This window comes from Oryctolagus cuniculus, chromosome 3, assembly GCF_051225735.1.
Source record: "Oryctolagus cuniculus isolate XC-2025 breed Fujian yellow rabbit chromosome 3, ASM5122573v1, whole genome shotgun sequence".
Taxonomy (NCBI): Eukaryota; Metazoa; Chordata; class Mammalia; order Lagomorpha; family Leporidae; genus Oryctolagus; species Oryctolagus cuniculus.
In genome coordinates this window covers 181,112,840-181,253,080 of record NC_142869.1, presented here as the reverse complement: position 1 = coordinate 181,253,080, position 140,241 = coordinate 181,112,840, and the positions used below count along the sequence as shown (strand labels likewise).

Here is a 140,241-nt window from a genome sequence, read left to right as displayed (position 1 = left end):
TTGTAGGATGTTTTCATCTTCCTTGGCCTCTAGATGCAAATGGCTCTACCCTTTCCTCTAATTGTTATGATCAAAAGTGTCCCCAGATATTACCAAGTGTCATTTGGGTGACAAACTCATCCCTAGTCAAGAACTGCAGCTAGACGGAGTGAGAGGGCAGAGAGGTTTTACTTCCAAGGCTAGAGCCATGAGAAAGTGCCTTGAGCTTTGGGACAACATAGGCACTCCAATGACTCCAAGAGAACACCACCCCTCTGTCAAAGGCAGGATTATGCCATTCATTGATTCCTAGAAATTAGGAAATCATAGGGAGTAAGGGTAAAGCAGTGCCCAGTATGAGGAAGGAAGATTCTATCAATGTGTTCAATTGTTTTCCATTGCTAACACCTCCTTCTACAAGGTGTTGAAAGATGTCTGGGTCTACATAACCTAGAACTTCCACAGAGCCTTATCAGAGATCTTGGCCTGTTTGAAAATGCAACACCTTAGAACAGAACTTTTTACAGTATTGGTCCAAGCGCTGGTATGTCATAGGATGCTCCCTCTGGTGCTCTTATCTGGGCTTTGTTACTTGCACTCTCTCTTCCAGGAGTGAGTGAGCAAGGGCTGTTAGATGAAGAGGGACGGGGGTAGGGACGCCTATCTAGTATCAATGGCAATCCTACCATCCTCCAAATACACTCAGAAGAACACTGTCCTGTCTGACTAGGGTTACGGTTTTTAGTCATGCAAAGCAAGTTGGGCTAGTTGGGACAAATGCCAAGTGATACTCCTACACTTTTTTCCCATACTACTCTCACATTTTAAAAAGTGATTATTTATGTGTTTGAAAATTAGAGTGACAGAGAGAGAAAGTTCTTCCACTTTCTGGTTCATTCCACAAATGGCTACAAGATCCCTGGGGCCTGGCCAGGCAAAACTAGGGGATAAGAATTCCATCCATGTTCTATGGATCTGGCAGTGAACTCTAGTGCTTGGCCATCACCTGCTGCCTTCCAGACACATTAGCTCAGAGCTGGGTTGAAGCAAAGGTGGGACTTGATACCCAGTCCTCTTTTATGAGATGTAGGCATCACCCATGGTGGCTTAGTGCCCACCCAGCTCTTCCATGGTTTTGTACATAAGCCATTTGGCCCTGTGTCTGTAATGTCATTTGATTTTAAGCAGATATCTGTATTTCTCATATTCTCTTTTTTGTAGTTCATGACTTTATTTAGCACAGGCATCTTGCAATCTGACTTTCAACTTACATGAAAATGCACATATGAAAAATCATATATTTTTAATTCATTTTTTATTAATAGAATGAGGACAGATTTCATGCATTCTCAAATACAGTTCCAAGAAGACAACCACACTTCCCTCCCTCACCCCAATCCCCTCCCGCCTTCTCTCTCATCTTTTCCTTCCATCAGTTTTTGCAAAGATATAATTTTAATCCACTCTGTATCACAGGCTTGATTCAGCACTAGCCATAATACTCAATAAGTAGAAAGTAGGAAGACCACACTTCCACAGGAGTATAAACAGGGACTCAAAACAACAATCATATCACAAAATGTCCCTCATTGACATGTCCTGTGTAGGGAACTTTTTCGAATGCATGTTAAACTGAGCATGCTTTTAAAATGCAAACCAGTCCTCTCCATACTATCTAAAATCACGTTGAAGACCACTAGTGATGCCCACACCAGGATTTGGGAGACCTGTTGCTAGGGAGAGAGCTGGAAACATACAGGGCCAGTGATAGTGGTGACTGTGGTGGCTGTCCTGAGTGGAAGCCGAGTGCAGCAGAGTATTTTAGGCTGTTGAGTGAATGTGATTAGATGTGTGCCCTCCTGAAGAAGTTGGGTAAAACTGAGATCTGTGTGAGGAGTCTGAGGGGAATCTGTGTATCCACATGCATGTTTGGCATTTATGTTAACTGGGTGAATTAATCTCAGAGAAATATCTTTTCAATATTGTGCAGGAGCTTGGACGTGTAAGGATCCTGTACTTACAATATACTGCACACCACTCTCGAAAGCTTGACACTGGAGACTTGGGTTGGAACTTGGGTTGGATTGAAGTGTTCTGTCTGCACTTTGCATGTGCAGAATTCTGTTCTCATGATACACGTGAATTCTCTTTTTAATGATCCCAGAACATGCTACCCCAAGTGAGGGTCTCTCCAGGCTCCTCCAGTAACAAGAGCCATTAGCTTTGGGGAATGTCCATACTGGTTTTGCCCAACAGAGTGTGTTGGAACTTACACTTCTTTCCCCAGTGAATCTGTGTTTGTCACCTGCCTTTCCCAGGCACATGGCGTAGTGGCCTTGTAGAGCTATTTGAATCTGTGCTGATACCGGGGGCTGACAGGACTCCAGCAAATATACTGGCATTTACATTGGCAGGAATCGGAAGCACCAGCTTCTGGAGGTGATTCCGTACTCTGGTCCCCTGTGGACTCTGTTTTTCTTTCCATTTAGCTTCTCCATCCACTTTCCAGGCGATACATTCCATGTCAGTGTGGCCATGCAAGTCTCCACATGCTCCAGTCTGTAAGAAAAGTTTCAAACAAAATTCCTTTCCTGGAAAAGAAAATCACTAAGAAACAGGTAAAAAAAAAAAAAAAAAGAACTAAATTATCTGCCGGCGCCACAGCTCACTAGGCTAATCCTCTGCCTTGCGTCGCTGGCACACTGGGTTCTAGTCCCAGTCGGTGTGCTGGATTCTGTCCTGGTTGCCCCTCTTCCAGGCCAGCTCTCTGCTGTGGCCCGGGAGTGCAGTGGAGGATGACCCCAGTCCTTGGGCCCTGCACCCACATGGGAGAACAGGAGAACCACCTGGCTCCTTGCTTTGGATTTGCGCAGTGCGCCGGCCGCAATGCGCTGGCCGCAGTGGACATTGGAGGGTGAACCAACGGTAAAGGAAGACCTTTCTCTCTGTCTCCCACTCTCTCACTGTCCACTCTGCCTGTCAAAAATAAAAAAGTAAAAAAAAAAAAAAAAGGATGCATGTAATCAGGGCAACAGAAATGCAAAACAAAACAAAGTACAAGGCATATGCTTCTGAAATAACCTTGATGCTAACATGAGAATTTATGTTAAACTGAATTTCTAATCACTGTCACATACAGAAAATCAGCGCTAGTAAATAGAACACTCTTTTGTAGGAGAGGCAACCCCAGAAGTTGTCTCTAAGTTTCCTTGAGAACCTTACTCAGGGAAGGCATCATTGTGGGGGCATTTCTACTGCAGCTGCCTAAGAGTCTGTGTAAGATTGTTCACAAAGATCAGCAAGAATTCTCCATGAAGAGCTGGATGGTTAAATATGTTAGGCTCTGCAGGCGCCATTACCTTTCTAAGAACTACTCTGTTGTCATGCCAAGACAACATTAAGCCTGTGTAGTGTAATGAAAATTTAAAAGATATTGTATAAAAAAACTAAAAGGAGAAAGAAACATGTAGGGAGAGAGAGTTAAAGGGATTGAGCCAGAGGGAGGGAGATAGGAAGGAATAACATTATAGTCTTAATATCATATCTATGAACTATATTGGATCTGTTAAAAAGTAATTATATATTTGTAGGAGATGAATATTTACAAACAAAAAACCAGAAATTTTTCAAAATTTGTGTTTATTTTTAAAGCAAGTGAGATATATATATATACATATATATATATATATATAGAGAGAGAGAGAGAGAGAGAGAGAGGGAGAGAGAGACATCTCCCACCCACTGGTTCATTCCTCAAATGTCTGAAACAAATGAGGCTGCGCCAGGCAGAAGCCCGAAGCCAGGAACTTAATCTGGATCTCCCATGTGGACAACAGGAACCCAAATACTTGAAACTTCCCTGCTGCCTCCCAGGGTCTGCATGAACAGGAAGCTGGAATCAGTTGTAAGTTGAACCTAGGCAGTCCGATATAGGATGCATGTGACAAAAGTGGTATCTTACCCATGACACCAGATGCCTGCCCCGCCACCATTATATTCATAACTTCTATGACATCACCCTGTCTTTAGACTCCACATATTAGTGAAGTCATGTGATCCAATCTTGTGCTTGGCTTGTTTCACTTCATGTAATAGTACCTACAGCCACAAGGGATTGAGACAGATTAGTTTTCTCAGCTTGTGCCAGAGTGCATTTTCTTTTTTTATTTTTTCATTTTTTTTTTTTTGACAAGCGGAGTGGACAGTGAGAGAGAGAGACAGAGAGAAAGGCCTTCCTTTTCAATTGGTTCAACCCCCAATGGCCAAGCAGGTGGTGCGCTGCGGCCAGAGTACAGCGCTACAGCGCTGATCCGAAAGTAAGAGCCAGGTGCTTCTCCTGGTCTCCCATGGGGTGCAGGGCCCAAAGAATTGGGCCATCCTCCACTGCACTCCTGGGCCACAGCAGAGAGCTGGCCTGGAAGAGGGGCAATCGGGACAGAATCCGACGTCCCTACCAGGACTAGAATCTGGGGTGCCAGCGCAATAGAGGGAGGATTAGCCTAGTGAGCCCCGGCGCCAGCCAACATTTTCTCTCTTTTTTTTATTTTTATTTATTTTTTTGTTTATTTTTTTGACAGACAGAGTAGACAGTGAGAGAGAGAGAAAGAGAGAAAGGTCTTCCTTTGCCGTTGGTTCACCCTGCAATGGCCGCCACGGCCAGCGCGCTGCGGCCGGCGCACCGCGCTGATCTGATGGCAGGAGCCAGGAGCCAGGTGCTTCTCCTGGTCTCCCATGGGGTGCAGGGCCCAAGCACCTGGGCCATCCTCCACTGCACTCCCTGGCCACAGCAGAGAGCTGGCCTGGAAGAGGGGCAAACGGGACAGAATCCGGTGCCCCTACCAGGACTAGAACCCGGTGTGCCGGCGCAGCTAGGCGGAGGATTAGCCTAGTGAGCCCCGGCGCCGGCCCATTTTCTCTTTTTTAACCTGCTACATCCACTCTAAAGCATCTGTGCTGAGACTCCACCATGTTTTTCCCTTGTCCAGTACTAGGCATGCCTGGCATCAAGTGTAGGGATGTCTATTGCAACCCTGGCAGTGCGTGATCTACTAAATGGTGGAGATGTGGGGAAGAGCTGTTGGAGAACTAAAGCACAGTGGCACGCCCTCCACACAGAGGTCAGGAGGACAAATGATGCCTCTGCAGCCAAGACCTCTATGGCCTCAGGGTTAGCAGCTCTGCATCTCTGTGTTCTGCAAACTAGTCTACATTTGTACTTGTTTTTGATTGTGGTTTAAATTGGTACATAGTCTGGACTGGGGCTTGAGGGGAACGGTGTTGGAGAGGTACTAAAGCTGTACCCAGAGGCCATGCCTGCTATGGAAATGATATTGTGGTCAGAAAATAAGAAAGAGCTTGGAAACTGGAGCACACAGGTAGCAAAATGCAAGAAACCTGTAATTTTAAGCCCTTTCTGCTTCTAGAGATTTGTTTTTACCAGCCTTAGAGTTTCAGATAGATTAAAGAAAAGTAGAGTGAGTAGTCTGTCACAGAAGTAGCAATGCCTTGGAATAAAGTCAGCTTGTACATCCTCTAGCTATGCTATGAGCTGTTGCAATGACTAGGCAATTGATGCTAACTTTCTGCATGTAATTATCATCTGCAACATTGTGAACATGATCTACCATTAAAATACATAATAGAATATGTATCATAGCCAAATATTACAACAGCACTTATCTGACACATTAAGAATATCCAACAATCAGTCTGCAACAAAACCATGATGTAACAATGACTGCCCACCTGATACATCTTAATATTCTCAGTGTGTCAGAGTTGGGAAGGTAGTAAATGGTCAGTAAGTCTCCATTGATTAGGTTAAATGACTGGCTAAATGATGTTTTCAATTATCTCAATACAATATTTCATATCTTGATGCTCTTTCTAAAGCTTATTTTTATTTATTTGTAAGTAATAGTGAAAGAGAGAGAAGGAGACAGAGAGATCTTGTCCCCATCCACTCGTCCAACCCCTAAATAGTCGGAAAGTTTGGGATTGAGCCAGCCTAAAGCCAGGAGCCTAGAATTCCATCCAGATCATCCAAGTGGAAGGCAGGGGATCAATCACGTGAGCTACCCTCCATTGCCCTTCCAGGCACAGTAGTAGGGCGCTGGGTTGGACGTGAAGGAGCTAGAACTCGAACCAGTGCTAGATGTCACAAGAAGTGGCTTACCCCACTATGTCACAACTTCCACCCCTCTGCCTCCCTTCTTACTCAGAATCTCGTTCAAAAGAAAGTTCACCAACACTAAGCAAAGACCATTCTTGGACATACGTGATACGGAACAAAGGGTTTTATTTAGTTTCTGTTTCCAGGCACAAAAGGAAATTGACTAATGGGGGGGTTGTGGAGAGAAAAGGGGTTTAGTTGGCAGCAATGGTCTGCTGAATCCAGCTCACATAGTTGCAGACCTTGGTGTAGACTCCAGGCTTGTTCTTCTGGGCACAGCCGTAGCCCCAGGACACAATGCCCTGGAGTGCTCCGTTGCAGACCACGGGGCCACCAGAGTCACCCTGTGCAAGAGAAGAGACAATCAGGGCTGTTGTTCATCAACAAGACATGAGAGGCAGGTGCTCTTTCCCATGCCGGGGCCATGTTCTCAGCTGCTTATTCTCCATGGAACGCCTTCTTTGTCCTGCAAATCAAGCCTGCAGTCTCCTTACCACATCCATAGCCCTCCTACCCTGCTTCTAGTCCCTTGTCTTTCCTTAGGAACCTAGGAGACCAAGAAGAGCGAATCCAAGAGAATGCAGATGCTTCCTAACTAGCTCTTTGTAAAAGGGTTCTCTTCCACAATCTCCCTCCCTAGAGGGTGTCTGGCTATACGATCTGCACAGCGTTTTTGTGTCTCTCTGTGCAACTGACCCCAGCTATCAATATCACAAAAAGAAAATTCAAGATTGGTCCCAAAGCTGTCCCCTGCCTCTCAGCCTTTTACCATCAGTCCAGTGATAGTTTTATTATCTTCTGTGTTTCAGAAAAGGGAGAACACAGTGGAGAAGAGCAAGACGGAGTGGATGGAGGCATAGACAGAAACTCACCTGGCAAGAGTCCTTTCCGCCCTCCAGGAAGCCCAAGCAGAACATGTTGCTAGTGATCTGGTTTGGGTAGGAGCTGCGGCAAGTCGAATCAGAGAGGATGGGAGCCTTCAGGCACTGCAGGAGATCGGGGTTGTTGGCTGTGGATGGCAAGAGTGAAAACAGAAAACAATTAGCCACAAGGCTCTTGGAATCCTCCAGGACTTTCTAAATCCCTAAACTGGCCCCTGGGGCTCTCACCTTCAGTGAGACTTTGACCCTTAGCATGCTTTCTCTCCTAGTATTCCGACTCAGCATTTCTGTCCCAGGAGATACTTACTGCCACTGCTCAGGGTGTTGCCCCAGCCAGACACAAGGCACTGAGTACCAGCAGACGCACAGGAACTTGGCAGAGACACTGCGGCCACTTTGGAGTTGAGGGAGGCAGCGGACTTCAGTTTAATCAGCATGATGTCATTATTAAGTGTGGATGAACTGTAGCTGGGATGGCGGATAACCTTGGAAGAGCTAATGAATTGCTCACTGCCTTCAGTGACCTTAATGTTGTGTTCTCCCAGACGCACCTGGATTTGGCTGAATTAAAGGAGTAAATATTTGTTTTTAAAAAAAAAATTTTTTTGACAGGCAGAGTGGACAGTGAGAGAGAGAGACAGAGAGAAAGGTCTTCCTTTGCTGTTGGTTCACCCTCCAATGGCCGCCGCGGACGGCGCACTATGGCCAGCACATTGCGCTGATCCGATGGCAGGAGCCAGGTAGTGATCCTGGTCTCTCATGGGGTGCAGGACCCAAGCACTTGGGCCATCCTCCACTGCCTTCCTGGCCCACAGCAGAGAGCTGGACTGGAAGAGGGGCAACCAGGACAGAATCTGGCGCCCCATCCAGAACTAGAACATGGTGTGCCCGCGACGCAGGTGGAGGATTAGCCTGTTGAGCAATGGAGCCAGCCAGGATTAAATGATTCTTCAGTGTTCAATTTGAGCTGCTTCTCCTTCCACTAACCTTCCAGTCATGGACATAAACACCACCCTCTTCAGACATTGACTTACAGTCTTGAGGTGCAGGTGGAGTTCTCCTTAGGGGAGTGTCACTACAAGTGCAGACTCACGGCCCACCAATTTATTGGAGTGGTCAGAAACAGGAATGGGAACTAAGCTCCCGGAAAACAACTGGGGATAAGAGGGGAGTTGGTGGAACTTTCCCAACACCTGCCATTTCTCCTCTTGATAGGGTCACTGATTATCATAGGGAGAAGAGAGGAGAGTAAGCTATATGGAGAAAACCAAGGGAGAAGAATGAATCATACTGCTTTTAATCTACTGGACACTTGATACATTTTTGTTAATTCTACAGCCATTTTCTCTGGTTGAGCTTTGATGATTAGGGTTGTGTCTTGATTAGACCCTTTCTAAGGAGACTTTCTCGCCCATTGCTTCCCTCCATGTCTTAGTACCATCGTTTGGGAAGATATCACAGAATTCTAAGGGTACCCTCTGTGCTCATGTCCCTCAGTGCCTCACACAATGACTGAAGGCCTCTCTCCCATGGGCAACAGTCTAGCTGGCCCTACAGAGAGCTCTGGGAAAGATAGAGAAGCAGCTTAGGAATGTGAATATTGATTACTTACGACTTGTAGCAATGAGCTGCAGACACCACCCACTGGCTGTTGATGAGGGAGCCCCCACAGAAGTGGTAGCCAGAGTTCAGAGACACCTGGTAGGGGACGGAATTCGCCTGACAGGTGTAGCCACCTACGATCTTATCGTCATCGTCATCACTACTGGTGGGGAAAGCAACTGACAAGGAAGAGTTGAGAGAATTCTCTGTTAAATAAATCCATCTTGCAATTTCTACTTCACTACTTCTTTCAAATCAGCATGAAAAGTACAATTTCTCTTTTCTTGCATAAGCAAGGAATGGTAGTTTTGAGGTAATTTTTGGAAACTCCATTTTTCCACACCTTTTAGATACCTATATTATTGAGTGTATTTAATTTTTGATTTATGCTTTAAATTTGACAATTATGTTGTTTGTGCATGTATCAGTTCAGAAACACACACGCAAACATGCGTGTTCACAAACTCACAAAGATTGGAGCACTACGAACTGAGGATGCAATGAAGAGCAGCCATACAACTGGGTGTAAAGCATTGCAGTACTCATAGTTGTATTTGTGGTAGTTGGTAGGGTGTTGGTATGTTCTAGATAGTCCCAAGAAGTGACAGAATGGAAGCTTTTAGATGCCACCCGAGAATGGGCTGTCCAGGAGAGAAATGAGAACTTAGCTCCTTTATTCCCTCAATTTCTCTCTTTGACTCTAGTCTACAATTTTCTCTAAATCATCTGACAGAGAATTTTAAGATTTCCTTCTCCAAACTTTACACTTAGCTCAATTATCTTTCTGATGTTTATCAATTTGTTCAGGATGACAATGTGTAGGCCACTGATTTATCAGGATTTGCCACCACTCACAAGTTTTATATGAGCCCCATTATTCAAGCATTTAAAAATGATTTTAAGAAGGAAATTTCTAAACACATGGATAACTATATTGATCTGTATCTTGCCAATTTGGGAAATCCTATTATTAAGGATTTTAATAATATAAAATTCAGTAGTCTCAAATAGAAGTGGCATTTTTCTATTTTTTCCTCATTGAAAGACATGTTGCTCTGTATACGAAGGACTTCATGGCCGAGATGTCATGAAGCGTACCCAGGGGCAGGTATTTCCTGCAGTCTTTAAAATGTTGCTTGGGACATCTTCATCCCGTATCAGAATGCCTGGGTTTGAGTCCTTCTCTGCCCCTGATCCTAGAATCCACTAATGCATGCAGGTGATGGCTGACGCAGTAGGGTCCCTTCCACCTGTATGGGAGACCTGGATTGAATTCTGAGCTCCTGGCGTCAGCCTGGCCCAGCCCTGGCTGTTTGCAGACATTTGGGGAGTGAACCAGCAGATGTAAATTCTTTCTTTCTCTCTCTCTCTTTCTCTCCTTCTCCTTCTCCTTTTCAAATAAATAAAAATAAATAAAGGATTAAAAACTCATCCTTGAGATTTTCCTTGTGACATATAAAATATCCTTGCTTGTTTAAACTTCTGGGTTCTGAATAATCTTCCCTTTATTATACTGGAGTCTGGCTTTGATGCTCATAACAGCCTCACAAGGAGAACAAGATTAGTCCAATTATTAATTTTAAATTCTTGGAAAAGTTAAGACAAGCACCCCCTTAATATGGACCATCCTTTCCTTTTCTCTCTTTCTTCATAGACTTCAGCGGAGCAAGTTCTGCCTCTTTATATCTTCTATCTGAGCATATCTGCTCACCAAGAATTTCTTCCAACAATTGAGATTCTAAGTATCTTTAAACATATAGACTAACCACCACTCTTTCATTATTTAAACATCTTGAGGACAAAGACTGTCTTCAGCATTCATTGTTAGCTCTCAGGGCACACACTTACATATATGATAGACATTTTACTGATTCCTGTGTCAGAGATGCAGCAAAAATCCATCAAAAATCAATTGTAAGAGACTCACCAGCAGCCCCCAGGAAAGCGAGGAAGAGGAAGGTCTTCATGGTTGCTTACTGGACCTGGACTGGAGGATAGATTCCAGCTTTCTTCTGCAGGTATTTATACTCCCAGCCTATCAGGGCGCCAAAGCCTAAACACGTTGAGAGTGACTTCACTGGAAACACCTAATTCCAAATTTAGAATTCGATTCTTTATCATATGGAGAATAATCCAGTCTCAAATTTAAACAACAACATGTGTCTACTTTTCCAGAAGGTTATGGGAATGGAAGGAACAAACCACCTGGTGGGAACTGTTTGCCATAACAAGAAGGTAAGTAGGAATAAGGAAAGCTACAGGTGTCCTGATTCCCAGAGAGAGATCTCCAGTGCTTGGTTGTCTCAACTGTGACCTTCTATTCTGACTCTCCTGTTGAACCCTGACCCTGGAGGTTTCACATTTGTTCTTTTCCAATTATAATCTTTGTCCTGTGATTCTGATCTAGTACAAGCGTGTTAACTATCCACTCTAAGTACAAATGCTGTGTTGTCCCAGAAAATAACATTCTTATATTTAAAATTATAATAGTCAAAAAGAGAAAAGTAAAGTAATTGCAACAACAATTATCTAGAACTCACTAAATGTCAAAGACTCAAAGTTTCCCTTTCTTTGTGATTTATTTTGCTTTTCATAATTTCACCCATGAGCAATCACAGTTTGAAAACATTAATTGAAAGACCCTTAGAATAACTAATTTGCAAGTTTCAAATAACATTTATTACAGCACAGGTTTGGTAAACTAAACTTTATCATAGGTATGTATTCATAGGAAAAAGTCTTAGATACAGTGTTTTGTATTACACATGGTTTCACGCATTCCCGTGGGATCTTGGAACAAACCCCCTCTAACAAGGTGCGGTGGAGACACTGTATTCCAAGTCCCTTACCTATATTAATTTAGCAATCACCATAGCACCCACATAAGATACCAATCATGATTTCCTCTTTACAGATGAGAACACTGAAGCATCGCTAGTGCATCACAAGTACATGGTGGGATCAGGATCCCAACCCAACCTCAGAGTCCATGCTCCTCATCGCTAAGCATCACTTCCTTAGGTCGCCACATGCTAGACTCAGAGATACTACAGAATTCTTGGACAGCGACCACACCACTGAATTTACAGAGTGCTTAGCATGTGGCACACACCGTGGAAGGGGTTACTTGCATCAACTCGTTCAGTTCTCAAAAACAGCGCTATAACTTCTGTGCCAGTTTTCATCATTTAGAATGTGAAGAGGGAAAGGTTAGAGAAGTCAACTGTTCATTCTCCAGTGTTGGTGGCTACAGCGTGCTCAATTCAAGGTCTGTGCCCTCAGCTGTGATGCCATGAATAGGGAAAGGGACAGCAGTCTGAGTTCTTCCAAGCTAAGAGTCCACTTCGTGGAATTTATGGGATCCTGGAAAACACAAGAACTGGGATCCTGGGCAGAAATCGCCAGATTTCTAGGGGTACAAGAGAAATACTCTGAGTAAATGATCCTCTTTGATTAGTAACCTCTAGCCCGCAGCAGCAGAGCAGCCAGGACTTACATCGACACGATAAATACGCATTGATCTGGAAGAATGTAATTACTGCTTAAGCAAGTGACCATCAGGAAGAAGTTTCTATCGCTTTTACATTTGAGATTGGACTGCTATCAAGGCAGAGTTTCTGCACCTTGGCGCTATTGACATTTTGGGACCTGGGGAACTGTCCCACCTGTTGTAGGATGTTTATCGTCATCCTTGGCCTCTAGATGCAAACGGCTCTACCCTTTCCTCCAATTGTGATGGTCAAAAGTGTCCTCAGATATTACCAAGTGTCATTTGGTTGACAAACTCATCCCTAGTCAAGAACTGCAGCTAGACGGAGTGAGAGGGCAGAGGGGTTTTGCTTCCAAGGCTAGAGCCATGAGAAAGTGCCTTGAGCTTTGGGACAACATAGGCACTCCAATGACTCCAAGAGAACACCACCCCTCTGTCAAAGGCAGGATTATGCCATTCATTGATTCCTAGAAATTAGGAAATCATAGGGAGTAAGGGTAAAGCAGTGCCCAGAATGAGGAAGGAAGATTCTATCAATGTGTTCAATTATATTCCATTGCTAACACCTCCTTCTACAAGATGTTGAAAGCTGTCTGGGTCTACATAACCTAGAACTTCCACAGAGCCTTATCAGAGATCTTGGCCTGTTTGAAAATACAACACCTTAGAACAGAACTTTTTACAGTATTGGCCCAAGCGCTGGTATGTCATAGGATGCTCCCTCTGGTGCTCTTATCTGGGCTTTGTTACTTGCACTCTCTCTTCCAGGAGTGAGTGAGCAAGAGTTGTTAGATGAAGAGGGACAGGGGTAGGGACGCCTATCTAGTATCAATGGCAATCCTACCATCCTCCAAATACACTCAGAAGAACACTGTCCTGTCTGACTAGGGTTACGGTTTTTAGTCATGCAAAGCAAGTTGGGCTAGTTGGGACAAATGCCAAGTGATACTCCTACACTTTTTTCCCATACTACTCTCACATTTTTAAAAAGTGATTATTTATGTGTTTGAAAATCAGAGTGACAGACAGAGAAAGTTCTTCCACTTTCTGGTTCATTCCACAAATGCCTACAAGAGCCCTGGGGCCTGGCCAGGCAAAACTAGGGGATAAGAATTCCATCCATGTCTCTATGGGTCTGGCAGTGAACTCTAGTCCTTGGCCATCACCTGCTGCCTTCCAGACACATTAGCTCAGAGCTGGGTTGAAGCAAAGGTGGGACTTGATACCCAGTCCTCTTTTATGAGATGTAGGCATCACCCATGGTAGCTTAGCACCCACCCAGCTCTTCCATGGTTTTGTACATAAGCCATTTGGCCCTGTGTCTGTAATGTCATTTGATTTTAAGCAGATATCTGTATTTCTCATATTCTCTTTTTTGTAGTTCATGACTTTATTTAGCACAGGCATCTTGCAATCTGACTTTCAACTTACATGAAAATGCACATATGAAAAATCGTATATTTTTAATTTATTTTTTATTAATAGAAAGAGGACAGATTTCATGCATGCTCAAATACAGTTCCAAGAAGACAACCACACTTCCCTCCCTCACCCCAATCCCCTCCCGCCTTCTCTCTCATCTTTTCCTTCCATCAGTTTTTGCAAAGATATAATTTTAATCCACTCTGTATCACAGGCTTGATTCAGCACTAGCCATAATACTCAATAAGTAGAAAGTAGGAAGACCACACTTCCACGGGAGTATGAACAGGGACTCAAAACAACAATCATATCACAAAATGTCCCTCATTGACATGTCCTGTGTAGGGAACATTTTCGAATGCATGTTAAACTGAGCATGCTTTTAAAATGCAAACCAGTCCTCTCCATACTATCTAAAATCACGTTGAAGACCACTAGTGATGCCCACACCAGGATTTGGGAGACCTGTTGCTAGGGAGAGAGCTGGAAACATACAGGGCCAGTGATAGTGGTGACTGTGGTGGCTGTCCTGAGTGGAAGCCGTGTGCAGCAGAGTATTTTAGGCTGTTGAGTGAATGTGATTAGATGTGTGCCCTCCTGAAGAAGTTGGGTAAAACTGAGATCTGTGTGAGGAGTCTGAGGGGAATCTGTCTATCTGCATGCATGTTTAGCATTTATGTTAACTGGGTGAATTAATCTCAGAGAAATATCTTTTCAATATTGTGCAGGAGCTTGGACGTGTAAGGATCCTGTACTTACAAGATACTGCGCGCCACTCTCGAAAGCTTGACACTGGAGACTTGGGTAGGAACTTGGGTTGGACTGAAGTGTTCTGTCTGCACTTTGCATGTGCAGAATTCTGTTCTCAATGATACAACTGAATTCTCTTTTTAATGATCCCAGAACACGCTACAGCAAGTGGGGGTCTCTCCAGGCTCCTCCAGTAACAACAGCCATTAGCTTTGGGGAATGTCCATACTGGTTTTGCCCAACAGAGTGTGTTGGAACTTACACTTCTTTCCCCAGTGAATCTGTGTTTGTCACCTGTCTTTCCCAGGCACATGGCATAGTGGCCTTGTAGAGCTATTTGAATCTGTGCTGATACCGGGGGCTGACAGGACTCCAGCAAATATACTGGCATTTACATTGGCAGGAATCGGAAGCACCAGCTTCTGGAGGTGATTCCGTACTCTGGTCCCCTGTGGACTCTGTTTTTCTTTCCATTTAGCTTCTCCATCCACTTTCCAGGCGATACATTCCATGTCAGTGTGGCCATGCAAGTCTCCACATGCTCCAGTCTGTAAGAAAAGTTTCAAACAAAATTCCTTTCCTGGAAAAGAAAATCACTAAGAAACAGTTTTTTAAAAAAAGATGCATGTAATCAGGGCAACAGAAGTGCAAATCAAAACAAAGTAGAAGGCATATGCTTCTGAAATAGCCTTGATGCTAACATAAGAATTTATGTTAGCATTTATACCATAAGAATTTATGTTTCTAATCTCGTCACATACAGAAAATCAGCGCTAGTAAAGAGAGCACTCTTTTGTAGGAGAGGCAACCCCAGAAGTTGTCTCTAAGTTTCCTTGAGAACTTTACTCGGGGAAGGCATCATTGTGGGGGCTTTTCTACTGCAGCTGCCTAAGAGTCTGTGTAAGATTGTTCACAAAGATCAGCAAGAATTCTCCATGAAGAGCTGGATGGTTAAATATGTTAGGCTCTGCAGGCGCCTTTGTAAGAACTGCTCTGTTGTCATGCCCAGAAAGAGCTTAAATAGCATGCAACTGAATGCCTGTTGCTTCCCACTGCTCACGTGTGAGTCCTGTGGAGAAGTCTACTCCAGCTTCTGCAAGTTAAATAGACTGGTCAAAGTGAACATTGTCTATAGCTGAAAATGCTGATTGGTGAGAGACAGAGATAGCTAAAGAGACCACGGCATGGAGAAGAGTTGTCAAAGGGATGTAGCTATTCTCAAGTAACTAAAACGCTACTCTGCTAGAAAACACAGAATCATGCCACAAGGGCCAGATGACGTTACCAAGGAGAACGTCATTGTTCAATGTAGCCAAGAACTTTGTAGCCACAGTTGTACCCCATTTGTGTGGCAGCAGGAAGTCTCTCTACATGGTACGGGAAGAGATGTGTAAAGGCTGCTACCATTTCAATGGAAGATTTTCATGTTCTTTGGTAGACTTTGCTGATTTCAGTCTATCACTTAAAAAAGTTTACTTTTCATATTAACAATTATAAGTTGATTTTGAGGTGCTACAGAGCAATTTATCACTGTAGTTCCCAGTTGTACAGGTTAAAAAGAAATGAGGGTGGCAGCTCTTGCTACTCTGATCAGGGCATTGCTGATGCACTGGTGGTAGCAGCTGAGCAGAGGCCAAGTTCTCAGAGGAAAGAAAAATCTCGGGGCCGGCGCTGTGGCATAGTAGGTAAAGCCTCTGCTTGCAGTACCGGCACCTCATATAGGCGCCGGTTCAAGCCCCAGCTGCTCCACTTCTAATCCAGCTCTCTGCTATGGCCTGGGAAAGCAGTAAAAGATGGCCCAAGTCCTTGGGCCCCTGCACTCATGTGGGAAACCTGGAGGAAGCTCCTGGCTCCTGGCTTCAGTTTGGCATAGCTCCGGCTGTAGCGGCAAATTGAAGAGTGAACCAGCGGGTGGAAGACCACTCTCTCTCTCTGCTTCTCCTCTCTTTGTGTAACTCTTTCAAATGAATAAAGAAATTTTTGTTTGTTTGTTTTAGAAAAAAAAGATAGAAAGATCTTCTCTGGCCCAGTGGTCTCTAACCTGGGATCCATAGCATTGTGTAGAAGTGGCAGTTAGAAACGCAGAAAAATTTTGAATATTGGTGGAGCGCAGTCGTGTGAAGCTTTAAAATGCCTCGAACCTGGGCTAATTTATTTATTTATTTTTTATTTTATTTTTTTGACAGGCAGAGTGGACAGTGAGAGAGAGAGACAGAGAAAGGTCTTCCTTTGCCGTTGGTTCACCCTCCAATGGTCGCCATGGCCGGCCCACCGCGCTGATCCGAAGGCAGGAGCCAGGTGCTTCTCCTGGTCTCCCATGGGGTGCAGGGCCCAAGCACTTGGGCCATCCTCCACTGCACTCCCGGGCCACAGCAGAGAGCTGGCCTGGAAGAGGGGCAACCGGGACAGAATCCGGCGCCCCGACCGGGACTAGAACCCGGTGTGCCGGCGCCGCAAGGCGGAGGATTAGCCGAGTGAGCCGCGGCACCAGCCTGAGCCTGGACTAATTTTGAGCGATGTCCATGTGAGCTTCCATGAAGGCATTTTGTTGACACTTCTATGAGAGACCCGAGGCCCCCCAGAGGTGAGACAGAGGTACAGGTGGTTCCATGTACTGGCACTGCATCCAGGAAGGGTAGAGCTCCCTCAGCTGGACACCACGGTGTGGGGAGCAACTCGGACTAGACTGTTACTGTAATTAAGACTTATTCTATGCATCTGCTCTCCCACAATATGGCGCTGGGGAGGAGTAAACAGCTTCTACACAGCTGCCTCCAGTTCAACCAATAAGCAGCAGGACCTGCTCCTGATTGGAGGAGAGCAGCGTACTCGGCGTGTGGGTAGCAGAGTTGGGATTGGCGGAAGAGGACTATAAAGGAGGAGAGAGACAATATGCACCAGGAACATCTGAGGGAACACCTGTGCAGCCCCCGAGAGAGCCGGCCGGCGGTGTGCCGCTCCCCCGCAGAAGTGGGGAAAGTGGCAGGGGGAACCGCCCTTCCACGGAGGTGGAAGGGACGGTAGCCAACCCGGGAAGAACCAGCAGCAAACCCGGGGAGGGCCGAGCAGACAAAAGAACAGTGCAGGGTCCTGTATCGTTCCTCCGCGAAGAGGGGGAGCGACACCACGGTGTCTTGGATCCACGTGATGTAGGTGCAGACTTCAGTGTAGACACCATACCTGCCTTTGTGGGCACAGCCTGAACCCCAGGAAACAATGCCCTGGAGTATCACATGGCAACGCACAGAGCCATCCAAGTCATCCTGCGGGGAGAAGAGACCCTCAGAAGTACATCTGTCAAGCCCAGGACCATGAGGAGTCACAGTCCCCTGACAGGCACCCTTCCCGCTCTCGAGAAGGCCCGGGAAGACTGTGCGGCTGCTGATCAGGCCTGGTGAAGCTTTGTGACGGTGCACAGGTGCTTTAAGACACTGCACAGGACTGGGGAGCTTGGGTGCAGCCCCTTTTCACTCTCTGTGCTGCCTGTATGGGACTGTCTCTTCCTGAACAAAAGGCATGGTGATCTACAGACACCGGGTGAGAGCCAGCCATGCAGAGAAAGGGAGTTCTCCAAGACCTCCCAGTGCCCCTTTCTGCCAATTCCTCAGAGGACCAGGTACCTCAAAGGGCAGTAATAAGTCTGTATAGGCTGAATATCCCTTATCCAAAATATCTGGGATTGGGGGCTGGTGCTGTGGCGCAGTAGGTTAAAGCCCTGGCCTGAAGCATCAGCATCCCATGTGGGCGCCAGTTCGAGTCTCGGCTGCTCCTCTTCTGATCCAACTATCTGCTGTGGCCTGGGAAAGCAGTAGAAGATGGCCCAAGTCCTTGGGCCCCTGCACCCACATGGGAGACCTGGAGGAAGCTCCTGGCTCCTGGCTTCAGATTGGCACGGCTCTGGCCATTGCAGCCATCTGGGGAGTGAACCTGCAGATGGAAGACCTCTCTCTCTGTCTCTACCTCTCTCTGTAACTCTGTCTTTCAAATAAATAAAATAAATCTTTGAAAAAAAATTGGGGACTGAGAGTGTTCTAGATGTTTTCTTTTTTTTTTCAGATTTTGGAATATTTGAATTTACATGATGAGATATCTTGGGGGTGGGGCTCAAATCTAAACACAAAGTCATGTATATTTCATACATAGCTCATCACATAGCTTGGAGGCATTTGTATGCACTGTTTTTTTACTGTGCCTGCAGTTTGATTGTGACCCAGCCCGTGAGGTCGGGTGTGGAATTGTTCAATGTGGCACTGAGTCTGCACTCAAAGCGTTTCACATCTTGAAACATTCCAAGATTTCAGATTTTCAGATTAAGGATGTTCAACCTGTAATAACAACAACAGTAATGAACATGAGCACTTACTATTCTAAGCTCATTCCATATATCATGTCATTCACTCCTTAATCTCAACAGTGAGCTAGGAATTACTACTATTATCCCTATTTTTCAGAGGAAGAAGCCAAAGTGAGTTCCAATACATCCCCCCAAGACAACTGAGCCGCAGACTGGACCTCAGCTCTCCCGTGGGCTAACAGTACTCTGACTCCTGTAGCAGCAGATGCTCACTGACATAAATCTGTGAGCTCTCCAAGCCCGAGATCAGACAGCGAGCCCTGTGCTGGGGGCATGAGCTGAGCAAGGAGATGGCGTTCATGTCTTTGTTGAGATTGATGGATGTCAACAGCAGGATGTCAAGACCTGTAGCTGTGCTTTCGTATTTGGGATGCTTGATATCCTTCACCACATTGATCAATTGCTTATCACGCCTCTCAGGTCAACACGTCTGGAGCCGAGTTCATTATTTTCCTTTTCCTCTCCTGATATAAGCACACTTCCTGTATCAGTGCAATGTAACTTCATCCATGTGGCTAGTCAGACTTGAAGTATGGCAGTAAGCCTTCAGGTCACCTTCTCCATCCACTGCACTCATCAGTTATATTGAAATATGTTGCAGATTAGTCATGAGAACCCCCGACTTATCATCAAAGATCCTTCATTTATTATTCAAGTCAACCATTTGTGCCTTACTTCAAAATCACATTGAGGGGCCGGCACTGCGGCCTGGCAGGTAAAGCCACTGCCTGCATCCCATATGGGTGCCAGTTTGAGTCCTGACTGATCCACTTCTGCTCAACTTCCTGAAAACGCACCTGGAAAAGCAGTGAATATGGCCCGAGTCCTTGGGTGGGCCCCTGTACCCATGTGGGAGACCTGGAGGAAGCTCCCGGCTCCTGGCTTCAGATTGGCACAGCTCTGGCCATTGCTGCCAACTGGGGAGTGAACCAGGGGATGGTTCTCTCTCTGCCACTTTGTGACTCTGTCTTTCAAATAAATAAATAAATCTTTTAAGAAACCACATTAAATACTCTGAGTTATTGCACTCATCCTATAAGCACTTTGTTGTTCATGATTTTGCTGTACTTCATCCACCCTCCTTACCAGTGTCTTCTAAAATGCCCATTGATCACGTCATTTTCTTGTTGAAAATCCTTTAGTGATACCACACTTCAGCTTCGAAAAGTTGATGAAAATAGAACATAATGTGCATTTTCCATGATTGTTTTTGAAGGCCTCGCATACATACTCACTTGGGATATTCTCTATAAAAACCATTTAGTAAACATTTGTTGTTCAAGGACAGAGAAAGGTGAGGAAAGCTGACCTTAGTGGAGCTCAGAGGCTGCTTCCTTGTGTTCACCAAGCATCAGCGATAATCCCATCCTGAAACACCTCTGGACTTAGACAGAAGCCCCCTTAGGGTGCTGGTGGTCACTGGGGATATTCTGCCATTTGACGTGTATTTCATTTGGCGTACAGCAGATACGCCAAATGCTTTCTTGCCCTGAGAATCCCTCGGCTTTAAACTTTGCCCCTTAACCCGTTTCTGTATGTCTGTGCTCCCAATGTTGTACCTGGAGAACTAGGGCCAGATGACCAAGATAGATGCACCGCCGCGACCTCTAGGAGGAGCTGCGACTTTGTCGAAACTGCTGAGCCGGATGGGGGAAGCCAAGAGAGGCAGGTTTGAGAGAGCAAAGAAATAAAATGTTCTGGGGTCAGCGTTTGTTTCTTGTTCCGGTTGGGAGATGTGGGGACAACTCGAAGATGGTGAGTGCATTCCCTATCAAAGTTCCCCAGCCTGAGTGCCATTGTCTCAGCAGTCCAGGCTCTGTGAGAGGCAGGGGGAATCTATGGTGAGTACAGAACTATAGACTAGAAGGAGGAAAGGAGAACCAGCTGTTCATTGCAGAGTAGAAGCAAGCTGTGTGAGAAATGCCTGCAGCAGCTCGGGGGTGCATCGGTTCCTGGGAGCACGTCCAAGCATGCTCGGCTAGACAGGCCAGTCCAAACCCACCTCGTGAGGCGCAGGATGCAAAGCAGGAAGCGGGAAGAGGACGTGTGAGCTGTGGAAACCAAGAAGAGCAGAGACACCCCAAGCAAACCTTCCGTGGGGGCCGAGGAAACACATCCAGACAGCCAGGACGCTGAGAGGGACACCCGGTCTCCTCCTGTGGGTGTTGCTGTGGGCCCCAGGTTCTCCGCTGGGTGGGCCTTTGTCTCCTGGGTAGGTGAGCCCTGGGCAAGCTGAGGCATTTCTGTCCTTGGTCTCCGAGTTTTTTTTTTTTTTTTTTTCATGAAACTGCTTTCTGGACTGACCTTAAATTTGGCTTCTTACTGCCGCTGGCCCTATGGGCACTGGAATTTCCCAAATACCAAGACAACTAGTCACAGTGACGAGCAGTAAAAGAATCCCGAAGTGTGAACACCACCTGTGACATTATGTCATGGATTAGTATGGACAGAACGCTAAGAACTCACCAGCACTCACGTTCTTCTACAATTGCTGGGACTCCTTGAAAATCAGATGTCTCTAAATCACTCCACACCTGACTATCCAGACTGCTCTTACATCTCCCCTCATATAGACGCCCTGGAACCAGCAGACTCGGCCATGTATCAGCACCAGCCCCCAAAGCACAGCCTGTAGAGTCATTTTCTCCCTGTGCACAAACCTCTGGGGTCTGGCCAGGAAGCTGTGTGGTCAACATGTCCTCCTGAACTCCAACGTTATCTAGGACCTCAACAGATACCTCAGGACATGTTGGTTCATTAGATAATGCAATGCTAAATTCCATACCCAGGCACTGGACACCTGGGTATGACCTGGCTTTTTCCTGAACAAGACCATGCCTGAATTTGAATACAGGACAGATAGGCTCTAGGTGAAATTGTTCCATGGGGCTGGCGCTTTTTGTCCTGAAGCACCGGCATCCCATATGGGCACCGGTTCTAGTCTCAGCTGCTCCACTTCTGATCCAGTTCTCTGCTATGGCCGAAGTCCCTGGACCCCTGCACCCGCGTGGGAGACCAGGAAGATCCTGGCTCCTGGCTTCGGATCAGTGCAGTTCTAGCCATTGCGGCCATCTGGGGAGTGATCCAGTGGATGGAAGACCTCTCTCTCTCTCTCTCTCTCTCTCTGCATCTCCTCTCTTTGTGTAATTCTGACTTTCAAATAAATAAATAAATCTTAAAAAAAAGAAAGAAATTGTTCCAAATGTCTTCCAGTTGGCTTCTGCCCCTGGGAATTCTTTCATGAATTATTCAACACTGGCTACATCTATCCTTCTTCCAATGGGGATGTTCACTAATTTATTTTTCCGCTCAAATTAGACCTTGGACCCCAACGCTCATCCCATCTCTAATGTGCTCAGACCTTTGTCAAAATGTCCATCCCCTCAGCATGTGGCTCCGTCAGCTGCTGTCACTAAGACCGTTTGTTACATGTGGGCGGGATCACTGTGTTCTAGGTCACCCTTCCTGTCCCAGGCTCAGGGGCTCAGCTCTTCTCTAGCTTCCGATTGGACTTTAATACTTTCATGCTTGGTTCATGTTACTTCTGTCTCTTTAACCCTAATGCTAATTCTTCACATTTTGCATTAAGATCACAACAAGTAAGATGACAGGAAGGACTGCTGACATTTCTGAGCAGGAATTCATTCGTGGTGCTGCATATTCTGAACCCCGTATTCTCCTTCCTTGCACCTAACGATGGCACTTTGCTCTGCACACATCATCCAACCCCACTGACTGAAATGATATCTACAACTACACAAAGGATCCCTCTTCTCTCCTATAGATGGCGCCCCAGGGAAGATGGGTGGTGCCAGAGACACCAATAAGAAACCTGACCAATGGGAGCAGGGGGCCAAAAACGCCTCACCTCTGTTTGTGATGAACAGAGGACTAATTCCAGCTGTGACCTTGCCATGAATACCTGGCTCCTATGGGGGGCTACTTTTACTATCCTGAAAGCAGGTAGGCCCTTAGGATTGGAGGAAATTCTTATCTCAGGCTTACCTAAGACAATTCTATGCCATTCCTGAGGTATGTTTCTCTTCCCACAGGACACACAGATCCTGGAGTTATCCAGACCCCCAGCCACCAGGTCACAAAGATAGGACAAGGAGTGACCTTGAGATGTGATCCTGTTTCTAATCATTTATACTTCTACTGGTACCGACAGATCTTGGGGCAAAAAATGGACTTTCTGGTTTCCTTTTACAACGATAAGCTCTCAGAGAAGTCTGAAATATTCAGCGATCGATTCTCGATTGAGAGGCCTGATGGATCATATTTAATTCTGAAGATCCAGCCCACACAGCTGGGGGACTCCGCCGTGTACCTCTGTGCCAGCAGCTTAGCCACAGCCTGGCAAAAACACTGCCAGCCTGTGCACAAACTCTCAGGTGTCTGCCTCTCGCCCAGCTACCAGCACCCTTCCCTGCCCAGAGAAGGGTGTATTCTTACAGCTGTCTCCAAATAGACAGACATCTGAAATTAAATTTCCAAGGTAGGACATCTTGGGCAGAATGGCCAGAATTCGTGAGATTTGCAGATTTCTATACAGACACCACAGGATTTGACTGTTGGCTCCAAAGATGGAAGAATAGTTGCCCAGGGAGCAAGTGACCTAGATCTTCATTTTACCTCCATTTTTTTCTATTTTTGTTGAAGTTTTTGTTTGTTTTGTTTGCTTAGGGAAAAAAATAACATAGAATGTAGAGATGATTATTCAATGGAGACTCGGGTGTTTCCTTGAGAGCATGGGGGATCTGCAATGGAAACGTTCAGAAGGACACGGAGCTCAGTCCAAGGGCTTAAATGTCCATGACTTGTACGCAGGATGTGATTAAAATTAGAAGTACCTGGTGACCCTGTCAACCTGGTGTGGAGATTTGGGTTGATGACGTTAGCCCACATGAGAAAGAGCCAGGAGAATAGTAACCACAGAGGTCAATGTTTGGACACAACTTCAAGCCAGTAGAAGTCTACACAGCAGGGGGTTGGCCAGAATAAAGCTGTGCCATGCAGGAACAGAATTCAACAACAAACGTCAAGTGGCACCAGAGAAAGAGGAAGGAATGGAATCGTCACTTTCAACTTGGCATAGGACAAAATTGACTTTCTGTGTTTCAGTTAAGACTCCAGTGTTCGTGTATAGTTAGAGCACAGGGGTGGGAGAATATTTCAAAAGGAAAAGAGTGGGTTTCCTCTCAATCAGGATGAGCTCAAACAATGTATAGCAGGAAAAAACAATGTGAAGAGATCATGCCAGTAATAAACACTGCATTCATATTTCATTATTTCATGACAGTGCCACCACCATTTGAATGCTTAAAGAACAACTGATTTACTCACATGAGTTCCCACATGACTTTGCCTTGGACAAAATAATCCCATTTTATAGTGAAGGTCATGAAATAATGGGTTCATGGGACCATGGAACCCAGTTTTTTTTTTTCTTTTTGCACGTGCCTCATCATTCAGCATCCAATTTCACCGGATGAATAACTCACCCATTAACGTTTCAGCAAAGGTGCCAGTCCACAAATAACCGACATGTGCAGAGCTGGGGTGATATTCTCAAGTATGGGATATACATTGGCGCACGGGCTGCAGTATGGGGCCGTGTATACGAGGCATACCGGCAATAGCCAAGGACTAGAGGTAGGGTCACCGCACCTCTGATCGTCACTCCCAACTCTCCAAGAGTTCGTTGTGTTTCCTGACCCTGTGCTTTCAGGCTCTTCCAGATAAGAGGTCCTGACTCCTGAGGGAGGGTGATGCCTCCACCACAGGTCAAATGAGGATTTCACTGAACCTGAACTGTGACTGCGCTTGCTCAGTTTGAGCTCCTGTCACTGGGAAACCGGCAGGTAAGGATGGACGTATTTGATCTTTATGATGAGCTTATAGATTTGCTGCCTCACGATTGGAGCAATGAAAGATTTTTCTGGAATGAAGGGAACTCACTAAAATATCTCTTGGTGCTTCAGTCCCTGGTGATAGTGATAGGTTTGCAATTGCAGCAACCATGGTAGGACCAAATAAATGCATCTCAGGGCTCAAAAACACGAATGACGAAGGTCTGGGTCAGTCATCAAACAAGTAACTTAGACCACCAAAGTGAAGAGTGAGGTTGAAGAAATTATAGAATTGGTGGTGGAGAGGGGATATGATGAATATCAGTTACGACCTTGCAACCAGTGATAGCAGCAAGACTTCATACATTTCCTTAGCTTTCTGTATTTGTACAAATTGTAGCAGATTGCCACCTTGAAGATCTGATTCTTTGAATTAATGAAAGTAATGCAAGAATGGACTCATATCCTATCTTGTTGGTCCCATCGGAGATTCCCCCACAGTTATCGTGGACAATTCCATACAGACACTTACCCACTCCAAAGTCACTTCATCCTGTCCTGAATGTGGGTCTTGTGTCCCCAGAGCACTCTGCTTCTGTGGCATGAGACACATTGTTGTCCTGCATGGCACTAACACACAACAATTCAGAGATGGGAGAGTTAATGCCCTCCAAGGAAAATTTTCAACCATTAGGGAATGAGAACTGCTGGATGAAACTTCTGCATTAGTCTTAGGCTGCCAGCCTATTTATAGTGATGTACCGGTAGATATGTGGTTTTTTTTGTGTGTATTTTTATTCCTTTTGGCTTTTTTCTCTGATTTTCCATTGACATTTCTATCTGGCCTCTTTCACTGTGTCTGTTCTTTTCAACTTTGTCTATTCTTTCAAGTACATACATTGAATTCTTAACTTGGGATATTTTGTGTATTTAAGATCTAGAATTTCTAGTTAAATCTTGATTATATTTTCTTATTGTCTATTAAATCTTTCCATTTTGTCATCTATTTTGTAGAAAATGTTGCAGCAGTTTTTGAAAACTAGTGTCTGACAATTCTAGTATCTGAATCTTCTTGAATCTATGCTTGCCTGTTTGCTATTCTTCATTTTTGCTCATGCAATCTTGCTTCCTCACATGCCCAATAATTCATTCTAAAGCAGAGAATGGTACCTCGAAAACTGTAGGGAATTTTCTGCTCTAGCATTTAATTATCATCCAGAAAGGACTTGTTTCTCCCTCTACTAGGAAATTGGAGCAAGGGCGAGTCCCTTTAATTGAGCTGATGATTAAGCTGCTTTGAGGGTGGCCACTGTGATGGCTGCTCATCCTTGCAGTTAGTGTGTCCATGGAAGCTCCAAATTACATTTATTGTCTATAACACCTTTGTTACGCTTTCTTATATAGCATAATATTTACCTATTTAAAGTGTGCAGTGCAAAGCATTTCAGTACATTAGGGAGCTGTGCAGCCATCATCGCGATCAGTTCTAACACATCTCCATCCCTTGGAGATGTTGTGCTCAGTTCCAATCCGTTTCTGTTTCTAACCCCAGCTCCAACGTCTGCGGTTTTACCAGGATCTTCTCCTAGTCTGTAGTCACTGCACACTGCACACTGACCAGAAAGGGATGATGAAAGCTCCTTTAAACCTCTCCCCGCTCCACTTCCTCTTTCTTCTCAGCTACTTAACTGACGTTAAGTTGGCAAGTGGCTTGAAGGGAAATGTGGTCTGTCACACGTATCCTTTCTTTTTGAAATATTGTTCTCTTGTGTTCTTATGGCATCAGTAGCTCCAAATGCTGTCAAATATGTATCTTATATTTTGAAAACCTTTTGCAGCCATTTTTGATGAGAGTGTTTTTCTGTAACATTCCATCATATTAACTCTGAGATCCAGCTAAGTATATTTTTCCAAGGGTGGGGTACACTTGAGAATGCTTGTGTTTTGAGTGGTGGCAGCCTAAAGAGAGGGAGGAGTTAAGATCCCATCACCTATTCTAGCAGCCTTGTGTTCAATCCCATTGCTTAAGTTGTTTTCTCACGAGTGCTGGCTTTACTGATCCATGATCTTTCCATGAGGAAGAAAGCCCTCCCGATTCTTCCCAAAAAGCAGGGCTAGTGAATCTCTAGCATTTTAAATCTTTACTCTCAGTGCTTATCAACCAGGGCTCAGTTGGCACTTGGGATGGCATATTTCTAATTTGTATAGAGGTTTCCTATGCATTACATGAAGTTTAGAACCTCCAATAATAGTGGCAACCAAGATACTCCTGTGTATTTACAAATATCCCCGACAGATATGGGATATACAATATCTGGCAAAGAACACCCAGAACACTTGACTCGTGGCAGTATCTGTGAGTCTGACATTTTCCCCTAAAATTATGGCATATAGAGACTATTCAAAGGTCATGCCTTAGTCTCTGTCCCTGACCTTATTATTCCTACATTTTTAACCCTCTTGCAAGTTCCCCTGGGACCCACAGCTTACTTCCCAGTCTGGGCCTTGGACCCCGCTTTGTAGGACCTCCCAGGGTGCGTGGGAGGGGAGTCCTGGCACTGAGGTTCACTCATTTTCCTGTGAAAGTCGCTCCTAAGGGTGGAGATTCTGCAAGGACAATAACTTCACCCTTCCAGCAGCCCTTTGAGTGGCCTCATACTTCCTGGTGATCTGAAGCCCGAGTCTGGGGGACCCCATTCTTGCGTTGCCCAGACAACGGACAACAGCTTCCCCATTCATTTGCCTATGGAGGAATTGATCTGAGATGACAGGATCAGGGCTAATTACATGTATGACCCTATTTCTAAGACCTCTACTACCCTGCTGCCCTTGGTTGCTACAGGAGGACCAAGTTCTGACGCTTTCAGCCTTCTGGCCACAACAAGGCCCTGTGACACTACTAAGGGAACTCTGAGGAAGGCTGGAGGGAGCCTCTGGGTCGGAGAAGGTTAAGAGAAAGGTGTTTTTTTGGGGGGTGGGGGTGGGGGTTGTTGTTTGCTTGTTTTTTTAACAATCCTGAAAAAATGTGGTCTGCAGAGGCTGGGAGTCAAGGTTGAAGTGGGAGGGGTTAAATACATAGTCTGCATTTTCTACTGATGCACAGCTGTTGTGGTCCCAGAAAAGAACTAGCACTCCCAGATTTGTGTGTGAACCTGCATGGGCTTAGCAAGGAGGAGGGTTTGACCTGGGAAGGTGGGAGCCCACAGCAGGTGCAGGTGCAAGGAATAAAAGAGGCTCTGGGAGCTGGGCCTCTGCTTTAGCTCAGCCTGCCCCATCAAAACCTTACCAAGATGGAAGCTGCAACAGTGAGCCTGGTGGGCCAGTGGCTCCTTAGGCTCTTGCAGAGAGGGTGGTAACTGAGGGAAATCTACTTATCAGGCCAGGGAAAGCCTAGAGCCCACTCCAGAGTATCAGAGACTTGGGCAAGAAGGGCTTTTACTCTTTTTTTAAAAACTTTATTTGTTTATTTGAAAGGCAAAGTGTGACAAAGAGAGAGGGAGAGACAGAGAAAGAGATCTTCCCACCTGTGGTTTATCCCGTAAATGGTCACAACCACTGGGGTTGCACTAAACCGAACCAGGAGTCTGGAATTCCATCTGGGTCTCCCACGTGGGTGGCCAGGGTCCAAGAACTTGGGCCATTTTCCACTGCTTTCTCAGGCACGTTAGCAGGTAGCTGGAGTGAAAGAGGAGCATCCTGGACTCAGACTAGCACTCTGATATTAGATGCCAGCAGCACAAGTGGTAGCCTAACCCGTGCCACAACTCCAGCCCCGAAAGGTTTTTATTCTTGTTCACCTGCCAGGTGGTCCTCTGTATCCTGGGAGCAGGAGTTCGTGAGTGACGACAGGAAACCCCTGTTACAGCACTGAGTCAATGGTTCTATCAAAGACTCCCTTCTGGATTCCGACCTCAACTCTGTCTCCAGCTGCAAGAGCTCTGGAAGCTACATTGTCTTGGCAATCTAAAAACGCACCAAAATCATGTTTTATGCAGGTTTAGTTCTTATGAAACAGGTAGAAGTTTCAGAATATTTATGTGTGCTGCCATAAATAGTTTACCACGCTGCCTGGAGTGAATCTAGCCAAACAGTTTACAGGAAAACCATCGTCCCTTCTCTGAAGGTCAAAGTTGCAGTTAGAACAGAACAAAAGAATCTACTGAAGATAGCCAATTCAATTGTCTACACTGGAATCAAAATTTCTTACCTTTCTGTATTAAAAGTCACTTTTCAAGTTAAACAACAATTTTTAACCAAAACTTTAATCCCAAGGATTCTCACAAAAACATATTACAAATGACAGCATGAAAAAAATAATCTTGCACAGTAACTCAAAGTTCAGCTCTACAATGTACCCTTAAACTGGCAGGACATTGGTATTTTCTGAAATCTCAAATTTCCCAATAAAGACTGTTATATAAACAGCTATGTGTTCTATATTGCAATTACATAAGGAACTTATCACCTAGGCAAAGGTAAACTTTGAATATGACCTTGTCTAAACAAGATAAGAGTCGGTGAACTCAAAAGGCTTCCATAGCCTTGGAAACTCATGACTGGTGCATAGGGAGATTACTGATGCCATAAACAAGAGTGTCAATTTGTAAAGTCAACAACAGGAGTCACTGTGCACTTACTCCTCATGTAGGATCTTTGTCCTTAATGTGCTGTACATTGAGACTTAATACTATAATGAGTACTCAAACAGTATATTTTGCTTTGTGCTTCTATGGGGGTGCAAACTGTTGAAATCTTTACTTAATGTATACTAAACTGATCTTCTGTAAAAAAAAAAAAAAAAAAAAAGAAGAAATTATCAATTCCCAACTTGACTCTCACTGGGATTAAACATGACAATAGGTCTGATCTGATTTCATCATCATTTTAAAAATCATCTATTATTTTTCACTTTATGTTTGTGTGGGAGCAAACTGTTGAAATCTTTACTTAATGTATGTTAAACTGATCTTCTGTATATAAAGAGAATCAAAAATGAATCCTCATGTGAATGGAAGGGGAGAGGGAGTGGGAAAAGGGAGGGTTGAGGGTGGGAGGGACGGTATGGGGGAGAAGCCATTGTAATCCATAAGCTGTACTTTGGAAATTTATATTCGTTAAATAAAAGTTAAAAAAAAGTCACTTTTCAAATATGCTGAAAATTAAAAAGAAACTAAAAAAGCAGGAATACCCACTTATACACTCAATATTAAATATTTGGAATGACCAACATTAATTAAATGCTTAGGAATTCAAGGTCCTCTTGGAATTCCCCTGGAAAACATCTACATATTTTCCTAATAACAAAGTTAAAAAGACATAAAACAACTTTTTAATAAATAATGCTTATGCGTTACAGTATTACATTTGATTGTGTTAAATGCTGATTTCAAATAATCCAGATTAAATATTTATAGTTCATATAACAATGGAAATAATAAATGTAAATATTTAAGTAGATAAGTCAGAATTCAACAGATTTCACATTATTTGACTATTTCAAGTAGTCAAATAATCCAGACTGATGACTTACAAAGTTGATACTCAAATGGCCTGCAACAGGACATCCCCTTCGGTTTCTATCTGAATTTCCACTTGGAAAACTGGCAGCTGTTGGTCCACCTGCGGACATTTGATTGCGTGAGTGGGTGTGTATGTTGACCTTCATATTTTTTTCAGAAAGGAAAATGATTGTTTTCAGGGCCAGAACCACCAATAGTAACTAGGAGGCTGCTGAGCAAACAGAACGAATGCGATGGCCCTTGTTCTCTTGAAAACCTGGAAAACTTCCGTTGAACACTAATGAAGAGAGAGAATCTGATGTGTTGAGATTTTCACGACACTCTATACGTGTCCAGGTAACACGAATGAGGAGAGAGAATCTGATGTGTCTATACGTGTCCAGGTAACACGAATGAGGAGAGAGAATCTGATGTGTCTATACGTGTCCAGGTAACACGAATGAGGAGAGAGAATCTGATGTGTTGAGATTTTCACGACACTCTATACGTGTCCAGGTAACACTAATGAAGAGAATCTGATCGGCACTCTATACATGTCCAGGTAACTAAATCTGTTGGAGGTTCTCTCCATCCTCTCTGCCAGGGCACACAGCAAACTTTCCCCAGAGCTCCTAGGGAGCTGGCAGAGGGAGACAGCTCTGCCAGGTGCAGTCATGTTCTCGTGGCAATCGTAGGAAGCACAGACAGCAAGGGAGGCTTTGTTTTGAGAATGGGAGAAAGATTTTGCTCATAGAACACAACATGCATGCCTTTCCCATTAAGACACAAAATCCTTGGGGAACAGCCCAAATACAAAGGGGTTACATATTGGATAGCCAGAGTGGGCATTTGGCACAGCAGTTAAGACACTGCATGGGGCATCTACATCCCATAGTTGAGTATCTGAGTTCAAGCCCCACTCTGCTTCTGATTGCAACTTCCTGCTAATGCATGCTTTGGGAGGCAGCAGATGATGGCTCAAGTACTTCAGTCTCATTCATTTGGGAGACCTGGTTTGAGTTCCAAGCTCTGGAACTTGTGATAACTTGGGGAGTGAACCAGCGGGTGGAATATTTTATGTGTCATCTGTCTCTCTGCCACTCAAATAAATTTTAAAAAATAGTAACTATTGGATAGCCAAGACCATGACCAGTGTCCCAAGCACATATCAGATATCACCCAGCCCACCTTTCCGTGCATTTCTTCTCTCCATGCCAGTTACTGTATTTTCTACCTCATTCACTTTCTTGCCTGAAGCCTGTCTCTTGTCTGGAACTCCAGAGTTAGCCCCCAGTCCTGTATGAGAAGATACTCCCTTCTCTGAATTAGCCAACTCTATCACCATACAAGGTGCAAAGAATCAATTTATTCGTTCCCTTCTATGTTTTTGAGCAATTCCTGATAGACAATAAAAAATTCTTGATTTCTAATTCTTTGTAAAAAACATACACCCACAATCAGAAGTAGCATTATCTCATGTGAGGCAAGTGCCTTCGTATCAGTTTCATTTCAGCATCTCTCCCAGAGCTCCTGCACATGACTTGACCGAGAACACTTGCATCATATAGTAGGATAAATAACTATTTGCAATCTGCTCTTTAAGAGTGGTCATCTCTTGATGTGGTTATCGTCACCATCACATACAGCCTCTTGTCATTTCACTTTATTCCCTCCTTCCCTTCCTTCTTCCCTTTGAAAAGCTCTTTTGTGCAATGAGGTGGGTACAAGGGATGCTGGATGAATAAGGCCCACACCCAGGGCTGTGCCTGGTGATGCTCTTAGAATCTTAGAGGTGGACAGAGTGTTGTCAATTGCTTACTGAAGCTCATTGTTTTACAGATGGCGGACTGGGTTTCTGTGTAATAATACTGATTGTATTCCTGGCCTCGATGTGACATGCATTTTCTATCCCTATTCCAGGCAACCGTTCATTTCTTTTTACACTCATGTAAGCACCATGAAAGTGAGAGAATCCATGTGTTGTCTCATTCACGCTTGGCACTGAGTGGTCATTCAATGGCTCTACCCAATAAAGTGCACTTGAAGCTCCTGGATGGACAGGGGTCGTTTTTCTGCCGTTCACTGTTGTATTCATAGTGCTAGTTCTGTGTTAGATAAAACACAAAATCTCATTTTGAAATCAGACGCTTTTCTGGTGATCTTAGTCCCTGGTCTTACACCAGCTGGTTACTTAGCTGGGTGCTCTGGGATCTGGGCTGAGTGCTGTGCCTCACTGGCCACCAGGAGGAGCTGTGACCCTACCAATCTCTGTGGCTGGGTGGAGAAGACAGGCTGATAGAGGAGCAGGACCCTTGGAGGGAGTGAGGGTGCTTTCTTTAATGGAAGATTTGGAAACATTTGAAGACATTTTGGTCACAACTGGGGTAGGGGGCTATAATAGGCATCGTGTAGGTAGAGGCTGGTGATGCGACTGAACGTCCTACGGTACCCAGGAAGGCCCCTGACAGCAAAGCATTACTTGGTGCGGTCACTGTCGCTCATTCTGCTTGTTTCAGACGGAGGGTGATCCAGAGACAACTCAAGGAAGCAAACCGTTGCACGTGATGTTCCCTGCTTTCCATGCTGCTCTGTTCTCTCACGGCCGGTGGGCTCCCAATACAAAGAAGAGTGACTTCTTCTCTAGCAGCCTCCTTGCAGCAGAGCCCACCTCACTCCGCCCCTCAGACAGTGCCACAGGGAGCAAGACTTCAGCACAGTCCCCTCCGCTCACGAGCAGTTTGCTCCTTACTGTCACCCAGGCATGCCTTCGACAGGGCTGCAGCTCAAGTCCATCTCCTGCCGGTAACTGCAATGGCCGGGGTCGTGAGCGTTAGTCAGACGCTAAGGGGTGGATGTTTGCGTGGGAATGCCCTGCACTGTTGTTGGGAAGCCTGACTCTGAGGGTGGAGTTCAAAAGGGAGAGGAAGGGAGGAGGTGGCAGGTACTGGTCTCTAGAAATTCCAAACACACTTTTGAAAGGAGCAAAGGCCAGACATGGAAAAGGAAGAGAGCCTGTTACAGGACACGGTAAGATGGGGGGACAGGCTGTGACATCACAGACAAAGCAAAGCACCCATTGACAGTGGAGGCGTAGCTGAGCCTGCAGCCTGGTCTCCTCTCTTTGGCGGAGCAGAATCCTCAGCACGGGTGTTCTGGTCTGCCCTGACCCTACCATGGGCCCCAGGCTGCTCTGCTGGGTGGCCCTCTGCCTCCTCGGAGCAAGTGAGTTCTGGGCCCGGGTGGCATGACTCTCCTTGAATCTCTGAGCCCTTTAACCGTGTCTACATCAATGGGCTACCTTCTAGGAGTTTTCTGAATTCTGGTCTCTTCTTCGCAGGCCCTTTGGACACAGCTGTTTTTCAGACTCCAAAATATCTCATCTCACAAGTCGGAAATAAAAAGACAATTAAATGTGAACAAAAGCTGGGCTACAATGCTATGTACTGGTATAAGCAGGAGTCTAAGAAATCATTGAAGATTTTGTTTTGCTACAATAATAAGGAACTCATTTTAAACGAAACAGTCCCAAGTCGCTTCTCACCTGAATCTCCAGACAAAACCCATTTAAATCTTCATGTCAGGTCCCTGGAGCGAGATGACTCTGCCGTGTATCTCTGTGCCAGCAGTCTAGACACAGCCTTGCAGAGTCACTGCCTCCCTGTGCACAAACCTCTTGTCCCAGCCAGGAAGCTGTGGGGACAACGTGCTACCTGCTCCACAAGTCTGTGCTGTGTTCCCCCACTCCCTGTGTGGGCTGGGTAGAGTTCTATCCATCAGGATAGCCAAGAGGGAGTCCCACACTTTCTGCACACCCCACTTATCATCACAGTCACATACTTTAAATGATGGCATTGGTCCAGAAAGGGACTGTGGTCATCCTGTTGTCCTCCTTCCGCAAAACTGGGCCAGCAGGCTCGGGCACAGAAGGAAACAGGTTTTGAGTTGTGCTTTTCAGTGTGACTGAGCAGGGGAGGAAGATCCCATCATGGTGAAATGGTCTTTCTCTGATAGGGGGTCCTGGATGGGAGCGAGCCTGAAGGCGGATTTATAGAACGAGCAGGCAGCCAGGAGCTAAAGAGCAACCGTCAGAGGAGTAAAAATCTGGCTCTGCTTACTCTGCCTTTTCCGGGTCATCTCAGCCCAAGCAGCTCAAATCCAGCTTCTATCAGAATCTACAGAAGGTGTAGAGGAGGAAGAAAATCCCCTGGGGCTGGGGAAAGAGTTAGAAATGGTGACATCACCAGCACAACCACCAACCAGAGCCGAGGAGACAGAGCCCAGCCCCTTGTCCAGGGTGTCCCAGTTAGACAACGCGCAACATAGACCTGACCCTGCCATGGGCTGCAGCCTGCTCTGCTATGTGGTCCTTGGGCTCCTGGGCACAGGTAAGTCCTGGGTCCACGTCGGCTGTCCATGCTTTTTCCTTTGGCTGCAGTAACTGATATTCCTTTTGAGCTCTGTTTTGTCTCTTTCCCCCATAGTCTCCATGGACACTAAGATTACACAGACACCAAGACATCTGGTCATGGGAACAGCAAACAAGAAGTCCTTAAAATGTGAACAGCATCTGGGACATAATGCTATGTATTGGTACAAACAGAACGCTCCGAAGCCCCCAGAGCTCATGTTTCTCTTCAACTACAAAGAGCTCGTAGAAAACAATTCTGTGCCGAGCCACTTCTCACCTGAGTGCCCTGAGAACTCTCGCTTACTTCTTCACCTGGCCAACCTGCAGCCGGGAGACTCAGCCGTGTATCTCTGTGCCAGCAGCCAAGACACAGCCCTGCAAAGTCACCGCCTGCCTGTGCACAAACCTCAAGAATCCAGGAAGCTTTGAGGGCAATGGAGGGCTCGGCTGAATAGTTCCTGTAGGACTCTAAGCAGAAGTTGCAAACCAATGTGGCAACTCTACAGTCTGCGCCCCTACTTGGACAGTCAGTTTTGCTTGACTGGAACGTAACTGCTCTGTCGACTGCTAAAAAGAAAAACACTTTGGTTTCAAGATACTGTAGATGCCTTTTCCTGGCATAAAAGAAAATGAGCTTACTGTGAATTGGTCTAAGAGTTCACAGGAATCCTCTAAACAGATGCCTGTGCCAGGGCATCACACTGTGCAATGTCACAGATGGCAGGGCACAGCCCAGGACACTTCAACTCCTGCTGTGTCTGAGTCTCTTCCCAGGAACCGAGGTGCTGTTGCCACCCAGGGTCAGGCAGCCCTGAGCTCTGGACCCCGGAACAGATTTCCAAGAAAGGGCCCCAGGAGGGCAGGAGCCAGCTGCCAAAGATAGCAGGAGACCCAGCCTTTGAGAAATGGGTTTGAAAATGTGTGTTGCTCCATCTTCACCAGTTCCAATATTCTACATTCTGTTTTGCTCCTTCTCTACTTTCCCTTTTTCCCTCTCCAATCTAGACCCTGAGTCCTAGCCCTGATCACAGCTCCACATCTGCACAGACACAGACTTGCCTGTCTGCTCTCATCAGTCCAGGATGCGGAATGGAAGATTCCTCTCTCACTCCCGCTCCGTCCCTTATCCTGACTTGTCCTGGTGAGTCTTAGCGCTCAGCCCCTCCCAAGGTTGTCTCTCTACGCTGATATTTACAGAGTTATTTCCCCCTTTTTGGTCTCTTTATCTCCAACAGTTTGAATCACTGGTTCAGAGACTGATAGCTCTGGAGTGTGGCTCTCTACTAGCTGTGGGTGCAGAGTGGATCCTGGCTAACCTCTTGTGGTCTTACCCTTGGCCTTGCTGTCTGGCAGTCCAGGCTTCCCAATGGCAACTCTTGGCCATGTTGTTGAATGCAGGGACACCAAGGCCATGCTGGGGTTTTCGGTGTTTCTGTCCATGATGACACTCTAGCCGTCCATCCTGTGGGGGCGCTGCTGATTGTGTGGGTGCAGCCGAGACTGTGGTGTAACAGGGTTTCCTCCCTCACTGCTAAGCTCCAGAGTCCCAGCAGAGGAAGGGCTCAGCCCTGCCCCACTCTGCCATGGTCGGCCGCCTCTTCTGCTGGATGATCCTGGGTCTCCTGGGAGCAGGTGAATCCTGGGTGTGCTTGGGACATTCCCATCTTGTGTTTATCTGAGGACAATTCTCAACTTTCTGCTCATTCCCCCTCTGGCCTCTGCCTCCCCCACAGGACACTCGGAACCTGGAGTCAGCCAGACACCAAGCCACGATGTCACAGAGGTGGGACAGAGCACAGTTCTGAAATGTGACCCTATTTCTGGCCATCTTTCCCTCTATTGGTACCGACAGACCCCAGAAAAAGGAATGGAGTTTCTGATTTCTTTCTACAACAAGGCTCCTTCTGAGAAGGCAGACTTCTTCCAGGAACGGTTCTCAGCTGCCATACACGAGGACACACGTGCCACACTGACGATCCAGCCTGTGCAGCTGGGGGACTCTGCCACGTATCTGTGTGCCAGCAGCTTGGCCACAGCCCTACAGAGTCCCTTCCTGCCCGTGCACAAATTCCACAGCTCCTCCTGGGTCTGCAGGCTCTCAGAGCCCCTCCCACCCCTGGGGTGGGAGAGGATTGTGGTTGCGGCTGCAGATGCTTCCCCTGAAAGGCAACCATTAACTCCAACGGGCAAAATGGTCAATAGAAACAGAGACAGCTGGGGCCATGGTCTTCAGGAAGTGTCCACAGACACAGCTGAATGTGGCTGTTGACCCGAGGACGGGACAATTGTCGTCAAGAACCTCTGCCTCCTCTTTTGCTGTCTGGTTTTGTTTCTTTAGCAAAACATGCCTTCCGTCTTTCAGTGGTGGGTGACAAGCCTCCTCCATAGGAAATGTGGGGTTTTCATAAGGTGCAGGATCTGAACACCAGAACCGAAACAGTGTTCCAGGGGACAGCAGGGCAGAAGCCCCTCAGGACCCTGCAGCCAGGACAGGGAGCTGTTTGGGGGACAATGGCTTCTCATGCAAATGAGCTCATTCGTAGGTCAGCTGCTGTCGGGGAATGGGACAGCCTGGCCAGCTGTGCCCCTCCCGACATGTACAAGCACAAAGAAGTTTAGTGCTGGGCTTTTTCCACCCTGCCCGTTGCTAATTGCAAGATCCTGTTTTGACTTTAAGCATCCTGTTATTGCATGTTTCCCACACTTAGTTGGTAACATGTTTTCCGTGAATCATATATAAATAGGTGGACGGTGGGCGGGAGTGAATGAATGAACGCTGGTAAAAGACGGAGGAATGAATGAACGCTGGTAAAAGACAGAGTAATGAATGAACGCCGGTAACAGGCGGAGTTGTGAATGAACGCCGGTAACAGGCGGGAGTTATGAATGAACGCCGGTAACAGGCGGGAGCTGTGAATGAACGCCAGTAGTAAGCGGGAGTGGTGAATGAAGGAGTTGTGAATGAATGCCGGTAACAGGGCGGGCGTTCGCGACATGTAACGCGAGTCTGCTGAAAAATAAAGTGGAAGCTGAAAAGCCGATAAACGCGTCTGGTGTCTCCGAGGTCTCGCCGGCGTTAACCTATCCGGAAGGTGTACGCCTGCAAGCTGCGATCCAGGTCAGCAAGAGGACGTGAGCTGGGCAAGAGCAGACGCCACCCAGGTCCCAGGGCAGCCAGAGGCGCACAGGTGTGAATTCTCACTCTCAGCAGGACGTGCGGGAACAGAACTGACTTCTCAGAAACTGCCACCCAAGGGTTTGAGCAGTTGGCAGGGAGCACGCTACAGGAAGTGCTTCATGAAGGGATTCATTGATCGCCAATTAATACAGCAGATAGGTCTTAATTAGTCAATTGGGGAAATAAGTGGAGCACAATGTTGTGGCCTAGTTGAGTATAGACTATGGATTATATTGGATTATATGCCTATTTATCTATTCTCTAACTTATTCACTTGTTTGTTCTGTAGACTAAGAGTCCTCCATATCAGCATATGGAAAGTATGGGTTATTGCATTGAAGGAGCCCCCTGAGTCCCAGAAACAAAACTGGTCTTGACTACGCAGGGGATGGCCAGAGCCACCTGGGAAACTCACCTTCACACTGTCAAATCACTGATCCTCCAGAAGTGGCTGTGGGGGCCAGCACACAGAAACACCACACAGAATGTGCCAAAAAGGGAGATGTACATTGCCATACTTTGAGGGTGACCATACAACCTAACCATGCAAAGCAATGAGGAGGCTCAGAAGTGAAGGCGAGGTCTTGGACAACAGAAAAAATGGTGTCTGTTCACCCTCCCTGTGTCCCTTCCCCCACACTTCACCTTACAGCCCGCGGCAGGAGGAGGCTTCACCCCTGCCCTGAGCTTGCCTCTGACCCCAGGCGCCTGGCTCTCCATGCATGGGCCCTAGGCTCTTACTGCCTGGGGCTCTGGAGTGCAGATGGGATTCTCCTGTCTTGGACTTGGAGGCCTCAGTTCTAAGCCTCTCATCTGAGGCTGCAATGTTAAGCTGTACCTAGAGCTCTGGTTGCAGCTCCTGTCTGCTCTCCTAGGAGGGGTCTGTTGGCATCAACCCACCCTCCTTATACCCTTGTGTGTCAATTTAGCTGAGCAGCCACACGCAGCTCCTGGCTGCACAGAAACGGCAGCCACACAGGTGAGGTAGCTGTGCCTCAAGCAATACCAGGCTTCACCCCAGGTGTGCAAACACAGGCACGGTGACCCCACACTGACGGCTGGCCGAGGAGCCCCCGTCTCACAGGCACGGTGACCCAGGACCAAGGGCTGGCCAAGGAGCCTCCGTCTCACAGGCACGGTGACCCAGGGCCGAGGGCCGGCTGAGGAGCCCTGTCTCACGGGCACGGTGACCCCAGGACCGAGGGCTGGCTGAGGAGCCCTGTCTCACAGGCACGGTGACCCCAGGACCGAGGGCCGGCTGAGGAGCCCTGTCTCACAGGCACGGTGACCCCAGGACCGAGGGCTGGCCAAGGAGCCCCGTCTCACAGGCACGGTGACCCCAGGACCGAGGGCTGGCCGAGGAGCCCTGTCTCACCAGACCACCTTCATCAAGGCTCCCCCGGCTCAGCCTTTTGAAAAGAACAGTCCTCGATTTTCCTCCATGCGGGAAGAGAACTCTTTTTGTCTCAGGATCAACGCGGTCTCCTCTCAGCTCCGCCTTGTACCCCAGGGTCTCATCTTTCTTTTGGGCTCTAAGAGCAGCCGCATCTCCCTAACTGAAGAACCCCATTCCCTCTCACCGCGGAGCCTTCGCCTCACTCCGGGCCTCGTGTTCTGGCTAAGTTGATTCCCAGTTGCATCATCTGTGGCATAGAGATGACAGCGTTGCATAAGATGTCCAGGGCACGGCCAGTGTTCTACAGTTGGTAGGTATTCTGACTGTGGCTTTTCAGTGATGCAGCAGCACTTTCTGCAGAGGCGTCCTTGCTCCATGGACTCATACGTTCCACTGCAGGGGAGCTGGAAGCTAAGCAGGACACATGGATGGTACATGAGCCTCGTTCTAAGAGGTGTTCATGTGTTCTGGGATGGAAGGCCGTAAAAGGAGGGAGTCACAGAGCTTTATTTCTTTTCAACTCTTCATCTTCTCACCAATCTCCTCCAAACCCAGAAAACCTCCACGAAGTAGAGGGGAAAGAGAACAGTTTAATTACTGAATAATCATTGAACCAGATTGTGATGGGCATCGCAGGCAATCCACTAAGAGGTTACAAAGACAGAACAAAACCTCAGCCTTGGGGCCGGCCCTGTGGCTCAGTTGGTTAATCCTCCGCCTGCGGCACCCGCATGTCGCTCCCCCTCTTCGTGGAGGAGCAACACAAGACCCTGCCTAGGCTTCATATCCGAGTCACGGCACCATTATGTCGCTCCCCCTCTTCGTGGAGGAACGACACAGGACCCTGCGCTGTTCTTTCGTCTGCTCGGCCCTCCCCGGGTTTGCTGCTGGTTCTTCCCGGGTTGGCTACTATCCCTTCCACCTCCGTGGAAGGGCAGTTCCCCCTGGCCGCATTCCCCACTTCCGCAGGGGAGCGGCACACCGCCGGCCGGCTCTCTGGGGGCTGCACGGGTTCCCTTAGATGTTCCCCATAGATGTTCCTGGTGCATGCCGTGTCTCTCCTCCTTTATAGTCCTCCTCCGCCAATCCCAACTCGGCTGCCCACACGCCGAGTACGCTGCTCTCCTCCAATCAGGAGCAAGTCCTACAGTTTATTAGTTGAACTGGAGGCAGCTGTGCGGAAGCTGTTTACTTCTCTCCCAGCGCCATATTGTGGGAGAGCAGATGCATAGAATAAGTCTTAATTCGAGTAACTTAGTCTAGTCCGGATTGCTCCCCACACCCGCATCCCACAGGGGCGCTGGGTTCTAGTCCCGGTTGGTCCTCTTCCAGTCCAGCTCTCTGCTGTGGCCCGGGAAGGCAGTGAAGGATGGCCCAAGTGCTTGGGCCCTGCACCTGCATGGGAGACCGGGGGAAGCACCTAGCTCCTAGCTTCGGATCAGTGTAGCACACCGGCCGTAGTGGCCATTTGGGGGGTGAACCAACGGAGGGAGGACCTTTCTCTCTGTCTCTCTCTCACACACTAACTCTGCCTGTCAAATAATAATAATAAAAAACACCTCAGCCTTCCCCACAGACCAGCAGACACAGTGCTCTGTTCACAGGATGTGCAGGAACCAGATCTCAGCACAGGGTCCCCACAGCACCACTCTTCACATAGTCCATGCCTGATTTACTTGGTAAGTGTCAAGCTCATCTGTGTTAGCTAACCAGTGAAAGTAAACTTCTCACATCATTGTAAAAGAAGGTAGTTTTGCCATGTGGAGCCAAGAAACCCGTGCTCTAAGTTAAGTTCAAATCCTAAGACAGGCTCCTGCCTAAGTTAAATTAGGCTTCTAAGTTAGGGTCCCACCCACAGAAACTGGGAATAGAGGCACTATTTTCCTTGATGATATCTTTCCAAAGAAATAGCTCTGATAAAGACAGGCTTGGATCTTACAACTGACAAGTAGAGGATTATTTAGCTTTTAAAGGGATTTGCATACATTTCAAAGAGTGAAAGAAAATAAAGGTTGGAAGATAGAAGAGGAGGGAAGTGTCTTCCTTGCAACAGGGAGAATGGAGTTTTTATCTTGAATTTGTATTTGCCCTCACGCTAGTAGGAGGTATGTGGGTAGGAGGTACGAGGGTAGTTTAAGCCTGCAGCAGGTGGATCTGGGGACAAGGGCTGTGAAAGAAAAGGCTGTTGAGAGCTGCAGCAATGGTGGCCCAGGGGGTTTGCTGAGGAGTTGCCCCCACAGATCAGCCCTGGTGCTGGAGCACAGTCCTTCTTCCTTGAGGAATCATTAAGGCCTGAGCGAATGGCTGGGGCCCTGCCCCCAAGGCCAGGGAAGTACAGCCCAGGCTCCGGGGACAGGATGGTGTGACAAACACCCCATCTCCCCCATCTCTGACCCTCACCACTGTAAGCAAAGCCTGTTTTCTAGGCAGCTGGGAAGAAGCCGAGTCCCTGGAGTGATCCCGGCCAGCAGAGGGTCAACCCTTGCTGAGTTAAGTCTAAAGGGATAGGGGATTTGGAAGCAACAAGCAGCTCTGTGTAATATCAGGAGATTGAACTCTGTAAGGCAGGTCTCCTAGGGATGCCGGTATGTGGAGGCCTGGTTTCAGCACTGTTTGGATTTCCATGAAGATGTGACCTTCTTTTGTAACTGAGCTCTGTGAATATCTGATAATAAGCATTATATTTTCATAAATCATTTCAGAAAGTGCCAATGGAAAGCATGAATACAAACACATTAATAGTTGCTAACTTTAGTTAGTGTGTGAATTTTTCTAATTAATACAGTGCGGTGTCATATTAATGATTCAATTATATGCATTTTGACAAATGAGAACACTCCAACACCAGCACCCCAGCCAAGATGTGAGCCATTTCACACTGCCTCCTTGTTCCATCTTCTTCCACTCAGCACCCAGGTCGCCTCTGTATATATTTTGTCCAATTTATCCCTGAGTGGTGAACATATTATTTATGTTTTATTTATGTATGTATTTAAGAGACAGGAGGAAATAGAGGGACAGAGAGAGAGAGAGAGATTGATTGATTGATTGATTGATTGTATCTGTTAGAGCACTCCCCAGATGGTCACCACAGAGGCTCAGCCAGGTCAAAGCCAGGAGCAGGGAACCACATCTCTGTTTCTCATGTGTGTAGCAGGGACCCAAGTACTCGAGCCATCAGTGCCACCTCCCAGAGTGACCTTCAGCAGGAAGCTGAGATTGGGAACTGGAGCCAGGACTCAAACCCAGTCAGTCTAATATGGAGTGCAGACATCCCACACAGTCTTAACTGCTGTGTCAAACACCTGCCCTAGTAGCCTAGACTTGTAATGATATTACTTATGATACTCCCTTCATTTCCAGTGCCCATTGTTACTGCTCTTACACTAAAAAGCAGTTTAATTTTGTATGTATTTAACTTCCATCCTAAAACTCAACTAGACGCATGTTATTTCTAACAGCTTTTTTTTTTTTTTACATTCCTTCGGATTTTCCACATATACTCTGATAACATCTGTGACCTGTGTAAGGATTGTTAATATCTATGTTTGACTTCTACTTGCTATTTGTTCTTGCCCTGCCTTATCTGGCTGGCTAGGACCCTCAGGATGATGTGGGATAGAAGTGATGTTTACAGATACCCTTCAACTCTGCTCAGGCTTAGGGGAAAAGAACTCCATTCACTATTAGGTATGATGTTAGTGGTATTCACAGATGCTTTTTATCAAACTGAAAGTATTTCCTCTCATTCATGAATGGCTAAGTGTTTTTACCAGAATGTTGAGTCTGGTCAAGTATTTTCTTTATTAAGGTGATTTATAGCAATTTTGTTTTTTAGATTGTCAGCATGGTGAATTGTAACAATTGATTTTCAAATATAAAACTCCCACATTAGGAACAAGTTCTGTATTGTGAATTTGATTCACTTCTGTTGTGTTTAGGATTTTTGCATTTATGTTCATAAGGCATATTGGTCTGTAGCTTTCTTTTACTATAATATCTTTGATTTTAGAAAATGTTGACTTCATAGAAAGAAAATGAGAAATATTCACTTCTTGTCTATTTTTTGAGAAGTTATAGTTATTTCTTCTTCAAATTTGGTGCACTTCACTACTGCAGTTATTTGGGCTTAGAGTTTGCTTTGTGAAAAAATTTAAATAATAACTCAATGTTGTGTGTATAATTGTATATACAAATATACATTTCAAGTTTCTATATATATTTCTATTTTCTATTTTGAGCTGTAGTAGTTGTATTTTTCAAGGAATTTGTCTATTTCACTTGCTGTCACATTTATCAGCATGAAACTATTCTACCATTAGAATTTCAGTGTGCATTTCCCCAACATCTAATGGTGTTGCACACACTCTATGTGCTTACTGTCCATTTGTGTATATCCTTTACTGATATTCCTATGAACTTTTTGCCCAGTTTTTAAATTATAATGACCTATGCGAATTCTTTATACATTCTTGAGTCAGTCTTCCAGTCAGATATATGTATTGTGAAAATTTCCCTCATTTTGTAATGATAACTGGAGATAGCCCCACAGGACAATGAGAGTAGCCTTTCTTCTCCTTTTATTTTGTTCTCGATCTTCCTCCTTAGCAGGTGGTTAGCTCAGTCAGATTAGGATCTTTTAAAGAAAGAATATCAAGACCTTCAGCTGATGCCAGTAACACAGGCTCCAAATTTCCAGACAGATCCATTTATCCAGCTGAGAAGCTGTTAGCTATTCCCTCCACATATTCCGCTGCAAGTAGATGTTAAACACTCGACATCCAACCACTCTACAGATACGTGGGGCAGATGGTGACAGGTCCTCCTCTTTGTGGACGATTCCATGAGGCATGGAGCTATGCCTGGTCAAGCACATTCTGTGTGGGATAAGCTGTGGGTGGGTATTTGCATGCATTTCAATGCCGTCTGTCTGAATCTGCAGGTTGCCTTAAGCAAGCCTTATTTTACATCTACATTGCACACCGCAGTGCCATCTGCACTTGTCACTTTGTCTGATAGCACCATCACAGAATTTGGGGGCTTTGAGGAAAAAGCAATTGTTGACAATGAAGGAAATTTAATCACTTCTTGGCAGTAGTGCAAGGTAAAGGCTTTAGGACTTCTGTGAAGGGAGAATTTGCTTCCGTTTTAAATGGTGGACCAAGTCTTCCAGTCAACCACACTTGATCTGAGCCACAGGGAGAAATGTGGCTTCTGGAATCATAATTTTGGTCATGAGGGAATATTATGTACAAAGCCACAGAAGTGCAAATAGGTCCATTTGGTTTGAAACCACAGAGATTATAGTCAGAGCAATATTCCAGAACGCACTTCGATGCAAGATCTAACTGGCTAAAACCGTGTCCAATTTGTATTCTTGTGTCTGCTATTACCCCACAGGCTTCACCAAATCATTGGAAACACTCTGTGCCCGGTCGTCACTCAGCCTCTTTGTTGATGTGCAGTATTTCGTGAACATCCTTAGCCCCCATCTTTCTCTGAGAAGTCTCTCCTGACACCTGGAATGACCACATTCCTCAGACTCCTGTCTTCCCCATGTCTTCCATTCATTTGGCCTTTAACTGTACAGTTTATTGAGATAATTCCTACCACTTTCTTCTGTTTCTTTTTTACTTATTTGATCTACCTAACTGTAACCCTGGCCAGTCCCTCACTGCAAATGAGATCGTGTCATCTGAGAGCACACTGATCATTTTCTCTGTGAATTCCTAGCTCTGTAGAATTTGAGATAGCGGGATCTTCCTGGTCTGCCCATTGCAGCACTTTTATGCCCTTTCTATTCATGCTGTAGTTTTTCCTCTGATGGGATGATTGTGAGGAGGATACGGCTCAATTCAAGCAGAGCTGCCGAGTTTGTGCTGGAGAATAGGGCAGGACCTCAGCATTCTGGCTGAAAGGAGTGGAGTGCAGTGCTATGGTCGGCTGGGAAAGACCACGTGAAAAGCATGGAGGGCTGTCGACGTGGCAAGAGTAGGACGTCCAGGAAGTTACAGGAAGTGTTCCTGATTCAAGCGCTTACCAAGTTATTTGGCAAAAAGGAGGCTTTGTGTTCCGCTGAGACATGAGATGCTGCAGGAGGGGCGGAAAGGGCTGTGGGTTAGAGGAGAGAGGTCAAAGTCAGGCAGGCTGATGGCCAGCTGTTGAGTGAATGTTGGCACTGGCACGGCTCCAATCAGGAATGGGCTGTTCCTCAAAAATGAGGAAAATTAGGTAGGGAGGGAGAGGCTGGGCGAACGGAGAGTCAGCGCGGGCAGATGAAAAAGGTCTGGAGAGAGATGGTGATGATGACGGCACAGCAATGTGAATATAGCTCATCTCACCAAACTTTATACTTACAGCTAAAATGGTAAATTATATTGTGTGTATTTTAATCATAAAATTGAAGGACAGTTTAAATCATTATTTAGAAAAGATTTGCCTTGTAAAAAGATGAGAAACACCGTTTAACTGTAATTTTGACTGCAGAAAACTATATTTTGCTGTTTCAGTAGCTGGCACCCTGTTTCTTAGGAAGAAAAGATACTGTTGATGAGGATATTTACTGTAAGTGTTGGATGTGGGAGGTAAACCTGAGGCCCTTGTATTATAGAACACAAGTGGAATAACTTGAGACTCCAGGACGTCTTGGAAGGGACTATAATGGGCAAGGATGGAGTGAAATGGTGGAAAGCTGCGCCCAATGGCAGTGTCCCTAAGATCTTCAGTAATCCTGCAAGGCTCCCCAGGACCTGATGTGCACACTGCTGTCGAGGAAGGCCAGGAATGTGACATGGTAAGACAAGGTAATGTGCCAGGGCTTAGTGGAGACCAGGAGAATATGAACATGGTGCAGATCATCAGGAACCTTGAGAACAACTTTGCATGCCCATGCTTTTGGGAATTCATATGCTCTACAAAATTTCACCTGTATCTTAAAGAAGAGGGAGCATCACAAGTCTTATCTGAATTACAAACTGATTACATAAAATCTTATTCATTATAAATAGGTTAAAAAAGAAATCTGATGATAGAAAATTAATAATTTACACCAGTTCCTAATACAACAAAAGTTCAGTGTTTACCCCAAGCATTGAATTTTCCTCAAGAATCAGATACCAGGAACTTCCCCCAAAATGAAACTCCTGGAAATACTAATGTCAACTGTGTTAGGCAGGCTACTGTCAGAATCTCTGATGTGGATGTGGCTGACCCTGTTATTCCTATGTGTTAGAAAACGCCTACATTCTGAATGAAAATGCCTGTCTTCACAGTATACTGAGCTTGCTTATCTAAAATCCTTGGTCCATCTCGTTCAAGAACTTGCTTTCTGGGGATCTGTGTTAACCGCTGGTTAGCGCTTTAGTCTGCTCAGGCTGTGATAACTAAATACCATGAAAGGGGTGGCTTATCAACCACAGGCGCTTATTTCTCTCAGTCAGGAAGCTGGGGAGTCCATAGCAAGGCACCAACAGATTCCCATGTCTGAGGAGGGCCCCTTTCTGATTCATAGATGTGCCTTCTCATGGTGTCATCACACGGTAGAAGGGCTAACTCCTTTTGGGTTCCCTTTCAAGGAAGCTGATCCCAATCTTGAGACTTCTGTCCCCACGATCTAGTCACTTCAAAACGTTCCACCTGCTGATATCAACACATTGTTAACTGGGTTTCAACATATGAATTTCCTGGGGGTAGGAGGCAAACATTCAGATCACAGCAAGTATCTGTCTTTTGGAGTCCTTGCTATCCCTTAATGGTATCATGTTTCTGCTACTGATTTCTGCAACTAAAATGCAAATAAGATTTTCCATTGCAAGGAGAGAGTCAGACAAGAGCAGAACTTAAATTATTTCCATCCTGCCTAAGATGCCAGCTGTCGCTCCCCCATTCGCGGAGGAACGACACAGGACCCCGCGCTGTTCTTTTGTCTGCTCGGCCCTTCCCGGGTTTGCTGCTGGTCCTTCCTGGGTTGGCTGCCGACCCCTCCACCTCCGTGGAAGGGCGGCTCCCCCTGCCACTTTCCCCACTTCCGCGGGGGAGCGGCACACCGCCGGCCGGCTCTCTCGGGGGCTGCTCAGATGTTATCCGGATGTTCCTGGTGCATGTTGTCTCTCTCCTCCTTTATGGTCCTCTTCCACCAATCCCAACTCTGCTACCCACATGCTGAGCACACTGCTCTCCTCCAATCAGGAGCAAGATCAGCTCCTGCAGCTTGTCAAGTTGGTGAGAGGCAGCTGTGTAGAAGCTGTTTACTCCTCTCCCAGCGCCATATTGTGGGAGAGCAGATGCATAGAATAAGTCTTAATTCCAGTAACTTAGTCTAGTCCGAGTTGCTCCCCACACCAGCTCCCTGATAATGGCCTGGGAAAGCAGCAGAAGATGGGTCAAGTGTTTGGGTCCCGCCACCCATGTTGGAGGTGTGGATGAAGCTCCTGGATTTGGCCTGAGCCACGTTGGCCATTGTGGCCATCTGGGAGAGTGTACCAGAAGATGAATGATTGCTTTCTCTGTCTCTGTCTCTCTGTAGCTCTGACTTTCAAATAAATAAGGATGTCTTTAAAAAGAAAAACAAGAAAGGAAGAGAGAGAGGGAGGGAGGGAAGGAGGAAGGAAGGAAGGAAGGAAGGAAGGAAGGAAGGAAGGAAGGAAGGGAGGGAGGAAGGAAGGAGGAAGGGAGGAAGGAGGGAGGAAGGAAGGAAGGGAGGGAGGAAGGAGGGAGGGAGGAGGGAGGAAGGGAGGAAGGAAGGAGGGAGGGAGGAAGGAGGAGGGAAGGAGGGAGGGAGGAAGGAGGGAGGGAGGAAGGAGGGAGGGAGGGAGGAAGGGAGGAAGGAAGCCCACAACTCTCATATTTCAAACACCTTTATGATTTTTATCCAAGTTTCTTCTTCTCTGAAATATAGTGACTATTTATCATCTCTGAAACTATCTGAGATATTCTAAGACACATCTCTGAAACTATGTTAGATAGTCTATTTTGTTTCTTCTCACAGTTAAAGATTGACTAGTAACCTAGCAATTTTATCTGACTGAATTCAAAAATTGCTGGTTATTCTTTATCAGAGGAATATACTTTTCTTTAGTGGAATTTAAGTTTATATTTTTATGCTTCTGTTTTAAAACTTTTTCAAAATGTATTTGAGAGGATGGCAGAGAGAGAGAGAGAGAGAGAGAGAGCCCGCTCACTGGTTCCTTTCCCAAGTGCTCCCAACAGCTGGGGCTGAGTTAAAACTGGAGCCCAGACCAGGAACACAATGCAGGTCTCCCACATGCGTTACAGGAACCTCATCGCTTGATCCATCACCCCTGCCTCCTCAGGTTCACATTGTCATGACCTACAATGAGCAGCTGGACTGGAAATAAACCCAGGCCCTCCACTGTGGGGTGCAAGCATCTGAACCTCCGAATAGCTGTCTCCTACGTTTTTGTACCGCAGGATGCTTATGTAGACACTTCCCTTTATCCATGTTAGAAACTGTAATAGACATGTCCGCTGCTGTTCCGACAGGTTAAAACGAGTCACGTATGCAAACAATTAACAAAGGTTAGGTAGTCACAGAGCATTTCCCTGTGGACTTGAGGGACTCCTTCCCCTTCATATCTGCAGACATTCTTCCAAGTGGCATCTGGTAGGAGGCGCTCGTCACTGATCATAGCTCATTGCCCCATGGACTGGGGCCAGCCCATGTCTGATGCAGGTGGGACTCCTCTCAGTGACAGCTAAGGGCATTGCTTGCTTTTGGACTTTCCTAGAAAGACAAGAAATAGCTTACTAGAATAGCTGCAGTTATGTTATAGGATGCAATATTAAAAATTTAAAATCTTACCAAAATTGTAAATACACGATGAAATTTGGAATTGAGATAAGCTAATTCAGAATCATCAAATGAAAGTAAGTTTCAGAAGCTGAGTCCGTGATGGATTATCTTTTCCTCAAGAGCTGCTGCTTGTTTTTTAATCTTCTGAAAATTCACATTGACTCCTCCTCCCTAGCTTACTAAGTACAGGGTCAGATACTCAGGCATTCAAGTAAAAAAAAAAAAAACTCGCTTTGCCACGGCTTCGGAGCTGGACATCTGAGACTGGAGTGAAAGCATGTCAGGGGCCAGTGAGGGCTCTCTTCCTGGCTTGGTCATAGCCAGCTTCTTGCTGTGTCCTCTCATGGTCAGGAGACAGCAAGCAAGACCTTTCCTCTCTCTTTCTCCCTTTTAAATCTTTTGAGATGGACAGGGAGAGAATGCTCCCATCTGCTGGCTAACTTCCCAAATACCTGCAGTAGCCAGGGAAGGGCAGTCAAAGCCAGGAGCTGGACACTCCAGGTGTCCTCTGTTCATGGCAAGAACCCACCCACTCGAGTCATCACTGATGCCTCCCAGGATGTACAAAAATGCAAAGGTGGAATCTAGAGCAGAGCCAGGACTCAAACCAGGACTCTGATGTGGGAAGCAGGCATCTCAAGTGGTATTTTAAGGACAAATGCCCACCCCTCCTGTACCTTCTTATCAGGGACATTAATCTTATAGGACCAGGACCTCACCTTTATAATCCAATTTAGCTTCAATTACTTCCATAAAAGTCCCCTCTCCAAACATCATCACCTTGGTGCTTGAGCTTATCATATAGGGAGCCTGGGTGGGGGTGGGGTAGGACTCAAACATTCAGTCCACAAAAAAGAAAACCCCATGTTACACACCAGTGGACCACACGGGGGCACTGTGGTCCCATGGAGCGCCACAGTTCTCAGGGGAGCAGTCCACTGAGCTGACTTCTGAGACAAGGAGAGTTGAAGAGCAGCTTTGATGACGTGCACACAGATGTGAAGGTATGCCGCCCAGTGGGGAGCCATGAACTTCAGCTACACCATACCTATGGAGTCTTTCTGAGGTTGTAAGGAGGAACGCAAGGTGGGGGCTGGGGTTGGGGAGTCTGCATCCCCCGAGCAGAGACACAGGAGCAACTGTCTCTAAACAGAAACAAAGGATCCATGAGGGCGCACATGTGGCCTCAGCCCAGCCCAGCCTACGGAGGGCCAGCCCGGTTCTGGATATGTGAGAGGCCTTGCAGGACAAAACAGAGGTCCTCAATGAGGAGAGCCAGGGATGTGACGAGGAGGCAAGGTACACAGGAGCCTGCAGACCATGACATCACAGCCCAGCATCCAATCGGAGAATAGATGCCCAGACCGCCAGCCCTCAGAGGAACAGTACGCCTATAAGCTCAGCCTCACCGTCCCACGGGCTCCTGGTTCCTCTGCTGTGTGGCCATTTGTCTACAGGGAGCGAGTGAATCCTTGGTAATGTGGGACATCTCTGGGGATATGCCGTGGCCAAAGGAACTACTGGGCTTTCTCCTGCGTTCTTTCTCCAACCTCTCTCTCCTTATTCAACAGGCCCAGTGGGTTCTGGTCCACAGAACAGGGACACACTGGACTGCAGGAGGATTGCAAGGGTTTGACACAGGGCAGTGATATCACAGGGTAATCCTCCAATCAGGAAAACACTGACCAAGAGCTCCGCTAAGAAGACCAACCCAGAGCACAGAAAACAGCCTTGTCATCCTCCGTGGTGCCATGGCCTCCAGGCTGCTCCCCTGGGCGATGCTTTGTCTCCTGGGAGCAGGTGAGCCCTGGGGACAAGTGGGGCGCCCCCGCTCTGACTTGCTGATTCCTCCTCTTCCATAGGAGTTGAACCCCGAGATTCTCTCCAGTGCTCTCTCCATCTGTTTTTCCCACAGGCCCAGTGGAGGCAGGAGTCACACAGACGCCAAGACACCTGATCCAAACAAGAGGGCAGCAAGTGTCGCTGAGATGTACCCCAAACTCTGGACACTCCAGTGTGTCCTGGTACCAACAGGCCCCGGGTCAGGGCCTGCAGTTCCTCTTTGAGTATTACCAAGGGTCACAGAGGTCAAAAGGAAATGTGTCTGGCAGGTTCTCAGCTCGCCAGTTTTCTGACAGGCGCTCAGAAATGAACGTGAGCGCCTTGGAGCTGCAGGACTCGGCTGTGTACCTCTGTGCCAGCAGCTTGGCACAGCCCCGCGGAGTCCCCAGTGCTCTGTGCACAAACCTCCTCTCCCAGTGTGGAGCAGCCTCAGCTGACACAGCTGTGAGACAAGCCACGCAGGGGCAAGAAAACTGGTTTCTATGTGGTGAAAAGTGACACCTGGAGCTTTGCTGACACTCAAGGGTAGGGCCACCAGACCAACACATCTGGTCAGAGCAGGGGCTACCTCCGAATTTCTCCAAAACACCCTTCTTTCACTAAGCTGTGCACCACAGAGGATGAGGAAGAATTTGCGACTTTGGAACTGAAACTCTTGTAGGGCAGGAAAGTTCGTGTTAGGTCAAGCTTGCTTGACAAGTGTGTGGAGTAGATTCTAAAATCGCAGCATTGAAATTGGAGGAAGTTGCCGGCGCTGCAGCTCACTAGGCTAATCCTCCACCTTGCGGCGCCGGCACACCGGGTTCTAGTCCCGGTTCGGGCGCCAGATTCTGTCCCGGTTGCCCCTCTTCCAGGCCAGCTCTCTGCTGTGGCCAGGGAGTGCAGTGGAGGATGGCCCAAGTCCTTGGGCCCTGCACCCCATGGGAGACCAGGAGAAGCACCTGGCTCCTGCCATCGGATCAATGCGGTGCGCCAGCCACAGTGCACCAGCCGCGGCGGCCATTGGAGGGTGAACCAACAGCAGAGGAAGACCTTTCTCTCTGTCTGTCTCTCTCTCACTGTCCACTCTGCCTGTCAAAAAAACAAAAAAAGAAAAAAAAAGAAATTAAAGAAATTGGAGGAAGCCACAGACTGAGCCTAAATTCAAAAAGGACAAAAAATAAAGATGCCAAAAGATTAAAAATCAAGTTCTGTGCCACATGAGCTGTCCTCTGTATCCTTCCAAAATGTTCAATACCCAGCAACGAGATAACAACACCTATAACAAGTGGCATCACCCCACTACTTGTCCCCAAACCAGCTGCGCAGAGTGAGAGCCCTGGAGTTAGTGACCCTGGGCTCAATTTGTCTCCTCGGGACACTATCAGGTACTTCCCTAAAACACAGGGAAGGCCCTGTCGCCCTGGTCATTAGCAGGCAGGGCTCTCTAGTTTCCCCAGCACAGATTCTGCTTTTTTGAGACACTGTTCTGACAAACATGCCCCAGGACCCAGCACTGTGGTGCAATGGGTTAACGCCCTGGCCTGCAGCGACGGCACCCCATATGGGCATTAGTTCAAGTCCCAGCTGCCCTTCTTCTGATCCAGCTCTCTGCTGTGGCCTGGGAAAGCAGTGGAAGATGGCCAAAGTCCTTGGGCCCCTAGACCCACGTGGGAGACCTGGAAGAAGCTCCTGGCTCCTGGCTTCGGATCGGTGCAGCTCTGGCCGTGTGACAATCTGCGGAGTGAACAAGCAGATGGAAGACCTCTGTCCCTACTTCTCTCTGTAACTCTGTCTTTCAAATGAATAAATAAATTTTAAAAAAGGTTCCAGATCCATGCAGCTTCTGTGGTCACACAGCTCTTCCCAGGAAAGCTCTCCCCAGCCTTTGCTACACTAAGCAGCTATTTCTGTCCTCACCGTCTGTGTTCAGCTTCCTCTTCCCCTCACTCAGGGGACAGGCAGCGCTCACCTGCAAGCACCTGCCACCACTTGCCTGCCCTGACATCCCTGACCCCCCACTGTGCCTCTGCCTTTACTTTCACAGGGATCACCTAGGATATAGTCGACACTCTCTGACGTTCATGAAATGAATATGATAGTGCCCACGTATACAAAGCCCAGGGTTATCTTATTAGCTACTTCCACCCTGGAAGTCCTCTCTGCTGAAACAGAATAGATACATGTAATCACCACAGAGTATCAGTTTGGGATGCAACATATGCAATACTTCACAGTCAGGCTGGATGAGTGGCGCTGCATGGAATCTTCATGCATCTAAAGCTGGAATTTGCCAGATTTCTTTGCAACAGAGGAAATGATGTTACAGTATTGTTTATTCAGTCTCATGATCCTATAACAAAAAAAGAGAAATTTGCTACCACATTTTTAGAGACTTGATGAGGCTAGAAATATCATCAAAGGTGCTTTTAGCAATGAACCTGAGAAACTGAAGGAAACCTGGCTGTGCCTAGTAATAGTCCTTTTATCATCATTGTCAGTGAAAAGGTGCTTGTGAGTGAGTGCGAGGGTGCATGTGAGTCTGAGCGCGGGTATTTTCTTCTGGAGACTCGCTCACTTGGGTGTCGCTCCCCCATTCACGGAGGAATGACTCTAGACCCTGTGCTGTTCTTTCTGCCCGGCTCTTCCCGGCTTAGCTGCCATTCCTTCCCGGGCTTGCTGCCGGTCCCCCACTTGTGGAGGAACGATGCCATCCCGGGTTAGCTGCTAGCCCCTCCACCTCCGTGGAGGGGTGGCACCCCCCACCACTTTCCCCACTTCCACGGAGGAGCGGCACACCACCAGCCAGCTCTCTCGGGGGCTGCTCAGATGTTCCTCAGGTGTTCCTTCAGATGTTCCTGGTGCATGTTGTTTCTCTCCTCCTTTATAGTCCTCTTCCACCAATCCCAACTCTGCTGCCCACACGCCGAGCATGCTGCTCTCCTCCAATCAGGAGCAGAATCAGCTCCTGCAGCTTATCAGTCAAACTGATGAGGCAGCTGCGTAGAGGTTGTTTGGTCTCTCTCTCAGCGCCATATTGTGGGAGATCAGATGCATAGAATAAGTCTTAATTCCAGTAACTTAGTCTAGTCCGAGTTGCTCCCAGTTGCTCCCCACAGATCCCCCTTTCTTTTTATTCTTTGGCGTTGATATGCGCCTGTCTTCGGTGCCCCACGGCACACACTCTGCTCTGCTTGCTAGAGTTGCCCACAGGTGCTTACAAGCCCTACCAATCAGGCAAACCGAATCCGGGTCCTCTCATCGCCATGTTGTGAGGAGGTTTTTAGGCGCTGATCGTGCCTGTGTTCGGTGCCCTGTGGTGCATGCTCTGCTCAAGCTGCCCACAGGTGCTTACCACCTTACTAATCAGGCAGACCGAGTCTGAGCCTTCTCATTGCTGTGTTGTGGGGAGACTTATTGGTGTTGATACGTGCCTGTCTTCGGTGACCCGCGGCGCATACTCTGCTCAAGCTGCCCACAGGTGCTTATAGCCTTACTAATCAGGCAGACCGAATCCAAGCCCTCTCATCGCCATGTTGTGGGGAGGCCTTATTTTTCTCTATTTCTCTATCTCTGGGCATTCCTATTTCTCTTATTTTACTTCTATCTGTCAGCATTCCTATTTCATTTTACTTCTATACTTCTGTTTCTCTTATCCCCTCGGCTTCCCGGCGCCCACCCCGAGGCGGCTTCCCGGGGCTCTGCACAGCTTCAGCCCGCGCTTCTCTCATCTTCACGGCTTCCCGGCTCCGCGGTCTCTGTGCCTTTCACGCCCGCCCCATGGCCTCCGCGCTAGCCCTGCGCTCTCCTATCTGCTTGTGCCCTGTGCGCTTTCTCTGCTTGTGCCCCATGCGCTCTCTCTGCACTCGGTGGCTTCCGCAAATCACAACCTAGCTCACGTTTCCGCTACCAGTTTAGTTTTCAGTCTACGTTCCCCGGGCTAACCTGACGAATTCCAACCTAGCTTACGTCTCCGCTTTTTGGTTTGGCTTCCCTTCTTTTGCTCCCCGGGCTAATCTGACGAACGCCAACCTAACTTACGTCTCTGCTTTCAGTTTAGTTTTTTCGCCTTTTGCTCCCCGGGCTGACTTGATGAATTCCAACCTAGCTTACGTCTCCGCTTCGGCCTACCCCTGCAGCTTCATTTTCCCTAACTTATATTTTTCTCTACCCGGTACATTTCCTAGCTTTCTTCCAACAATATTTCTCTCTCATTTCTCCTGGCTTCTCCCCACAGTCCGTATCCAAGTCTATGTTTCTTCTAGCTTTCACTTTCGCTTTCAATCTTAGATTTCTCCTAGCTTCTCCCCGCAGTCCATTTCCGAGTCTATGCCTAGGCTTTCACTAGCTTCTTCCGGCACTTTTTACATCTGGCTTTTCCCTAGGCTCTTTCTTAGTCTCTCTCCAGTATTTTCCCGCCTTTTCCCTTCTAGGTTTCATATCCGAGTCACGGCACCATTATGTCGCTCCCCCATTCGCGGAGGAACGACACTAGACTCTGCGCTGTTCTTTTGTCTGCTCGGCCCTTCCCGGGTTAGCTGCCATTCCCTCATTCGTGGAGGAACGATGCCATCCCGGGTTAGCTGCCAGCCTCTCCACCTCCGTGGAGGGGTGGCACCCCCTGCCGCTTTCCCTGCTTCCGTGGAGGAGCGGCACACCGCCGGCCAGCTCTCTTGGGGGCTGCTCAGGTGTTCCTCAGGTGTTCCTTCAGATGTTCCTGGTGCATGTTGTCTCTCTCCTCCTTTATAGTCCTCTTCCACCAATCCCAACTCTGCTGCCCACACGCCAAGCATGCTGCTCTCCTCCAATCAGGAGCAGGATCAGCTCCTGCAGCTTATCAGTCAAACTGATGAGGCAGCTGCGTAGAGGTTGTTTGGTCTCTCTCTCAGCGCCATATTGTGGGAGATCAGATGCATAGAATAAGTCTTAATTCCAGTAACTTAGTCTAGTCTCAATTGCTCCCCACACTTGGGTATGGGTCTTCTCAAAGACTCGCTCACTTGGGTGTGGGTCTTCTCAAAGACTCACTCACTCGGGTGTGGGTCATGTCAAAGACTCGCTCATTTGGGTGTGGGTCTTCTCAAAGACTCGCTCACTTGGGTGTGGGTCGTCTCAAAGACTCACTCACTTGGGTATAGGTCTTCTCAAAGACTCACCTGGGTATAGGTCATCTCAAAGACTCACTCACTTGGGTGTGGGTCTTCTCAAAGACTCACTCACTTGGGTGTGGGTCTTCTCAAAGACTCGCTCACTTGGGTGTGGGTCTTCTCAAAGACTCGCTCACTTGGGTGTGGGTCATGTCAAAGACTTGATCACTTGGGTGTGGGTCATCTCAAAGACTCACTCACTTGGGGGTGGGTCTTCTCAAGGACTCAATCACGTGGGTGTGGGTCTTCTCAAAGACTCGCTCACCTGGGTATAGGTCTTCTCAAAGTCTCACTCACTCGGGTGTAGGTCGTCTCAAAGACACTGAGTTCCTGAGGAGCGCTCAGAGGCACTTCAGAGTAGTGAAGCAAAATCAGATTCAACCAAATTTGCCTTCATTACAATAGTTAACTACTTCAGAAGTAAACATACAAAATCTAGAATCCTTCTGTAAACTCTGCTAGCATATGGGAAGAATTTAAAGCCAGAGCAGGACAAGCTGTCGGCCTCATGAGAGAAGCGTGGCTGTGAAAAGCAGTTTCAGGCCACATCTTCTGGAGATGCCACACTGGCTGTCTGTGTGCCCTGTACTGCTGGGGCTCACCTCTCCCACTAGCATGCTAACTGCAATGGTATAATTCATATTTGTTTCCTTCTGACCACGAGAGTCATTCACTTGTTGGTGGTGGTGTTGTTTGGCATTATTAGGCTTTTATAGACTAAAGGTGGATTTGAGGATCAACCCAAGTGAACCGGCATGGAAAGCAACAGCTGCCTCACAGCTGGGGCTCCTTGAGACTGGACCCCTGTCCACTCGGAGGTGCTGTGGACCCACAGTGCCACCGTGAACCCCAGGGGAGCTTAGGAGGGAGGCCCAGAAAATGGGAGTCGAAGGGAAGACTTGTCTGCTGTATCTAGGAGCTGGTGTGAGATTGATGAGGGTCCTGGACACAGGGACGCTGTACAGCAAAGGGTGAGGGTGCTGTGGGTCTCAGTCTACATGAAGGAGTGAATTTTAGTGTGCCTGCATGGACAGTGGAGGGTGAGGAAACTGGGAAATCAGTGACACTGTTTGACACTGGGAAAGCAGTGTCAAACCAAGGGCAATGGAGCTAGAATCCACAAGAAAGGAAAGAAGGATGCTGTGGGCCTGTGGGGCCTGTGGTCAACCCCACCATCTTCAGGTCAGAGACTGGAAGGGGCAGAAACACAAGGAGTAGCAGAGCCAGGGTCTCACCTGGGAGCAGTGGGCCTCTGTGGCCTGCAGGGACAGCAACACCAGAGCACTGCACCACAGGCCAGTGTCCTACCCAGGTGACAGGAGCGTCAGAACCTGAGGACACTCCCCCCCACCTCTGCTTTAGGAGGTGCCTTGGGTTCCTGATGCTGCCATGGGCTCCAGGCGCTGTGCTGGGTGGTCCTGTGTCTCCTGGGATCAGGTGAGCTCTGGGCACAGCTGGGAAACCTCTGACCCACGTTTGCCATCTTTAAAATGCAGGTCTGCTAGACTGGCTCCAGCAAGAGGATTCCTCCTTGGCCCTGTCACTGTCTCCTGTCCTGAAGGCCCAGTGGATTCCAGAGGCATTCCAGAACACCTGATCAACAAAGGGACAGCAATTGAGACTGAGATGCTCCCCTACCCCTGGACACCTTTCTATGCACTGGTACCAGCAGACCCCAGCCAGGGCCAGCTCCTCTGGGTATTACAGTGGGGAGCAGAGGGGTAAAGGAAATTCCCCGCACAGCAGTACTGGGACTATCGCTCTGAACTCAGCCTGAGCTCCTTGTGCTGGGGACTCGGCGTGTGCCTCTGTACTGCGGTGTGGCACAGCCCTGCATGGTTGCCAGCCTTCTGTACATACACAGTTGGGGGCATGTCCAGGAAGGTGCCATGGTGAGGAGCCGCTAGTCAGGGAAAAGCAGCCAAACCCTTCCTGGATCTCACTGCGACCTCCATGTCTGATCAGGGCTAATTACAGAGAATCCTGCTGGGTAAGAACTACGCATTGTCTGTGTGTCTGTGGAAACAGCTCTTTGGTCCCACATGTGGTAACTGGCTGACTCTTCCTCCAACATCTCTGCCCCCTGCTCTGTAGATCTGTTACCTTCTCAGGTCCTGAGTCACGTGATGTGGAGGTCATATGTCTCGTTTGACAGCAACACCTCCTTCCATGGTGCATCCAAGGAACATATGACTGCAAGGAAAAGCAGCACAACGGATCCTCATTGTAATGAAAAATGAAGATGGGATTTTCTGCACTGCAGCCATGTTTGGCGATATGTGATGGCTCTCACTGTGGTTCCCAGCTGCACAGCAAAGGGATTGGGACATTTGCACACAAATTCCTGTTCTTACTACAAACAAGCATAAGGGAAAGAAATACACATGAGCGTTATCCCTTAATTTCCTCTGTTTATTTAGTAACATATCTGTGTCCTCTACTTTGGACATAATGTAAAAATGGGAAAAAAAGGAAAAGTGAAAAGAAAAGCAAGAAGAATATGTTTCTGGCTTGTTTAAAGTAATCTGCTTACTTTATGTATTATACAAATTTGTATTTTCCTTCTATCTTCTTTTTCTGTTAACTCTTTTTTTCCAACTCTTTGGTTATTTTGACAAAAACATTTAACATCATACCTATCCTCTTAAAAAGAGAGTTTCATTTCACTTCAATCCAATGACTAGAGGTGGACCAGGGTTATAACTCTCACTCCATCAGGCTTCCCACTGTCTCTGAGTTTCATTTGTGTCCTTTGTGCTAAGTCCCATCGATACTGCATGACCTGGACCCCAGAGCCTTGCTTGTTCTAGAAGGAAGCAGTCACATACAGAGTGGGAAGGCTGAAACAAAGCACGTGTTCCAGACCCGCCACACAACTATTTGCAGGCCTTTGGGTCAAACACTGGTAAGACTTTGAGGATTACACAGCAGATTGTTACACCACGTGTGGAATCCCTCTGGTTGTGGGCTCTGTGCAGCAAGACAGATCTGAGCTCTTGGCCTTTCATTACAGAATGCATGTCAGCATCCTACACTAGGGGTGCTCCTCACAGAATGGGGTGTCTTCCACAGACACGGGACATTCTCCTTTCTGCAGGCTGCCACCTCTCCCACGTCACACCTGCACTTGTACACCTTCCTGGTGCTGGGTCATCTGCGTGACTGACTGTGCAGACACCACTGGCCAAATGCGGGCAGACACCCGTGGGAGGTGACCGCACCTGAGGCTCCACACCTGGGAGCAAGTACCGGGAATGAGGACGGAGCTGCCCACGTACATGTGGCAGGGCCCATCTCTCAGGGCACTGACGAGGAGCAGAGCCAGTGATCCCTTAGATGTTGAAGAACATTCTGCTGAGCTGTGAGACCACATGCCGGGGAGAATCATGGGACTCGTGTAGTGTGGGGACATGAACAGAATTGCAGTCAGTTAAGCAAATTAGAAAAGGATACGTGAGGAATATTTGAGACACAGTGAAAGGTACCAGGAGCTTGTAAGGATTTTCCTTATGATAGTAGACTACAGAAACATTTAGTTAAATAAAACCCATGTAATAGCGGCATTACATTATATGAGGAATAAAATGTACATTGAGTTATAAACTACTGCACAATAATGTTAAGGAAATCTTATACGACAGATGTTGACTCAAATACATTAACGCTGTCCTGAGCTGATTGCTTGTGCACTCTGGTTTGGGCCATCTGGGGAAGGGGGCGTGGCCCCTGGTGACAGGAAGGCTCTGGTCCCAGGCAGGGAGAGAGCAGGCTCAGAATGACTCCCACAGTGTCCCATTGCTGTTCTGTCAGCAGTTGGACCAGAAGAGCCTGCTGACCACCCGCTCCCGCCATGAGTGTGGGTCCCCTGAGCTGTGTGGTCCTTTGTCTCCTGCTGGCAGGTGAGTCCAGGAAGGGCTCTCCAGGCCCGAGGGACAAGCCTTTCCACGGGGGCTGCAACTTCTGCTTCTTCCTCCTCTGCAGGTCCAGCCAATGCTGGTGTCACTCAGAGCCCCAAGTTCCAGGTCCTAAAGACAGGACAGAGCCTGACCTTGAGATGTGCCCAGGATATGAGCCATAACTACATGTGCTGGTACCGCCAGGACCCAGGGCTGGGGCTGAAGCTCATCTATTACTCAGTTGGCCAAGGCACCCATGAGAAAGGAGACATTCCCGATGGGTACAACACGTCCAGACCAAGAACAGAGGAGTTCCCCCTCACGCTGCTGTCAGCTGTCCCCTCGCAGACATCTGTGTACTTCTGTGCCAGCAGTTACCACAGCCCTGCACAGCCACCTGCTGTCTGCACATAAACCCAGGGCGGGCACTGTGACCCTGAACCCAGCGACGCCCTCATCATAGTCCCAGCACAAGAAGCAGGAGACCTAAAGACTCCTTGGGGTTGGGTGAGACCTCAGCCTGCTGTGGTGCACCTGCAGGCAGACCTGGCCAGTCTGTACGCAGCCCTGGTCTCAGCTGTCTCCACGGGGGTTCCCTGGTCTTGCTCTGATCTCCCTGGAAAGGGTGGTGATGGAGACTCCTCTGCTCCTCTCCCCATTGGCTGCGTCTGAGCTCCCTGGCATGGAACAGGATCTGCAACTCCACCACATCCATATTCTTGTCGTTCCTGGATCCACACTGCTTTCTCCTTCAAGGATTCTCACTCAGGCTCAAGCCTCAGATGATGTCTGCTGCTGCCCCGTCCCATGTGGATGCTCCTCCCCAGGCCCTACCCGGTTGTTCTTCCCACTGGCCCCATCCTTTTCCACTCCTGTAAGTCCACCAGCCCCTCCTGATCTTACTCCTTCCCGTCATAGAGACGTCTAACTGATGGATATCACCTTGCACTTACATAAGTTTAGATATTTCGCAGATGCAATTTTTTCCTCAATAACAGTCTTCTGTTGACCAGTGGTAGACAAATTTAGGATGCTCAGACTCTGAGTCCTATGGTCTCCATATTTCTGTTTCCAGTTACCACGACCAGAATCTCTGTCCTGAGATGGTGTGCTGAGTGCTTACAAGGGTGTTCACTTGTTGAACAAGCATAGCAGCATCCATCATGGAAGCCAGTTTATCTGTTGATATGGGAACTTCCAGTCAAAGTACAGCATGATGGTGTCTGCACTTGTGTGTTTATTGCTGCACTGGTCACGCAGCCACGATGTGGACTCTACCCATCAGTCCTTCGACTGGTGACAGGATAAAGACAGTGTGGGACAAATACACAATGGGATAAAGACGAACTGCTGCCTGATCAACCTGGAGTGTGTTATGTGACCTGTCAGACACAGGAAGACAAATACCACATGTCCCTCTTATGTGTCAAAGCTACCAAGTTCATCTCACAGAGGGGGAGAGTGGAACTTGGTTACCAGAGCCTGGGAGAGGTGAGTGTGAGGGAGACAAGGAGTGAGGAGGTTAACTAGTACAGGGCTGTCGTTGGATAGGAAGAATAACCTCTCATGTTCTATAGCACACAGGGTAACTCTGGTTAGCAACAACTAATTGTATATTTAAAATAACTAATAGGATTTTCAGTCTTTCCAAGGTGAAGATTTGATAAATCTCTGATGATTGACATGCCAATTACCCTGATCTGATTGTCATGCATCACAAATGTGTATGGAAATGTCACTCTTTACCCCCAAATATGAAAATACTGGAAATAGTTCATTGAAGACTGAAATAAATGACAAAGATTTTAAAAACTAAAATTCATTTCTGAATGTAACCTCCTCCACTCAAGACACTTTGTCAGCAATGATACCAGCCATGTAGTCCATCCCAGATGCACTGAGATCCTGAGAACTGGGCCATGCCCATGTGGTCTCTTGTCTATTATCAACTAAAGAAAACCATCCCTATACAGATTTTTAAGATTAGGAAGCAAAAACAAGACAAGAGAAGCCAGATATAACTCAAGGTGAATACCTAATGATGTCCCATTGAAACTCTTTCTATTTTATTTGAATTAGAGAGAGAGAGAGGGAGGCAGTTAGAGAGAGAAAGAGGGAGAGATGGAGAGAGAGAGAGAGAGAGAGAGAGAGAGAGAGAGATCTTCTATCTGCTGGTTCACTCCCTTAAAGGCTGCAATGACTAGGGCTGCAATAGGCTGATGCCAGGAGCTCGGACCTTCTTGGTCTCCCACGTGGGTGCAGAGTGCCCAAGGCCTTGGGCCATCCTCTGCTGCCTCCCCAGGCATATAATCAGGGAGCTGGATCAGAAGTGGAGCAGCCAGCACTGGAACATGCGCCCGTGCGATGCGACATTGCAGTCAGTGTCTTTACCTACTGTGCCACAACAACAGCACAGAAACTCTTGCATAATTGCCATTGTTTGGTGAAAGAAATGAGCAGGACCATTGTGGTGTTGGAGAAGGATTCTCTGGTGAATACTCACTGTGCTTTTTCTGAGAAAGATATGGCTGACTTTCTCAAAATCTCTCCTAATAAGATGATATTCTCTGATCCTTCACAAAGACAACAATAAAAGGACCTGAGCATTTCCAAAACTGTTTCCTTAAAATTGTCCTTAAAATGTATTTAAGTATTTGAAGATACTTTGAAGAGTATTTGAAGAGAGACAGACAGAGAGAAAGATCTTCTATCCGCTGGTTCCCTCGCTGAATGGCTGCAACAGCTGGAGCAGGGCCAATCCAAAGCCAGGAGCCAGGAGCTTCTTCTGGGTCTCCCACATGGGTGCAAGGGCCTAAGCAGTTGGGCCTTCCTCTACTGTTTTTCCCAGGCCATAGCAGAGAGCTGGATTCAAAGAGGTGCAGCCAGGATACAAACCAGCACTCACATGCAAAGCCACAGCCTCAGGCAGAACATTAGCCCCCTGCACACCACAGCATCGGCCCCATCAAAATTCTACTTTAAAGGCAGGTAAAGATCCCAAAGGAAAAAAATGACACTAAAAACGTGAAGGAACCAATGGAAATTGATAGTCATTCTGAGCAGGTCTGATTCAGAGAATGGAGGTGGCTCTAACAGAAACAGGGGACCACACTAGACCCCGGGTTTCAGGGAAGACAGTGAGTTTCCCAACCAGTGTTTCCTATTCACAGAGCCTCTGACAGGACTCGGCAGACACAGGAGCGACTGTCGATGAGAACAGAAACCTGGACAGTCACTCTGAGAACCCAGCATCCAGACAGTCCAGGGGCAGAAGGAATGATCCATGTACGGACGTCATTAAAAGGCAGCAGACAGGTACCAAAATCAATCACCCGAATACACATGAAATGAACCCTGTGAGGTCAGGGGATTGACAGAGGAAGTGATGTCACCACGTTTGTGGTGTGTGAGAACAAGGGGCGCCCCTCCTCCTCCTCTCTCCTGCCCACAGGACTGCTCTGCAGGAAGCTCCCATCCTGCCCCGACGGCCATGGGCACCAGGCTGCTCTGCTGGGCAGTGCTCTGTCTCCTGGGGGCAGGTGAGTCCTCAGACACCATGCATTGCATCGTGGCTGTGGTGTGCACATGTGTGTATGGTGTGTTCTCGTGTGTTCATGTGTGTCTGTGTGTGTCAGTGAGGACTACAGCTGTTTTCCAACTGTGTTCCCAACTTCTGTCTCCACAGAACACACAGACGCTGGAGTCTCCCAGTCCCCCAGGCACAGGGTCACAGGGAGGGGACAGAATGTCACTCTCACGTGTGACCCAGAGTCTGGTCATGTTGGTCTTTACTGGTACCGACAGAGCCAAGGGCAAGGGCTGCAGTTGATGATGTACTTCCAAGGAAAAGATCCAGCAGACGACTCAGGGCTGCCTGATACGCACTTCTCCACTGAGAGGCCTGGGGGATCTTCCTCCACCCTGAAGATCCAGCCTGCACAGCCCGGGGACTCAGCCGTGTATCTCTGTGCCAGCAGCATAGACACAGCGTGGTGCCACCACCTCCCACCTGCACCCAAACCTCATCCTCTGTCTCCAGGCAGCTCTGAGAGACCCTAAGCAGAGGGTGTTTTGATCTTCAATGCTCAAAGGACAGAAGCAAATTTAGGGGCCTGTGCAGTGGCACAACAGGTAAAGCTTCTGCCTGCTGTGAAGGCATCTCCTATGCACAATGGCTCAAGTCCTGGCTACTCGTATCCAGCTCTCTGCTATGGCCTGGGAGAGCAGTAGAAGATGGCCAAGTGCTTGGGCGCCTGCACCTGCATTTGAAGACCCGGAGGAAGCCCCTGGCACCTGGCTTCAGATTTGTCCAGCTCCGGCCATTTTGACCAACTGGAGAGTGAACCAGTAGATGGAAGACCTCGCTCTCTCTCTCTCCCTCTCTCTCTCTCTCTGCCTTTGCTTCTCTCTCTGTGTAACTCTGACTTTCAAATGATTAAATAAATCTTTAAAAGAAAAAAAAAGATAAAAAGTAGATTTTAAGCCCTGCCATCCTTTCTCAGGAGGTGACCATGAGGAACTCCTGCCACACTGGCTGGTACCTCCAGGCAAAACACTCAGCCTTCCTGGTGGAATTTGAATTGTGCCATCCTGAATCACTCCAGGGTCAGTAGCACTGTGTCAACCAGGGGGGAATAGAGGGGAAATCTCTGTCCTTGGAATGTCAGCGACTCCTCCTGACCTTTTCTCCAGTGTTTGCCACCTTTATCCACCTGATCTCTGGTCACAGAAGCAGCACAAGTCCTGGTACTCACGTTTGAACAGGACACAGAGAGCGTGGTGGTCACTGCTGTCCTAAAATACTTGCAGCAGATTGGTTGTGGGCTGTGTCTTCCCAAGGCACTGTGGAATACTTTAGAGCCTTGGCTTTGTTCTCTGTCACTCTACAGTCTCACCTTCAGTCTTATGTACAAGTGCATTTCCCTCCAGCTTGCAACACCTGAGAAGGTTTTGTGATTTCATTACGTCCACAAGTCACCTCAACTGCGTAGCTCTTCTCCCCAGATACAGCCTGTGGAAGCAGAAGTGCCACCAGTAATTGACAAGCTCTTAAATGTAAGTCGCCTTATACATCCTTCAATTAAGTCAATGGGGTTCATTGTCCACCCTCAATTTCTCTCTGAATGAAATGAAAGGGGCAGCATGTGAAAAGCAGGTGAGCAGACCGAGAGGGAGGGAGGTGTCAGTTGCGCTGGGCTTCTGAAGGAAGCAGAGGTGACGTTGTGTTTGAGACGGTGCTCCACACACAGGGAGCAGCAGGCTGGTGCATGGGATTTGAGGAGGAGCAAACAGCAGGGCAGAGCCCAACTCACTGTGGGAAGAGAGACGTAGCTCTGGTCTTTGGAGTTGGAAAGCTGTTCTTCTGGCCATGAGATAGTGAGTTTGAAGACCCAGCTGCAATAGTGTGATTATGGAATAAATTTATGTTGGGGTGTCTGTCCTGAGCCCCAGGACCTTTGTAGGAGAAACAGGGATGAACCTCACCTCTGGGTCACAAGGTGGCGCTTCAATGCCAGTGGAACTGAGGTATTCAGGCAGAGTCTGGGAAAGAAAGGGTTAAGGAAACCATCAGCTTGGATCCCCTATTTCCAGGGTTGAAATTTTCAGTTACAGCTAAACCACTACCACAAAGCAACACGTGAGGAGGGCTCTAGGCTGAAGGAGATCCAGAGCTGAGAAACCTGACCAGGCACACTGGGTGTGAGGAACAGAACAACTGCCTCCTAAACACATGGGAAACAAAGAGGTGGGTGAGCCCTGGAGTGAGAGCATCCCTGGTGCCCTCCATCCCCCCTGGCAGGTCCTGCTGGGGGAGGACCTCACAGCCCCACCCCTCTGTCCATTGGAGAGGAGCCTGAGAGCTCTCTCAGTCCTGAGATCACAGCTTGAATGGGGACGGCTCCTTGCTGCCCTGCCACTGCCCTGAGTCCAGCACGTTTCTCCTGAGTGATCCTTGGTTTATGGGAGCAAGTGCGTTGCTGTCTCTACTTAGAAATCCTGTGAATGTTTGCAAGTCCTGGCTGCAAGCCTATCCTTTCTCTGCAGTCACACCACCTCTCCAGCCTTGAGGTCACCTAATGACTGCCTTTCCTACGGGTCTCACAGATGCTGGATTCCCCAGACACCAAGAGACGAAATCACTACACACAGGAAGAAAGATGACCCAGCAGGGTTCTCAGTGTATGAACACTAGTCCATGTTCTGGTACCAATACCGATCCATTATACAGTACAGTATTGGTAGTAGTGCCAAAGAGGATGCCACAGAAGGGCACAGGGTCCCCAGAAATAAGAGGGATCATTTCCCTCGGATTGTGGAATCGGCCAGCACCCACCAGACCTCCCTGTGCCACTGGGCAGCAGTGAGTCCAAGGCACTGCACAGCAGGCTGCTCCCTCCCAAGCACACAGCCATGGACTTGAGCTGGACTCTCCTGCCCGAGGCTACGTCTCCACCAGCAGAGAAATCTGCCCTTCCTGAGGCTCTCCCCACACTTCCCCCACAGGATCTCAGTCGGAAGGACCTGGGGCAGCAGGACCCGTAGTGTGAACTGAGGTCCAACACTGCTACCACGTGGAAATGTGGTCAGCACTGAAGGTTACTCTGCTCAGTGTGTGCCAAGCTGACACCAGGAGGCTGGAACTCCTTCTGAGTTTCCACAAAGCTGTCAGGTGCTGCTCTGAGCTCCCAGCCCAGATGGGAGTCCTTGATCATTAAATTTCTGGGTCTGCCTTCTCCCAGCATGCCTTGCTATTCACGTTTTAACCGTGCCTTCTTAGGACATGAAATTTAAATAAAATTCTTTTCCTTTCATGAAGTATAGTTTATAAATATTGTCTTTAATGGCTAGTGCCAATTCTAGGAAAACCTGCCCATACCCCATATATCAATCAATCATTCCTCTCTTTTACTTCGTCTACAGATCCACACTCGTACTCCCTTCTCTTCTTCTTACGGCTGACATGCTCCATGTCTGATATCACAGTGTAAGCATCCCTCCATTGGCCAGAGCATCTGACCCCAGCACACCTGTTCTTTGCCACTGTGCAGCCTCCTATAAAGGGCAACTATGCTTCTCTATCTTTTATAGAATAGAAACGGGAAAAACAGGGGGTCAGAGGGTGTGCACTGAATAGGGCGTCCAGAGGGAGCATCGCATGTCCACCACGTGTGTGAAGCAAGTGCCCGCTGCTGGAGTCTCGGGGCGGATGCAGAGTGACTCCTCAGAGGACGCTGCACGGGTCCTGCCTCCCCAGCCACACTGCATTTTCCTATTGCATGTTTCTCAGAGCTTCTGATGACTCCACAATGCTAACTACACAATGTTAGAAGTCTGTCATTGCTAATTGCAGAATGGTAGAAATGTGTTAGTTCTGATGAGAATGTTAGAGTTTGTGGGTTTTTTAGAGGCAAATGGCATGACATAGGGCTCATTTTCCCCTTGTGAAGTCTATTAGGTTTCTGGCAGAGTTGAGAAGGGAGAATGCTGACACTGAAATATGAAGGGTTAAGGGACTACGAAAGTGGGTAGTTCTTTGGCAATGAGGAGAGGTGGACGTGGGTCCCTGCAGGAGATGTGGGTCCCCAACAGGACTTCAGGAGAAGGCTGAGTACTTGGTGCTGTGCCTCTGGTGAAGATAAGCAGCTGTGACATGCATGCCGTTAGGAAGGGGTCTGGGGCATGGATACTGAGAACCAGAGCAGTTTCCTTTCCTGCCTCCACCTGCTCTCCTGCCCTTGCCCATCATAAGCTGAGTTCACTGGGGAGAGAGAGGAAGAGGAGGCAGTTAATGTGATCTACTGGGGCAGCCCCTGCAGGCAGGGTGATGGAGGGATAAATGTGACCTACCCAGGGCACTGCATCCCACAGTGGCTCACTCTGTGCTGCGAGCTGACCAGAGTGTGTAACTGTGTCTGAGGACTCTTTCCCCTCATAAGTTACAGACAGCCCGGGCTCCTCCTCCAGGTCAGATGGGCTCTGTGTTGGTGTCTTTGTATCACTGGGTGATCAGGGAGAGGATGGGAATGCATGCAGGCAGAGGAAGACAGAAACCTTGGTGTGAGCCCAGCATCAAGCAAAGCCCACACAGGGGATTTGATCACAGGCTCTTTGTACTCCTCTAAGGAGCAGCTGAGTGAGCTCCAGCAGACAGCATTGCAGGCAGCAGGTGGGAGGGGCTGGGGAGAGGGAGATGCGGCTTCCTGAGCAGCAACTGCCTCATCAGAGCAGCATCTGCTTCTGCCAGAGCTCCTGTGTGCAGCCTGCAGGGCACTGGGCTCAGGAGGTTTGGAGGAGGACGGCGTCAGGACAGTGACATCACAGGAGGGTCCCCAGTCAGAGAGACAGACTAAGACCAGCTCTTACAGGAGACAGTGACTCATAAGCACAGGAAACATCGCTGCCTCCCTCCTCCTCTGCACCATGGGCTCCAGGCTGCTCCCCTGGGCAATGCTTTGTCTCCTGGAAGCAGGTGAGCCCTGGGGACAAGGAGGGTGCCCCTCTCTGAGCTCCCCGACTCCTCAATCCTCCACCTCCCTTGGGCTTACACACCAAGACTCTCTCCAGTGCTCTCTCCATCTGCTTTTCCCACAGAGCCAGTGGAGACAGGAGTCACACAGACGCCAAGACACCTGATCGAAACACGAGGGCAGCAAGTGTCGCTGAGATGTACCCCCCACTCTGAGCACGACCGTGTGTTGTGGTACCAACAGGTCCTGGGCCAGGGCCTCCAGTTCCTCTTTGAATATTACAATGAGAGACAGAGCTCAAAAGGAAATGTCTCGGGCAGGTTCTCAGCTCACCAGTTTTCTGACTTTAGCTCTGAAATGAACGTGAGCGCCTTGGAGCTGCAGGACTCGGCTGTGTACCTCTGTGCCAGCAGCTTGGCACAGCCCCGCGGAGTCCCCAGTGCTCTGTGCACAAACCTCCTCTCCCAGTGTGGAGCAGCCTCAGCTGACACAGCTGTGAGACAAGCCACCCAGGGGCAAGAAAACTGGTTTCTATGTGGTGAAAAGGGACACCTGGAGCTCTGCTACCACTCAAGGGTAGGGCCAGCAGAGCAACACATCTGGTCAGAGCAGGGGCTACCGAATGTCCTCTCAGTGCACCACCGGGAAAGAGTGGCCATTTATGAATTGATGGCTGAAACACTGACGTAGAGCAGGGAGCTTCATGTGTAGGTCACACTTGTTTGATAACACTGTGAAGTAGACTCCCAAATCTGAGGGTTTGCTTTATGTAGTTGAGGGAGAAGGAACTGACATTTGGGGAAAGTCAAGGTCACAGACCATAACCAAAGAAGATAAAAAAGGACAGACTCCAGACGATTAAGTCATGTTCCATGCAACATGAACTGTCCTCTGTCTCTTTCTAAGGTTGGGCACACAGAAACGGTAAAGCAAGGCCTTGTAGCAACTGGCATCACCCACCACTGCACCCACTTGGGAACATCATCAAATACCAGCTGCCCAGTGGAAAACCCTGGAGTTCTTGACCCTGGCCCCAGAACAGTCCTCTGAGGACCCGTCAGGTGCTTCTCCAAGCACACAACAGGTCCTGTCTTCCTCAGGAAGTGCTCCCAGCTTACAGAGATGCACCTGGTAAAGTGTCTGACCATCAACCCTAGATCCACCACCTTCAGGACCACACAGCTCTTCCCAGGGAAACTGATCCCAGAGCTTCCTAAACTCGGCTGCACAGCAAAGGGATTGGGAGATTTGCTGGATACATGCAGACTTCTTGGACATGATGCAAACAAGCACAGCGGTTAGAAATACACCCCACTCTTATTCCTAAATTCCTCTGTTTGTTTAATGAACATACTTGTATTCCTTACTTCACGTAAGATATTGCTGACATAAAATACAAACTAAAAAATTAAAAAATTTAAAAATATGTTTCTTTCTGGCCTTGAATAAACTACTTAGTTTATGAATTAAATAAATTTTTTTTTCTTTTTCTTTTTCTTCTTAACTTCTGTGGAAAACTTTTAATTTTGTGTTTGTGAGAGATTATTTGAGATTTATCACTCTGTTTAGAGTTTTAAGTGAACAATACTGTATTTTTTATTTCATTTTATTTTACTAAACTTGATTTCATTTTATTTTATTTTCTGCAATGGCCAGATCTTGGCTAGGCTGGAGCCAGGAGCCAGGAATTCAATTCAGGGCTCCCACATGGGTGGCAGGGATCCAAGGACGTGAGACGTCACCTGCTGCTTCCCAGGAAGTGTTAGAGGAAGCCGAGACGGGAGCAGAGCTGGAATCAAACCCAGGCCCTCAGATGAGGGGCAGGCATCTCAGCCAGGGGCCGAGCTGCTGGCCTCCCATCTGCCCTGCACTGTGTCATCTACAGGCATGTGTCCTCTGGCAGGTGACCAGAGCTGGCTCCTGCTGCATACCTGGACTTCACACCTTGGGACAGGAACTCTGCCTTCCTCCCCTGCCGTTTCCTGGCAACCACCACTCTTCTCTGCTTCTGTGGGTCTGAGTACTGAGATACTTCATAGAAATGAACGTGTATGTGGTATTTGTCACTTTTGGTGCCACAGTGCCTGCCACGTGTTCATTTCTTAATTGATGTGCAGCTTTCCCTCCCGGAGCCAGTCCCCTAGCATAGCATGTCTCCTTCCCTGGAGTCGGCCACCTCTTCCACGGTGCCTGCACTTGCACACACCTTTGTGTCAATGGGTCATCTCTCAACTGAACAGCCACCAAAAGTCCCAGGGGACAGGCTCCTGTGGGGGGCGATTCTGCAGCGGAAGCACCATCCTTGGGGAGCAAGCACCCTGCGTGGGTATGGAGGTGCCCGGTCTGTACCTGGCAGGTGTCCCGACTGTTAGGGAATTGAGAAGAAACTGAACAAATCACCCCTTAAGTGCTGAAGTGTGTGCTGCCGAGCCTTTTAGATGAGCTGCCAGAGACCATCATGGGGCAGAGGACATCAACGGGATCAAAGGCACCAGGGGCTAAAGAACTTTCCTTAAGATTGGAGACCACACAAATGTTTAGCTGAATAGAGCAGTAGGTTAGTGGGAATGATGGGTTAAGCTTCCACCTGCGTCACCAGCATCTCATACGGGTGCCAGCTCAAGTCCCAGCTGCTTCGCTTCTAACCCAGCTCCCTGCTAATACCCTGGGAAAGCAGTAGAAAATGCCCTGAGTGCTAAGGCCCCTGCACCCATGTGGGAGACAGGGAAGAAGCTCCTGGGTCCTGGCTTAGTCTGGCCCAGCCCTGGCCATTGTAGCCATGTGGAGAGTGAATCAGTGGGTGGAAGACTTCCCTCTCTCTGTCTGTTTCTCCTTTCTGTAATTCTGTTTTTCAAATAAATAATAAATCTTTTAAAAATGAGAAATGATATCATACTGGAATAAAATATACATGGAATTATAAACTGTTACACCAAAGTGTCAAAGAAAACTTACAGACTGGTGTTGGCTCAGATCCATTCTTCCTGTCCTGAGCTGTTTGCTTGTGCATTCTGGTTTGGGCCATCTGGGGAAGGGGGCGTGGCCCCTGGTGACAGGAAGGCTCTGGTCCCAGGCAGGGAGAGAGCAGGCTCAGCATGACTCCCGCAAGTGTCCCATTGCTGTTCTGTCAGCAGTTGGACCAGAAGAGCCCGCTGCCCCGCCTGCTCTCCCCATGAGTGTGGGTCCCCTGAGCTGTGTGGTCCTTTGTCTCCTGCTGGCAGGTGAGTCCAGGAAGGGCTCTCCAGGCCCGAGGGACAAGCCTTTCCATGGGGGCTGCAACTTCTGCTTTTTCCTCCTCTGCAGGTACAGCCAATGCTGGTGTCACTCAGAGCCCCAAGTTCCAGGTCCTGAAGACAAGGCAGAGCCTGACCTTGAGATGTGCCCAGGATATGAACTATGACTACATGTACTGGTACCGCCAGGACCCAGGGCTGGGGCTGAAGCTCATCTATTACTCAGTTGGCCGTGACACCGATGCGAAAGGAGAGGTCTCCGATTGGTACAACGTGTCCAGACCAAGCACAGAGGAGTTCCCCCTCACACTGCTGTCAGCTGTCCCCTCGCAGACATCTGTGTACTTCTGTGCCAGCAGTTACCACAGCCCTGCACAGACACCTGCTGTCTGCACATAAACCGAGGGCAGGCACTGTGCCCCTGAACCCAGCGACGCCCTCATCAGAGTCCCAGCACAAGGAAGCAGGAGACCTAAAGACTCCTGAGGGCACAAATCTAGGATGCTCAGACTCTGAGTCCTATGGTTTCCATATTGCTGTTTCCAGTTACCACGACCAGAATCTCTGTCCTGAGATGGTGTGCTGAGTGCTTACAAGGGTGTTCACTTGTTGAACAGACATAGCAGCATCCATCATGGAAGCCAGTTTATCTGTTGATGTGGGAACTTCCAGTCAAAGTACAGCATGATGGTGTCTGCACTGTGTGTTTATTGCTGCACTGGTCACGCAGCCACGATGTGGAGTCTACACTAGAGTCCTGCAACTGGTGACAGGATAAAGACAGTGTGGGACAAATACACAATGGGATAAAGACGAACTGCTGCCTGATCAACCTGGAGTGTGTTATGTGAACTGTCAGACACAGCAAGACAAATTCCACATGTTCCCTCTTATGTGTCAAAGCTACCAAGTTCATCTCACAGAGGGGGAGAGTGGAACTTGGTTACCAGAGCCTGGGAAAGGTGAGTGTGAGGGAGACAAGGAGTGAGGAGGTTAACTAGTACAGGGCTGTCGTTGGATAGGAAGAATAACCTCCCATGTCCTATAGCACACAGGGTAACTCTGGTTAGCAACAATTAATTGTATATTTAAAATAACTAATAGGATTTTCAGTCTTTCCAAGGTGAAGATTTGATAAATCTCTGATGATTGGCATGCCGATTACCCTGATCTGATTGCCATGCATCACAAATGTGTATGGAAATGTCACTCTTTACTCACAAATATGAAATACTGGAAATAGTTCATCGAAGACTGAAATAAATGAGAAAGATTTTAAAAACTAAAATTCATTTCTGAATGTAACCTCCTCTACTCAAGACACTTTGTCAGCAATGATACCAGCCATGTAGTCCATCCCTGATGCACTGAGGTCCTGAGAACTGGGCCATGCTCATGTGGTCTCTTGTCTATTGTCAACTGAAGAAAACCATCCCTTTACAGATTTTTAAGATTAGGAAGCAAAATCAAGACAAAAGAAGCCAGATATAACTCAAGGTGAATACCTAATGATGTCCCATTGAAACCCTTTCTTTTTTTATTGGAATTAGAGAGAGAGAGAGGGAGGCAGTTAGAGAAAGAGGGAGAGACAGAGAGAGAGAGACAGAGATGGAGATCGAGAGAGAGAGAGAGAGAGAGATATCTTCTATCTGCTGGTTCACTCCCCAGATGTCTGGAATGCCTAGGACTGGAATACACTGATGCCAGGAGCTAGGAACCTCTTGGTCTCCCACGTGGGTGCGGAGTGCCCAAGCCCTTGGGCTATCCTCGTCTGCTTCCCCAGGCATATAATCAGAGAGCTGGATCAGAAGTGGGGTAGCCTGGACTGGAACATGCACCTGTGCAATGCGACATTTCAGTCGGTGTTTTACCTACTGTGCCACAACGCCAGCACAGAAACTCTTGCATAATTGCCATTTTTTGCTGAAAGTAATGAGCAGAACCATTGTGGTGTTGGAGAAGGATTCTCTGGTGAATACTCACTGAGCATTTTCTGAGAAAGATATGGCTGACTTTCTCAAACTCTCTCCTAATAAGATGATATTCTCTGAATCATCACAAAGATAACAAGTAAAAGGACTTGAGCATTTCCAAAACAATTTCCTTAAAATGTATTTAAGTATTTGAAGATGGAGTAAGACAGAGATCTACCATCCACTGGTTAAGTCCTCAAGAACTTCAATAGCCAGGGATGGGCTGGGCCAAAGCCAAGAGCTTAGGTCTCAAGCTGAGTCTGTCATGTGGGTTGCAGGCATTCAACTACTCAAACCATCACCTGCTGCCTCCCAGAGTGAGCACTGGCAGGAGGCTGGATTGGAAGCAGGGCTGAGACTCCAACCTAGGACTTCGGTAGGGAAGCAGGCATCCCAAGCAGCTGCTTGACAGCTGCACAAACACGCGCTACATGACTTTTACTTTGACAGGACCACTTCATTCATGAAAGCCATGGCTCCAATCCAGGGTCATCCTGGTGAAACCATGCTGCACCTCCTGGTACAAGTCTTGGAGAAGCTTCAGGACCTCCAACTCGCTTGTTTGAAATCCCATGGGAAACCCTGCTTTTGTCTGCAGCACATCTGGGGGCAGCAGGTTTGGCTCCCAGTGAGCAGAACGTTTCTTCCTAGGTGGTTTTGCAGTCAGAACTGTGGAAGTGCATCAGTTGAGGAATCCATGCTGTGGGCTGTTGTCTCTGCTGTTGGTCATCGGTTCTCTTCAGTTAGGGGGTGAACACGATTATTTTTTCTTTGTAAGTTGAGTAGATGTTCTGTCGCTGCTTGTCTTCAGCATTGTCTCACCCCTTCTTACAGAAGTCGTCCATCTGATAACTGCTGCTTTCTCTGGGACACTGTCCCCATGGGGTGTTTGTGAGTGCTGATGATTTTACCATTCTTCCACTCATTGCACCACGGGGTTGATGTTTGCTTGCTTCAGTTTCAGCAGAATTCTTGTTGCTCTGATAAAACTTTTCAAACTGGTGTTTGTCATTCTTAGTGCCTGAGATGACATCCTATTTAGTCATGTTATAAATAGTGATACAAGTTTATATATGTGAAAATTTTTTAAATCCCTGTGTAATTTTTTTGTATTACACTTTTCCTGGAATATTTTGAAGACCTTTAATATGTGCAATGCCTACATATCAGTATATAAAATGGACATAAAAACAGACAGATTCATAGAACCAGAAAGTTGAGTGGTGGTTTTCATTGCTGGATGTAGGGAATGTGAGATGTTGTTCAATGGGTTTTAAAATCTCAGTCATACATGATGGAAAAATTCGAGATCTTCTGCATGAGTAAAGCAATGTGTCCATAGTGAACAATTCTGTACACACTTAGAAATTGTTAATAGGGCGGCTTCCATGTTATGTATTTTTATTGCATGGGAACAATAAAAATTAAAAACTACCTGGCATTAGATTAATTGTGAATTAACATAAATCTACAAGTATAATTCTGATAGGCTATTTATTGAATTTTGGTGTGTAAAACATGGGAAAGTGGGATGCCATAGATTTTGAGTTTTTATATTAAATATATATTATAAATATTGCTGTTTGGAAAATAGGAAGAACATAACATGGCTTATGGCAAAGTAAGTTCTAATTTATGGAGATGGTATAGTTAGAAGGAGAGAGACACTCACAGTCTATTCTAGAGCTAACGCTGGGGCTGCCCTGAGAGCACTTTCTAATCCCTTCTCAGTAAGCTGGGGACGAGTGGCAGCCTGCAGTGCAGCGCACAGTTCCTGGACTCATCACTGGAGGAGTCTGGAGACACTTGCAAACACTGTGGACTCCGGAAGTTCTGCACTCTCAGTCTAGAGCTCTTGGGAATCCCAGGGAGCAACACCAGACAGTGTACTCCCACTATCACACTCGACCTTGGCCAAAAGGCTGAGACGCAACCTTGTGCTCCCACCATTAGTAATTAACTAAATTAATTAAAACAAAACAATAAAAATAGCATGAATAAGACACATTTGAAATAGGACAGAGATAAGATGCTACAGTTTGAAAGCTCTAAGTGACTAAAAGGGGAACTGAAACATGACAAGGAGAAAGCCTGCTCCTAACCATCAGCAAACTTAAAGAAGCCAGGGACGGCACACACATGTGTGGTCACTGAAAACAAAACTAGTACATTAAATAGCGGATTAGATGCAACCAGAGAGAACACTGGAGATGTCAAAAACAGATCTGAATTAATCACCTAGAAAAGGGCACAGAAAAATACATCTGAAATATGAAAGGGAAGGCAAAGAAAGGAAAGGAGAGGACAGAGACCTCCAGTGCAATCAGAAACCACACACCACTCTACCATGTGTGATTACGCACGCATACCAGCCCATTAACATCGCAGGGAAGCAGGGAGAATGACAGGAGTGATCTTATGTGTGATGTCAGCTTGGGATTTTCAGGAGATGATCAAAGATGTGAATTCTAGGTTTCAAGAATCCAGATAAGAACCAAATAAGATGTCATAATGAAATCATAGAACATGAGTGACAAAGGGACTTTAAGAGTTGTCAGAATGGAAAGACAAACAGACCTCCAAGGGAGAAAGCCAAGAAAGTGGGTGAAAAATAACCATTAAGTAAACATTACAGTCCCTCTTTTCTTAAGAATGAGACAGACTGTTTTAAAATATATTTTCAGGAATATAAATAAAAAAATCCTGAATTTGTTACTGAGATATCAAATTTATATATTTTTAAAGATTTATTTACTTCTTTGACTGATAGAGTAACTAACAGAGAGAGGGACAGACATAGAGAAAGATCTTCCATCTGCTGGTTAATTCCCTAAATGCCTGCAACAGCTGGAGCTGAGCTAATCTGAAGCCAGGAGCCAGGAGATTCTTCTGCGTCTCCCACGTGGGTGCAGAGGCCCAGGCACTTGGGCCATCTTCCACTGCTTTCCCAGGCCACAGCAGAGAGCTGGATCCAAAGAGATGCAGCCGGGATACAAACCAGCACCCATATGGAAAGACAAGTCCTCAGGCAGAAGCTTAGCCCCCTGCACACCACAGCATCAGCCCCATCAACATTCTACTTGAAAGGCAGGTAAAGATCCCAAAGGAAAAAAATGAGATTCCAAACGTGAAGGAACCAATGGAATTTGATAGTCATTCTGAACATGTCTGATTCAGAGAACGGAGGTGGCTCTAACAGAAACAGGGGACCACACTAGACCCGGGTTTCAGGGAAGACAGTGAGTTCCCCCTCCAGTGTTTCCTATTCACAGAGCCTCTGACAGGACTCGGCAGACACAGGAGCGACTGTCGATGAGAACAGAAACCTGGACAGTCACTCTGAGAACCCAGCATCCAGACAGTCCAGGGGCAGAAGGAATGATCCATGTACGGACGTCTTTAAAAGGCAGCCTATAGATTCAAAAATCAATCATCCGAATACACATGAAAAGAACCCTGTGAGGTCAGGGATTGACAGAGGAAGTGATGTCACCATGTTTGTGGTGTTTGAGAACAAGGGACGCCCCTCCTCCTCCTCTCTCCTGCCCACAGGACTGCTCTGCAGGAAGCTCCCATCCTGCCCCGACGGCCATGGGCACCAGGCTGCTCTGCTGGGCAGTGCTCTGTCTCCTGGGGGCAGGTGAGTCCTCAGACACCATGCATTGCATCGTGGCTGTGGTGTGCACATATGTGTATGTGTGTGTTCATGTGTGTCTGTGTGTGTCAGTGAGGACTACAGCTGTTTTCCAACTGTGTTCCCAACTTCTGTCTCCACAGAACACACGGACGCTGGAGTCTCCCAGTCCCCCAGGCACAGGGTCACAGGGAGGGGACAGAATGTCACTCTCACGTGTGACCCAGAGTCTGGTCATGCTCGTCTTTACTGGTACCGACAGAGCCAAGGGCAAGGCCTGCAGTTTATGATGTACTTCCAAGATAAAAATCCAGCAGACGAGTCAGGGATGCCTGGTGCCCACTTCTCTGCTGAGAGGCCTGGGGGATCTTCCTCCACCCTGAAGATCCAGCCTGCACAGCCCGGGGACTCAGCCGTGTACCTCTGTGCAGGCAGCTTAGACACAGCGTGGCACCACCACCTCCCACCTGCACCCAAACCTTATCCTCTGTCTCCGGGCTGCTCTGAGAACCCTAAGCAGAGGGTGTTTTGATCTTCATGACAAAAGGACAGAAGCAAATTTAGGGGCCAGTGCTGTGGCACAACAGGTAAAGCTTCTGCCTGCACTGCCGGCATCTCTTATGCACGATGGCTCAAGACCTAGTTGCTTGTATCCAGCTCTCTGCTCTGGCCTGGGAGAGCAGTAGAAGATGGCCAAGTGCTTGGGCTCCTGCACCTGCATTTGAAGACCCGGAGGAAGCTCCTGGCACCTGGCTTCAGATTGGTGCAGCTCCAGCCATTTCGACCAATTGGGGAGTGAACCAGTAGATGGAAGACCTCTCTCTCTCTCTCTCTCTCTCTCTCTCTCTCTCTCTCTCTCCTGCCTCTGCTTCTCTCTCTGTGTATCTCTGACTTTCAAATAATTAAATAAATCTTTAAAACAAACAAAAAAAGATAAGAAGTAGATTTGCAGCCCTGCCATCCTTTCTCAGGAGGTGACCATGAGGAACTCCTGCCACACTGGCTGGTACCTCCAGGCAAAACACTCAGCCTTCCTGGTGGAATTTGAATTGTGCCATCCTGAATCACTCCAGGGTCAGTAGCACTGTGTCACCCAGGGGGGAATAGAGGGGAAATATCTGTCCTTGAAATGTCAGTGACACCTCCTGACCTTTTCTCCAGTGTTTGCCACCTTTATCCACCTGCTCTCTTCAGAGCTTTGGCTTTGTTTCCCTGTCACTCTACAGTCTCACCTTCAGTCTTATGTGAAAGCGCATTTCCCTCCAGCTTGCAACACCTGAGAAGGTTTTGTGATTTCATTACGTCCACAAGTCATCTCAACTTGGTAGCTCTTCTCCCCAGATACAACCTGTGGAAGCAGAAGTGCCACCAGTAACTGACCAGCTCTTAGAAGTAGGTGCCTTACACATCCTACAACGAAAGCAATGGGGTTCATTGTCCACCCTCAATTTCTCTCTGAATGAAATGAAAGGGGCAGCATGTGAAAAGCAGGTGAGCAGATCGAGAGGGAGGGAGGTGTCAGTTGCGCTGGGCTTCTGAAGGAAGCAGAGGTGACGTTGTGTTTGAGACGGTGCTCCACACACAGGGAGCAGCAGGCTGGTGCATGGGATTTGAGGAGGAGCAAACAGCAGGGCAGAGCCCAACTTCCTGTGGGAAGAGAGACGCAGCTCTGGTCTTTGGAGTTGGAAAGCTGTTCTTCTGGCCATGAGATAGTGAGTTTGAAGACCCAGCTGCAGTAATGTGATTATGGAATTAATTTATGATGGGGTGTCTGTCCCCAGCCCCAGGACCTTTGTAGGAGAAACAGGGATGAACCTCACCTCTTGGTCACAAGGTGGCGCTTCAATGCCAGTGGAACTGAGGTATTCAGGCAGAGTCTGGGAAAGAAAGGGTTAAGGAAACCATCAGCTTGGATCCCCTATTTCCAGGGTTGAAATTTTCAGTTACAGCTAAACCACTAGCACAAAGCAACACGTGAGGAGGGCTCTAGGCTGAAGGAGATCCACAGCTGAGCAATCTGACCAGGCACACTGGGTGTGAGGGGCAGAACAACTGCCTCCTAAACACGTGGGAAACAAAGAGGTGGGTGAGCCCTGGAGTGAGAGCATCCCTGGTGCCCTCCATCCCCCCCGCAGGTCCTGCTGTGCCACCCCCTCCCAGGGAGGACATGCAGCTGGGGGAGGACATCACAGCCCCACCCCTCTGTTCATTGGAGAGGAGCCTGAGAGCTCTCTCAGTCCTGAGATCACAGCTTCAGCGGGGACGGCTCCTTGCTGCCCTGACCCTGCCCTGAGTGCAGCACATTTCTCCTGGGTGATCCTTGGTTTACGGGAGCAGGTGCGTTGCTGTCTCTACTGAGAAATCCTGTGAATGTTTGCAAGTCCTGGCTGCAAGCCTATCCTTTCTCTGCAGTCACACCACCTCTCCAGTCTTGAGGTCACCTAATGACTGCCTCTCCTACGGGTCTCACAGATGCTGGATTCCCAGTCACCAAGAGAGGAAATCACTACACACATGAAGAAAGACGACCCAGCAGGGTTCTCAGTGCATGAACATGACTCAATGTTCTGGTACCTAGACTGATCCATTATATAGCATGGTTCTGGCAGCATTGCCAAAGGGGATGCCACAGAAGGGTCCAGCGTCCCCAGAAATAAGAGGGTGCATTTCCCCTGGACTGTGGAATCGGCCAGCACCCACCAGACCTCCCTGTACCACTGGGCAGCAGTGAGTCCAAGGCACTGCACAGCAGGCTGCTCCCTCCCAAGCACACAGCCATGGACTTGAGCTGGACTCTCCTGCCCGAGGCCACGTCTCCACCAGCAGAGAAATCTGCCCTTCCTGAGGCTCTCCCCACACTTCCCCTACAGGATCTCTGTCAGAGACGTTACCCAGCCAGATCCTGGTTATGAACTGAGGTCCACCATCGTGTGAGTGTATGAGAAGGCATTCAACACTTGATCTGATTTGCTCAGCTTGTGTCAAGCTAAAGCCAGAAGCCAGGACCTCCAACGGTCTCCAAAGGGTGACAAGTGCTACGCTGAGTTCCCACCCCTCAAGGGGAGTCTTTATTCCACTGACATTACTGGGTCTTTCTTCTCACAGAATGTCCTACTTGTTCACTTTAAATACTTCCTCTTGATGAACTAAAGTTTAATTCAGATATTTTTTCCTTTATGAAGTTTAACTTACATTTCTTTTCTTTTATCAGAGGGGTGCTGAGTCATTCACAGCTGCCTGAGAAGTGTCACTGGCCCCGGATGCACTTGTCTGAAAGTTAGTGACAGAACACAATGTTTCCCTCCTCAGGATGACAGGGGTGGTTAATGTCCATTCCTGGACAACTTTCCTATCCCCAAAATAACAGTAATTCCCTTTGTCTCCTGGCCTACTGTTCACACCAGTACTCACCTTGTTCATTCCTGGCCTCAGCTGAAAACGCTCCACTTTCTAAGTCACAATCTAGCATCCCTCTCTGCCCAGCATCTGCTCGTATGACATCCATCTGCAGTCAGCATGGCGTCTCCTTACATTGGCAACTAGGCTTTTCCCCTTTAGTGAACACGAGGGGCACAAGTGCTCAGGGGTAGGAGAGTTTGTCCCGAAAATGGCAGCTGGTGGAGGCTTCGCAGTGTCCACCACGCAGAGCCCCTTCCGAGAATCCCTTGTGAGTGTCAGGAAATTTCTGGGTCTGTCTTCTCCCAGCATGCCTTGCTATTCACGTGTTAACCGTGCCTTCTGAGGATCTGAAATTTAATTCAAATTCTTTTTCTTTTATGAAGTTTAGTTTATAAATGTTGTCTTTAATGGCTAGTGCCAATTCTAGGAAAACCTGCCCATACCCCATATATCAATGAATCATTCCTCTCTTTTACTTCATCTACAGTTCCACACTCGTACTCCCTTCTCTTCTTCTTACCGCTGACATGCTCCATGTCTGATATCACAGTTTAAGCATCCCTCCATTGGCCAGAGCATCTGACCCCATCACACCTGTTCTTTGCCACTGTGCAGCCTCCTATAAAGGGCAACTATGCCTCTCCTTAATTCCTTAGGGAACAGAGATGGGCAAAACGGGGGTAAGAGGGTGTGCACTGAATAGGGCATCCAGAGGGAGCATCGCATGTCCACCACGTGTGTGAAGCAAATGCCCGCTGCTGGAGTCTCGGGGCGGATGCAGAGTGACTCCTCAGAGGACGCTGCACGGGTCCTGCCTCCCCAAGCCACACTGCATTTTCCTATTGCATATTTCTCAGAGCTTCTGATGACTCCGCAATGCTAACTACACAGTGTTAGAAGTCTGTCATTGCTAATTGCAGAATGGTAGAAACTGTGCTAGTTCTGATGAGAATGTTAGAGTTCTTGTGTTTTTTAGAGGCAAATGCCATGACATGGGGCTAATTTTCCACTTGTGAAGTCTATTAGGATTCCGGCAGAGTTGAGAATGGAAACTAATGACACTGTAATGTGAAGGGTAAAGGGGCTAACAAAAGCGGGTAGTTCTTTGGCAATGAGGAGCAGTGGACGTGGGTCCCTCCAGGGAATGTGGGTCCCCAACAGGACTTTGGGAGAAGGCTGAGTACTTGGTGCTGTGCCTCTGGTGAAGATAAGCAGCTGTGACATGCATGCCATTAGGAAGGGGTCTGGGGCATGGATACTGAGAACCAGGGCAGTCTACCTCCACCTGCTCTCCAGCCCCTACTGGGGCAGCCCCTGCAGGCAGGGTGATCTGAAGGGATAAATGTGACCTACCCAGGGCACCTCATCCCACAGTGGCTCACTCTGTGCTGAGAACTGACCAGAGTGTGTAACTGTGTCTGAGGAATCATTTCCCTCATAAGTTACAGACAGCCCGGGCTCCTCCTCCAGCTCAGATGGGCTCTGTGTTGGAGACTTTGTATCACTGGGTGCTCAGGGAGAGCAGGAGAATGCAGGGAGAGGAAGACAGAGACACCTTGGTGTGACCCCAGCATCAAGAAAAGCCCACACAGGGATTTGATCACAGGCTCTTGTACTCCTCTAAGGAGCAGCTGAGTGAGCTCCAGCAGACAGCATTGCAAGCAGCAGGTGGGAGGGGCTGGGCAGAGGGAGATGCGGCTTCCTGAGCAGCAACTGCCTCATCAGAGCAGCATCTGCTTATGCCAGAGCTCCTGTGTGCAGCCTGCAGGGCACTGGACTCAGGAGGTTTGGAGGAGGACGGCGTCAGGACAGTGACATCACAGGAGGGTCCCCAATCAGGAAGAGGAAGACTAAGACCAGCTCTTACACGAGACGGTGACTCATAAGCACAGGAAACATCGCTGCCTCCCTCCTCCTCTGCACCATGGGCTCCAGGCTGCTCCCCTGGGCAGTGCTTTGTCTCCTGGGAGCAGGTGAGCCCTGGGGACAAGGAGGGTGCCCCTCTCTGAGCTCCCCGACTCCTCAATCCTCCACCTCCCTTGGGCTTACACACCAAGACTCTCTCCAGTGCTCTCTCCATCTGCTTTTCCCACAGGCCCAGTGGAGGCAGGAGTCACACAGACGCCAAGACACCTGATCCAAACACGAGGGCAGCAAGTGTCGCTGAGATGTACCCCTCACTCTGGACACAACCGTGTGTTTTGGTACCAACAGGTCCTGGGCCAGGGCCTCCAGTTCCTCTTTGAATATTATGGAGGGTCACAGACCTCAAAAGGAAATGTCTCTGGCAGGTTCTCAGCTCACCAGTTTCCTGACTTTAGCTCTGAAATGAACGTGAGCGCCTTGGAGCTGCAGGACTCGGCTGTGTACCTCTGTGCCAGCAGCTTGGCACAGCCCCGCGGAGTCCCCAGTGCTCTGTGCACAAACCTCCTCTCCCAGTGTGGAGCAGCCTCAGCTGACACAGCTGTGAGACAAGCCACCGCAGGGTCAAGAAAACTGGTTTCTATATGGTTAAAAGTGACACCTGGAGCTTTGCTGCCACTCAAGAGTAGGAGCACCAGACCAACCCATCTGGTCAGAGCAGGGGCTACCTTGGACGGTGTGCTCCAGAATGTCCTCTCAGTGCACGCTGCCTTTCAAATAAATAAAATATATCTTGGGGCCAGCACCGTGGCACAGTAAGTTAATGCTCCACCTGCGGCACCAGCATCCCATATGGGTGCCAGTTCAAGTCCTGGCTGCTCCACTTCCTATCCAGCTGTCTGTTATGAACTGGGAAAACAGAGGAAATAATCTAGTCCTTGGCTCCTGCACCCGCATGGGAGACCTGGAAGAAGCACCTGGATCCTGCCTTCGGAATGGCACAGCTCTGGTCGTTACACATGATACAAAGTCAATGGTTTAAAGTGGATGGGAAGCAGACTTTGTTATCATAAGTCAGAATGATTAACCCTGCGAGAATCACTAGTGAGTGGACATTTGCAGAATTTATGAGAACAGTAAAGAATGTGTGAAATGAACAGCAGGTGTTATTTGTATAAAAACACAGTCTGGTGCTCTCTCATCGGAGCCATGCCATCAGCCTTGCTGTGAGCGTGTCTCTCATTCCTCCCCACGCCAATGCTTCCCACACCTTTGGAACACCCGGACCTGCTGGAGCTGGCCTCCGGCACTCTAATATCTGCTAAGAATTAATTCACAGACCAAACAGGGAATGCTGTGGGTCTGTTGCGAGAAGAGGGGCAGCTGTGGGGTGCAGTTTCCAGGCTGGTTGTTTCTGTGGTCTGTAGAACCGGGGCTCACTTCTCTCCTTAGCATGCCAACAGCAATGCTGTAATCCATACTTCTCTCCTTTAGAATCAAGTGTCTGGGCTCACTCTTTTTTTTATGTTGGTCTTTAAAGCCTAAAGGTGGATTTGAGGACCAACTGCAAGTGAGCCAGGCTGGAAAACTGTAGAACGGGTGTGGAGGAGGAGCGGTGGCATCTCTGCTCCTGGTACCTTCAATCCTGAGCCTCAGAGGTGGGACTCCCTGAGACCAGACTGCTGCCTGCCTGGAGGCGCTGTGGCCCCTCAGGGACACCAGGACTCTTGGGAGGGTTTGAAGGGAGGGCCAGAAGAAGAGAGCTGAACGGAAGTTTTGGCTGCAACTTGCATTCAGGGGATGGTGTGCGTTTGATAAGAAGTCCTGCACATGTGGATACTGTCCAGGAAAGAGTGAGAGTGCCCTGGGTCTCAGTCTGCACGGAGGAGTGAATGTCTCTGTGCCTGCATGGACAGTGGAGGGAAAGAACCGGGGACAGCAAGCACGGGAGCACCAGTCAAACCAGTGCTGTTGTAGCTGGAATTCATAGAGAAGGAAGGAAGGATGCTGTGGGCCTGTGGGGCCTGTGGTCAACCCCACCCACCTTCAGGTCAGAGACTGGGAGGGGCAGGAACACAAGGAGTAGCAGAGCCAGGGTCTCACCTGGGAGCAGTGGGCCTCCATGGCCTGCAGGGACAGCAACACCAGAGCACTGCACCACAGGCCAGTGTCCTACCCAGGTGACAGGGGCTTCAGAACCTGAGGACACTCACCCTGGGTCCCTCACCTCTGCTCTAGGAGGTGCCTTGGGTTCCTGAGGCTGCCATGAGCTCCAGGCTACTCTGCTGGGTGGCCCTGTGTCTCCTGGGAGCAGGTGAACTCTGGGCACAGCTGGCAAACCTCTGACCCACGTTTGCCATCTCTGAAATGCAGGTCTGCTGAGACAGGCTGCAGCAAGAGGGCCCTGTCCTCATCCTGGGTCCTGCCCTTAGGTTCTGTTTCCTGTCTCACAGGCCCAGTGGATTCCAGAGACATTCCAGAACACCTGACCAAAGCTAAAGGACAGCAAGTGACACTGAGATGCTCCCCTACCCATGGGCACCTTTCTATGCACTGGTACCAGCAGACCCCAGGCCAGGGCCAGCTCCTCTGGGTATTACAGTGGGGAGCAGAGGGGTAAAGGAAATTCCCCGCACAGCAGTACTGGGACTATCGCTCTGAACTCAGCCTGAGCTCCTTGTGCTGGGGACTTGGTGTGTGCCTCTGTACCGCAGTGTGGCACAGTCCTGCATGGTTGCCAGCCTTCTGTACAAACCCAGTTGGGGGCATGTCCAGGAAGGTGCCATGGTGAGGAGCCGCTAGCCAGGGAAAAGCAGCCAAACCCTTCCTGGATCTCACTGCTGCTTCCATGTCTGATCAGGGCTAATTACATAGAAATCCTGCTGGGTAAGAACTACGCACTTGTCTGTGTGTCTGTGGAAACAGCTCTTGGGTCCCACATGTGGTAACTGGCTGACCTCTTCCTCCAACATCTCTGCCCCCTGCTCTGTAGATCTGTTACCTTCTCAGGTCCTGAGTCACGTGATGTGGAGGTCATATGTCTCGTTTGACAGCAACAACTCCTTCCATGGTGCATCCAAGGAACATATGACTGCAAGGAAAAGTAGCACAACGGATCCTTCATTGTAAGAAAAAATAAAGATGAATTATTAAGTAGAACAGACAAGCTGACTTGCCCCAAATGGTAGAGTTAAAAACATACCAGGGGATTCGAATTCAATCCCATCGGCATGTACCAATGCCATCTCACTATTCCAAGTGATCAATTTCAGTTCACAATTGATCATAATGAAAGGACTAAGAGTCAAAGGGAGCACATAAACAAGTCTAGTACCTGCTAACACTAACCGATGGAATAAATAAAGGGGAGAGTGATCCAACATGGGAAGTGAGATACTCAGCAGACTCATAGAATGGCAGATGTCCTAAGTAGCACTCTGACCTCAGAATCAGCCCTAAAGGCATTCGGATCTGGCTGAAAAGCCCATGAGAGTATTTCAGGCATGGAAAGCCAGACACTCTAGCAAAAGATCTCTGCGAAGTGAGATCCCAGTGGAAAGAACAGGTCTTCAAAGAAGGAGGTACCTTTCTCTGAAGGGAGGAGAGAACCTCCACTTTGACTATGACCTTGTCTAAACAAGATAAGAATCGGAGAACTCAGAGGGCTTCCATAGCCTTGGAAACTCATGACTGGAGCATAGGGAGACTACTGATGCCATAGACAGGAGTGTCAATTGGTAAAGTCAACAACAGGAGTCACTGTGCACTTACTCCTCATGTAGGATCTCTGTCCTTAATGTGCTGTGTATTGAGATTTAATGCTATAACGAGTACTCAAATGATATATTTCACTTTGTGTTTCTATGGGGGTGCAAACTGTTGAAATCTTTACTTAATGTATACTAAACTGATCCTCTGTAAAAAAAAAAAAAAAAAAGAAAAAAAGAAAGAAAATATCAACTCCCAACTTGACTCTCACTGGGATTAAACATGACAATAGGTCTGATCTGATTTCATCATCATTTAAAAAAAATCATCTATTATTTTTCACTTTATGTTTCTGTGTGGGAGCAAACTGTTGAAATCCTTACTTAATGTATACTAAGCTGATCTTCTGTATATTAAGATAATCGAAAATGAATCTTGATGTGAATGGAAGGTGAGAGGGAGTGGGAAAGGGGAGGGTTGTGGGTGGGAGGGACGGTATGGGGGGGAAGCCATTGTAATCCATAAATCATACTTTGGAAATTTATATTCATTAAATAAAAGTTAAAAAAATTAAAAAAAAAGAAAAAATAAAGATGGGATTTTCTGCACTGCAGCCATGTTTGGTGATATGTGATGGCTCTCACTGTGGTTCCCAGCTGGACAGCAAAGGGATTGGGACATTTGCACACAAATTCCTGTTCTTACTACAAACAAGCAGAAGGGAAAGAAATACACATGAGCGTTATTCCTTAATTTCCTCTGTTTATTTAATAACTTATCTGTATCCTCTACTTTGGACATAATGTAGATGGGAAAAAAAAAGGAAAAGTGAAAAGAAAAGCAAGAAGAATATGTTTCTGGCTTGTTTAAAGTAATTTGCTTACTTTATGTATTATACAAATTTGTATTTTCTTTCTATTTTCTTTTTCTGTTTACTCTTTTTTTGCAATTCTTTGTTTGGTTATACTGACAAAACATTTAACATCATACCTATCCTCTTAAAAAAGAGAGTTTCATTTCACTTCAAACCAATGACCCGAGGTGGACCAGGGATATAACTCTCACTCCATCAGGCTTCCCACTGTCTCTAGTTTCATTTGTGTCCTTTGTGCTAAGTCCCATCGATACTGCATGACCTGGAGCCCAGAGCCATGCTTGTCCTAGAAGGAAGCAGTCACATACAGAGTGGGAAGGCTGAAACAAAGCACGTGTTCCAGACCAGCCACACAACTATTTGCAGGCCTTTGGGTCAAACATTGGTAAGACTTTGAGGATTACAACAACAGATTGTCACACCACGTGTGGAATCCCTCTGGTTGTGGGCTCTGTGCAGCAAGACAGATCTGAGCTCTTGGCCTTTCATTACAGAATGCATGTCAGCACCTACACTAGGGGTGCTCCTCACAGAATGGGGTGTCTTCCACAGACGCAGGACATTCTCCTTTCTGCAGGCTGCCGCCTCTCCCACGTCACACCTGCACTTGTACATCTTCCTGGTGCTGGGTCATCTGCGTGACTGATTGTGCAGACACCACTGGCCACATGTGGGCAGACACCCGTGGGAGGTGACCGCACCTGAGGCACCACACCTGGGAGCAAGTACCGGGAATGAGGACGGAGCTGCCCACGTACATGTGGCAGGGCCCATTTCTCAGGGCACTGACGAGGAGCAGAGCCAGTGATCCCTTAGATGTTGAAGAACATTCTGCTGAGCTGTGGAGACCACATGCCGGGGAGAATCATGTGAATCGTGTAGTGTGGGGACATGGACAGAATTGCAGTCAGTTAAGCAAATTAGAAAAGGATACGTGAGGAATATTTGAGACACAGTGAAAGGTACCAGGAGCTTGTAAGGATTTTCCTTAATATTCTAGACTACAGAAACATTTAGTTAAATACAACCCATGTAATAGCGGTATGACATTCTAATTGGAATAAAACGTACATTGAGTTATAAACTATTGCACAATAATGTGAAGGAGAACTTATACTACAGATGTTGACTCAAATACATTAACCCTGTCCTGAACTGTTTGCTTGTGCACTCTGGTTTGGGCCATCTGGGGAAGGGGGCGTGGCCCCTGGTGACAGGAAGGCTATGGTCCCAGGCAGGGAGAGAGCAGGCACAGAATGACTCCCACAGTGTCCCATTGCTGTTCTGTCAGCAGTTGGACCAGAAGAGCCCGCTGTCCCGCCCGCTCCTGCCATGAGTGTGGGTCCCCTGAGCTGTGTGTTCCTTTGTCTCCTGCTGGCAGGTGAGTCCAGGAAGGGCTCTCCAGGCCCGAGGGACAAGCCTTTCCACGGGGGCTGCAACTTCTGCTTCTTCCTCCTCTGCAGGTCCAGCGAGTGCTGGTGTCACTCAGAGCCCCAAGTTCCAGGTCCTAAAGACAGGACAGAGCCTGACCTTGAGATGTGCCCAGGATATGAGCCATGACTACATGTGCTGGTACCGCCAGGACCCAGGGATGGGGCTGAAGCTCATCTATTACTCAGTTGACCGTGACATCTATGCGAAAGGAGAGGTCTCCGATGGGTACAACGCGTCAGGAACAAGCACAGAGGAGTTCCCCCTCACACTGCTGTCAGCTGTCCCCTCGCAGACATCTGTGTACTTCTGTGCCAGCAGTTACCACAGCCCTGCACAGATACCTCCTGTCTGCACATAAACCCAGGCAGGCACTGTGCCCCTGAACCCAGTGACACCCTCATCAGAGTCGCAGAATGATGAAGCAGGAGACCTAAAGACTCCTGGGGGTTGGGTGGTTGAGACCTCAGCCTGCTGTGGTGCACCTGCAGGCAGACCTGGCCAGGCGGCACGCAGCCCTGGTCTCAGCTGTCTCCACAGGGGCTCCGTGGTCTTGCTCTGACCTCTCTGGAAAGGGTGGTGATGGAGACTCCTCTGCTTCTCTCCCCATTGGCTGCGTCTGAGCTCCCTGGCTTGGAACAGGACCTGCAACTCCACCACATCCATATTCTTGTCGTTCCTGGATCCACACTGCTTTCTCCTTCAAGGATTCTCACTCAGGCTCAACCCTCAGATGATGTCTGCTGCTGCCCCGTCCCATGTGGACGCTCCTCCCCAGGCCCTACCCGGTTGTTCTTCCCACTGGCCCCATCCTTTTCCACTCCTGTAAGTCCACCAGCCCCTCCTGACCTTACTCCTTCCCGTCATAGAGACACCTAAGTGATGGATATCACATTCCTCTTACATAAGTTTAGATATTTCGTAGATGCAATACTTTTCCTCAATAACACTCTTCTGTTGAGCCGTGGTAGACAAATCTACGATGCTCAGACTCTGAGTCCTGTGGTCTCCACATTTCTGTTTCCAGTTACCACGACCAGAATCTTTGTCCTGAGATGGTGTGCTGAGTGCTTACAAGGGTGTTCACTTGTTGAACAAGCATAGGTGCATCCATCATGGAAGCCAGTTTGTCTGTTGATATGGGAACTTCCAGTCACAGTACAGCATGATGGTGTCTGCACTGTGTGTTTATTGCTGCACTGGTCACGCAGCCACGATGTGGAGTCTACCCAAGAGTCCTTCAACTGGTGACAGGATAAAGACAGTGTGGGACAAATACACAATGGGATAAAGACGAACTGCTGCCTGATCAAATTGGAGTGTGTCATGTGAACTGTCCGACACAGGAAGACAAATTCCACATGTTCCCTCTTATGTGTCAAAGCTACCAAGTTCATCTCACAGAGGGGGAGAGTGGAACTTGGTTACAGGAGCCTGGGAATGGTGAGTGTGAGGGAGACAAGGAGTGAGGAGGTTAACTAGTACAGGGCTGTCGTTGGATAGGAAGTATAGCCTCTCATGTTCTATAGCACACAGGGTAACTCTGGTCAGCAACAACTAATTGTATATTTAAAATAATGAATAGGATTTTCAGTCTTTCCAAGGTGAAGATTTGATGAATATCTGATGATTGGCATGCCAATTACCCTGATCTGATTGTCATGCATCACAAATGTGTATGGAAATGTCACTCTTTACCCCCAAATATGAAAAGAATGGAAATAGATCATTGAAGATTGAAATAAATGACAAAAATTTTAAAAACTAAAATTCATTTCTGAATGTAACCTCCTCCACTCAAGACGCTTTGTCAGCAATGATACCAGCCATGTAGTCCATCCCAGATGCACTGAGATCTTGAGAACTGGGCCATGCCCATGTGGTCTCCTGTCTGTTATCAACCTAAGAAAACCATCCCTTTACAGATTTTTAAGATTAGGAAGCAAAAACAAGACAAGAGAAGTCAGATATAACTCAAGGTGAATACTAATGATGTCCCATTGAAACTCTTTCTTTTTTTATTTGACTAGAGAAAGAGAGGGGAGGCAGTTAGAGAGAGAAATAGAGAGAGAAATCTTCTATCTGCTGGTTCATTCCCCAAAAGGCTGCAATTGCTAGGGCTGCAACAGGCTGGTGCCAGGAGTTAGGACCTTCTTGGTCTCCCTCGTGGGTGCAGAGTGCCCAAGCCCTTGGGCTACCCTCTGCTGCAACCCCAGGCAGATTATCAGGGAGCTGGATCAGAAGTGGAGCAGCCAGCACTGGATTATTAGCCCGTGCAATGCGACATTGCAGTCAGTGGCTTTGCCTACTGTGCCACAAAGCCTGCACAGAAACTCTTGCATAATTGCCCTTGTTTGGTGAAAGAAATGAGCAGGACCATTGTGGTGTTGGAGAAGGATTCTCTGGTGAATATTCACTGCGTGTTTTCTTAGAAAGATATGGCTGACTTTCTCAAACTCTCTCCTAATAAGATGATATTCTCTGATCCTTCACAAAGACAACAATAAAAGGACTTGAGCATTTCCAAAACTATTTCCTTAAATTGTCCTTAAAATGTATTTAAGTATTTGAAGATACTTTGTAGAGTATTTGAAGAGAGACAGACAGAGAGAAAGATCTTCCATCTGCTGGTTCACTCGCTGAATGTCTATAAAAACTGGAGCTGAGCCAATCCGAAGCCAAAACCCAGGAGCTTCTTCTGGGTCTCCCACATGGGTGCAGGGGCCTAAGCAGTTGGGTCATCCTCTACTGCTTTCCAGGCCACAGCAGAGAACTGGATCCAAAGAGGTGCAGCCAAATGCAAACCAGCACCAATATGGAAAGCCACAGCCTAAGGCAGAAGCTTAGCCCTCTGCACACCACAGCATCGGCCCCATCAACATTCTACTTTAAATGCAGGTAAAGATCCCAAAGGAAAAAAAAATGAGACTCAAAACGTGAAGGAACCAATGGAATTTGATAGTCATTCTGAACATGTCTGATTCAGAGAGCGGAGGTGGCTCCAACAGAAACAGGGGACCATAAAAGGCCCCGGGTTTCAGGGAAGACAGTGAGTTCCCCCTCCAGTGTTTCCTATTCACAGAGCCTCTCTGATAGACTTGGCAGACACAGGAGCGACTGTCGATGAGAACAGAAACGCGGACAGTCACTCTGAGAACCCAGCGTCCAGACAGTCCAGGAGCTGAAGGAATGATCCATGTACGGACTTCGTTAAAAGGCAGCCGAGAGATACAAAAATCAATCATCCAAATACACATCAAATAAACCCTGTGAGGTCATGGGGATTGACAGAGAAAGTGATGTCACCGCTGTTTGGTGTTTGAGAACAAGGGACGCCCCTCCTCCTCCTCTCTCCTGCCCACAGGACTGCTCTGCAGGAAGCTCCCATCCTGCCCCGATGGCCATGGGCACCAGGCTGCTTTGCTGGGCAGTGCTCTGTCTCCTGGGGGCAGGTGAGTCCTCAGACACCATGCATTGCATCGTGGCTGTGGTGTGCACATGTGTGTATGCCTGTGTTCATGTGTGTCTGTGTGTGTCAGTGAGGACTACAGCTGTTTTCCAACTGTGTTCCCAACTTCTGTCTCCACAGAACACATGGAAGCTTGAGTCTCCCAGTCCCCCAGGCACAGGGTCACAGGGAGGGGACAGAATGTCACTCTCACGTGTGACCCAGAGTCTGGTCATGCTGGTCTTTACTGGTACCGACAAAGCCAAGGGCAAGGCCTGCAGTTGATGATGTACTTCCAAGGAAAAAATCCAGCAGACGAGTCAGGGATGCCTGGTGCCCACTTCTCTGCTGAGAGGCCTGGGGCATCTTCCTCCACCCTGAAGATCCAGCCTGCACAGCCCGGGGACTCAGCCGTGTACCTCTGTGCCAGAAGCATAGACACAGCGTGGGGACACCACCTCCCACCTGCTCACAAACCTCATCCTCTGTCTCAGGGCAGCTCTTAGAGACCCTAAGCCGAGGGTGTTCTGATCATCATGGCTCAAAGGACAGAAGCAAATTTAGGGGCTGGTGCTGTGGTACAGCAGGTAAAGCTACTGCCTGCACTGCCGGCATCTCATATGCACACTGGCTCAAGTCCTGGCTGCTCGTATCCAGCTCTCTGCTATGGCCTGGGAGAGCAGTAGAAGATGGCAAAGTGCCTGGGTGACTGCACCTGCATTTGATGACCCAGAGGAAGCTCCTGGCACCTTGCTTTAGATTGTTGCATCTCTGGCCATTTCGACCAATTGTGGAGTGAACCAGCAATGGAAGACCTCTCTCTCTCTCTCTCTCTCTCTCTGCCTCTGCTTCTCTCTCTGTGTAACTCTGACTTGCAAGTAATTAAATAAATCTTTAAAAGAAAAAAATAGGAAAGAGTAGATTTGCAGCCCTGCCATCCTTTCTCAGGAGGTGACCATGAGGAACTCCTGCCACACTGGCTGGTACCTCCAGGCAAAACACTCAGCCTTCCTGGTGGAATTTGAATTGTGCCATCCTGAATCACTCCAGGGTCAGTAGCACTGTGTCACCCAAGGGAAATAGAGGGGAAATCTCTGTCCTTGGTTGTCAGCGACTCCTCCTGACCTTTTCTCCAGTGTTTGCCGCCTTTATCCACCTGCTCTCTGGTCACAAAAGCAGCACAAGTCCTGGTACTCAGGTTTGAAAAGGACACAGAGAGCGTAGTGGTCACTGCTGGTCCTAAAATACTTGCAGCAGATTGGCTGTGGGCTGTGTCTTCCCAAGGTACTGTGGAATACTTTAGAGCCTTGGCTTTGTTCTCTGTCACTCTACAGTCTCACCTTCAGCCTCATGTACAAGTGCATTTCCCTCCAGCTTGCAACACCTGAGCAGGTTTTGTGATTTCATTACGTCCACAAGTCACCTCAACTGCGTAGCTCTTCTCCCCAGATACAACCTGTGGAAGCAGAAGTGCCACCAGTAACTGACCAGCTCTTAGAAGTAGGTGCCTTACACATCCTACCACGAAAGCAATGGGGTTCATTGTCCACCCTCAATTTCTCTCTGAATGAAATGAAAGGGGCAGCATGTGAAAAGCAGGTGATCAGACCAAGAGGGAGGGAGGCGTCAGTTGCGCTGGGCTTCTGAAGGAAGCAGAGGTGACGTTGTGTTTGAGACGATGCTCGACACACAGGGAGCAGCAGGCTGGTGCATGGGATTTGAGGAGGAGCAAACAGCAGGGCAGAGCCCAACTCCCTGTGGGAAGAGAGACGCAGCTCTGGTCTTTGGAGTTGGAAAGCTGTTCTTCTGGGCCATGAGATAGTGAGTTTGAAGACCCAGCTGCAGTAGTGTGATTATGGAATTAATTTATGTTGGGGTGTCTGTCCCCAGCCCCAGGACCTTTGTAGGAGAAACAGGGATGAACCTCACCTCTTGGTCACAAGGTGGCGCTTCAATGCCAGTGGAACTGAGGTATTCAGGCAGAGTCTGGGAAAGAAAGGGTTAAGGAAACCATCAGCTTGGATCCCCTATTTCCAGGGTTGAAATTTTCAGTTACAGCTAAACCACTACCACAAAGCAACACGTGAGGAGGGCTCTAGGCTGAAGGAGATCCAGAGCTGAGCAATCTGACCAGGCACACTGGGTGTGAGGGACAGAACAACTGCCTCCTAACACGTGGGAAACAAAGAGGTGGGTGAGCCCTGGAGTGAGAGCATCCCTGGTGCCCTCCAACCCCCTAGCAGGCCTGCTGTGCCACCCCCTCCCAGGGAGGACATGCAGCTGGGGGAGGACCTCACAGCCCCACCCCTCTGTCCATTGGAGAGGAGTGTGAGAGCTCTCTCAGTCCTGAGATCACAGCTTGAGCGGGTCGGCTCCTTGCTGGCCTAACCCTGCCCTGAGTGCAGCACGTTTCTCCTGGGTGATCCTTGGTTTATGGGGGCAGGTGCGTTGCTGTCTCTACTGAGAAATCCTGTGAATGTTTGCAAGTCCTGGCTGCAAGCCTATCCTTTCTCTGCAGTCACACCACCTCTCCAGTCTTGAGGTCACCTAATGACTGCCTCTCCTACGGGTCTCACAGATGCTGGATTCCCCAGACACCAAGAGACGAGATCATTACACACAGGAAGAAAGATGACCCAGCAGGGTTCTCAGAGCATGAACATGACTCAATGTTCTGGTACCAAGACTGATCCATTATACAGCACGGTACTGGCAGGATTGCCAAAGGGAGGCCACAGAAGGGTCCAGCGTCGCCAGAAATAAGAGGGAGCATTTCCCCTGGACTGTGGAATCGGCCAGCACCCACCAGACCTCCCTGTGCCGCTGGGCAGCAGTGAGTCCAAGGCACTGCACAGCAGCCTGCTCCCTCCCAAGCACACAGCCATGGACTTGAGCTGGACTCTCCTGCCCGAGGCCACGTCTCCACCAGCAGAGAAATCTGCCCTTCCTGAGGCTCTCCCCACACTTCCCCCACAGGATCTCAGTCGGAGGGACCTGGGGCAGCAGGACCCGTAGTGTGAACTGATCCAACAGCGCTGAGCACGTGTAAATGTAGTCAGCACTGAAGGTTACTCTGCTCAGTGTGTGCCAAGCTGACACCAGGAGCCTGGAACTCCTTCCGAGTGTCCACAAAGCTGTCAAGTGCTTCTCTGAGCTCCCACCCCAGATGGGAGTCCTTGATCATTAAATTTTTCAGACTGTCTGCTCCCAGTGTGCCTTGCTGTTCACTTTCATAACCGTGACTTCTGAAGAACTGAAATTTAATTCAAATCCTTTTTCTTTTATGTGTTTAGTTTATAAATGTTGTCTTTAATGGTTAGTGCCCATTCTAGGAAAACCTTGCCCATACCCCATATATCCATCAATCATCCCTCTCTTTTACTTCGTCTACAGTTCCACACTCGTACTCCCTTCTCTTCTTCTTACGGCTGAAATGCTCCATGTCTGGTATCACAGTGTAAGCATCCCTCCATTGGCCAGAGCATCTGACCCCATCACACCTGTTCTTTGCCACTGTGCAGCCTCCTATATAGGGCAACTATGCTTCTCTATCCTTTAGGGAACAGAGACGGGCAAAACAGGGGTGAGAGGGTGTGCACTGAATAGGGCATCCAGAGGGAGCATCGCATGTCCACCACGTGTGTGAAGCAAATGCCCGCTGCTGGGGTCTCGGGGCGGATGCAGAGTGACTCCTCAGAGGACGCTGCACGGGTCCTGCCTCCCCAGCCACACTGCATCTTCCTATTGCATATTTCTCAGAGCTTCTGATGACTCCACAGTGCTAACTACACAATGTTAGAAGTCTGTCATTGCTAATTGCAGAATGGTAGAAACTGTGCTAGTTCTGATGAGAATGTTAGAGTTCTTGTGTTTTTTAGAGGCAAATGGCATGACATAGGGCTCACTTTCCCCTTGTGTTGTCTATTAGGATTCCGGCAGAGTTGAGAAGGGAGAATGATGACACTGTAATATGAAGGGTCAAGGGGCTAACAAAAGCGGGTAGTTCTTAGGCAATGAGGAGCGGTGGACGTGGGTCCCTGCAGGGCATGTGTGTCCCCAGCAGGACTTTGGGAGAAGGCTGAGTACTTGGTGCTGTGCCTCTGGTGAAGATAAGCAGCTGTGATATGCATGCCATTAGGAAGGGGTCTGGGGCATGGATACTGAGAACCAGGGCAGTCTACCTCCACCTGCTCTCCTGCCCTTGCCCACCATAAGCTGAGTTCACTGGGGAGGGAGAGGAAGAGGAGGCAGTTAATGTGATCCCCTGGGGCAGACAGTGCAGGCAGGGTGATCTGGAGGGATAAATGTGACCTACCCAGGGCACTGCATCCCACAGTGGCTCACTCTGTGCTGCGAATTGAACAGGGTGTCTAACTGTGTCTGAGAAACCTTTCCCCTCATAAGTTACAGACAGCCCGGGCTCCCTTCCACCAGGTCAGATGGGCTCTGTGTTGGTGACTTTGTATCAAAGGGCGCTCAAGGAGAAGAGGGGAATGCAGGGAGAGGAAGACAGAGAGACCTTGGTGTGAACCCAGCATCAGGCAAAGCCCACACAGGGGATTTGATCACAGGCTCTTTGCACTCCTCTAAGGAGCAGCTGAGTGAGCTCCAGCAGACAGCATTGCAAGCAGCAGGTGGGAGGGGCTGGGCAGAGGGAGATGCGGCTTCCTGAGCAGCAACTGCCTCATCAGAGCAGCATCTGCTTATGCCAGAGCTCCTGTGTGCAGCCTGCAGGGCACTGGACTCAGGAGGTTTGGAGGAGGACGGCGTCAGGACAGTGACATCACAGGAGGGTCCCCAATCAGGAAGAGACAGACTAAGACCAGCTCTTACACGAGACGGTGACTCATAAGCACAGGAAACATCGCTGCCTCCCTCTCTACTGCACCATGGGCTCCAGGCTGCTCCCCTGGGCAGTGCTTTGTCTCCTGGGAGCAGGTGAGCCCTGGGGACAAGGAGGGTGCCCCCTCTCTGAGCTCGGTGATTCCTCACTCCTCCACCTCCCTTGGGCTTACACACCAAGATTCTCTCCAGTGTTCCTTTTCATCTGCTTTTCCCACAGGCCCAGGGGAGGCTGGAGTCACACAGACGCCAAGACACCTGATCCAAACAAGAGGGCAGCAAGTGTCGCTGAGATGTACCCCTCACTCTGGACACTCCAGTGTGTCCTGGTACCAACAGGCCCCGGGTCAGGGCCTCCAGTTCCTCTTTGAGTATTTCCGAGGGTCACAGAAGTCAAAAGGAAATGTGTCTGGCAGGTTCTCAGCTCACCAGTTTTCTGACTTTAGCTCTGAAATGAACGTGAGCGCCTTGGAGCTGCAGGACTCGGCAGTGTTCCTCTGTGCCAGCAGCTTGGCACAGCCCCGCGGAGTCCCCAGTGCTCTGTGCACAAACCTCCTCTCCCAGTGTGGAGCAGCCTCAGCTGACACAGCTGTGAGACAAGCCACGCATGGGCAATAAAACTGTTTTCCATGTGGTGAGAAATGACACCTGGAGCTTTGTAGCCACTCAAGGGTAGGGCCACCAGACCAACACATCTGGTCAGAGCAGGGGCTACCTTGGACGGTGTGCTCCAGAATGTCCTCTCAGTGCACCATCGGGGAAGAGTGGGCATTTGTGATTTGATGGCTGAAACTCTTACATAGGGCACGGAGCTTCATGTGTAGGTCAGAGTTGTTTGATAACACTGTGAAGTGGACTACCAAATCCGACGATTTGCAATGGCCAGATCTTGGCTAGGCTGGAGACAGGAGCCAGGAATTCAATTCAGGGCTCCCACACGGGTGGCAGGGATCCAAGGATGTGAGACGTCACCTGCTGCTTCCCAGGAAGCGTTAGAGGAAGCCGAGAGGAGAGCAGAGCTGGAATCAAACCCAGGCCCTCAAATGAGGGGCAGTCATCTCAGCCAGGGGCCGAGCTGCTGGGCCTCCCATCTGCCCTGCACTGTGTCATCCACAGGCATGTGTCCTCTGGCAGGTGACCAGAGCTGGCTCCTGCTGCATACCTGGACTTCACACCTTTGCACAGGAACTCTGCCTTCCTCCCCTGCCGTTTCCTGGCAACCACCACTCTGTTCTCTGCTTCTGTGGGTCTGAGTACTGAGATACTTCATAGAAATGAACCTATGTGTTATTTGTCACTTTTGGTGCCACAGTGCCTGCCCCGTGTTCATTTCTTAATTGAAGTGCAGCTTTCCCTCCCAGGAGCCAGTCCCCTAGCATAGCATGTCTCCTTCCCTGGAGTCGGCCACCTCTTCCCATGGTGCCTGCACATCCTCACACCTTTGTGTCAATGGGTCATCTCCCAACTGAACAGCCACCAAAATCCCAGGGGACAGGCTCCTGTGGGGTGAGATTCTTCAGCGGAAGCACCATCCTTGGGGAGCAAGCACCCTGCGTGGGTATGGAGGTGCCCAGGCTGTACCTGGCAGGTGTCCCGACTGTCAGGGAATTGAGAAGGAACTGAGCAAACGACCCCTTAAGTGCTGAAGTGCCTGCTGCCGAGCCTTGCAGACCAGCTGCCAGAGACAATCATGGGGCAGAGGACATCAACGGGATCAAAGGCACCAGGGGTTAAAGCATTCTCCTTAAGATTTGAGACCACAGAAATGTTTAGCTGAATAAAGCAGTAGATTAGTGGGGAATGATGGGTTAAGTCTCCTCCTGGACACCTGCATCTCAAACGGGTGCCAATTCAGTCCCAACTGCTTCACTTCTAATCCAGCTCCCTGCTAATACACTGGGAAAGCAGTAGAAAATGGCCCAAGTGCTAAGGCCCCTGCTCCCATGTGGGAGACACGGAAGAAGCTCCTGGGACCTGGCTTCTGTCTGGCCCAGCCCTGGCCATTGTAGCCATGTGGAGAGTGAATCAGTGGGTGGAAGACTTCTCTGTCTCTCTCATTTTCTTCCCTCTCTATAACACTGTCTTTGGAATAAGTCATAAATCTTTTAAAAAAGAAGAATGATATCATTACTGTAACAAAATATACAAGGAATTATAAACTGTTGCACCAAAGTGTCAAAGAAAACTTACAGACTGGTGTTGGCTCAGATCCATTCTTCCTGTGCTGAGCTGATTTCTTGTGCATTCTGGTTTGGGCCATCTGGGGAAGGGGGCGTGGCCCCTGGTGACAGGAAGGCTCTGGTCCCAGGCAGGGAGAGAGCAGGCTCAGCATGACTCCCACAAGTGTCCCATTGCTGTTCTGTCTGCAGTTGGACCAGAAGAGCCCGCTGACCCGCCCATTCCTGCCATGAGTGTGGGTCCCCTGAGCTGTGTGGTCCTTTGTCTCCTGCTGGCAGGTGAGTCCAGGAAGGGCTCTCCAGGCCCGAGGGACAAGCCTTTCCACGGGGGCTGCAACTTCTGCTTCTTCCTCCTCTGCAGGTCCAGCGAGTGCTGGTGTCACTCAGAGCCCCAAGTTCCAGGTCCTAAAGACAGGACAGAGCCTGACCTTGAGATGTGCCCAGGATATGAGCCATGACTACATGTGCTGGTACCGCCAGGACCCAGGGATGGGGCTGAAGCTCATCTATTACTCAGTTGGCCGTGACACCGATGCGAAAGGAGAGGTCTCTGATGGGTACAACGCGTCCAGACCAAGCACAGAGAAGTTCCCCCTCACGCTGCTGACAGCTGTCCCCTCGCAGACATCTGTGTACTTCTGTGCCAGCAGTTACCACAGCCCTGCACAGCCACACCCAGTCTGCACATAAACCCAGGGCGGGCACTGTGCCCCTGAACCCAGCGACGCCCTCATCAGAGTCACAGAACTAGGAAGCAGGAGACCTAAAGACTCCTGGGGGTTGGGTGAGACCTCAGCCTGCTGTGGTGCACCTGCAGGCAGACCTGGCCAGGCGGCACGCAGCCCTGGTCTCAGCTGTCTCCACGGGGGCTCCCTGGTCTTGCTTTGACCTCTCTGGAAAGGGTGGTGATGGAGACTCCTCTGCTTCTCTCCCCATTGGCTGCGTCTGAACTCCCTGACTTGGAACAGGACCTGCAACTGCACCACATCCATATTCTTGTCATTCCTGGATCACACTGCTTTCTCCTTCAAGGATTCTCACTCAGGCTCAACACTCAGATGATGTCTGCTGCTGCCCCTCCCCATGTGGACCCTCCTCCCCAGGCCCTACCTGGTTGTTCTTCCCACTGGCCCCATGCTTTTCCACTCCTGTAAGTCCACCAGCCCCTCCTGACCTTACTCCTTCCTGTCATAGAGACGTCTAACTGATGGATATCACATTCCTCTTACATAAGTTTAGATATTTCGTAGATGCAATACTTTTCCTCAATAACACTCTTCTATTGACCAGTGGTAGACAAATCTACGATGCTCAGACTCTGAGTCCTGTGGTCTCCACATTTCTGTTTCCAGTTACCATGACCAGAATCTCTGTCCTGAGATGGTGTGCTGAGTGCTTACAAGGGTGTTCACTTGTTGAACAAGCATAGGAGCATCCATCATGGAAGCCAGTTTATCTGTTGATATGGGAACTGCCAGTCAAAGTACAGCATGATGGTGTCTGCACTTGTGTGTTTATTGCTGCACTGGTCACACAGCCACGATGTGGAGTCTACCCAACAGTCCTTCGACTGGTGACAGGATAAAGACAGTGTGGGACAAATACACAATGGGATAAAGACGAACTGCTGCCTGATCAACTTGGAGTGTGTTATGTGAACTGTCAGACACAGCAAGACAAATTCCACATGTTCCCTCTTATGTGTCAAAGCTACCAAGTTCATCTCACAGAGGGGGAGAGTGGAACTTGGTTACCAGAGCCTGGGAAAGGTGAGTGTGAGGGAGACAAGGAGTGAGGAGGTTAACTAGTACAGGACTGACGTAGGATAGGAAGAATAACCTCTCATGTTCTATAGCACACAGGGTAACTCTGGTTAGCAACAACTAATTGTATATTTAAAATAACTAATAGGATTTTCAATCTTTTAAAGGTGAAGATTTGGTAAATCTCTGATGATTACATGCCAATTACCCTGATCTGATTGTCATGCATCACAAATGTGTATGGAAATGTCACTCTTTACCCCCGAATATGAAATACTGGAAATAGATCATTGAAGATAAAATAAGGAAAAAGATTTTGAAAACTAAAATTCATTTCTGAATGTAACCTCCTCCACTCAAGACCCTTTGTCAGCAATGATACCAGCCATGTAGTCCATCCCAGATGCACTGAGATCCTGAGAACTGGGCCATGCCCATGTGGTCTCTTGTCTATTATCAACTAAAGAAAAACATCCCTTTACAGATTTTAAGATTAGGAAGCAAAAATAAGACAAGAGAAGCCAGATATAACTCAAGGTGAATACCTAATGATGTCCCATTGAAACGCTTTCTTTTTTTATTTGACTAGAGAAAGAGGAGGGGAGGCAGTTAGAGAGAGAAAGAGAGAGAAATCTTCACTCCCCTGAAGGCTGCAATGACTAGTGCTGGAATAGGCTGGTGCCAGGAGCTAGGACCTTCTTGGTCTCCCACGTGGGTGCAGAGTGCCCAAGGCCTTGGGCCATCCTCTGCTGCCACCCCAGGCAGATCATCAGGGAGCTGGATCAGAAGTGGAGCAGCCTGGACTAGAACATGCGCCCGTGGGATGCGACAGTGCCGTGGGTGGCTTTACCTACTGTGCCACAAAGCCGGCACAGAAACTCTTGCATAATTGCCATTGTTTGGTGAAAGAAATGAGCAGGACCATTGTGGTGTTGGAGAAGGATTCTCTGGTGAATACTCACTGTACTTTTTCTGAGAAAGATATGGCTGACTTTCTCAAACTCTCTCCTAATAAGATGATATTCTCTGATCCTTCACAAAGACAACAAGCAAAAGGACTTGAGCATTTCCAAAACTATTTCCTTAAAATTGTCCTTAAAATGTACCTAAGTATTTGAAGATACTTTGAAGAGTATTTGAAGAGAGACAGACAGAGAGAAAGATCTTCTATCCGCTGGTTCACTCGCTGAATGGCTGCAACAGCTGGAGCTGGGCCAATCCGAAGCCAGGAGCCAGGAGCTTCTTCTGGGTCTCCCACATGGGTGCAGGGGCCTAAGCAGTTGGGACAACCTCTACTGCTTTCCCAGGCCATAGCAGAGAGCTGGATCCAAAGAGGTGCAGCCAGGATGCAAACCAGCACTCAAATGAAAAGCCACGGCCTCAGGCAGAAACATAGCCCTCTGCACACCACAGCATCAGTCCCATCAAAATTCTACTTGAAAGGCAGGTAAAGATCCCAAAGGAAAAAAGTGAGACTCAAAATGTGAAGGAACCAATGGAATGTGATAGTCATTCTGAACATGTGTGATTCAGAGAACGGAGGTGGCTCTAACAGAAACAGGGGACCACACTAGACCCCGGGTTTCAGGGAAGACAGTGAGTTCCCCCTCCAGTGTTTCCTATTCACAGAGCCCCTGACAGGACACGGCAGACACAGGAGCGACTGTCGATGAGAACAGAAACGCGGACAGTCACTCTGAGACCCCAGCTTCCAGACAGTCCAGGGGCAGAAGGAATGATCCATATACGGACGTCGTTAAAAGGCAGCAGACAGGTAGCAAAATCAATTACCCAAATACACATGAAATGAACGCTGTGAGGTCATGGGATTGACAGAGGAAGTGATGTCACCACGTTTGTGGTGTTTGAGAACAAAGGACGCCCCTCCTCCTCCTCTGCTCCTGCCCACAGGACTGCTCTGCAGGAAGCTCCCATCCTGCCCCGACGGCCATGGGCACCAGGCTGCTCTGCTGGGCAGTGCTCTGTCTCCTGGGGGCAGGTGAGTCCTCAGACACCATGCATTGCATCGTGGCTGTGGTGTGCACCTATGTGTATGCGTGTGTACATGTGTGTTCATGTGTGTCTGTGTGTGTCAGTGAGGACTACAGCTGTTTTCCAACTGTGTTCCCAACTTCTGTCTCCACAGAACACACGGATGCTGGAGTCTCCCAGTCCCCCAGGCACAGGGTCACAGGGAGGGGACAGAATGTCACTCTCACGTGTGACCCAGAGTCTGGTCATGCTGGTCTTTACTGGTACCGACAAAGCCAAGGGCAAGGCCTGCAGTTGATGATGTACTTCCAAGGTAAAGATCCAACAGACGAGTCAGGGATGCCTGGTGCCCACTTCTCTGCTGAGAGGCCTGTGGGATCTTCCTCCACCCTGAAGATCCAGCCTGCACAGCCCGGGGACTCAGCCGTGTACCTCTGTGCCAGAAGCATAGACACAGCGTGGGGACACCACCTCCCACCTGCTCACAAACCTCATCCTCTGTCTCCAGGCATGTCTGAGAGACCCTAAGCAGAGGGTGTTTTGATCTTCATGGCTCAAAGGACAGAAGCAAATTTAGGGGCCTGTGCAGTTGCACAACAGGTAAAGCTTCTGACTGCTGTGAAGGCATCTCCTATGCACGATGGCTCAAGTCCTGGCTGCACGTATCCAGCTCTCTGCTCTGGCCTGGGAGAGCAGTAGAAGATGGCCAAGTGCCTGGGCGCCTGCACCTGCATTTGAAGACCCGGAGGAAGCCCCTGGCACCTGGCTTCAGATTTGTCCAGCTCTGGTCATTTTGACCAACTGGGGAGTGAACCAGTAAATGGAAGACCTCTCTCTCTCTCTCTCTCTCTCCCTCTCTCTCTCTCTCTGCCTTTGCTTCTCTCTCTGTGTAACTCTGACTTTCAATAATTAAATAAATCTTTAAAAGAAAAAAAAAAGAAGTAGATTTGCAGCCCTGCCATCCTTTCTCAGGAGGTGACCATGAGGAACTCCTGCCACACTGGCTGGTACCTCCAGGCAAAACACTCAGCCTTCCTGGTGAAATTTGAATTGTGCCATCCTGAATCACTCCAGGGTCAGTAGCACTGTGTCACCCAGGGGGAATAGAGGGGAAATCTCTGTCCTTGGAATGTCAGCAACTCCTCCTGACCTTTTCTCCAGTGTTTGCCGCCTTTATCCACCTGCTCTCTGGTCACAAAAGCAGCACAAGTCCTGGTACTCACGTTTGAAAAGGACACAGAGAGCGTGGTGGTCACTGCTGGTCCTAAAATATTTGCAGCAGATTGGTTGTGGGCTGTGTCTTCCCAAGGTACTGTGGAATACTTTAGAGCCTTGGCTTTGTTCTCTGTAACTCTACAGTCTCACCTTCAGTCTTATGTACAAGCACATTTCCTCCAGCTTGCAACACCTGAGCAGGTGTTGTGATTTCATTACGTCCACAAGTCACCTCAACTGCCTAGCTCTTCTCCCCAGATACAACCTGTGGAAGCAGAAGTGCCACCAGTAACTGACCAGCTCTTAGAAGTAGGTGCCTTACACATCCTACCACGAAAGCAATGGGGCTCATTGTCCACCCTCAATTTCTCTCTGAATGAAATGAAAGGGGCAGCATGTGAAAAGCAGGTGACCAGACCGAGAGGGAGGGAGGTGTCAGTTGCGCTGGGCTTCTGAAGGAAGCAGAGGTGACGTTGTGTTTGAGACGGTGCTCCACACACAGGGAGCAGCAGGCTGGTGCATGGGATTTGAGGAGGAGCAAACACCAGGGCAGAGCCCAGCTCACTGTGGGAAGAGAGACGCAGCTCTGGTCTTTGGAGTTGGAAAGCTGTTCTTCTGGGCCATGAGATAGTGAGTTTGAAGACCCAGCTGCAGTAGTGTGATTATGGAATTAATTTATGTTGGCGTGTCTGTCCTGAGCCCCAGGACCTTTGTAGGAGAAACAGGGAAGAACCTCACCTCTTGGTCACAAGGTGGCGCTTCAATGCCAGTGGAACTGAGGTATTCAGGCAGAGTCTGGGAAAGGAAGGGTTAAGGAAACCATCAGCTTGGATCCCCTATTTCCAGGGTTGAAATTTTCAGTTACAGCTAAACCACTACCACAAAGCAACACGTGAGGAGGGCTCTAGGCTGAAGGAGATCCAGAGCTGAGCAATCTGACCAGGCACACTGGGTGTGAGGGGCAGAACAACTGCCTCCTAACACATGAGAAACAAAGAGGAGGGTGAGCCCTGGAGTGAGAGCATCCCTGGTGCCCTCCATCCCCCTGGCAAGTCCTGCTGTGCCACCCCCTCCCAGGGAGGACCTGCAGCTGGGGGAGCACATCACAGCCCCACCCCTCTGTCCATTGGATAGGAGTGTGAGAGCTCTCTCAGTCCTGAGATCACAGCTTGAATGGGGACGGCTCCTTGCTGCCCTGACCCTGCCCTGAGTGCAGCACGTTTCTCCTGGGTGATCCTTGGTTTATGGGAGCAGGTGCGTTGCTGTCTCTACTGAGAAATCCTGTGAATGTTTGCAAGTCCTGGCTGCAAGCCTATCCTTTCTCTGCAGTCACACCACCTCTCCAGTCTTGAGGTCACCTAATGACTGCCTCTCCTACGGGTCTCACAGATGCTGGATTCCCCAGACACCAAGAGACGAAATCACTACACACAGGAAGAAAGATGACCCAGCAGGGTTCTCAGAGCATGAACAGTAGTCCATGTTCTGGTACCAATACCGATCCATTATACAGCACGGTACTGACAGCATTGCCAAGGGGATGCCACAGAAGGGTACAGCGTCCCCAGAAATAGGAGGGAGCATTTCCCCTGGACTGTGGAATCGGCCAGCACCCACCAGACCTCCCTGAGCCGCTGGGCAGCAGTGAGTCCAAGGCACTGCACAGCAGCCTGCTCCCTCCCAAGCACACAGCCATGGACTTGAGCTGGACTCTCCTGCCCGAGGCCACGTCTCCACCAGCAGAGCAATCTGCCCTTCCTGAGGCTCTCCCCACACTTCTCCCACAGGATCTCTGTTGGAGGGACCTGGGGCAGCAGGACCCGTAGTGTGAACTGAGGTCCAACAGCGCAGAGCGTGTGGAAATGTAGTCAGCACTGAAGGTTACTCTGCTCAGTGTGTGCCAAGCTGACACCAGGAGCTTGGAACTCCTCCGAGTGTCCACAAAGCTGTCAAGTGCTGCTCTGAGCTGAAAACTTCCACCTGCTCTCCTGACCTTGCCCACCATAAGCTGAGTTCTCTGGGGAGGGAGAGGAAGAGGAGGCAGTTAATGTGACCTCCTGGGGCAGCCCCTGCAGCAGGCTGGATCTGGAGGGATAAATGTGACCTACCCAGGGCACCTCATCCCACAGTGGCTCACTCTGTGCTGAGAACTGACCAGAGTGTGTAACTGTGTCTGAGGAATCTTTCCCCTCATAAGTTACAGACAGCCCGGGCTCCTCCTCCAGGTCAGATGGGCTCTGTGTTGGTGACTTTGTATCACTGGGCGCTCAGGGAGAGGAGGGGGATGCAGGGAGAGGAAGACAGAGACACCTTGGTGTGAACCCAGCATCAAGCAAAGCCCACACAGGGGATTTGATCACAGGCTCTTTGTACTCCTCTAAGGAGCAGCTGAGTGAGCTCCAGCAGACAGCATTGCAAGCAGCAGGTGGGAGGGGCTGGGGAGAGGGAGATGCGGCTTCCTGAGCAGCAACTGCCTCATCAGAGCAGCATCTGCTTATGCCAGAGCTCCTGTGTGCAGCCTGCAGGGCACTGGACTCAGGAGGTTTGGAGGAGGACGGCGTCAGGACAGTGACATCACAGGAGGGTCCCCAGTCAGGAAGAGGCAGACTAAGACCAGCTCTTACTCGAGACGGTGACTCATAAGCACAGGAAACATCGCTGCCTCCCTCCTCCTCTGCACCATGGGCTCCAGGCTGCTCCCCTGGGCAGTGCTTTGTCTCCTGGGAGCAGGTGAGCCCTGGGGACAAGGAAGGTGTCCCCTCTCTGAGCTCCCCGACTCCTCCATCCTCCACCTCCCTTGGGCTTACACACCAAGACTCTCTCCATTGCTCACCTCCATCTGCTTTTCCCACAGGCCCAGGGGAGGCAGGAGTCACACAGACACCAAGACACCTGATCCAAACAAGAGGGCAGCAAGTGTCGCTGAGATGTACCCCTCACTCTGGGCACAACAGTGTGTTTTGGTACCAACAGGTCCTGGGCCAGGGCCTCCAGTTCCTCTTTGAATATTACCAAGGGTCACAGAATGCAAAAGGAAATGTGTCTGGCAGGTTCTCAGCTCGCCAGTTTTCTGACAGGCGCTCCGAAATGAACGTGAGCGCCTTGGAGCTGCAGGACTCGGCTGTGTACCTCTGTGCCAGCAGCTTGGCACAGCCCCGCGGAGTCCCCAGTGCTCTGTGCACAAACCTCCTCTCCCAGGGTGGAGCAGCCTCAGCTGACACAGCTGTGAGACAAGCCACCACAGGGGCAAGAAAACTGGTTTCTATGTTGTGAAAAATGACACCTGGAGCTTTGCTGCCACTCAAGGGTAGGGCCACCAGACCAACCCATCTGGTCAGAGCAGGGGCTTCCTTGCTCGTTGTGCTCCAAAATGTCCTCTCATTGCATGCTGCCTTTCAAATAAATAAAATATATCTTGGGGCCAGCACCGTAGCACAGTAAGTTAATCCTCCACCTGCAGTGCCAGCATCCCATATGGGTGCCAGTTCAAATCCTGGGTGTTCCACTTCCTATCCAGCTCTCTGTTATGGGCTGGGAAAACAGAGGAAATAACTCAAGTCCTTGGCCCTTTTTTGTAGTACTAACTCCAGGAATATTTTTGAAGACCCATAACAGGATACAATTTCTAAATATCAGTTTGTAAATATGGGTGATACAGTCAAATTCATAAAGCAAGAAACTTGAATGGTGGGATCTGGGCTGGAGGTAAGGTATATGAAATGTTGGTCAGTGGGTGTAAAATCTCAGTCACACAAGAAGGAAAAGTCTAAGAGCTGTGTGTGTACAACAATGTGACTGCAGTGACCAGACTGTACACTTTCAAAAATTGGGGAATGTGAAGGTTCCATGTTACATATTTTAATTATCATGATAAAAATTACAAATTATCTTGGCATGATGTTGATTGTGAATTAGTATAAACTCTACATGTATAATTCTGAGAGTGAAGCTATTTATTTCAGTATGGGATTGGAAAACAAGGGGGAAAAAGGACAATACCTAAGATTTATATTTTATATTATTTATATACATTATACATATTTCCACTTGGAAAAACAGGAAGAACATAACATGGCTACATGGTATTACAAATTCTAATTTTGGAGATGGTATAATTAAAAGGAGAAGAGATACTCAGTTTCCATTCTGGAGCTTATACTAAAACTGCCCTGAGAACACTCTATAGCACTTAGAGACTAAGCTGTGGATTTATTTAGCAACCTGTGGTGCAGCAGACAGTTCTTGGACTCATGCATTGGAGACGTAGCCTGGAGACACTTGCAAAACTTGTGGACTCTTGAAGTTCTCCACTCTCAGTCAACAGCTCTTGGGAATGCCACAGATCAACACCAGACTAATGCTCTCCCACCACTAAGAATATGAAAACAAAACACAATAAAAATACTGAGCACAAAAATGAACCATTTGAAATACACACACCAAAGGTGGGATGTTCCAGTTGGAAATCCTCCAGTGTTTCACACCGACATTTCAATGACAGGACACAGCAGAAACAGGAGTGATAGTTGAATGAAAACAGAAACTCAGGGATTCCACATGAGACCCCAATACCCAGTAAGCAGTGGAGCTGTATGGATATTGATCCATGCACCAATGTTATAAAAAGGTGCCCCACAAATACACATAAATGAACCCTGTGAGGTCATGGGATTGACAGAGGAAGTGATGTCACCACGTTTGTGGTGTTTGAGAACAAGGGATGCCCCTCCTCCTCCTCCTCTCTCCTGCCCACAGGACTGCTCTGCAGGAAGCTCCCATCCTGCCCCGACGGCCATGGGCACCAGGCTGCTCTGCTGGGCAGCGCTCTGTCTCCTGGGGGCAGGTGAGTCCTCAGACACCATGCATTGCATCGTTGCTGTGGTGTGCACATGTGTGTGTGCGTGTGTTCACGTATGTTCATGTGTGTCTGTGTGTGTCGTAAGGACTACAGTTGATTTCCAACTGTGTTCCCAACTTCTGTCTCCACAGAACACACGGATGCTGGAGTCTCCCAGTCCCCCAGGCACAGGGTCACAGGGAGGGGACAGAATGTCACTCTCACGTGTGATCCAGAGTCTGGTCACTATACCCTTTACTGGTACCGACAGAGCCAAGGGCAAGGCCTGCAGTTGATGATGTACTTCCAAGGTAAAGAACCAGCAGACGAGTCAGGGCTGCCTGGTGCCCACTTCTCCACTGAGAGGCCTGGGGGATCTTCCTCCACCCTGAAGATCCAGCCTGCACAGCCCGGGGACTCAGCCATGTACCTCTGTGCCAGCAGCTTAGACACAGCGTGGTGCCGCCACCTCCCACCTGCTCACAAACCTCATCCTCTGTCTCAGGGCAGCTCTTAGAGACCCTAAGAAGAGGGTGTTTTGATCTTCATGGCTCAAAGGACAGAAGTGGATTTGGAGCCCCGCCACCCCTTCTCAGGAGGTGACCATGAGGAACTCCTGGCACACTGGCTGTCAGAGTGCTGAGTGGGGACCATCACGGTGCACCAGCTGCTGGGGTCCCAGAGCCAGCTCAGCACCACAGGGCACAGAGTGCAGTCAGCGGGAGCCTCGCTCAGGGCCGGGACACGCAGTGCTCTGCAGATCTGCAGACTGGGGCTGCTGCACACACACGGGCTGGGTGGTGGGCAGGGAGCAGGCGTCTGTGCCTGGGAGGGCTCAGCTCTCTCCTGAAGCCGCTGCTGTCCTGACTCCATTGCTGGTTGTGTCCACACAGCATCAGCTCCGTCCTCCTGTGGGAGGTGAGGGTCTGTGCCGCCCGTGTGACGATCATCGATGAACTCCACACCGACAGTAATTAGACCTCATTGCATGTGCCAGGTAAGCCACCTGCTTTTCTTCATCTGTCATCTTCCACTGCTCCAGCCAGACTCACGATGCTTTCACTACTGCTCCTAGTCCCACTTTTGTCCCCTTAGAAAATCAGATTTCTAGAAATTGAGGATTAATTGCAGCCCCAGTGTCTTTATTCTAAATTATTCCTCTAAAGATGAGGGGTTTTTTTTTTCACAAGAAATTCCATTTCCTTTTGTATTTATTCATTATAGTGATATAGATGGTTATGCAGTAATTATTATAAATGTAAATATTATATTGCAATATAATCATCGTCCCCAGTGTGGGTGAAGCTGCAGCTTGTGTGTGTGACACCCAAGCTATGTCAGAGCTGATTTGACTACGGATTCTGTGTTTCTGGGTGTCCTCAGACATGGCTCAGTGTCAAGCCTGGGACAGAAAGCCCCAGACCCAGCTATGACAAAGGGGCCTTAGTCTCAACACGACTGGTGGAGGACTGTCAGGTGCCCCAGATTCACTGATCTGAAATTGTGATTGTGAAGAACATGAAAATTACTTTCCACAGAGATTACTGTTCTTACTTGGATGGAAGTTATTCTGGTAATATTTTGTTCTAAACTGTTTATTTATTTGTATTTATTTATGTATTTATTTAATGTCCAGCAGGACATTGCACAAGTTCCCACATTTCCCATTCAGGATTGGGCTGGGCCCAAGCAGGAAGCCAGGAAGTGAATCCAGGACTCCGCGTGGGTGGCAGGAACTGATTTATTTGAGCAAATTACCACTGCGTCTCAGGGTCTGCGCTAGGAGGAAGCTGCTAGAAGCCAGAGCCAGGTGTGCTGATATGGGACATGCGTGTCTTTGTCCCGAGGCTAAACACCCAGCCCTCCTGGTGTCATTTTCAGTGCGCCATCATGAAACACTGCTGGTCACTTGCCCTGTGTCACCTGATTGGGAGTGAAGGCAGGGAACAGAAAGGAATTCTGTCTTGGGAATATCCTTCCAGGGACTTTCCTCCTAGGCCGTATCTGCTAATATTGTGGCCTTCATCCATGTGACCCTTGGTCATAGTAACAGGACAAGCCCTGACGCCTAGGGTTGAACAACCACAGTTGTCAACTGGTCCATGAAATATCTGTAGCAGATTGGTCGTGGTATGTGGGTTCCCAAGATTCCTTTAGGATCTTTTAGAGTGTTTGCTTTGCTTTCTGCTTCTCTCCAGATCTCACCTACAGTCTCACCTACAAGAGCAAAGTCCTTCAAGTTTGTGACACTTGGGAAGGTTGTTGAGGTTACATGTCCAGAGATCTTGTCATTTGCACAGCTCTTCAGCCTGGATGCAAGCTGTGACAGGACAAGAAACAGCAAAAATCAGCAAATTTTTACAAGTGGTCACCTGGGGCTGGTGCTGTGGTGCAGTGGGTAAAGCTGCCACCTGCAGCACCAGCATCCCATATGGGCACCAGTTCAAGTCCTGGCTGCTCCACTTCCAATCCAGCTCTCAGCTATGGCCTGGGAAAGCAGTAGAAGATGGCCCAGGTCCTTGGTCCCTGCACCCGCATAGGAGATCAAGAATCTCCTGGCTGCAGATGGACACAGCTCTGGCTGTTGCAGCCATCTGGGGAGTGAACCAGCAGTCCGAGGAGTGAACCAGCAGATGGAAGACTTCTCTCTCCCTGCCTCTATCTCTCTGTAATTCTGCCTTGCAAATAAATAAATCAATCATAAAAATGGTGGAGGGTCGCCTGACACATCCTATAACAGAGGCATTAAGGCTCACTGAGCACACCACATTTCTCTCTAACCTAATGAAAAGCACCAGAGTCAGAGACCAGGTGATCCTGACAGAGCGATGCGCCATTCATCCTGGGACTTGCAAGGAGAGAGGTGATGCCCTCCAGGAGATGGGGCACAACAAAGAACAGTGAAGTGGACCACAGGGACCTCAGAGGAGCAGAACTCATGGGCCATGGTCCTTCCCTCCTGTCGTAACTATCAGCAGTTGTGCACTATAGAAGTCACTCATTTTGTGTAGAATGCCCTATGCGGAACTTAGTTAGAAGCAATTTTATTGTCCCTGTAGACACCAATCCCTAAACAATTATTTATTTACAGATAGATAAAAATCCTATCCCCTTCTTAAATTCCCATTTTACTTCTTTATTTACAAGTTTGGGCCCATCTTGATGATAATCTCATCATCCATTCTGTTCCTTGTATCCCTTAGGATTAAAACAAATGGAAAATAGACAGGGAGAAAACTTTCACTTATTGACCAAAAGATGGCGCTGCAGAGCCACTGCAGTATCTAGGAAGAGTGGGAGAGCAGGGATGACAGAAAAGGGGAGACACATATTTGTCAGATGTTGAAGTTCTGGGTTTTAGCTCAACACCTACAGCTGTGTAAGAGGGGAGGGTCCCTAACCCTTCAATGAGATCCACAGTGGAATACCTTTGCCAGGGGATCGTGGATTTGAGGGGCAGGTGAAGACAGAGAGCAGCAGCTTCCAAAACACAGGGGAACCAGGAGAGAGGGACCTGCCCTCTAGGGAGGGGTCACCCCTCACCTCACCTCCCCGCAGGCCTGCTGTGCAACAACCTCCAGGAGAGGCTGAGCCTGCTGAGCCAGGGAGGACCTGCAGGGGTGGGGAATGAGGTCCTCGCCACAGCTCCACCTGCCTTCCATGAGAGGGGAGCCTGGCGGCTGCAGCTCTCAGTCCTGAGACACCAGCCTTGAGCTGGGAGAGCTCCCCACTGCCCTGATGCTGCCAGGGCCTTCACACTCTCCTGTGTGATTCTTAGTTTCCTGGGAGCAGGTGATTTCTTGTCTACTGAGAGACCCAGTTAACCTTGGTCATGGAGAGTCCTGGCTCAAGCCTCTCTCTTTTCTCCGTGGATGCCCACTACTTCTGAAGTCTTGAGATCACCTTCTGCTTGCCTCTCCTATAGATCCCAGGGATGGCAGAGATCTCAGAAGCCAAGACACTGAGTCACTGACCCAGGAAGAAAGATGACCCAGCAGGGTTCTCAGTGCATGAACATGACTCAATGTTCTGGTACCAATACTGATCCCAGATACAGAACACTACTGGCAGCATTGCCAAAGGGGATGCCACAGAAGGGTACAGGGTCCCCAGAAATAAGAGGGAGCATTTCCCTCGGACTGTGGAATCGGCCAGCACCCACCAGACCTCCCTGTGCCGCTGGGCAGCAGTGAGTCCAAGGCACTGCACAGCAGGCTGCTCCCTCCCAAGCACACAGCCATGGACTTGAGCTGGACTCTCCTGCCCGAGGCCACGTCTCCACCAGCAGAGAAATCTGCCCTTCCTGAGGCTCTTCGCACACTCGCCTCGACAGGATCTCCGTAGGAGAGATGTTGCCCAGCCAGATCCTGGTATGAACTGAGGTCCACCATCGTGTGAGTGTAGGAGAAGGCATTCAACACTTGATGTGACTTTGCTCAGCTTGTGTCAAGCTAAAGTCAGAAGCCAGGACCTCCAACAGTCTCCAAAGGGTGACAAGTGCTACGCTGAGTTCCCAGCCCTCAAGGGGAGTCTTTAATCCACTGACATTACTGGGTCTTTCTTCTCACAGAATGTCCTACTTGTTCACTTTAAATACTTCCTCTTGATGAATTAAAGTTAATTCAAATTTTTTTTATGAAGTTTAACTTTTTTTTTTATCAGAAGGGTGCTGAGTCATTCACAGCTGCCTGAGAAGTGTCACTGGACCCGGATTCACTTGTCTGAAAGTTAGTGACAGAACACAATGTTTCTCTCCTCAGGATGACAGGGGTGGTTAATGTCCATTCCTGGACAACTTTCCTGTCCCCAAAATAACAGTAATTCCCTTTGTCTCCTGGCCTGCTGTTCACACCAGTACTCACCTTGTTCATTCCTGGCCTCAGCTGAAAACACTCCACTTTCTAAGTCACAATCTAGCATCCCTCTCTGCCCAGCATCTGCTCGTATGACATCCATCTGCTGTCAGCGTGGCGTCTCCTTACATTGGCAACTAGGCTTTTCCCCTTTAGTGAACACGAGGGCACAAGTGCTCAGGGGTAGGAGAGTTTGTCCCGAAAATGGCAGCTGGTGGAGGCTTCGCAGTGTCCACCACGCAGAGCCCCTTCCAAGAATCCCTTGTGAGTGTCAGGAAATTTCTGGGTCTGTCTTCTCCCAGCATGCCTTGCTATTCACGTGTTAACCGTGCCTTCTGAGGAACTGAAATTTAATTCAAATTCTTTTTCTTTTATAGAGTTTAGTTTATAAATATTGTCTTTAATGGCTAGTGCCAATTCTAGGAAAACCTGCCCATACCCCATATATCAATCAATCATTCCTCTATTTACTTCGTCTACATTTCCACACTCGTACTCCCTTCTCTTCTTACCGCTGACATGCTCCATGTCTGATATCACAGTGTAAGCATCCCTCCATTGGCCAGAGCATCTGACCCCATCTCACCTGTTCTTTGCCACTGTGCAGCCTCCTATAAAAGGCAGTTATGCCTCTAGTTAATTCTTTAGGGAACAGAGATGGGCAAAACGGGGGTCAGAGGGTGTGCACTGAATAGGGCATCCAGAGGGAGCATCGCATGTCCACCACGTGTGTGAAGCAAATGCCCGCTGCTGGGGTCTCGGGGCGGATGCAGAGTGACTCCTCAGAGGACGCTGCACAGGTCCTGCCTCCCCAGCCACACTGCATTTTCCTATTGCATATTTCTCAGAGCTTCTGATGACTCCACAATGCTAACCACACAATGTTAGAAGTCTGTCATTGCTAATTGCACAATGGTAGAAACTGTGCTAGTTCTGATGAGAATGTTAGAGTTTGTGGGTTTTTTAGAGGTAAATTGCATGACATAGTTCTCATTTTCCCCTTGTGAAGTCTATTAGGATTCCGGCAGAGTTGAGAAGGGAGAATGATGACACTGTAATATGAAGGGTTAAGGGGCTAACAAAAGTGGGTAGTTCTTTGGCAATGAGGAGAGGTGGACGTGGGTCCCTGCAGGAGATGTGGGTCCCCAACAGGACTTTGGGAGAAGGCTGAGTACTTGGTTCTGTGCCTCTGGTGAAGATAAGCAGCTGTGACATGCATGCCATTAGGAAGGGGTCTGGGGCATGGATACTGAGAACCAGGGCAGTCTACCTCCACCTGCTCTCCTACCCTTGCCCACCATAAGCTGAGTTCACTGGGGAGGGAGAGGAAGAGGAGGCAGTTAATGACATCTGCTGGGGCAACCCCTGCAGGCAGGGTGATCTGGAGGGATGAAGGTGACCTACCCAGGGCACTGCATCCCACAGTGGCTCACGCTGTGCTGCGAACTGAACAGGGTGTCTAACTGTGTCTGAGGAATCTTTCCCCTCATAAGTTACAGACAGCCGGGCTCCTCCACCAGCTCAGATGGGCTCTGTGTTGGTGACTTTGTATCACTGGGTGCTCAGGGAGAGGAGGGGAATGCAGGGAGAGGAAGACAGAGACACCTTGGTGTGAACCCAGCATCAAGCAAAGCCCACACAGGGGATTTGATCACAGGCTCTTGTACTCCTCTAAGGAGCAGCTGAGTGAGCTCCAGCAGACAGCATTGCAAGCAGCAGGTGGGAGGGGCTGGGGAGAGGGAGATGCGGCTTCCTGAGCAGCAACTGCCTCATCAGAGCAGCATCTGCTTCTGCCAGAGCTCCTGTGTGCAGCCTGCAGGGCACTGGACTCAGGAGGTTTGGAGGAGGACGGCGTCAGGACAGTGACATCACAGGAGGGTGCCCAGTGAGGAAGAGACAGACTAAGACCAGCTATTACATGAGACAGTGACTCATAAGCACGGGAAACATCGCTGCCTCCCTCCTCCTCTGCACCATGGGCTCCAGGCTGCTCCCCTGGGCAGTGCTTTGTCTCCTGGGAGCAGGTGAGCCCTGGGGACAAGGAGGGTGCCCCCTCTCTGAGCTCCCCGACTCCTCAATCCTCCACCTCCCTTGGGCTTACACACCAAGACTCTCTCCAGTGCTCTCTCCCTCTGCTTTTCCAACAGACCCAGTGGAGGCAGGAGTCACACAGACGCCAAGACACCTGATCCAAACAAGAGGGCAGCAAGTGTCGCTGGGATGTACCCCCCAGTCTGGGCACAACCGTGTGTTGTGGTACCAACAGGTCCTGGGCCAGGGCCTCCAGTTCCTCTTTTATTATTACAATGAGATACAGAGCTCAAAAGGAAATGTGTCTGGCAGGTTCTCAGCTCACCAGTTTTCTGACTTTAGCTCTGAAATGAACGTGAGCGCCTTGGAGCTGCAGGACTCGGCTGTGTACCTCTGTGCCAGCAGCTTGGCACAGCCCCGCGGAGTCCCCAGTGCTCTGTGCACAAACCTCCTCTCCCAGTGTGGAGCAGCCTCAGCTGACATAGCTGTGAGACAAGCCACCGAGAAATACACCTCACTCTTATTCCTAAATTCCTCTGTTTGTTTAATTAACATACTTGTGTTCCTTACTTCAGGTAAGATATTGTTGACATAAAATAGAAACTAAAAAAATTAAAATATTGAAAAAATATGTTTCTTTCTGGCCTTGAATATCTACTTAGTTTATGAATTAAATGAATTTACTTTGTTTTCTCCTTTTCTACTGGACTTCTGTTGAAAAGTTTTTATTTTATATTGATGACATTATTTGAGATTTATCACTGTGTTTGGAGTTTTAAATAAAAATACTGTATTTTTATAGTATTTTATTTTAGCATACTTGATTTCATTTCATTTTATTTTCTGCAATGGCCATATCTTGGCTAGGCTGGAGCCAGGAGCCAGGAATTCAATTCAGGGCTCCTACAGGGGTGGCAGGGATCCAAGGAAGTGAGACGTCACCTGCTGCCTCCCAGGAAGTGTTAGAGGAAGCCGAGACGGGAGCAGAGCTGGAATCAAACCCAGGTCTTCAAATGAGGGGCAGGCATCTCAGCCAGGGGCCGAGCTGCTGGCCTCCCATCTGCCTTGCACTGTGTCATCCACAGGCACGTGTCCTCTGGCAGGTGACCAGAGCTGGCTCCTGCTGCATACCTGGACTTCACACCTTTGGACAGGAACTCTGCCTTCCTCCCCTGCCGTTTCCTGGCAACCACCACTCTTCTCTGCTTCTGAGGGTCTGAGTACTGAGATACTTCATAGAAATGAACGTGTATGTGGTATTTGTCACTTTTGGCGCCACAGTGCTGTCCCGTGTTCATTTCTTAATTGAAGTGCAGCTTTCCCTCCCAGGAGCCAGTCCCCTAGCATAGCATGTCTCCTTCCCTGGAGTCAGCCACCTCTTCCCGCGGTGCTTGCACATCCACACACCTTTGTGTCAATGGGTCATCTCTCAACTGCACAGCCACCAAAAGTCCCAGGGGACAGACTTCTGTGGGGGGCGATTCTGTAGCGGAAGCACCATCCTTGGGGAGCAAGCACCCTGCGTGGGTATGGAGGTGCCCAGGCTGTACCTGGCAGGTGTCCCGACTGTCAGGGAATTGAGAAGAAACTGAACAAACGACCCCTTAAGTGCTGAAGTGCGTGCTGCCGAGCCTTGGAGACCAGCTGCCAGAGACAATCATGGGGCAGAGGACATCAACGGGATCAAAGGCACCAGGGGCTAAAGCATTTTCCTTAAGATTTGAGACCACAGAAATGTTTAGCTCAATAAAGCAGTAGATTAGTGTTGATTGATGTGTTAACTCTCCTCCTGGACACCTGCACCTCATACGGGTGCCAGTTTGAGTCCCAGCTGTTTCACTTCTAACCCAGCTCCATGCTACTACTCTTGGAAAGCAGTAGAAAATGGCCTGAGTGCTAAGGCCCCTGCACCCATGTGGGTGACATGGAAGAAGCTCCTGGGTCCTGGCTTAGTCTGGCCCAGCCCTGGCCATTGTAGCCGTGTGGAGAGTGAATCAGTGGGTGGAAGACTTCCCTCTCTCTGCCTGTTTCTCCCTCTCTCTAACTCTGCCTTTCGAATAAATAATAAATCTTTTAGAAAAGAAGAATGATATCATTACTGCAATAAAATATACATGGAATAATAAATTGTCGCACCAAATTGTCAAAGAAAACTTACAGACTGGTGTTGGCTCAGATCCATTCTTCCTGTTCTGTTTCCTTTGCACTTTGGTTTGGGCCATCTGGGGAAGGGGGCGTGGCCCCTGGTGACAGGAAGGCTCTGGTCCCAGGCAGGGAGAGAGCAGGCTCAGAATGACTCCCACAAGTGTCCCATTGCTCTTCTGTCAGCAGTTGGACCAGAAGAGCCCGCTGTCCCGCCTGCTCCCGCCATGAGTGTGGGTCCCCTGAGCTGTGTGGTCCTTTGTCTCCTGCTGGCAGGTGAGTCCAGGAAGGGCTCTCCAGGCCCGAGGGACAAGCCTTTCCACGGGGGCTGCAACATCTGCTTCTTCCTCCTCTGCAGGTCCAGCGAATGCTGGTGTCACTCAGAGCCCCAAATTCCAGGTCCTAAAGACAGGACAGAGCCTGACCTTGAAATGTACCCAGGATATGAGCCATAACTACATGTACTGGTACCGCCAGGACCCAGGGCTGGGGCTGAAGCTCATCTATTACTCAGTTGGCCGTGACACCGATGCGAAAGGAGAGGTCTCCGATGGGTACAACGTGTCCAGACCAAGCACAGAGGAGTTCCCCCTCATGCTGCTGTCAGCTGTCCCCTCACAGACATCTGTGTACTTCTGTGCCAGCAGTTACCACAGCCCTGCACAGACACCTGCTCTCTGCACATAAACCCAGGGCAGGCACTGTGCCCCTGAACCCAGCGACGCCCTCATCGTAGTCCCAGCACAAGGAAGCAGGAGACCTAAAGACTCCTGAGGGCACAAATCTAGGATGCTCAGACTCTGAGTCCTGTGGTTTTCATATTTCTGTTTCCAATTACCACGACCAGAATCTCTGTCCTGAGATGGTGTGCTGAGTGCTTACAAGGGTGTTCACTTGTTGAACAAGCATAGCAGCATCCATCATGGAAGCCAGTTTCTCTGTTGATATGGGAACTTCCAGTCAAAGCACAGCATGATGGTGTCTGCACTGTGTGTTTATTGCTGCACTGGTCACGCAGCCTCGATGTGGAGTCTACCCAAGAGTCCTGCAACTGGTGACAGGATAAAGTGTGGGACAAATACACAATGTTAGAAGTCTGTCATTGCTAATTGCAGAATGGTAGAAATGTGTTAGTTCTGATGAGAATGTTAGAGTTTGTGGGTTTTTTAGAGACAAATTGCATGACATAGTTCTCATTTTCCCCTTGTGACGTCTATTAGGATTCCGGCAGAGTTGAGAAGGGAGAATGATGACACTGTAATATGAAGGGTAAAGGGACTAACAAAAGTTGTTAGTTTTTTGGCAATGAGGAGAGGTGGTCGTAAGTCCCTGCAGGAGATGTGGGTCCCCAACAGGACTTTGGGATAAGGCTGAGTACATGGTTCTGTGACATCTGGTAGAGAAAAGCAGCTATGACATGCATGCCATTAGGAAGGGGTCCGGGGCATGGATACTGAGAACCAGAGCAGTTGCCTTTCCTGCCTCCTCCTCCTCTCCTGCCCTTGCCCACCATAAGCTGAGTTCACCAGGGAGGGAGAGGAAGAGGAAGCAGTTAATGTGATCTCCTGGGGTAGCCACTGCAGGTAGGGTGATCTGGAAGGATAAACTTGACCTATGCAGGGCACTACATCCCACAATGGTTCACCCTGTGCTGTGAGCTCACCAAAGTGTCTAACCGTGTCTGAGGAATCTTTAACCTCATAAGTTATAGACAATCTGGACTCTACCACCAGCTCAGAAGGGCTCTGTGTTGGTGACTTTGCATCACTGGGCACTCAGGTAGAGAAGGGGAATGCAGGGAGAGGAAGACAGAGAAACCTTGGTGTGAACCCAGCATCAAGCAAAGCCCACACAGGGGATTTGATCACAGGCTCTTTGTACTCCTCTAAGGAGCAGCTGAGTGAGCTCCAGCAGACAGCATTGCAAGCAGCAGGTGGGAGGGGCTGGGCAGAGGGAGATGCGGCTTCCTGAGCAGCAACTGCCTCATCAGAGCAGCATCTGCTTATGCCAGAGCTCCTGTGTGCAGCCTGCAGGGCACTGGACTCAGGAGGTTTGGAGGAGGACGGCGTCAGGACAGTGACATCACAGGAGGGTCCCCAGTCAGGAAGAGACAGACTAAGACCAGCTCTTACACGAGACAGTGACTCATAAGCACAGGAAACATCGCTGCCTCCCTCCTCCTCTGCACCATGGGCTCCAGGCTGCTCCCCTGGGCAGTGCTTTGTCTCCTGGGAGCAGGTGAGCCCTGGGGACAAGGAGGGTGCTCCCCGACTCCTCACTCCTCCACCTCCCTTGGGCTTACACACCAAGATTCTCTCCAGTGTTCCTTTTCATCTGCTTTTCCCACAGGCCTTGTAGAGGCAGGAGTCACACAGACACCAAGACACCTGATCCAAACATGAGGGCAGCAAGTGTCGCTGAGATGTACCCCTCACTCTGGACACGACCGTGTGTTGTGGTACCAACAGGTCCTGGACCAGGGACTCCAGTTCCTCTTTGAATATTACGGAGAGTCACAGACCTCAAAAGGAAATGTCTCAGGCAGGTTCTCAGCTCACCAGTTTTCTGACTTTAGCTCTGAAATGAACGTGAGCGCCTTGGAGCTGCAGGACTCGGCTGTGTACCTCTGTGCCAGCAGCTTGGCACAGCCCCGCGGAGTCCCCAGTGCTCTGTGCACAAACCTCCTCTCCCAGTGTGGAGCAGCCTCAGCTGACACAGCTGTGAGACAAGCCACGCAGGGGCAAGAAAACTGGTTTCTATGTGGTGAAAAGTGACACCTGGAGCTCTGCAGCCACTCAAGGGTAGGGCCACCAGACCAACACATCTGGTCAGAGCAGGGGCTACCTTGGACGGTGTGCTCCAGAATGTCCTCTCAGTGCACCACCGGGGAAGAATGGGCATTTGTGATTTGATGGCTGAAACTCTTACGTAAGGCAGGGAGGATCATGTGTAGGTCACGCTTGTTTGATAATAGTGTGAAGTGGACTCTCAAACCCAAAAGTTTGCTTTATGTAGTTGAGGGAGAAGGAACTGACATTCTGGAAAGTCAAGGTCACAGACCATAACCAAGGAGGTTAAAAAAGGACAAATTCCAGACGTTTAAGTCATGTTCCGTGCAACATGAACTGTCCTCTGTCTCTTTCTAAGTTTTGGGCACACAGAAACCGTAAAGCAAGGCCTTCTAGCAACTGGTATCACCCCACCACTGCACCCACTTGGGAACATCATCAAATACCAGCTGCACAATGGAAAACCCTGGAGTTCTTGACCCTGGTCCCAGAACAGTCCTCTGAGGACCCGTCAGGTGCTTCTCCAAGCACACAACATGTCCTGTCTTCCTCAGGAAGGGCTCCCAGCTTCCCAGAGATGCCCCTGGTAAAGTGTCTGACCCTCAACCCCAGATCCACCACCTTCTGGGACCACACAGCTCTTCCCAGGAAACTGATCCCAGCACTTCCTAAACTCAGCTACACAGCAAAGGGATTGGGAGATTTGATGGGTAAATGCAGACTTCTTGGACCTGATGCCAACAAGCGTAGGGGAAAGAAATACACCCCACTCTGATTCCTAAATTCCTCTGTTTGTTTAATGAACATACTTGTAAATTCCTTACTTCACGTAACATATTGCTGACATAAAATAGAAACTGAAAAAAAATTAAATAATTGAAAATATATCTTTCTTTCTGGACTAGAATTAGTTACTTAGTTTATGAATTAAATAACTTTGCTTTCTTTTCTTTCTCTTTTTCTGCTTAACTTCTGTGGACAACTTTTTATTTTGTATTTGTGACAAGATTATTTGAGATTTATCACTCTGTTTAGCATTTTACGTGAACAATACTGCATTTTTCATTTTATTTTATTTACTATACTCGATTTCACTTCATTTTATTTTCTGCAATGGCCAGACCTTGGCTAGGCTGGAGCCAGGAGCTAGGAATTCAATTCAGGGCTCCCACAGGGGCGGCAGGGATCCAAGGACGTGAGACGTCACCTGCTGCCTCCCAGGAAGCGTCAGAGGAAGCCGAGACGGGAGCAGAGCTGGAATCAAACCCAGGCCCTCAGATGAGGGGCAGGCATCTCAGCCAGGGGCCGAGCTGCTGGGCCTCACATCTGCCCTGCACTGTGTCATCTACAGGCATGTGTCCTCTGGCAGGTGACCAGAGCTGGCTCCTGCTGCATACCTGGACTTCACACCTTTGCACAGGAACTCTGCCTTCCTCCCCTGCCATTTCCTGGCAACCACCACTCTTCTCTGCTTCTGAGGTCTGAGTACTGAGATACTTCATAGAAATGAACCCATGTGGTATTTGTCACTTTTGGTGCCACAGTTCCGGCCCCGTGTTCATTTCTTAATTGAAGTGCAGCTTTCCCTCCCAGGAGCCAGTCCCCTAGCATAGGATGTCTCCTTCCCTGGAGTCGGCCACCTCTTCCCACGGTGCTTACACATCCACACACCTTTGTGTCAATGGGTCATCTCTCAACTGAACAGCCACCAAAAGTCCCAGGGGACAGGCTCCTGTGGGGGGCGATTCTGCAGCGGAAGCACCATCCTTGGGGAGCAAGCACCCTGCGTGGGTATGGAGGTGCCCAGGCTGTACCTGGCAGGTGTCCTGACTGTCAGGGAATTGAGAAGGAACTGAGCAAACGACCCCTTAAGTGCTGAAGTGCGTGCTGCCGCGCCTTGGAGACCAGCTGCCAGAGACAATCATGAGGCAGAGGACATCAATGGAATCAAAGGCACCATGGGCTAAAACATTTTCCTTAAGATTTGAGACCACAGAAATGTTTAGCTGAATAAAGCAGTAGAAGAGTGGGGAATGATGGGTTAAGTCTCCACCTGTGTCACCCGCATCTCATACTGGTGCCATTTCGAGTCCCAGCTGCTTCGCTTCTAACCCAGCTCCCTGCTAATACCCTGGGAAAGCAGTAGAAAATGCCCCGAGTGCTAAGGCCCCTGCACCCATGTGGGAGACGCGGAAGAAGCTCCTGGGTCCTGGCTTAGTCTGGCCCAGCCCTGGCCATTGTAGCCATGTGGAGTGCGCATCAGTGGTTGGAAGACTTCCCTCTCTCTGTCTGTTTCTTCCTCTCTGTAACTCTGTTTTTCGAAAAATAATAAATCTTTTAAAATGAGAAATGATATTGTACTGTAATAAAATATAGATGGAGTTATAAACTGTTGCACCAAAGCGTCAAAGAAAACTTACAGACTGGTGTTGGCTCAGATCCATTCTTCCTGTCCTGAGCTGATTCCTTGTGCACTCTGGTTTGGGCCATCTGGGGAAGGGGGCGTGGCCCCTGGTGACAGGAAGCCTCTGGTCCCAGGCAGGGAGAGAGCAGGCTCAGAATGACTCCCACAAGTGTCCCATTGCTGTTCTGTCAGCAGTTGGACCAGAAGAGCCCGCTGTCCCGCCCGCTCCTGCCATGAGTGTGGGTCCCCTGAGCTGTGTGGTCCTTTGTCTCCTGCTGGCAGGTGAGTCCAGGAAGGGCTCTCCAGGCCCGAGGGACAAGCCTTTCCACGGGGGCTACAACATCTGCTTCTTCCTCCTCTGCAGGTCCAGCCAATGCTGGTGTCACTCAGAGCCCCAAGTTCCAGGTCCTAAAGACAGGACAGAGCCTGACCTTGAGCTGTGCCCAGGATATGAACTATGACTACATGTACTGGTACCGCCAGGACCCAGGGCTGGGGCTGAAGCTCATCTATTACTCAGCTGGCCAAGGCACCCCTGAGAAAGGAGACGTTCCCGACGGGTACAACGCGTCCAGACCAAGCACAGAGGAGTTCCCCCTCATGCTGCTGTCAGCTGTCCCCTCGCAGACATCTGTGTACTTCTGTGCCAGCAGTTACCACAGCCCTGCACAGACACCTCCTGTCTGCACATAAACCCAGGGCAGGCACTGTGCCCCTGAACACAGTGACACCCTCATCAGAGTCGCAGAACGAGGAAGCAGGAGACCTAAAGACTCCTGGGTGTTGGGTGAGACAGCCTGCTGTGGTGCACCTGCAGGCAGACCTGGCCAGGCTGCACGCAGCCCTGGTCTCAGCTGTCTCCACGGGGGCTCCCTGGTCTTGCTCTGAGCTCTCTGCAAAGGGTGGTATTGAAGCCTCTCAAGCTTTCTTTTTCTCCTCATTGGCCCAAGGCTGAGCCCCTGGTGTGGAACATGAGCTGTAATTCCTACGCATCCGGGCTCCTGTCTCCATCAACACCACCCTGCTTTCCCTCTCAGTATTTTCCCCCAAATCCCACCCCTGGTGTGATGTCTGCTGCTGGCAGACATGTGTAATCACATGTGTAGTCCTGTGTGGTCAATCACCGCCACTGCCCTAACTTGCTGTTCTTCCCTCCGCAGCCCTCATTGCCCTCCCCAGCCTTGCTATCAGCTCATCCTCTGAACCTCGCTCCTTCCCGTTACAGAGACAAATGTGTTTCCCCTGGCTTGATGTGGGGGTTCCCCAGCATTTTTTTCAATGTGGGAATTGGGTTAAAGCCCTAGCCTGCAGCATCAGCGTCCCATATGATTGCCTGTTCATGTCCCAGCTCCTCCATTTTCAATCCAGCTCTCTGCTGTGGCCTGGGAAAGCAGTGGAGGATGGCTTAAGTCCTTGGGCCCTGCACCCATGTAGGAGACCTGGAAGAAGCTCCTAGCTCATAGCTTTAGGTCAGCTCAGCTCTTGGCTTTGTGGCCATTTGGGGAGTAAACCAGCGGATGGAAGATCTCTCTCTTTCTCTCGGTCTCTACCTCTCTTTGTAAATCTATCTTTCAAGTAAATAAAATAAATCTTTTTAAAAAATATTTATTTATTTTTAAGGCAAAGTTACAGAGAGAGAGAGAGAGAGAGAGAGAGAGAGAAAGATCTTCTATTTGCTGATTCACTCCCTAAATGGCTGCAATGTCTGGAGCTGGGCCTGTCTGAAGCCATGAACCATGAGCTTCTTCCAGGTCTCCCACATTTGAGCAAGCGGCCAAGTACTTGGGCCATGTTCAGCTGCCTTCTCAGGCACCTTGGCAGGCAGATGGATTGGAAGTGGAGCAGCCGGGACTGGAACCCATGCTCACATGGGATGCCGGTGTCGCAGATGGAGGCTTCACCCACTACGCCCCCACACTGGCCCTGCTCGTCAGCATTTTGACCTCAGCAAAATCATCCCCTCCTGAGGGAAGTCTCCTCTCTCTTCATGGCCGAGGTCCTTATCCATCACATAAGTTTTCATGGTACCATGTGTCTGTCGGTCAGTAAAATTTAACCCACTGGAATTTTCCAACATACCTGTCAATTATTATTATACTTAGGTCAATTTTTAAAGCTATTTACTTATTTGCAGGGGACAGTGGAGAGGAGGGAGAAAGGGAGAAAGAAAGAGGTCTTCCATCCACTGGTTCACTCCCCAAATGTCCCTCAGGCCAGTGTTTGTCCACTCTGAATCCAGATGCCCAGAGTCCCATTCTGGTCTGCCATGTAAGTGGCAGGAGCCCGAGCCACTTCCACTGCCTGCCTAGTGAATTAGCAGCATCTGTACTGGAAGCAGTACAACTGGGAGCCAACGGGCATTCCCACGTGGGATGCTAACCTTGCAGGATCTTAGGACACTGAGCCACAATGCCATCCCCTGGCTCAACTGTACATTCTACGAGGACCAAGACTGTGGCTGTTGCCTTTACTAACAACAGTTCCCTGCGCAAGGTGTGAGCCCATCTCACAGAGAAGGGAGGCGTGGATGAACCAACACCCAAACACCATGGATCCCACTTACCCAGGCAGAGATGGAGCTCAGCTGGGGGAACCCTGCCCTTAGATTGCTGGGCTCCGTGGTCCTGATGAGATGGGAAATCTGCCCTGTGCTGTCAGACCTGGGTCCAGGCTTCCTCAAAGCTACGGCGCTACATTTCCCCCAGATGTCTGTTCTCCTAGAGACTCCGTCTCTGCGATCAGTCTACTCAGACCAGAACCACTTCCGGAACGTCCTGCTTCATGTCTGCTTCCTTGGGACACTTCCACGCACCACAAGCTCTATTAGTCAGGTTGCCACAAATAAAAGCTGAGCCCCTTGGAACACTGTTGGACATTAGACCTGGCGCAGATGTGGGAGGTGCTGGGGAGGGAAAGGCCTGGGAGGGAGTGTTGGAGGCTCGGGGGGGCGGTCAGCCCTCAGGCCTGTGACGTGAGAGCATGGGTGGCAGGACCATGAGGAGCGGAGCATGCCCAGTCCTCCCTGGGGACCTTGAACAAGGAGCATAGGGGAAGTCCCTGGGAACCTGCTCCTGAAGATAAGCTGCGGCTTCGGCTGTTGCTTTGGCTGCGGCTGTGGCTGCTGCTGCTGCTGGGTGGTGACCCCGCTGTGGACGCACAGCTGGGTGCCTGAGCGTAGGGCTTGCCACCATTGCTAGCATCTGGGAAGACAGTCTGGACTCCATGCACAGCAGAGGAGTCCTTTGGTCTGCTGGTCACCTCTGTATCTGTTTGCCACGGTGTCTCATGGCTGGACCACTGTGGCCTTCCAGGCATAACGGTGACTGTTTTACATATATCATCCACTTTTCATTCAAATGCCTCCTTACCAGAAACTAAAGTGGAGGGCAGTTCTGGAAAATGTAGCTTCCAGCATTTGCTAAGAGTGGATCCTCTGAATGAAACATCTCTTCACAGACCTACTTCTTGTCTAGATTTCTCTTTATCTCAGGAAGTTGTGGATATAACTGGGTGTCTGCTATCGGTGTTCCAGGGCTCGACTACAGATTTCCTCCATGATTCTAGTGAGAGCCTTCCGCCTACTCAGATGTAGGGCTCTGTCTCATGTTCCTACCTCCCTCCCCATGAGGTTCTGTGATGGTGGACCCCAGCTCCTTGTCAGAATAAAGCTAGCGTTGGAGACAGTAGACAATAATCTTGTCCCTAGGTTACTTCCTGGGTCCAGTTCTGTTGTGCACAAAAGCAAGCACTCTGGTTTGTTTTGAGATCCACTCTATGAACAATGCCCATGATGGCGAACCCCAAGTTCAGCCCTCAGGGCTGAGTGTGCAGCCCTGCACTTCCATGATGGTGGGAAGAACGCAGTGCTGTAGAAAAGCCTTCTCCTCTTACAGACCTGGCCCAGAACAGGACAGGGCAGAGAGGGCTAAAGAGCTCAGAACATGTCTGAGATGAGTGGAGGGCAATTTCTAAGACCATTCTTCCTGCTACTGACCACACTGAGTCAGTGCTAAGACACCCAGGCCACTCTTCCCGACAGCTTGGCTGAGTACTCAGCCATCCACCATCCTCCAATAACAGGACAGATAATTCAGATACCAGCCTCCTTCCTGCAACCCCTCCACGTATATTGCTGTTATCAGGAAACACCTCTGCTCTTCCTGGCCAGGTCTAACCGGGCAGCTTCAACTCATGGTTAATATGACTTCTAAGTATACTCAAAGGAGAAGAATGCTATCAGAGTGATGAATATTAAGTTGCTCTGTGAAGAACTTGAGTTGTGTAGTAAATAGAATGCCTTTGCTCCATAATAGACTAAATTGGCCCATGGTAGAATAAATCTGTGATGCTAGGACTTCGGGTCTTTTGGTTTCCCTATTTCACTTTCCAGTCCCATTGAATCTCTCTCTGCCTGAGTTGCCCTGCTAGGGGCTTAGCAAAACAGCACTCAATTGTTGAACAAACCTAGCAGCATTTGTTTGTGGGAGCCAATTTATCAGTTGGTTTGGGAATATCCAGTTCAAATATGACATGCTCTTAACTGTACTTGCATGTTGATTGCCACACTAATCGTAATATCCAAGAGATGAAATCATGCTAAGTGTCCATCCACCAATGAGGGGTTCAGAAAATGTGGTCAAATACACAATGAATAACAATTCAGTCATAGGAAGGATGGACTCTGTCATTTGCAGCAACGGGGACAAAACTGGAGGGCATTATGTTGCATGAACTATCAGCCACCAGAAGACAAACACCACATTGATACAGGCAGGCAGATAGGATTAAATTGATTTAGATTTGCGAGCTGGAGACCCACCGTCACCATGTCCCCTGTGTGATCTCATGCCTCTACCTGACCTCACCTGTATGCCCACCTGCAATCAGATCAGGTAACCACTCCCCTGTGGAAGTGAGTAAAAGGCCTGGGGCATGCTGGGCCCACCCTTCGTTGTCCTGGGCCTGCAGGCATGCAGTCCTCTGGCCTCTGTTTTCCTGCCCACGCTATGCTACTTGTGGCTGCTCCTAATCACACACCTTGCTGCACGTGGCTCCCGGTCTGCTCTCTGCCTGGGATGGACCCAGTTTATGCTTCCAGAATTTTTTTCTCCCCTAAATAAACCCTCAATTTCCTGTGTATTTCTTTCATTGAATAAGTGGTAAAAATGGTAAAACTTTACCTTGTCACCTGGTTTATTCGAGCTGATATTCAGAATGCTTATCTGGACAGAAAGAAAGAACTCTCAAAATATTAATATTAAAATTACTAAGCTATTTGATTTCAAGATGTTCTCATTTATATGTAGAAGCTAAAAAGTCTACTACATATTAGTGGATAGTACAATTGTGGTTATCAGAACCTGGGAAAGAGTTACACAGAGAGAGTAAGAGAGGCGAGAGAGAGAGAGAGAGAGATCGTTCATCTGCTGGTTCACTCCCCAATTGGCTGCAATGGCTGGAGCTATGCCAGTCTGAAGCCAGGATCCAAGAGCTTCCTCTTTGTCTCCCACTTAGGTGCAGGGGCCCAAGGACTTGGACCATCTTCTACTGCTATCCCAGGCCATAGCAGAGAGCTGGATTGGAAGTGGAGCAACCTGTGCCCACATGGGATGCTGGCACCGCAGGCAGAGGCTTTACCACTGTGGCACAGCGCTGGCTCCCTGGGATTTTTTTTGAAGCATCAATGATTTCACCCCTCTTCCACCCATATTTCACCATGAATTTGATGTTTGCCCACAGAATTTTGCCATTCTCGGAAATCTCCTCAGCTGCCTTAAATATCTGACCCCATGTTAAAACATACTAGATAGGAATTTTACAGAGAGACATGTATTCCAGATTTTACATTTGAAGCACTTAATAAACTTTAAAGGAATACCTAGGAATACAGGCAATGGAGCTTGACATTTAGACATAACTAGAATTTAAGATGTATAATATCACACAATAGGACAAAGCAAATCTTTGGGATCAAGTTTTACCATTAATGTTAATACTGTAGCTCTTTTGAGAACAGAGGTCCTACATGGAAAGTTAGTACAGAGTGACTCCTGTTGTTAATTTATATTTTTTGACAGGCAGAGTTAGACAGTGAGAGAAAGAGACAGAGAGAAAGGTTTTCCTTCCATTGATTCACCCCCCAAATGGTTGCTATGGCCAGCGCTGTGCTGATCCAAAGCCAGGAGCCAGGTGTTTATTCCTGGTCTCCCATGTGGGTACAGAGCCCAAGCACTTGGGCCATCCTCCACTGCACTCCTGGGCCACAGCAGAGAGCTGAACTAGAAGAGGAGCAACCGGGACAGAACCGGTGCTCCAACTGGGACTAGAACCTGGGGTGCCAGCGCCGCAAGCAGAGGATTAGCCTAGTGAGCCATGGTGCCAATCTACCTGTTGTTAAATTAACAATTAACACTCTTACGTGTGACGTCAGTGATCACCTGAGGTCCTTGACCTGAGCTGCCTAGGCCATGCAAGCCTTTTGAGTTCTGCAAACTCCATCAGTATTCAGACAAGGCCATATGCGAAGTGGAAGTTCTCTCCTCCCTCTGGAGAAAAGCACATCCTTCTTCGATGGCCACTGTTTTCCACTGGGGTCTCACCCAGGGAGGTTCTCCATGTAGGGACACTTTTTGCACAAGTGTCCTGGTTTTCCACACCTGAAATGCTCTTGTGGGCTTTCTTAGCCAGACCAGAATGCCTTTGGGGCTGATGTTGAGGTCACTGAGTGCTACTTAAAGTGATTACCACTCTATGAGTCTGCTGCACAGACTCCTTCCCATGTTGGAGCTATGTTCCTATGCTGTTACTCCTCTTTGGTAGTTAACACTTGATCCTACTGACATGGTCACTTTAGCACTGAATCCCACCTATAGGATCACTTTAAAACTTACGATGTTACCATTACCATCTAGCGCAGGGGGATTTGTGATCCCATAGCAAGTTTTAAACTGCACCCTTAGAAGTAAGTCCATAAGAATGCATGTAGAGCTATACAGCTTTACAGTCTCTCTGTAGGACCTGAGAACGTAAAACACACACAGCTCTTCATGAGCTTGATTATCCTTAAGCATTTCACATGGACACGTTGTATTAGCTATAATTCCTTAATCCCATCTAGCTGAAGGGTCTTCCAATTATTAAGTGTAGATACTTCAGAGAGTCTCCAAAGAAGCAGATGTAGAACTACCCATAGTTAAATCACCTTGTAACCCGGGGAGACAGGCGGTAAATAGGGCTAAGCTTTAGCCCAGTTGTATCTCTGATCATCTACCTTAACAAAAAATCTGACATCTCAGTGCTACTATGCCTATTATAGAGCTTAATCCAAGGAATATAAACCACCCAGTCTGAGAAATGCCATTTCAGACTGTTAGAATACCACTCCGGATGCGAAAATAACAAACTGGAATGAGGTGTATCCACTCTGAAGACAAAAATAAAAGATTAAAATAATTAAAATATTATTTAATCCCACTCCAGAGGTGAAAACAACAAACTGGAATGAGGGGTTTCTGCTCTGAAGATGAAAATTAAAAAATAAAATATAATTTAACCCTGCTCCAGAGGTGAAAATAACAAACTGGAATAAGTGGGATCCGCTCCAAAGGCAAAAAAAATAAATTAAAATAAAAACATGTGGTGGGCCATGGGGGCCGCCATCTTGGGGCGGAGTCTGTTGCCCATCTTCCTGTGAGGGCAGAAGTTCCCATGGTGGGCCGCCATCTTGGGGTGGAAGTCCATCCCTCCACGACAGGAAGTAGAGCGCCTTCCATATTTGAAGCTCCCCCTCCCTAACACTAACCCGTTTCTAAGCAACCAGACCGGTTCTCCAACTCGAAATTAGCAATTGAAAGCTCTTATGATAAGGCCCAGGGACTAGGAGAAATGTTATGGAACTTTTTTTAGCTGCTGATACTAGTTAAAAACTTAACCTTTGAAAAGCAAGTAAATTGTCTTTGAAACACACTACAACCAATCTAGAATCTTTAAGAGTTTTTCCTCCTTGTAAATCTCTTTCATCTCTTATTACATTGCACTAGTAACAACATCAAAGTCCTTGAAGCCAGAAACTGTGAAAAAAAAAAAAAAATCCATGCCTTCCTTTTTGAAAGGTACCAGCAAAACAAAAGAAAAGAGAAAGTAAGAAAAAAAATCTCACTTGTTTTTTGCATGAGCTTGCTGCTCTTCTCCACCAGGGTGCGGTGGCGCTAGCCTCACTCCACGTGGTCAACTACTGCACTAGGCTCCTCTCCTCTCAAACATCTCAGCTTGCTTTGAGCCTGTTATGGCTGCCACCTTTACACTCCAGCAGGGGGAGGCTAGCTCAAGACGCAGGTGGAAGTGCAGTTCCCTGTGGGTCGCCCTCTGGCAGACCCAAAACTGGGAGGCCAGATCCAAGGCCCTCACTGCGCCCAGATCTGGGGCCACTTCATACCGCAAGTCTGGCCATCCTATCCCTGTCTTGCAGCCAGCACCAGGGCGTGGTCTTCCAGCTCACAAACCTAATCTGTTTTAACCTGTATGCCTGCTGTTATATCTTAATGTTAGCCGTCGCAAAGCACACCGGACACCGGAGTAAGGGAAAGGGTTTATTGGGGAACACCCTACAGACCAGAGTGAAGGGGCGGCGAAGGAAAAAGAGGAGACTGTAAGAGAGAGAGACAGAGGAGGGAGAAGAGAGATGAGAGGAGGAGAGAAGTCAAGAGAGGCCAAGAGAGTGCAGGAGAGAAGGACCAAGAGAGCACAAGGAACAGGGCCTTTTAAAGCTTTGCCTGAGGGCAGGTGGGGAAGCAGGAGCTTCCCATTAGGATGGGGGTGGAGCCTGGCGCAGGTAGCTGGGCCATGAGGCCAGCTGGCTACAACTGCGCCAGTTTCCTAACACCTGCCTACTTCAGGATCAGCGCAGCTCCAGCCCTTGCGGCATCTGGGGAGTGAACCATCAGATGGAAGACCTCTCTCCCTCTCTCTCTCTCTGTAATTCTGACTTTCAAATAAATAAATAAATCTTTTTTTAAAAGGAACCAGAAAGTTGAGTGGTAGTTTCCAGGGCTGGAGCTAGGAAAATGAGATGCTGTTCAATGGGTATAAAATTTCAGCCATACAAGATGGAAAAGTTCTATGGATCTGCTCCATGAGTACAACAGTGTGACCAGTGAAAAATTCCATATACTCTTTATTTTTATTTTTTATTTTTATTTTTTGACAGGAAGAGTGGACAGTGAGAGAGAGAGACAGAAAGGTCTTCCTTTGCCGTTGGTTCACCCTCCAATGGCCGCTGCAGCCGGCGCACTGCGCTGATCCGAAGGCAGGAGCCAGGTGCTTCTCCTGGTCTCCCATGGGGTGCAGGGTCCAAGGACTTGGGCCATCCTCCACTGCACTCCCTGGCCACAGCAGAGAGCTGGCCTGGAAGAGGGGCAACCAGGACAGAATCTGGTGCCCCGACCGGGACTAGAACCCCATGTGCCGGCGCCGCAGGTGGAGGATTAGCCTAGTGAGCCGCAGCACGGGCCTCCATATACTCTTAACCAGCTGTGAAAAGATTAGCTTCCATACTGCTACAGCTGAAACAGCAACAACGAAGAAGAAGATATTATTACCTTGGTTCTTCGACTCACATGGAGGAGTTTCCAAGCAGAGAGTTTTAAAGAAAGATTAATTAAAGTCCTCCAGCCAGAGTGGCATGGAGGGGGGCTCCAAGAGAGGGAAAAACCTGAAGGGGCCTATGGGCCTGGGGTTTTAAGAATATTTGGGGGGGAAGTCTTATCAGTTTGACATTCAGTTACAAGGCAGGGACAAAACCCATCAAAAGACCTGATTTTCAATGCTTTATGCTGTCTGGCTTGTGATATAGAGCCATCAAAAGGGTAGGACACCTAATTTACTTTACAATAAACCGGGGGCTCAGACTGGAATCTCCCTTGCTATTCTCATGATAAGATTGGAAGCTTTGAAGGAGTGGGCAGGCAGTTTTGATTTGCTAAAGCAACCCTTGGGGGACAGCAAGCACTATGTACCCCAAATTTCCACTGGGACCTCCCTGACTGCCTATTAACCCATCGGACCTCTCACAATATCATTTACTTTTATTACTGTGATATAATTCAAGAACTATATGGCATGACGTGAACCTGAATTAGTGTGATGTCTATAAATATAATTCTGATACTGAGGCTATTTCTTGAAGTCTTAGGGTTGGAAAAAAGAAAATGGGGAGAAACGTATAGATTTTTTTTTTGACAGGCAGAGTAGACAGTGAGAGAGAGAGACAGAGAGAAAGGTCTTCCTTTTCCGTTGGTTCACCCCTCAATGGCCGCTGTGGCCAGCGCACTGGGCTGATCCGAAGGCAGGAGCCAGGTGCTTCCTCCTGGTCTCCCATGGGGTGCAGGGTCCAAGCACTTGGGCCATCCTCCACTGCCCTACCAGGCCACAGCAGAGAGCTGGCCTGGAAGAGGGGCAACTGGGACAGAATCCGGCACCCCGACCAGAACTAGAACCTGGTGTGCGGGCGCCGCAGGCGGAGGATTAGCCTATTGAGCCATGGCGCCAGCCTAAACTTACAGATTTTTAATATCTTACCTGCATGGCATTATAAGCTCTAATTCATGGAGACGGTGTAATTAAAAGGGAACAGGTCATCAGGATTCTATTCTAGAGCTGGGGCTGCTCTTAGAGCACTTTATAAAACTTGGAACTGTTAGGTAGGAAGTCAGACATGAGCTTATGTGTGTGTGACAAAGGCCTACAGAGAAGACGTCTAGGTACAGCGTCTGCATCTCAAAGTCATCGATAGCCTTCCAGGGGCAACCCAGCATCTGCACTTCAAACACCCTGCCCTGGAGCCCGATCTTCCAGGGGTCCTGCCATCCTTCCTCTAACCAGGGCCTCACCAGCCAGGCTTCCTCCTGCCTGATAACTTCAGGGGGAAACTTAGAAAGGAATTTTTAGTATTTACATCCAAAAAGTCCTTTGTTCCAGGAGGAGAAGATGTGGGAAGGCAAGACCCATCCCCTCAAAAACCCCTGGCCTCAACTGGACAGCACGCTCAACCCTCTGCCTCTCTGTGAGTCCTCTGCCTGGCCTGCCCAGGTGTATTCTCCACTCAACCATGTAACCTCACTCTCCCCCAGTCTGAGTGACTGGGCACTCTCTCTCAGGTTCTGTCTGGAGAGGTGCCCATCCGTTCTTATGGATGTCCCTGCCCTAATAAGCCTTGCTATTTTACTTTCCACTTACTCTCTGTCTCACGCCTGAGTTCTTTCTTGTGCAAAGACAAGAACCCTGCAGTTCTCTGGTAACAGAACCAGTACTGGAGACTTGGGCACCCCAGAGGGCAGCAGACTTTTAGGTTCATGCATTTGAGAAACAGGCTGGAGGCACTTGCAAAAGTGTGCACTCTCAACCCAGGCATTTTAGGGATTTTATGGATTAACGCCAGACAAATGTACTACCATTAAGGATATTAAAGCAACACCAATCAGAGGCAATGAGCACAAACAAGAAATATTTGAAATAAACAGTCTGAAGATAAGATGTGATAGTTTAAAACACTTGATAAATGACTACAAAGGGAACTAAAGCATGACAAGATCAAAAAGAGACTGTCCAAGACCACGAAGTAACTTAAACACGTCTTCTCACTGGACACCCAGGTGAGAAAAATGTAATTGACTTTAAAGCCTGGCAAGTCAACAGTGGATTAGATGTGACTGAAGAGATTACTGGTGGCATGAGATCTGAATAAGCTACCGGGAAGGTGGTACAGCAAATTAAATACGAAATACGAAAGGGCAGTTGCGGGGGAGGAAAGGAAAGGTGAGACACAGCATTCTGTTATGTGTTGTTATGTGTGTTACAACCACCGCTGCTTCAGACACAGAAACAAGGATAACGTTGCTGCTGTGGGCTAGGTGGGTCTAAAAACCCCTACTCCAGGCTCTTGCCTCTTACCTAGAGAAGCATTCTATGTACAGGCACAAATATGACTTACCAAGTGCTAAAGTTTATTAAAGTGGGCCATGTCCAGGAATAGAGGTGAAATAGGCAGGCATATGGGCTAAAATTGATCAGATTTGTGAACTGGAAGACCAAGCCTTTGCCACGCCCCTGTGTGACCTCATTCCCCTGCCTGGCCACACCTGGGTGCCCACCAGCCAATCAACTTACTTAACCACTCCCCTTTGGAAGTGGGTTAAAAGCCGGGACACAGTGTGGCCCAGCCCTTCTCTTCTTCCCTGGCCTCTTGCCAGGAGGGGGCTTGCTGTAGCCCCATGCTTCCAGGGCGCATAGCCTTCAGGCCATGTGCTCCAGGCTTCCAGGCCTAGATGCTCTTCCACGTGGCTGGTTCCTGGTGCTCGATATGAACCCCCATTCACCTCTCTCTCTTAATAAACCTCTCACTCTCCTATGCATCTTCCTCACTAAATAAAAGCCTAAAACATACCATGCCGCCTCGTTTATCTGTGCCGGTATTTAGAATTCTTCTCTAAATATTAGAAAAGAACCCTCTTGGGCTTATTAATATTGGGGATTTATTGATAAGCTTGTGGTGAAATCGTATGGCACCCCAAATTCCGGTAGCATATGTGGTCCCCCAGATGGCACTTCTGGGGAACTTGAAAGGGCCACATTTTAGGGTAGATTTTAGGGGGTCATGTCCGATTTCAGAGGGAGCCAGGAAGGGAAAAGATGAGAGAAGGAGATATTCCAACCACATGCCTGGGAAGAGAGCTTGCCCCTCCCACTGCCAGGCCTCTAATGAGCTTGGAAAGGGGCGTGGTTACATGGTACTGCTCCCAGGTTGGGGAGGTACATCCTGGGGGATGGGTCATTTGATTGACAGGATAGGATTACATGGGGTGAGGGGGGTGTGGCTTCCAGCTCATGGCCTAATCTAGCCACCTGTCCTATCCTGTATCAACAGGAGTGATCTTGTGTGTGATGTTAGTTGAGAATTTTCCAGAGGTAATTAAAGTTCTAAGAAATCCTGGACTTCAAAAATCCAGATGAGTCCCAAGTAAGATGTCACAGTGAAATCATAGAACGTGAATGAGAAAGGGGGGATTTTAAGAAGCAATCAAAATAAAAAGATAGAGAGCTCCCCAAGGAATGGACTGAAAACTCACTAAAAATTGAGAAAGGGAGTAAAAAATAACCATTAGCTGAAAATTGCAGTCTTCATCTACTCCAGAGTGGCACTGATTTTTTAAAGCATGTTTTCAGGAATATAAATTTTAAAAAAACCTGAATTTGCAACTGAGATATCTTTCAAAATTATACTTTAAAACATGGAAAATGATCACAGGATAAAATATGAACTGCAAAGAGTTGAATCTGATAGTCAATTTCAGCACTGTGATTGGGTGAATGAAGGTGTCTTCAAATGAAATACGGTGCTCACCCGAAATCCTGCTCTTCAGATAAGGCAATGAGTTCACCCTCTGGTGTTTCATATCTACAGGGTCACTGACACAACTCAGCAGACAGAGGAGTGACTGTCCCCAGAGAACAGAAACCCAGAGAAGCAATTTGCAACTCCTGTATATGGGCAGCACTGGGCCCAAAGTGATGACTCACGCACTAACGTTGTTAAAAGGGAGCTGGGGGCCGGCGCTGTGGCATAGCAGGTGAAGCCGCTGCCTGCAGTTTTGGCATCCTCTGTGGGCACCTGTTTGAGTTCTAGCAGCTCCACTTCCAATCCAGCTCTCTGCTATCACCTGGGAAAGCAGCGGAAGGTGGCCCAAGTGCATGGGTCCCTGGGCCCAAGTGGGAGACCTGGAGGAAGCTCCTGGTTCCTAGCTTCAGGTTGGCATATCCGGGGCCATTGCAGCCATTTGGGGAATACGCCAGAGGATGGAGGACTTTCTCTCTCTCTCTCCTCTGTCTCTCTGGATCTACCTTCCAAATAGATAAATAAATCTTTTTGTAAAGGTAGCTGACAAATATTTATGTCAGTCATCCAAGTTGTCATACAAAATGAATTCTGTGCTCCTGGGGTATTGGGATTTGACAGAGGAAGTGATGTCACCTGCACACCACAAAGAACAGGAACACGCCTCCTCCTCTGCTTCCGCCAACAAGGACCGTAATCTGCTGGAGCCTCCCATCTCAGCCTGACTGCCATGGGCACCAGGCTGCTCTGTTGGGCGGCACTCTGTCTCCTGGGAGCAGGTGAGTCCTCGGAACACCAACAGTTTTATTATGTGGTGTGTTCTGTGTGCACACATGTGTGCCTTGTATGTGCACATGTTTGAGTGTGTGAGTGATGAATACAATGTTTTTTCTTTTCTGTTCCCAACTTCTGTCTCCACAGAACACACGGACACTGGAGTCTCCCAGTCCCCCAGGCACAGGGTCACAGGGAGGGGACAGAATGTCACTCTCACGTGTGACCCAGAGTCTGGTCATGCTCGTCTTTACTGGTACCGACAGAGCCAAGGGCAAGGCCTGCAGTTGATGATGTACTTCCAAGGTAAAGATCCAGTAGACGAGTCAGGGATGCCTGGTGCCCACTTCTCTGCTGAGAGGCCTGGGGGATCTTCCTCCACCCTGAAGATCCAGCCTGCACAGCCCGGGGACTCAGCCGTGTACCTCTGTGCCAGCAGTTTAGACACAGCGTGGCGCCGCCACCTCCCACCTGCTCACAAACCTCATCCTCTGTCTCCAGGCAGCTCTGAGAGACCTAAGCAGAGGGTGTGTTTTTGATCTCAGACTTCAAGTGAAAGTAGATTTGGAGCCCAGCCAACCCTTCACGGGAAGTGACCCTGATGAACTCCTGCCACGCTGGCTGTAAGTATTCTGGGTAGGAAATCATGGCTCCCTGAGAGCAAGGATGACCCCAGAGCCAGCTCAGCACAATCGGACAGAGAAAGCACGCCAGCCTCCCCGCAGGGTCAAGGCAGGGAGACTGCTGCAGATCTGGGGGCTGCGCATGCACACACACGCACACACACGCACACACACACACTCACATACACACTCACACACACATGCACACACTCACATACACACGCATACACACTCACATACACACGCATACACACGCACACACGCACACACTCATACACATGCACATACACTCATACACACACTCACATACACTCACACATGCACACTCACACACTCACACACATACACTCACACACTCATACACACATGCACACACACACATACACACACACTCACACACTCACACACACACTCACGCACACACACACACTCTCACACACTCATACACACATACACACTCACACACGCACACACATGCACACTCATGCACACACACTCACACATACACTCTCACACACTCATACACACATGCACACACTCACACACACACTCATACACATGCTCACACACACACCCACACTCACACACGCACATACACTCACACATGCACACTCACACAAACACACACGTGCACACTCAGGCACACACGCACACACTCATACACATGCACATACACTCATACACACTCACATACACTCACACACGCACACTCACACACATGCACACTCATGCACACTGACACAAACACACACATGCACACTCTCACACACATGCACACACTCATACACATACACACACGCACACACTCACACTCACACACGCACACACACTCACACACATACACTCTCGCACACACACACCCTGTATGATAGCAGACAGCGGGCAGGCCTCGGCCCTGCACTGGCTGGGGTGTTGTCCTCTCGAAGGGCCGAGGTCCATCCTGGAAGCCTCTGCCTTCCGCTGCCTTGGAGCTGTCTCCACAGATCAGCTCCGTCTCCTGGCTGAAGTGAGGGTCTGCGCAACTCTTGCGAGAGCAACCAAACAACACAACACTGACAATAAAACTTCATCTCATCTCCTACTCTAAGCCACCCGTTTCTTTTTAAAGTTTTCATTTTCCACCTGCTCCTCTCCTGATGGTTAGATTAAAGGATGCTTTCACTACTGCTACAATTTTCTCTTTTTTCCTATGAATAAATCAGATTTTTAGAGATGGAGGATGTTAATTGCTACCCAGACTTTCAATTTTAAACAATTTTCCTGAAGAGATTTCCTCACAGTAATATCACAATTTCCTTTTTGTTTTATTCATTATAGTAACAACATTGTGATATAATATTTGTTATAAATATAAGCAATTATTGCCATCATATAATCTTTGCAACTGTGGGTGAAGCTGCGGTTTGTTTCTACAAAACCCAAGCTCTGTCAGAGTGGATTCAGCTATGTATTGTGAGTTTTGGGGAATCCTCAGAGCCCAGTGCTCCAAGCCTTGGATGGGATCTCACAGACCCAGCAATGACAGAGCAGCCCCGAGTCTTACACAGCTGGCTTGAGGAGTGTTAATCTCTCCACATTCACTTAAGAAAACGTGCAGTGTCTCAGAACACAGAATTTCTTCCTCAAAGATGACTGTTCTTTGCAGGATGGCATTCCGGTAGTGTTTTATTTTATTCTTTTTTAAAATTCTATTGACTTATTTGTTTCAGAGAGAGAGAGAGAGAGAGAGACATCTCATCTGTCCGTGGATTCCCAGAATTCTCACGATGCCCAGCAGGGTTGGTCTGTGCCCAGGAAGGAAACCTGGGACTCCAGGTCTCCCGTGTGGGTAGCAGGAATCCAATTATTTGAGCCATCACTACTGCTTCCCAGGGTCTGCACCGAGAGGGAGCTGGAGTGACAAGCCAGAGCCGGGCCTTCTAGTGTGGAACCTGAGCCTTTACCTGTGGGCTAAACACTCGCCTCTCTTGGAGGTATTTTCATTGTGCCCTCTTGAAACACTTCATGTTCAGCTGCCCTGTGTCACCTGGGAAGGCAGGAGAGGGGGAAAGAAATCTCTGTCTTTGGAATGCCATTTCAGGGACTTCCCCCTAGGTGTTGTCTCCAACTTTTGTCACCTTTGTCCACATGACCTCTGGTCCTGACACTTCGGATTGAATGGAGCACAGACCACAGCTCTGGATACTGGGCCATAAAATGTTTGAGTAGATTCATTGTGGGATGTGGGTTCCTGAGCTTGCTTGTGAATATTTTAGAGTTTTCTTCACTTTCTGTTCCGCTCTACAGTCTTACCTATAAGACAGCAATACCTTTAAGTTCATGGGAGCTGGGGAGATCTTTGTGGCTGACTGATGTCCAGAAATCATTTCAATTACGAGGCTCCTCAGCCCAACTACAACCTGTGACAAGAAACAGCAATACTGAGCAAGCTTTAACAGTGGTCACCTTACACATCCTATGACGAAGGCGCTAAGGTTCATTGTCCACACCTGATTTTCAGCCCAGTCGAAATGCAAAGGACCAGCATTAAAGGGCAGGTGACCTAGTGAGGAGAGGGGTGTGTCAGTCACCTCGAGATTCTAAAGGAGGGACACGTGCCATTCTGCCTGAGACAGGGCCCAACAAACAAGGAACAGTGGCTTTCCCCATGGAAATAGGGGAAGAGCGAATAACAGGAGCATGCCTAATTCACCAGGGGACGGAAACGTAGGAGCCAGTCCCTGG

General features: G+C 48.6%; 1 protein-coding gene, 4 long non-coding RNA genes, 1 pseudogene and 5 gene segments (V, D, J or C); 8 read left to right on the top strand and 3 right to left on the bottom strand.

Annotated features, from left to right (window-relative positions):
- Positions 1-6,260: 6,260 nt before the first annotated feature.
- Positions 6,261-10,630, bottom strand: LOC100339606 (serine protease 1). The gene is made up of 5 exons (XM_002721844.6): positions 10,562-10,630; positions 8,645-8,813; positions 7,340-7,593; positions 7,024-7,160; positions 6,261-6,495 (listed from the first exon to the last, which is right to left on the bottom strand). The coding sequence occupies exons 1-5, from the start codon at positions 10,599-10,601 to the stop codon at positions 6,346-6,348; spliced, it is 750 nt and encodes a 249-aa protein (XP_002721890.2). The 5' UTR covers positions 10,602-10,630; the 3' UTR covers positions 6,261-6,345.
- A 23,598-nt stretch (positions 10,631-34,228) lies between these two features.
- On the top strand, positions 34,229-34,837 carry LOC108175653 (T cell receptor beta variable 4-2-like). The segment is given in 2 exon segments: positions 34,229-34,385; positions 34,482-34,837. Coding segments are annotated over 2 exon segments (513 nt in total).
- Positions 34,835-40,008, top strand: LOC149127639 (uncharacterized). Of its 2 annotated transcripts, XR_016231815.1 has the most exons (3): positions 34,835-35,549; positions 35,945-36,040; positions 36,142-40,008. It is a non-coding gene; the product is annotated as an uncharacterized LOC149127639 (long non-coding RNA). The 2 variants fall into 2 exon arrangements; XR_016231814.1 differs by lacking the exon at positions 35,945-36,040.
- Positions 40,009-57,445: 17,437 nt separating this feature from the next.
- On the top strand, positions 57,446-63,477 carry LOC149127638 (T cell receptor beta variable 6-5-like). The segment is given in 3 exon segments: positions 57,446-59,660; positions 59,743-63,196; positions 63,343-63,477. Coding segments are annotated over 2 exon segments (378 nt in total).
- Positions 63,478-63,731: 254 nt separating this feature from the next.
- LOC149127637 (uncharacterized) lies at positions 63,732-98,934 on the bottom strand. Its single transcript, XR_016231819.1, has 8 exons — positions 98,721-98,934; positions 93,618-93,674; positions 93,029-93,144; positions 85,229-85,318; positions 78,786-78,842; positions 78,198-78,313; positions 65,142-65,198; positions 63,732-64,668 (listed from the first exon to the last, which is right to left on the bottom strand). It is a non-coding gene; the product is annotated as an uncharacterized LOC149127637 (long non-coding RNA).
- Positions 71,133-74,744, top strand: LOC108175654 (T cell receptor beta variable 6-5-like). The segment is given in 2 exon segments: positions 71,133-71,346; positions 71,429-74,744. Coding segments are annotated over 2 exon segments (378 nt in total).
- A 3-nt stretch (positions 98,935-98,937) lies between the features above and the next one.
- LOC138848893 (T cell receptor beta variable 6-5 pseudogene) lies at positions 98,938-99,397 on the top strand (annotated as a pseudogene).
- An 8,260-nt stretch (positions 99,398-107,657) lies between these two features.
- Positions 107,658-115,641, top strand: LOC149127636 (uncharacterized). Of its 3 annotated transcripts, none has more exons than XR_016231818.1 (4): positions 107,658-108,520; positions 108,667-108,825; positions 109,408-109,511; positions 115,515-115,641. It is a non-coding gene; the product is annotated as an uncharacterized LOC149127636 (long non-coding RNA). The 3 variants fall into 3 exon arrangements; XR_016231817.1 differs by lacking the exon at positions 115,515-115,641 and adding an exon at positions 112,440-115,336 and having other exon boundaries at positions 107,659-108,520; XR_016231816.1 differs by lacking the exon at positions 115,515-115,641 and adding an exon at positions 110,713-115,336 and having other exon boundaries at positions 107,659-108,520.
- Positions 115,642-117,485: 1,844 nt separating this feature from the next.
- On the top strand, positions 117,486-119,730 carry LOC149127635 (T cell receptor beta variable 6-5-like). The segment is given in 2 exon segments: positions 117,486-117,816; positions 117,899-119,730. Coding segments are annotated over 2 exon segments (378 nt in total).
- A 3,060-nt stretch (positions 119,731-122,790) lies between these two features.
- LOC149127634 (T cell receptor beta variable 6-5-like) lies at positions 122,791-123,441 on the top strand. The segment is given in 2 exon segments: positions 122,791-123,015; positions 123,098-123,441. Coding segments are annotated over 2 exon segments (378 nt in total).
- Positions 123,442-138,824: 15,383 nt separating this feature from the next.
- Positions 138,825-140,241, bottom strand: part of LOC149127633 (uncharacterized) — a 7,886-nt gene continuing 6,469 nt past the window's right edge. Inside the window, exon 4 of the long non-coding RNA XR_016231825.1 lies at positions 138,825-139,916. This is a non-coding gene — a long non-coding RNA (uncharacterized LOC149127633). The remainder of the gene's footprint in view (positions 139,917-140,241) is intronic.

What these genes read in the sequence shown, in the direction of transcription:
- LOC100339606 (XM_002721844.6), bottom strand. Translation starts at nt 10,601, where the DNA reads ATGAAGACCTTCCTCTTCCTCGCTTTCCTGGGGGCTGCTG. An exon ending in CGCTTTCCTGGGGGCTGCTG is followed by an intron (nt 8,814 to 10,561) that starts GTGAGTCTCTTA and finishes CTTCCTTGTCAG; the next exon opens with TTGCTTTCCCCACCAGTAGT. An exon ending in GCGGAAAGGACTCTTGCCAG is followed by an intron (nt 6,496 to 7,023) that starts GTGAGTTTCTGT and finishes TCTCTTGCACAG; the next exon opens with GGTGACTCTGGTGGCCCCGT.